Source organism: Petromyzon marinus, chromosome 21, assembly GCF_048934315.1.
Source record: "Petromyzon marinus isolate PM22_M1 ecotype Great Lakes invasive population chromosome 21, UKy_Petmar_22M1.pri1.0, whole genome shotgun sequence".
Taxonomy (NCBI): Eukaryota; Metazoa; Chordata; class Hyperoartia; order Petromyzontiformes; family Petromyzontidae; genus Petromyzon; species Petromyzon marinus.
Window position 1 is genome coordinate 4,743,767 of NC_133687.1, and position 121,896 is coordinate 4,865,662.

Genomic DNA, 121,896 nt, shown 5'->3' on the forward strand with positions numbered 1-121,896 from the left:
CGAAGTCTCAAAGGTGAGAATCAGCGGAGATCCAAGCCAAATCAAGGTGTTGTCGTCGTCATCACTGCACAACCTCAGTGAGTGTTGAGCACTTCATGTCCTATGCAGCCTTAGCTAGGCATATCTAGAGTGTAGCCAGGCCTGCTCAGTTGGGCCAGAGTACAGAAAAAGTTTTCAAGATTCTCGGGCAGGCAACGAGTGTAATATGACCATAATTGTTGTAAGAAAATATATATATATATTGAGTTACAGTTAATACGTGAGTCACAGTGAGTTTGATTTGTAAGATTTCTCATAATACTGAATTTTAAAAAGTGATGACAATGGGTGTTTGTGTATGTGTGCTTCTCAGCGGCTGGCCTTGGGTCGTGCATGCCAGGCCACTCAATGCCCTCTCTGAGTGGCTTCTACCTCAACGATGAGTGGGTGTCGCTGTCCTGCCGGGCGCGACCCTTCCGGGCCCCTCAAGACCTAGCCACATGTCTGCGCGGAAAGAGGATCTACATGTACGGGGACTCCACCATCCGCCAATGGTTTCTGCACCTCACCGCGCACGTGCCAGGTATGAGAACCTCACCACCAGCATGAACCCCTCATCATCCTATTGCTTTATTTGCTCAATTTGCCTCATGCGTAGGGAGCAATATTGGTCTCCAATACCCCCTTTTAACTGCCACAGCCAAGCATAGTCAGAGCGAGGGCCTCATGGTATAAGCCAGAACCAAACCGCGCTACGCTGACCCCCCAAGACGTCTGACTCTGGCTCGAGACCAAGCATGGAAAGGGGTGGGGCTCATTCAGTGGTGCGCCAGTGGCACGGCTCGGCTTCTGCAGTAGAAAAGCAACTTGGTCCTTATTGAGCCACGTCGGTATGACCCATCGTGGCTCGGTTGGAGAGTGGGAAATGCTTTAATGGAAGACACGGCAGGAACACTCTGCAGTCAGATGCCAAATTATAATTCATGGAATTGGTTAAATATCCTAATCTAGCAGGAATTTTCTAAGAATGTCTGGAGATATTATGCTGTTTTCCTGGGTCTCTCACTTCCTGTGCAGCCACTTTGCTAAGACCACTGGGTTCAGGAACATCTGACAGCAGTAGTCCTCTACTTTTGACGATTATCATTATCATCATCACATGTAATCTGTTGCTGATGCCTCTATGGCATTACTGTGTCTTCTGACCCAATGTCATCTTTTATTGTAATGTTAAAGTCTTAGTTTCATAGGTAACGGGCATTATTATAGTTACTATCATTGTAGGTCATCACAAAGCCCAGGCTTTGTGATGAAGCCTTATTGCAGGTGATTGGTATAAGAGTGTATAGGTAACTTTGCTTTGGAATGCATCGAACACAGACAGCTCTTCGAGTCATTATTTGACCAAATCTGTGGAAGTAGGAACCCTTCACAACATGAAACAGCCAAACCAATTGTCACGTGTATAAACATCTAACATGCCTATTATTGTTGTTTAAGCTCACTGGTAAGTTTAAGAACAATTCCCACAACCAAATTTAACAATTAGAAAATACGTTTTCCCTTGGGACTACTTTAGGAATCATAAAAACAAGATCTAGAAAGACAGGGCAACAATTCAGAAACTCAGAATTACTATCAATATACGACCTGTGCTGTCCCGCACAGCCCAGAACATACACTGATGTTGCATTAGTAATTAGGGGAATTATGTCACCGTAACATCAGCAAAGTACCACTATGACTCGCCTGCCTCTCTCAGACATGCAGTTCATCGACATCAATGCACCCACGGTGCTGGGCCCGCTCATGTCGGTGAGCGTGGCCGCCAAGACGTTCCTGCTCTTCCGCTCACAGGGCCTCCCCTTCCTCACACAGCACGGGCCCGTGGCTGCCCTGCACTACGTGGCCAACGAGATCGACGGCCTAACTGGTCAGAAGCCCCTTACCTATGCCTATCACCCTCGCTTCTCTACCCCAGGCTCCATACTCTCCTTCAATGTAGTGTTTTATTTCTTTTTTTCCATTTGCACATCCAAGCCAAGCGAATTTTTTCTATCCGTTTTCTTATTTGTTCATGTCTGTGATCCTGTGAGAATAAGGACTGGCACTTTCAGTAGTCAGTCGAAAAACTAAATTCATAAAAATTAAGTACAGGCAGTCTCCGGTGTACAACTAAATAAAATGGACAGGAACGGGGGAGATAAATGGATGTGAAGTGATCTGGTCAGGGAAGTTCAGACAAAAAGAGTGCAGAAAATAGACATGGAAGGCACTGGATGGAAAACATATGAATATTATGGATCTGGTAATGATCGATGTGAAATTGGACCACAGCTTGGTACTCTGCAACCTACGACTAAAACTAAAATGTATATCCAGAACGTAATATGAGAAGAAGAGAAACATAGAGGGACTCCAGAATGAGGAGATAAGGAGGACATATGAATAGTAAATATCGAGTAGAATCAGGGGTGCAAAATTTAACACCTTAGCATAGACAGCAAGGCATTAGCACTCAAGAAGATAGTGGAGCAAGCAGCAGAAGCAACAATAATCCTTGTAGCAAAACCCGAAAAAATGAATAACTGAGGAAACCTTCGAAATATCACAGGAAAAGACAAAAAGGCTAAAGATAGATTAATCGGATGAGATGGCGACTAAGTACAAAGAGCAATGCAATGAGGTAAGGGCAACGGCAAAAATGTATAAGCAGGAATGTCTGGAAAAGCAATGTAGCGACATTGAATACTACGCTGGAGAATACAAGATCAGGGAGGTGTACAAACTGGTCTAGAGCACAAATAGCAAGTGGCAGGCAAGGCAAAGAACAATGAAAGGCATGGACAGCAAGATCTTGATGGATGAAGCAGAGACAAAAAAAAGAGATGGACTGAGCACTGCAGCAAATTGTATAGAAATACAGAACAAAAGAATAAAGAGCTGCTGGATGAACTAGAAAAGATATCCCCACCACCAAGGTATGATGAAAATGATCAAATCTTGTACGAAGAAGTAGAAAAGGCAATAAAACATCTGGAGAAAAACTAAAAACCAGGAGTGGATGGCATAAGTGTAGAAATTATGAAAGCTGGAGCTATGCAAGCATGTATGGAGAGAAGGGAAAATACCAAAAGAGTTGACAAAATTAATATTTGTTACGATACCCAAGAAAGGAGATCTCACCGATTTTAAAAAATACAGAACCATTGCACTAGTGAGCCACATGGGGAAGGTAGCAATGATAGTACTATTACATCGATTAAAAGTGCAGACTGAGGACTATTTGGTGGATTAACAGGCAGAGTTTATGAAAGATAGGAACTCAGTACAGCAAATTTTAATGTTAAAGCTCATAGCAAAGAAAGTAAAAAAAATATAGAGTGGCATAGATTTCCAGAAAGCATTTTATTCAACGAAGCAAGATACAGTATAACGTATTAAGATCATACAGAGTTGGAAAAAGACTGGCACAGATTCTGCAGAATATAGGTGAAAGGTCAAAGTCAGAAATAAAGTTTGGACAGGAAATAGGAGAATGGTTCCCAACAACAATAGGTATGAGACAGGGAGATCCATTATCACCAAACAACGTCATCACATACTTGGAATGAGTGATGGATGCCATTCAGGACAATGGCACAGAAATGTCTGTGCATGGAGGAAGAATATCTAAGCTGAGATTCGCAGATGACATAGATCTCTGATGGAATAAATATGTGTAGTGCTGCAGGAAATTGTTCAAATGCCGCATGAGTCAGGAAAGGATGCAGCACTGAGGATTAAAGTGGAAAAGACAAAGACAATGATGTTCGGAAGGGGGGACATTGAGAAAGAATACCAGAAAGCGGAAAGATTGTGAATGTAGAGGATTCTGCATACTTGGGAAGTTTAATTACATGGGACAATGACTACACGAAAGACATGAGTGAGGATTGCAAAGGCAAAAGGAGCAATTGCAGGATTCAATAACATCTGGAGACGCAAGAAAATCAGCTACAAGAACAAACTGAACGTTTTAAGAACATGCCTGTTCAGTACGTCGATTCATTGCCTGCGAGACTTGGACATTGAAAAATACTGACAGAAATCAGATATTGGCATTCAATATGTGTTGCTATAGAAGCATACCGCACCTAAACCGGACCCAAAGTGTGCCCAACATAGGAGTAAGCGAAAGGTGCACATTGAAAAAGATGTAATCCAGGCAGTCATGAGAAGGAAATTGGCACTATTTGGACACACATGTAGGATGGACAACAACAGGACAATTAAAAGTGTCTGGTTCGAAAAAATGGAAGGAACCGGAAAGAGAAGAAGACCTAACAGAGAATGGCTGGATGACAACATAAGAGATTGGTCCTAGAAAGCTGTGCACTACTTGAGCATATTGGCAAAAGACAGAGGGAAGTGGAAACAAATTACGAAATGTGCAGTGGATATCTCCAGGCTATCTGCCCATGGATCGTGATGATGATGATAGGAAAATATGTTTTGATTTACAATTATCTGGTTTACGAAAGGGTTTTCCAGGAACACATTTTGTTGTAAAAGTGGGGAATACATGTATATTACCTCACTGCAGGTTTTTCTGAATTAAAGCTTGTCACACTAGATGTGCGTGTGCTTGTACCATTGCTTCAGGAACGTCTGAAAAACTAAACTGGAAAGCAGCTGTTGTTACTTAAACATGCTAGATGGGCAAAAACACCCGCAACCGACGCTAACATTGTGACGCTGTGATAAATATTCTGCAAACTCCTGGGATTTGGAAAACAAGGTTGTATCGGCTCATTAACAATGCAACAACAGCCACATCACCAACACCTGGGAAACGCCTTTCTGTCTGCATTGCTGTGTGTGTATATCCGTGTTCTCACGTCCTCATGTGTCCTACAACTCAGGTGGGAAGGACACGGTGGTGGGAATAAGCGTGTGGGCTCACCTCACGGGGTTCCCCGTGTCTTTCTACGTCACTCGCATGAGGGGCATTCGTGCCGCGGTCATTCGCCTGCTGAAGCGAGCCCCCGGGACACTGGTCGTCTTCAAGTCGGCCAACACCAGCTACCACTCGGTCTACCAGTCAGATTGGCTCTCTCTTCAACTGGACCTCGTCATGCGCCGTCTCATGGCGGGGTTGCCCGTGGTTATCTTGGACGCCTGGGAAATGACGGCGGCTCACCGTCTCCCGGACAACATGCACCCCGAGCCCATCATCATCCACAACGAGATCAAGCTCCTCCTGGCCTACGTCTGTCCTGAGTAGGGTTGCCACTTCCTGAGATAGAAAAAAACCGGCACACATCATGGGAAGAAGATCGACTCGCAAGACCAGAAGCAGGGAAAACTAAGTCTCAGTGCATTTATCTTGAGTGATATATTAGGAGGCGTCTGAATGAAAGTACAGGCGCGTCTTGCTTAATGAGACGTGCCTCTACTTTTTTACATGAGAAATACAAATTACTGTATTATTTAAAATAAAGGAATAAAATATGAAATGTTATACTTACAACGGGTCCCTGATATACATTGTTACATTTTTGAGGAACCCAACGTAAAATTCCCCTGCACATACGTTGTTACGTATTTTTTTACTCGAGTTCAACTTAGTATAGAAAACGTACAACTCGTATTTCACGCATGTGTAGTGTCATAAATGGAGTCACTGTGGCGTTTAGCGCCAGCTACTGTCATGAGTGGAGCTGTGTGTCTTGGGCCGCTCTCGGGCACCAGAGTGGGTATGCCATGGAAGCGGGCCCTAGGGGGCATAGTCCTGGTGATAGTGAGAGAGAGGTCGAGTGAGGACATGACAGTCTGGGTGACCCCGAGAGGACATGTGACCGGACGAGGTGGCAAGGGGGGCCCAAAAGGAGAGGAGAGGGACATGTGATGTAGGGGCCAAGTCTTCGGGAAGGATCTGACAGGGGGCGTGGCCATGGGCGGAGCCCGGCCACACCGCGGCCGATAAAGGCTGAGTCCCGAGCTCCGATCAGGGCTGTTCTCTGGAATCAACCCTCGGCGCTACGTCTCTTGGATCTTCGGTCTCCGCTCGGCATCGTGGGTCAGTCAGGATGTTACTGACTGACCCGGTTATGTAGTTACTTGTTGGGGTCTAGTTAACGTGTGTACGTTTATGTAGTTGGCCCTGTTGGGGCTGTGTAATAAACGTGTTGCCTCCAAGTAAAGTGTGTGCCTCCGTGAAGAACACTATACATGCGCAACCATCGTCGCATGTATCCCCAGTATCCTTTCTACTCCTTCTCAGTCCCATTGTGTTCTCTCACGTGCGTAGTGAGAGCTCAATGTAATTGGCATAATCATCTCCCAACACCTTGTCCAATTAAGGACAACTAATCCACTTCTCAATGTAAGATCATACAAATTATAGCTTAAGGTAAAATCTAAAAAATATGCTGTTGAAGATTCCATGCTTTTTTAAACTAAAATCTTTTCTTTTTGAGTCATTGCTTAAAAATGTCAGAAATGTTTTCTATGAAAAAACCAGAACGTTTTAACATGTGGAGTGTCGTCTGTGCGTGTGGGTAGCGTGCATTGCACACACAGTCAGCCGGAGGTGAGGTGGTCGCAGGAGGCACCAATCTGCCCTCTTTATTCGTTGCTGTTGTTGCCGAGCTCACACCACAACTCGGGCCACCTCTCTCTCTCACACACGACCCCGCTGCTGCACGCCCCATCCCAGACACGACCCTGTCCGCGTTGCACCGACGGCGTCGACTGGGACAGCCAACTACTGTCCGGCCGCGCCATAATCAGGTGAAGACGGCGGCGACGATGACGACGAGATGAGTCCACTCCCAGAACCGGCAGCCCAGGGCTCTCGCTCTCCGCTGCTTATATTCCCCTCGACGCAGCTTGGCTCTGCCCTAGCCGTGCCTCCCTTCTTGAACCCTCTAGAGCAGGGGTCCCAAACCCCCGGGCCACGGACCGGTACCGGGCCACACAGCAGGAGGTGAGCGGTGAGTCCGTGCGTGTCCCGCCCATTATTTTATTTACCACTTCCGTCCGCGCCTCTTTCCTGCACTGCGTACTTGTCTCAGTCACAGTTTTGGTAAGGCCACAAGCTAACCCCTAGTAGCCAAAATGAGTAAAAAAACAAACGTCCCTGGAGAGCTTCTTTGAAAAGGAGGAAAGACCCAAAGATGAACCCCCTCCCGGTCCGTAAAAAAATTGTCTTCCATGAAACTGGTCCCTGGTGCCAAAAAGGTTGGGGACCGCTGCTCTAGAGGGTTCCAGGGGCTTCCACACGAGGTCTATCATGACCGTTGCCCCAGTTCCTCTGCCCTGCCGGCATACCCGCGTATATGCTCAGCGGCTTGTGCACTAAGTGCCCACCTGCAGTTGATACTGCTGTCCAACAGTCAGCACTATGTCACTACACGTGTACAGGGCTTCTTACAAATGCTCAAACATTTTGTATTAAGTGTTTGATAAGTAAACATGCTATTTAAAGATCCTGGAACGCATCATTGGTTATAAATGTGTACATTGTGTTGTACAGTATAGTACTATGCATGTACAGTACATATATCGATTCTGAGGTATGAAACACATTTCCCTAAATTACAATCTCTATCCCGACCGTATTCTATTGTTTCTTATGGGGAAAATGGCCCCGATTTTCGTCACATAGACAAGGTTTCCTCTCATTACGGTCACTACTCCCGCCCCCATTTTCAATTATTCTTATGGGGGAAAATGCCCCGTCATACATCATTTGGTTATAGGTAGAAACTTTCCGGTCTGTCACCTCGACATATATCGGGGACCTCATGTACCACGCATGAAGAACCACAAGTGCAAGGTCCCCTGTATAGCTTATCATTTGAATCTAAAACAATCACTTCCTCTCTCACCACTCAAAGCCCTTTTTCACTCTCTCCAAGTCTCTCCAACATGCACCCCCCCCCCTCCCCAAGATCCCCCATGTAGCTTGAACAGACAGTTGGGCCAAGTGCTGTCAGCAGACACCTTTAAAGGCTGGTACGGCACACGAGGGGTGGGTGGCCAGCACCACGCCATCCTATGTCTCACTAGTGGTGATGTTTACACACTGCACAAGGCCGTAATTATAATATATAGGGGGGGGGGGACATCCCCCCAAATTTCAAATATGCTCAACATGTTCCCCCCAATATATTGATATAAAAAATATTTTTAAATAATAATTGCAATGCTACGACAGGCAACCACGCACCACCATCTGAAATATTCATTAGCAAATGTGTAGTGAGTCCAACTGAGTCGCAGACGTTCTTTAGAGGCAACACATGTATTTGTAACATCAACACGTAACACAAAGGGGTGACAGCCCCTTCACCAGATACAGCCTAGGGTGGTGGCCACCCAGCTAACTACCCTATACGGAGGAGTTACAGGTACGACGGGTCTGATCCTCACTCGGGTCCCGGCAACGTGTTGATGCCTGTAGAGCTTCCAGCTTGTAGGATGTAGAGCTTCCAGCTTGTAGAGTGCAGCGACCCTGGTCCCTCTCAGGGACCCAACTTATATCCCTCCCAGGTCGGGGCCGCTCCGCCCTTGGCCCCGCCCGCCTTCCCGAGCGTTCAAGCTCCCTCTTGATCCCTCTCGAGAGCTCTCCCCGGACACGTGATCACCCCCTAGCCCCCCCACCTGGGGGCCTCTCTGTGGACACACCGGATCACGTGTCTACAGGGTCAGCCAGAGTGCCATGGCTCGGGACAACCCTGCCCCTGGGCTGACACTCTCCCACTCCCCCTGGTTGGAGCTCACACTACATGCCATGCGTGGTGCCCGCGCTATCCCAGGGCTCACCAAGCCCCACTAGGGCTGGTACCACACCCACCCACGGGGTGTACGCGATGACGGTGCATCACACAACACGGCCCTCTCAGGCCGGCACCATACAGTGACATCTCGGATGTCACTACAAATGTAATCATAATCATAACGAAACTTAACAAATTGCCATTATTATTACTACTGGCTCTAGTATGATGGTGTACTGCAGTTCTGCGTGTGGTTTGTCCAAGTTGTGTTGCCGTATCCCAGCAGAAGCCGTTGCTCGACTGCTGTGGGTAGGTACAATGAATGTCAAACACTGTACTGTCGCTCCATTTCATTGCTTCCAAATTGATTAAAAAGTGGAAAACTAGAATGTATCAAACTTTTGGTGAAAACAGGCCGATTTGCGATTACTAATCAACCAGCCATCACTAACGTTAGCTATCATAGCTAAGTAAGTTACTTGGAAAGGTAATTAGCCACACATTCACCCAGCGACCAACAATGGCGCTCACGGGCGTGTTCAGCTAATGTTAATGTCTTTATTACGTTACTAGGGGTTGTTCGGGGGTGCCTGCGGCGCCCTTCACAACCATTTACGGCCTTCGGCCAGGAAAGTCACACACCAACGACGCATTCATGCAAGCACCCGGTGCTCCGTTTTGAAGTTTTAAAATGAACATCTTTGAATTGTATTGTTTTGAATTAGATAATTTTATTTCTTCATTAAAAGCTTATATCATATTACATCTGGAAGACTTAATTGAAAAGGACATTTCGTGTGAATTTTCCCTCGTCGCTAAGCAGAGGGCCTTGGTGGGGGTTTGGTTCGATGCGGACTTTCACCTGTTTGGGATTGCGGGATCGAGATAAGGCGACATAGAGCTTGCCGTGCGAGAAGACCGCCGTCTCCAGATCGATTCCAACGTAATAGAACGTCTGTCCCTGTGCCTCCGTCGTTCATGCAGGGGGCGCGTAGGTTTGCAGTGCCCCCTGCATGAAAACGATGGAAAGTGCAGCGTTCATTACAGATAAAGTTGTGCGCTTATATGAGTATATTTGTCAGAAAGCCCACGTGAAGTCTGAGTAAAGTGCCAATAATTTATGTTGCGCTGCATGTGTCATATTTGTAGACAGTAGTAGATTTCACGTGACCCTGGATTTTTGAATTCGGAGGAGACAAAGGGAGGGTGGGAGGGAAGAAACGTTAGTCGGTTCTCCTCCAGTCGGCCAGCGACGCAGTCGGACTCCCAGCCGCTCGGAGCGTCCGAGAGACGCTGGAGAGTGCAGCTACAACTCGACCCAGGCAGGGACCGTGAGACACCGTGAGTACATCTGCGAAGTGAGAAGTAGCGTAAGGGTCCACCTAGGGATTGAATAGGAATAGATTGGGCGTTGCTCGCTGAGAATTTTGCTCCGGGCCACGCAGGGTTTTCTTTCAGGTGCACCATTAATAAACTTTAGCACAAAGCAATGACGCCACGTGGTTTCTGTGTGTGTGGAAGGGTGTCAGCGAGGTGCATAATTCGAGCGTGTGCGTGGGAGGCACGCGGGCAGTAATTTATTAAGGGCCCCCACGTTTGGATCCGCATGCTTGCGCTCGCCGTGCGTGTTTGCACAGCGGATTAATGCGCAAATATTATCATCAATACGATCGTCGTTGTGCCCGGCACTTGCGCTCGCGTGCGTGCTTACACAGCGCGCTTTACGCAGTGTGTTTACGTATCGACGGTCGCATTAAGGGTGTCGGCGTGGTGCGTAATTCGAGCATGTGTGTGTGAAGCTGCGCTGCATAGTAACTCAGTACCTGCTCCCGCGTTCGTGCGGCAGCCACCTGCACAGGTACACGTGAGCACGCAGCCATCTACGCATTAGTGGTGGGTTACGTGGGGAGTGTGTGGGATAACCCGAGGCGGTGAGGAGCCAGCCGCTAGCCATGTCCCACAGAGAGGACGCTGGTGCTGGGAGGCCGATAACCTGATCGGCAGCAGCCCGTGAGAAGGGGCCGAGGAGGAGGGGGGAGAGAAGGAGGGGGGCATCAGCCCCCACACCAGTTCTGGCCACCTCTATAATACAGGGAGGAACTTAATCAAGAAGTGGATTGATACTGTTTGTATATCGAGACGCTGCACAGAAACAGTGTGTTTAATGTATAGACATGAAGTCATAGATCTCTGTGCGAATCCACGTGTTCCTAATGTTGGATAAGCGCCTTTTTCCAAAATTAATATAAACAAGAAATTTGCTGATACATATATTTTTTTAGAGAAATAATGAATGAAAACACACAAGCGCACAGCAAACTGCAAAAGTAATGAGAACTGAAGGAGGGCCAGGATGGCGGAATTATCGCAACCTTGCTCGAGGGAGAGATAAGGCCTAATGAATGACGCACACATCACCCGTGCAGGCAGAGACTGAAAGAGTCACCGAGAGTTCGCGGTGGCCATAGACATAGTTAGGTCAAAAAGCTCATTTATCCTGCATTACTTTTAAAGTAACGTTAAAGTTCGAAATTCAACAACAGGAGTAGGCTAAAATTATCGATCCTCGTGCTCGCTCCAATTGGAGACCAGGTTACGAGCTACATCAATGAACCATTGCCCATTTGCTAATCCAATACTGATGTTAATTCATCTTTAATAAATTTCTGTACAACCTGACCGAAGCGTATGACAAACACAGAATTTTTACTAAAGTCAAAACGAATTCTCTATCCTCAAGACAGGCGAAAAATAAGGCAGTGTTGACTCAAGGGCAATGGAAGAGAAGCAGAGGCGCCTTTGTCTAAATCGTAGCGTGAGAGAGAGGACAGACTCCTAGCAATTATTTCAGCACCTGCGTTCACAAGGCTGGGAAAACGTAGATAACGCTCCCCCACCGCAGCTAGGATAACACACCACACAGGCAAGCCGAGAGGAGGGGGCAGAGAGAGAGATGTCTTGAAATTCCTCGCTAACGAGTGCAGGATGTATCAGCAGGACCCCAGTCGAACAGGTTTTGAGTTAAAGTAATCACAATACATTCATACATAACATTAATGTGAACGCTATTCACCGTAAACTATATTCCGCTTACACAACCTTGTTAAACATAAACTACATTGTACTCAAGCGATGTTAAACCGGGGGCCAGGGAAAAAGAGAGTCTCCCTGCCGCCTTTGTCTTCCTGCAGCCCATGATAAGAATATGCTTACGCTTAAGGGAGCACCTTCCCTTGACATAAAGTCAAACACCACGATGGGAAACTAACACAACCGACCTCGAGCCACATACAGAATCATAACTGTAAGACTATGGTAGAATAAAATGTTAACTTTAAAAACCTTAACCATTTCTTTGTGCGTCGGTGAAGATCGCACCGGAGGGAATATCGCCCCTCCCTCCAGGTTGTGCAACACAGACAGAGATGCCTGTGAGACAATTTGTAACACCTGTTGTTATGGTTTGTGGAAAGAGGACACACATACGAACGGACGCACATACGGACACACACTCCAGACCACGACACACAGCTAAATCAAAAGAAGCTCCGCCTTGTGGGGAGGAGCCAAGAGGAGGGATTTTGGCATAAAAGAGGACACTGCAGCATTGAAACCTCAGTTCGGCCGGCTCATCGGAGCTCGGTTCAGCTCGGCTGAGCTCAGCTCAGCTCGGCTCATCAGCTTGCCGACAGCTTGTCAGCAAGCGGGCAAGACCCGCTTGCCAGCTCAACACAGCTCATGAGCTGAGTTCATCAGCTCATCGGGGCTCAGCATCAGCGGAGCGCAGGTCATCAACAGAGTTCACCAGCTCGGCTCAGCTCATCAGCAAGGAGCTCATTAGCTCAGCTGAGCTTGCCAGCTCGGCTCATCTCTGCGTGGGATCGGCCTCTGCCGACGCGGAGGAGGTCTCTGCCGCCCGCCGGAGTGGCGAGGGTCGCTGTTTAGCGACGAGGCTACGTGGTGCGAGTCGGCATCATCAAAAGTAGCATTGCAACGAACGTGTACCAACAGCCAGCAACACCACCGCACGCTACCAGCGAGCTGCGTGCGCCATCTACCGACGGGTCATCGCAACTACAACAGCATGTCGGCTTGCCGACCTACGTCCGCCGAACCGAATCAATCATCGGAGAGGAGAATCAACTGATACGTATGACGCGCTCTGCCACCCACCACACGACAAACCAGGCCTCTGTTTGACACAAAGAATCAACTCCGAACACTGACTATTCAACACAATTTATATCCCTCATCATACACGAGTCAGGAACCAAACGCCAATCCCAAAACGGGAACCATCTGTGGCCGTGGAAGCATCGGTACAGATCGGGTGATAGCAGTCCATCGTTTATAAGTATATTCATAATTTCCTCCTTAATATTTAGTTTTGGGCTGTACTTCTAATCGCATAAATTACCAACCGATCCATCAATATTAATTAATCCTTGACCCCTTCGCCACGGAGCTACGCTCACGTGGGGGAATAGCGTATCCAACTGGCTTCCTTATCAGGCAAACTGGTCCATAGTTATATTCTTAGTTTTTTCGGTAAAGTCACGTTGAAGAGAAACAACAAAACAACAAAATATATATAAAACAATAAAAATTCTCACGACGTTTCGACCATAACTCAAACGGTCATCATCAGGTGTGTCGGTTTGCATAAATTTATTTTGAAAACGGCGTATTTATTTATTTATATATATTTAAAAAATAACGTTTGCGTCACGCGCAACGATTGGCAGTTTGCCCAGGACTAGTCCATCTATTTTTTGAAAAGAGGAGGGGGGAGACGAAATTTGTTTTTATGTATGCTGTCTGAAAGCCACTGTAAGCGTGAACAATCAATCAAGAACTGAAATGATTTATCAAATCTTTCCAATGATTGCTAAGATAGAATCCATCTTCTCGGTTGAAATTGTCTCTGTGCTTGTATATGTGGATAGCCTCATGAACGAATCTCTCATGGAAGCCAGATGGCTTACAAAGAACCTCCGTCTTGGAAAAGTCAATGGCATGTGAGCCTACTGAATTAGAACAATGATCTGCTACGGCCGAGGTGTTGGTCCTACTGTGTTTAAGGTCTGCTTTATGTTCACGAATGCGGTCCGAGATATGGCGTTTGGTTTCTCCAATGTAACTACTACCACAGAGGCAACTTAGTTTGTAGACACCAGGGTATTGTATGTCCGGAATCACATCTTTTACAGACGGAACCAGATCACGGATTTTATGTAATGTGTTGAAACGGACCTGGATCTTGTGTTTATTCAAGATTTTGGAGATCTTTTTTGTGATCCCAGCAATGTAGGGTAAAGTGATGGTTTTGAAAGGCTCCTCAAGAGGGTTCTTCTTCATGGTTTGAGTGATAGCTTTGCGGATTGTATAGTCGGATTAACCATTAGCCCTAAGAGCTTGGTGTACGTGCTTGAGTTCACTGCTTATGTGTTCCTGGTCGGATATGCATTGGGCTCTATGATACAGAGTCTTGATGAGAGAATTCTTCTGTGATGGATGGTGGTGGGAATCCGGTTTCAGATAAGCATCCGTATGGGTAGCTTTCCTGTAGACAGAGTGGCTCATTGAACCATCAGGTCTCTTTTTAATTAGGACATCCAAAAAAGGTATCTTGCCATCTATTTCGACTTCCATGGTAAATCTGATGGCTGGGTGTATGGAATTGATGTGGTCGAAGAATTGGTCTAGAGCAGGCCGGCCATGTGGCCAGATGACAAAAGTGTCATCCACGTACCTCTTCCATAAGGTTGGGCGCAGAGTGGCAGTCTGGATGGCGTCAGTCTCAAATTTCTCCATGAAAATGTTAGCTATAACTGGAGAAAGGGGGGAGCCCATTGGGGTGCCCTCAGTTTGTTTGTAGAAAGTTCCATTCCAAGTGAAGTATGTATTGGTTAAACAGTGTCTCACCAGGGGGGGTACCTCAGTGTTTAGTCCTTGATGAACCAAGTCTTCAATGATTGCAATGGTGTCAGGTACAGGAACCTTGGTGAATAAGGAAACTACATCAAAACTGACAAGCAGGTCGTCTGGGGACAGGGAAATACCCTTGATTGTTGATACCAGGTGAGTAGAATTTTGTACCGCAGAGGTGGTCTTTCCAGTGAAAGGACGCAGGATTTCAGACAAAAAACGAGCTAGTTTGTAGGTGGGGGAGCTGATAGTAGAGACTATGGGACGAAGAGGTGTATCAACTTTATGTATTTTTGGTAAGCCGTATAATCTTGGTGGCCTGGCAGCAGAAGGTTTCAACGAAAACTGTTTAGATTGATCAATTAATGCGGTTGAATCAGAAATTATTTTGTTGGTTTGTGTGACGAGGCTGTTGGTGGGATCTCTTTTTATTTTTGTATAACTACCATCGTCGAGTAATTCTTTAATTTTGTTGTTGTATTCTATTTTATCCATGATGACAGTAGCATTGCGTTTGTCAGCTGAGAGAACTACAATATCATTCCTCTTTTTTTATTTATATAATTCAAAACGCTCATCTTTGCTGAGGTTGCTAGCTGGCATCTTAGCGTTTTTGAGGGTTGCAGCGATTTCAGATCTTGCTACGTCTGCAGCGATGTGACCCAGGCCCCTGAGAGCAACGTCTACTTGGGCAATTATATCATTAACTGGTATGTGTTTAGGTGTGACTGCAAAGTTTAGACCTTTAGCTAAAACGGATTTCAGACCATCGGAAATAGAACTGTTACTGCGATTAATTACGACTTTATTAACGTCTAACTTTTTGGTGTGTGGGTCTGGTCTTTTGTTGAAGAGGAGGTTAAATTTGGAAATCAGGTTTTCCTTACATTTGGTCGACATAGTAGTAGCTGAAGAGGCAGTCATATTGTCTACATGTTCCCAATCCGATGTGGTCGAAACGTCGTGAGAATTTTTATTGTTTTATATATATTTTGTTGTTTTGTTGTTTCTCTTCAACGTGACTTTACCGAAAAAACTAAGAATATGAATTACTGCAGTCACGAAAGCTTTAAATCAAAATTTGGTCCATAGTTATTTAAACGTTGACCCAAGATAAGGATATCAGGGGAGAGAGCGCTCTCCACCGCACACCCTCACTCTAAGCCATTTCGGTAATCATATAATCTGTCCGATGGATCTGTTGATATATGTGCCTTTGGGAATAATAACTGTTTTGATCGCCTTTTCGTATGAATATCGTCATATAATCTTTAAGTACCTTTCGTTACTGATCGCCGCACGTACTCGCGTACTCTACAGAATACTCTACCGTTCCGTGACCCAATGTGCTAACGTGCTAAGGGTTGCATATGATCAATAATGAGTGCGGTACTGCGTGAACAATTCAAGTATAATAATTTATTATTAAGTTAAGGTTTTTATTTGGATTAGCATATGCATGTTTTAACGACTCTCTCTCTCACCAACCGAGCTCGCGTTACGCGGCGGAATTAACCACAGGTACTGTTGTCAAAGTGAAACAACCCAGTCATTGATGAGACTGTATTGATACTGTGTTGTAATTCCAAGCCGAGAGTTGTATCTTTTAGAGTTAAGGTTTAATTAGAAATAAATTGATTAATGCAGAAGTGGTCGTGTGATTCTTTCCTGAAATCTATGCATAAGAACTGGTTCTGCGTTGAGATATGAACTTGGTGACCTAAAATATAAACACACCAATCCACTCAATAAACGTTAAAGTGAGAATAATTGTATTATACTGATCGATAATACGAAGTTAAACAGCGAAGGTGAGTTAACTCTGGCATACCGCATCACACTAGCATAACTGCATACGATTAATTGTATTATCCCGATTGATAACCGACCCCCGTCAACGAGGTGGGGTCTGATTGTCATAAAGGCTGTCCTTAACATAGCCACACCCACTCGCATAAATTAATACGATTATCCCTCAAATTAGCATAATTTATACACATCATTCCACAAATTAACATAATTTGGAATACATTATGCAAACTTCAAATTTCATTTAATTTCTATTGTTTTCATCAAATTTTCACAAACCCACATATACAACACTATCCAAGTCTTTGTGTTTGTTTGTGGGTCTCTATGTAAGTCAATGTATCTGTGTGTGGGTTTAGGAATCTCTGTTTTAATGTACAGGTATCTGTCAGTCTACGATGCTTTATGATTCGAAGGGTCTGAGCGTACGTATCCATGTGTGAATCTACGTGTCCCTGTGTGAGTCTATTTGTCCCTGTGTGAGTCTACGTGTCCTTGTGTAGTGGTCGACTTCACGCGGACAACTTTATCCTCTTCTCCGACACCACTTTCATTACAACTTTCCACATTACGCCTATAACTTCACAGTTCATCTGTTTGTCACAGCTCGCTCGCCGCGCTCCGCCTGTCTCGCTCGCTCCTCCCCTGTCTCCCACTGTCTCTCTCCATCGCTCACTGTCTCTGTCCCTCTCTCCGTCACTCGCTGTCTCTGTCTCTCTCCGTCGCTGGCTGTCCCTGTCCCTCTCTCCGTCACTCGCTGTCTCTATCTCCTTCGCCACTCGCTGTCTCTGTCTCTCTCCGTCGCTCGCTGTCTCTGTCTCTTCCCCTTTCTCTCTCCCTGTCTCTCTCTCTGTCTCTCTCCCTGCCTGACTCTCTGTCTCTCGCCCTGTCTCTCTCTCCCTGCCTGACTCTCTGTCCCTCTCCCTGTCTATCTCTGTCTCTCTCCCTGTCTCTCTCGCTGTCTCGCGCTCTGTCTCTCGCTCTGTCTCTCTCTCCCTGTCTCTCTCCCTGTCTCTCTCCCTGTCTCTCGCTCTGTCTCTCGCTCTGTCTCTCTCCCTGTCTCTCGCCCTGCCTCTCTCCCTGTCTCTCGCTGTCTCTCTCCCTATCTCTTGCTCTGTCTCTCCTCCACTGTTAGCTGTTCTGTCTCCTATGTCTTCTCCCCGTGTCTCGCGCACCTGCGTCATTCCAGTCCCAACCAGAACTCCCCTCTGTCTTCCCGTCTCCCGAATATATATCCGTTCTCATTACCCACCAATTAATTAGTCCGTGTGCCACCGATGCCCCGCGTCCCCCTGCACCTGTTACTTACTTCCAAGCCGCACTAAGCCTGTAGCTGTCAGAGCTACAGGCTTAGCGTATTATTAAATAATACATATTACAATTCCTTATAGGGGAAACACATACTAATTAACGGATTACTAACGTAGCATATAATCACAATAACACATTACAACTAATTACTAATCTACAACTCATTACTAATCATACCCATTGACTGATTACCAATCGATTATATAATTACAATACCCCCCCTCCGCCTCAAATCACTGCACCTGAAATGAGTTAAATGATGACGTCACCCTGCTGCTCTATTTAAGACCGGGAGCAAGCGAGGGCTTTACGATTCTGGCGAATTGCCCGATGATGCTGGATGTAATTACCAGCGAAACGTCGTACTCAAACTGTAAATGTTGTGGATTCACTCTTCAACACACCGGTGGGCTAAAGTAGTGAACTATTTGTCTTTTGTCAACGTGGCACTTTTTTGCTGATTGGCCGTGTCGGGTGCTGGAGGGTTACGACACATTTATAAATAACGCGATCTAATCCAAAAACCTTTATTATGAATAATATTAGTCGCGAAAGCCTACGTGTTAAATTTACCCTACCTGTTTACCTTACCCCTTGGCATGTCGACACCTTTACTCTTTACCTTTACCCTTTAACCCGGTAAAAAGGGTAAATTACCTTACCTTGCCGAGGCCTAATTATAGTCCCCCTCTGGGCATCCACCTGCTTTGTGCACGAAGAGCCAGCTACCGCATCTACGTGAAGTGATATCGAATTACAGTGGTACCCCGGAGATCGAACTTAATTTGTTCCAAAAGGCCATTCGAACACCGAATTAATTTTCCCCATAAGAATGAATGTAAATGACATTAATTGGTTCCAGACACAATAAATCTCTCATTATAAAGCTTTTTTACACGAAGTTTACAGTAATTACATGCATAAAATCATACAAAAAAAACAAGAAACACAATAAATAAATGGAATAATTGTGTATGTGTAGTGGAGTAGGAAGGTGCATAGTGCAAACAGTGTGATTGCATGGTAACAAAGACAGTACGGGTCATGTTGGGTCAGCCTGTAGCGAAGGCAAATATAGTACAGGTTATGTTCGGGCAATTAAGCTGGGGGAGCCAAGGACGGCTGTGATTGGTTGGTGTTGTTGTCAAGGCTGGAGTGGCGTCTTTAAGTCTGGCGAGGTAACAGGTGCAGAGGGCACGCGAAGCGCCGTTGGGACGCGGGTTGATTAATTGGGGTGTGATGAGAGCGTGGATAAATTGGGAAGTCGGGAATTAGAGTGGGGAGTTGGAGTTGGGAGCTGGACGAGGCAAGATGTGGAGTTTGGAGGAGAGTTTGGAGACAGAGTTGGGGACAGAGTTTGGAGACAGAGTTTGGAGACAGAGTTGGAGACGGAGTTTGGAAACAGAGTGTGGAGCAAAGCTGAAGAAGAGAAGCAGCTAGCAGTAGAGAGAGCGTAACGATAGCGAAGCAGAAGAAGAGAAGTCGCTCGCAGTGGAGAGAGCATAGTGACGGTGATAGCGGAGAACAGAGACGAAGCAGTTAGCAGTGGATAGAGCATAGCGTCAGTGATAGCGGAGAGCAGAGACGAAGTAGCTCGCAGTGGAGAGAGCATAGTAACGGTGATAGCGGAGAGCAGAGACAAAGTAGTTAGCAGTGGAGAGAGCATAGTGACGGTGATAGCGGAGAGCGGAGACGAAGTAGTTAGCGGTGGAGTAAGCGCAGTGATAGTGGGGAGTGGAGAGACAAATGTGGCGAGCGAGTCGAGTGACGCACGGCGAGCGAGCCGTGGCGACGTGGATACTGTGGAATATGGAGGACATGCGAAGAGTTGTAAATAAAGCGGCGTTCGAAGAAAGAAAAAAAAGTTGTCCGAGCGAAATCGAACACTACATATGGATAAACACCAAAAAAACACTAAAATTAAGGAAATTAACGAAAAAGTTAAGGAACGATGTTTTGCGGGTAACTGCACTGGGTGAGAGCTACGCGTTAACTGAGCCTCTCATACGGTAAAACGTTTGTCTGGGCAAGCGTCATGCACGCTGCTGGCCATAGGCGTCTCAGCCGTGTACAGGTTATTTCGAGTCGCGATTGCCCGTTCGACCTCCGAATTTCGTTCGGTTTCTGGGGGAAACATTTTTTCGGAAATATCGTTCGAACACCGATTTGTTCGAGTTCTGGTGCATTCGATCTCCGAGGTTCTCCCGTACTGCTATAATAGCCCAGAAATGTGTAACGCACGTGACGTCACTCCACATGCCGCACCCCCCGTCATTAATAATAAAGTAATCATGAGCGGGTGGATTTTTACACTCACGCGGAAGAAGGTCGAGTGGAAAGACATTTATTGTCGCAAATTCGCTTTAAATTTGACGTTTCTTTATTGAAGGTTAATCAAATAAATAACTCGACGCAGACGTTTCTTTACAGAGAGTGACGCTTAAAAATAGACGCAGCAGTGCTACATCCGTATGTGACGTCACTGCAAAACAGGCCCCCCCTCATTAATAATCATGAGCAGGTGGATTTTAACACACCCGCAGGTCGAGCGGAAATTTTAAAAAATTACGCAAATTCACTTTCAATTTGACGTTTCTTTATTGAAAGGAAATCAAATAAATAATTATACGCAGCAACAAAGTATATTTGGTGTCTTTATTTATTTCTTCAGCACTTGAAACAAAAGGTAAGTCTAATTTTTGCTTCTAAATTATTATAATATATAGATTTCTCCGTGATTTCCCAGACATTGTATCGAATTCACAATTGATTACGACCCCAGCGAGCGAAGGCAGAAGAAAATAAAGTATCAGAGCAGTGATTTAGAACGAATTGAAGGTGAGTTAAATGCAGTGCTAGAGTCACATGAAGTGAAGTGTTTTATGACATCGTTTTGTGCAAGATTCACTGCCATTAATACAGTGCTACAGTGAAATGCAGTGCAGTGTTTGATGACATTCTTTCGTGCAAGATTCACTGCCATTAAATTTACACAAGACATACAATTATACTCTGCTACTTTTTTTTCGTAAATATTACAGCTTCCGTCCTAGGACGGGCAAAAAGGCTAGTTTCGAATGAATATGGAACTTCAAACCGTTCATTTATTAATCAGCGAGGGGAGAAGCGGCAAGAGAAGGTGGGTGGGCGAGTGTGTTGTTGCGTTGTTAGAGTATGGTAGTTGAACACAGCAAGGCCGTAGCCATGGGGTCAACATTGGGGGGGACCAAATCTTCCAGGGGTCTGGGGTCCCCCCACCAGAAAAATAGCAAAATTTGAAAACGAATTTCATGCCTAAAATATTTTAAAAAATCACTAACACATAGGATGGACTTTTTTTTTTTTTTACAATGTCTAATAGTGTATTGTATTACATTGCTGTGTGTTTTTTTATCTTTTCTTGTTTCATTGTATATAATGGCAGAGATTACGGATTAATAAATGACAACCATAACCACAATCATATGAACAGAAATCTATTTTATAGCAATATATTGGAGGGGAGGGGACATTTTGAGCATATTTGAATATGGGGGGGGGTGCATATTATAATTACGGCCTTGGAACACAATACGAATGAGACGAACAAATCGGGGCGAGAAGAGAGTTGAGGATCAGCAGGAGGAGCAGCACGAGGAGTAGCAGGTGTAGGGCAAGAGGGAGGGGGGGCGAGGGACAGGGGGCGGAGTGCGAATGGGAGGAGGGACGAATGATTGAGGTTACAACGAAGCACAGGCAGTCACCGCGTCTCCCTCCTCGGGGCTGAATGATGAAGATGGACTCGAAGAGTCTTCCTCCATCTCGGATCTTCAGGTCGTGGCTTCTCATCTCGCTCCTCGTCCTCAGCGCCCTCGTCTTCTTCGTGATGAACGTGAGAACTCCACCTCCTACTCCTCTTCATCCACCTCACCTTTCTGCACACCTAACCCCTAGTCCTGTGTGGTTCACGATTTATTGCGATTACCGATTCTCATCTCACTTTATGATTCCGCTCGTTTACCCAGGAAAGTCTCCCTGAGTCTTAAGGCTCTCTTTTTAAGACGGTCCTGCCAAGATTTCTCAGTACGGGGCAATGTAAAACTATAAACTATTTTTTTTGTTTTACCAGGTAAGGGCCACTGAGCTATGTAAATATTTTTTCAGAAGCGACTTGTCCACAAATGATTGCCCAACGAAGTGGCTCATCACGTGGGAATTTATAGCAGCCAAAGACTCTAAACGCGTGATGTTGATTCTTAATATGGAAGGATAAACCGGAGGACCCGGAGAAAAATCCACGCGACCACGGGAAGAGTGAACCCCAAATATACAGCGGGTGTCAGGGTTGGGATCGAACCCACGACCTCCTGCAAACCAGGCGAGAGAGTTAACATCTCATAGCCACCGTGGCGCCACTCTGCCCGTTTGTAATCCCAGTTTAGTAATTTACAGGTGATACTTCAGTATACGTTTTGTTTTAAGTTATGGGAGGAAACCAGAGAACCCGGAGGAAACCCATGCAGACCAGGGGGAGAACTTACAAACTCCACACGGTGCCCGAGTCGCGAGTCGAACCCAGGTGCATCTCGCTGTGAAGCTGCGCGAGTGATCACCACTGTGGTACCACCCTGCCGCGATGCATCGCCATGGCGTGGTGATGGTGGTGATGGTGACCAGCTTGCCTGATTGTGCCAGTTCTGGCCACCTCCATAATACAGGGGGGAACTTCATCCAGCAGTGGATTGATACTGTTTGTATATTGAGACGCTGCACAGAAACAGTGTTTAATGTATAGACATGAAGTCATAGAACTCTGTGCGAATCCATGTGTTCCTATGCGAGTCTTTGTGTTAGTTTGTGGGTCTCTATGTAGGTCAATGTAGCTGTGTGTGGGTTTAGGAATCTCTTTATTAATGTACTGTACAGGTATCTGTCAGTCTACGAGGCCTCATGATTCGAAGGGTATGTGAGTCTAAGTGTCCCTGTGTGAGTCTACGTGTCATTGTGTGAGTCTACATGTCCTGTCTGAGTCTACAGTGAGGGAAAAAAGTATTTGATCCCCTGCTGATTTTGTACGTTTGCCCACTGACGAAGAAATGATCAGTCTATAATTTTAATGGTAGGTTTATTTGAACAGTTAGAGACAGAATAACAACAACAAAATCCAGAAAACGCATGTCAAAAATGTTATAAATTGATTTGCATTTTTATGAAGGAAATAAGTATTTGACCCCCTCTCAATCAGAACGATTTCTGGCTCCCAGGTGTCTTTTATACAGGTAACGAGCTGAGATTAGGAGCACAGTCTTAAAGGGAGTGCTCTTAATGTCATCTTGTTACCTGTATAAAAGACACCTGTCCACAGAAGCAATCAATCAATCAATCAGATTCCAAACTCTCCACCATGGCCAAGACCAAAGAGCTCTCCAAGGATTTCAGGGACAATATTGTAGACCTACACAAGGCTGGAATGGGCTACAAGACCATTACGAAGCAGCTTGGTGAGAAGGTGACAACAGTTGGTGCGATTATTCGTAAATGGAAGAAACACAAAAGAACTGTTAATCTCCCTCGGCCTGGGGGTCCATGCAAGATCTTACCTCGTGGAGTTGCATTGATCATAAGAACGGTGAGGAATCAGCCCAGAACTACACGGGAGGATCTTGTCAATGATCTCAAGGCAGCTGGGACCATAGTCACCAGGAAAACAATTGGTAACACACTACGTCGTGAAGGACTGAAATCCTGCAGCGCCCGCAAGGTCCCCCTGCTCAAGAAAGCACATATACATACCCGTCTGAAGTTTGCCAATGAACATCTGAATGATTCCGAGAACAACTGGGTGAAAGTGTTGTGGTCAGATGAGACCGAAATGGAGCTGTTTGGCATCAACTCAACTCGCCATGTTTGGAGGAGGAGGAATGCTGCCTATGACCCCAAGAACACCATCCCCACCGTCAAACATGGAGGTGGAAACATTATGCTTTGGGGGTGTTTTTCTGCTAAGGGGACAGGACAACTTCACCGCATCAAAGGGAAGATGGACGGGGCCATGTACTGTCAAATCTTGGGTGAGAACCTCCTTCCCTCAGCCAGGGCATTGAAAATGGGTCATGGATGGGTATTCCAGCATGACAATGACCCAAAATACACGGCCAAGGCAACAAAGGAGTGGCTCAAGAAGAAGCACATTAAGGTCCTGGAGTGGCCTAGCCAGTCTCCAGACCTTAATCCCATAGAAAATCTGTGGAGGGAGCTGAAGGTTCGAGTTGCTAAACGTCAGCCTCGAAACCTTAATGACTTGGAGAAGATCTGCAAAGAGCAGTGGGACACAATCCCTCCTGAGATGTGTGCAAACCTGGTGGCCAACTACAAGAAACGTCTGACCTCTGTGATTGCCAACAAGGGTTTTGCCACCAAGTACTAAGTCATGTTTTGCAGAGGGGTCAAATACTTATTTCCCTCATTAAAATGTAAAACAATTTATAACATTTTTGACATGCGTTTTTCTGGATTTTCTTGTTGTTATTCTGTCTCTCACTGTTCAAATAAACCTACCATTAAAATTATAGACTGATCATTTCTTTGTAAGTGTGCAAACGTACAAAATCAGCAGGGGATCAAATACTTTTTTCCCTCACTGTACGTGTCCCTGTGTGAGTCTCCGTGTCCCTGTGCGAGTCTCCGTGCCTCTGTGTGAGTCTACGTGTCCTGTGTGAGTCTACGTGTACGTGTGTCTACGTGTCCTTGTGTAAGTCTACGTGTATCCTGTGCGAGTCTACGTGTCCCTGTGCTAGTCTACGTGTCCTTGTGTGAGTCTATGTGTCCTGTGCGAGTCAACGTGTCCTGTGTGAGTCTACGTGTCCTGTGTGAGTCTACGTGTCCTTGTGTGAGTCTACGTGTCCTGTGTGAGTCTACGTGTCCTTGTGTGAGTCTACGTGTCCTGTGTGAGTCTACGTGTTCTGTGTGAGTCTAAATGTCCCTGTGTGAGTCTACGTGCCTCTGAGTTTACACAAAACAATTTGGATAATTCTAGCATCTGTCGTGGATAGCGCATTGCGCTCCGAACCCGGACACCTGAGTTCCCACCCACGGCTATCATCGGGGATATGGGAACCAGTCCTAGGCGTTCCCACACTCCATCACCCGACACCAGCCCGCACTGCCCAGTGTGGTGAAGTATGGTCAAACAACCCTGACGACCAACAAGACTGAGTCACTCACTGTCTCGCCACTCCTCCACTCATCCTCTTTCCCCTCTTGCTGCTCAGCTCCGCTCTCTCCCTGTCTACTCAAGTTACCTGCTGCTGCTGCGTTGGCAGTGGTGCAACAAGCACAATTAATCTTCACAATTTGTACACATTCCTCAAGAACAGCGCCTTGAAATCAAAAGTTTATAATCGGCGAGAAATCGGGCGATGGCTCTTGATGGATGGGCGTTGACGGAGAAGTTATTTTGGCCCAAATGTCGCCTCTCTACTGTGCGGTATTAACCTTTCTTTCTAAGGTTAAACAAAATTATTGCTGTTGTTTTCACACCTGATGATGATTGCTTGTGTTGCGGTCGGGGCGTCGTGGGAGTTTTATTGTTATGTTTTTGTTATTTCATTATTTCCCTTCTACGTGACTTTACCGAAAGAACCAAGAATATGAATGCCTGCAGTCACGAAAGCTTTAAATCGAAAAAAAGCCTGCTGTATATTTGGAGTTTTCATGTCTCTCTTTCACTCATCATTATCACGGTGGCTAGGAGATGTTAACTACCTCGCCTGGTCTACAGAAGGTGGTAGGTTCGATCCCGACCCTGACGCCTGCTGCTGTATAGTTGGAGTTTGCGTGTCTCTCTTTCTAAGGCACATCGAATCTAATTTGTTGTTTCCAGCTTGCTTTATCCGATCATAGCCTTCACCCAGCACAGCTCCCTTTATTCTTCTGCCTTTATTCTTAGTTTTTTTACATTCCTGCCCTTCGTCGTTCTTTTATTATAGTCCCCCTCTCGGCATCCACCTGCTTTGTGCACTTAGAGCCAACTACAGCACATCACTCAGGGGTGACCTTTCACCCAGAACGGTTTGAGAAGTCTACGTGAAGTTATTGAGAATATCGAATGAATATGGAACTTCAAACCAAGTCCACCGCGGTGCTGTTCGTGTTAATGCATTAATTAGCATCTTGCTTGTCAGTGTTAATGACCGTCTCCCGTGTGTTGTTTTGTACTCATTCGTGCTAATAATTGTGTTAGTTCTCGTGCCTTGAAATACAGAAATGCCCCGCTATACGTAATGGATGCATTCTTGGGGAAATGCTACTAAACTCGAAATTACTTAAAGCAAACTCAAAATTTCCATAGAAATTATGTTAAAATCATAGGTTTGCGTTCCGATGAGACATTACTGGAAAAAATACGCGATAAAATGTTATGAAGTATACAAAATACATGTGATTATATGTTGCACGTGATTATACGTTAACTAACAATAAAGACAAATTAGATTTTTTTTAAAACGTATCTAAGTTTAAGAGCGTGGTTGGTGATCGAGGCCTCTTGGGGTGAGCAGTGGTGGAGTTATGCAGGCGATGGGGCAGGGTCACCTGCCTCTTCACCTAACGATGAAGTTGGAGCCACAGGAATGTTCACCAGAGGAAGCTGGCTTGATTGCAAAACATTTAGAAAATTCTGTCCAAAGACAGCTGAACAACATTTTTCGTCTTCTGCTGCTGGTACAGCCCTTTGTAGCAGTGAATGCCAGTTAATATTCGTGGTGGTGGTATAATGTCATCAGCCTCTTCCTCAGCTCGTTATTGTTGCACGTTATTGTTCCAGCTGCTTCAGATCCTCATTTGACAGGTTCTCACCATGGGACACAAGCAACTCCACCACGTCCAACCCCTCCACATTCTCCAGTACAGCTTCACACCACCGCGGAGACGGAAATCCCCTCAACATGGTGGAGGGGATTTCTCTCCACGTGGCAGAAGTATTTTCTGCGGTATGTGACATGCGCGTCCAGTACGGTATGACATTGCCAATTAGTCTGGCTTAACCACGTGCATTCCTAGTTTAAAATTTGCGCATTTTTTTAAAGGACTGCTTGGGAAGCAGCCAGGCCACAGGCCATCGTCAAAAATACTCGACTCCCACCAGCAAGTACTTATTCCCATGAGAGATAGTGGGAAATGGACCAAGGATGTCCAGAGCAACCAGTTCATTTACGCAGGAAACCTGAATCGATTGCAACGGTGGACAACAGGGTTTTGCAAGCGGCTTTTGCCGCGCACACTGCACACACCCCTTCAACAAATTAGCGACATCCTAAGCCATGCCAGGCCAGAAGAAGTCCAACTTAAGTGTGGCCAGCGTCTTATGCACACCCTGGTGAAACAGGCGCTCGTGTACCGCCCAAATGACCTTACCCCGCAGGGCAGTGGGCACAACAATTTCATAACGGTGCAACCCACCGTCCCAATGCATGAGCAGTCTACCTCTGAGAATGACGTCGATCCTCGCTCCCATCAGTCTCTCTGGCACGGCGTCGTAATTTAAGCAGGGAAGCGTCCTCAATTTGGAGGCGCCCCCATTCTTTGTGGTCCAACCCAATGACGGCGCCACGTGCCACCAGACCCTCGGCCACCACAGATGTTACCTCGGCCGACGCCACAAGGGGAGAGGGCGAGGGCTCGTTGGGTGGCTTACAGCACCCGGAGCCTGAAAAGCACGCACAGCCGCCGCTCATTAGTAATTGTGACAAGGCATCAGCGTTTGTGTGACGGGAGCCTTTGCGATAGGTAACCTTAAAGGAGTAGTCCTGGAGGACCTCCAACCAGCGTGAAAGTTGGCCAGATTAGTTATCAATACGCAGCACGTACTGTAGCGCTGCATGGTCAGAGCACCCCTCAAAGTGTCTACCATACAAATAGGGGGGATACTTTTGCACAAAAACCACAATAGCTAACAGTTCCCGGCGTGTAACACAATACCGTTGCTTGGCCGGAGACAGCACTCTGCTTCCATATGAGACAGCACTCTCGACGCCATTGACAACTTAAACAGAACAGCTCCAATTCTGGTGTTACTAGCATCTGTATTAAGGATGAATGGCAAGGAAAATCGGGGTAGCGGAGGGGAGGGGCGTTCACCACGCCATCCCGGAGCGCAACAAATGCGGCCTCCTCCTCCTCCCCACAATGGAATTTCTGACCCTTTGCCATCAAGGCGTGGAGCGGTTTAGCGATGGTAGCAAACCCGGCGACAAAACGGCGGTAATAGGACGCAAATCCTATGAAGCTGCGCACCTCCCCCACCGACGTGGAGGTCGGCCAAGTTCGACCACACGTGGTTTTGTCTGGGTCACTCGCAATACCCGATTCACTTACTATGTGGCCAAGATACCGCACCGATTTTTGGAGGAAGTGACATTTCTGTGGTTTCAACTTCAGGTTGGCCGCATGCATTTTGAGAAAGACAGCGCACAGCCATTCCAGGTGTTCGTCAAACGTATGGCTGAAAACGATAACATCATCGAGATATATCAAACAGGAGTCCCACTGGAGACCAGCCAGAGCCAGTTCCATTAATCGCTGGAACATGGCCGGTGCGGAATGAAGACCCATCAAAAGCCGATTGAATTCGAACAAGCCTTGTGGTGTACGAAAAGCTGTTATGGGCTTAAATGCTTTGTCTAGCGGCAACTGCCAGAACCCGGATAGGAAATCAAGAGGGGAAAAGAACCGCGCTCCTGCTCGAGCATCCAGTGAGTCATCCATTCGAGGTAGAGGGTACGCATCAGCGACAGAGACCTTATTAAGCTTGCGGAAGTCAACACAAAAGCGCAAGTATACCATCGTGCTTTTTAACAAGTACAATTGGGGCTCCCCATGGGCTGGTGGATGGTGAAATAATGTCCGTGGCTAACATTTCGTCAACCGCCAGCCGAACGTGTTCTTTTTCCGTAGGGCACAGCCAGTAGGGATTCTGCCGGATGGGAGCGGCATCCCCCATATCAATATATGACTCAAATGCGTAGTGTGGCCGATGTCAAATTTCCTTTTGCTAAGCGCATCCGAAAATTCACGCAAAAGCGCCCGCAGCTTCCCCCTCTGGACCTCAGACAATTCCGCATTCTCCGAACAAAGCTTATCCATCTACCTCTCAGGATTCTGGTGTTGCCGCATATTCGACGCGGCACCCACATTGCCAACTATGCTTCCCTCATGAAGTGCTGGCGACGCATGAGCTAACACGGTACTTTCCTGGATCACCAATGTGTCTAACCCTGCGTTAAGAACCTGAATGAAGGGTTCTTGATCATTGGATACCAACGTCTGGGCCCCTACTAATGTTAATCCACGACTGGCTTTATTAGAAGGTCCAAAGAGGATTCCTCCCACCATTGCCCCCTCGTCTAGCGGCTTTGGCAATCGTAGGGGGACCAACATTTGCGCGCCGGGGGGAATCTTAACCATCCTACGTGCAAGTGCTTGCACGGTAGCGTTAGCTGTGCACAAGGCAAGAATGCCATTTGACGGCCAGATGGTAATTCCAGGCACCCTTGGTCAATCAAAATTTTCAGGGACATCCTTCCCAGAAAATCAGTCCCAAGCAATGAATGGCAAGGGACGTTGAAACAAGAACCTGTCCTGGCAATTTAACATCCGCAATGCACACCTCCGCTGTTATTCTCCCAATAATGCCCAATGAGCTGCCGTTTGTGGTGAAGCATGGAGCTTCGGCAGGGCATAAGGAACGATATTTAGGGGGCAAGATATTATAAATCAACTCTGAAATCATGGTCGTTGACACACCGGTGTCAACGAGGATCCTTTCTAGCCCTACTATCCAATAACTGTGAACGAACCTGCGGTCGCAGCCACCACTCGATGGGCCAGCTCCAAACACTGATCCAGTCGGAGTGGCCGGCCGGCCCGATCAAAATCTAAATCCTCCCGCACCGACGCGCAACCGGAACGAAACCCAAACACACTAGATGAGTGAGGTGGATTCAGGGGCCGAGTGTCAAATGTTTCGCTAAACACCTTAGGGTGCAGTGGAGCGAAGGACGGTGGGGCGGATGACGGCGGTGGTCCAGGGAGGCATCGCCGTGGTACGCGGCAGCCCGATGAGACGTGCTCCGGCAGGCAACAGCTGTAGCACACGACAGGGCTGCTCCCACGACGAGGAGATGTCTTCCGCCGTCGCTGGTCGTCCGCCCGTCGCACCATGCCATCCCCTCGCCCACCTCCGCTCTGGGCCGATGTGCAGGCTGGGACAGGCTCCATGTCTTCAGGCGTATCCGGCCCCTCACGGGGCGCGGTACATGCCGCCAACACAATGGTCTAAAGAAATACGTCCGTGGGATATAGTAGTGTGTCCATAATTGCTTGAATGACTTCACCTTCCCCTCCTTGGTCAGGAGTTCTCCCACCCTTTCCAGGCCTGTCACTTTCTAGCTAGGCCAGTTATCCCCCCTGCCTTCTATTTTCAATAAAGGGTGCCCCACAGAGGAGATTGCCTATGTATAAAGGTGGGGAAAGAGATTTTCCCGTCTTTGTATATCCCCAATGTGTGCTAGAAACTGTCCAAAATAGTTTAATGCCCCAGGTCTATCTTTAGGTTTATCCCAGCCAGTGACCATAGGCTCACCGAGCCTTTCTCCCACTGTTTCTCTGTCCTTTTCTATAATGGGTTAATTCAGTGCTTAAAGTTCTGGAGAGTGATTGTTTCGTGGAACTTAAGGAAGTCTGGAAGGGCCAGGCTCCATTCTCACCTAGGTAGGGTAAGGGAGTGGTAATTTATTCGCAACATCTTATGGTTCCACATTAAAGGGGTACTACGAGAATAGAGTTATCTTTTAAAAGGCCCTCGGGATGTGGGTGGGGGCCATTCGTAAATGGTATAGAGCATCGGCAAGACCGTCATTTTTTACATTCAAGAAGTATTATCAGTAGACAAGTGGTGTCTCTTGCCATGATGTTCAGGGATGGATTAATAACCATTTCTGATCTGAATGGCAATTATTATTTCGAGAAACATTGACTCATCTCCTGTACTACTGTATACTTCCATCATCTGACTGGTACTTATTTTCTCACTGCTCTCAACTTTCTTTTCTTCTTTTCTGAGGCTGCCCAAAAAACTTACGACTGTCACCGCCACCCTTCCTCTTGCTCATGATGACACTCACTGTGAATGAAAGTTGACTGGAATAAAACTGCATGCACTTTAATCAAAGAAACAATAATAATGCTATATTCTTGGTTCTTTCGGTAAAGTCACGTAGAAGGGAAACAATAAAATAATAAAAATATAAAACAATAAAATTCTCACGACGTTTCGACTGCAACACAAGCAGTCATCATCAGGTGTGAAAACCACAGCAAGAAAATTTGAAAAAAATGGCGGTTTTTTAACGTTAGCCCCACGGATAGCGATTTGACAGTTTGTTCAGATGGACGAGGCCATCTATGTTCGGAAAAGAGGAGGGGGGAGATGAAAAATAATGGATGCGGTCTGAAAGTCACCTTAAGCGTGATCAATCAAGACCCGAAATGGTTTATCAAATCCTTCCAATGATTGCTAAGCCAGAATCCATCTCCTTGGTTGAATTTGTCTCTATGTTTATATATGTGGATAGCCTCATGAACGAATCTCTCATGGTAGCCAGATGGCTTGCAAAGCACCTCTGTCTTGGAGAAGTCAATGTCATGTGAACCTACTGAATTATAACAGTGATCTGCCACGGCCGAGGTGTTGGTCCTTCCGTGTTTAAGGTCTGCTTTGTGTTCACGAATGCGGTCTGAGACATGTCGTTTGGTTTCTCCAATGTAACTACTACCACAGAGGCAACTTAGTTTGTAGACGTTAGGGTACTGTGTGTCCAGAATCACATCTTTTACAGACGGAACCAGATCACGGATTATATGTAATGTGTTGAATCTGACCTGGATCTTGTATTTATTCAAGATTTTGGAGATATTTGTTGTGATCCCCACAATGTAGGGTAAAGTGATGGTTTTGAAAGGCTCCTCAAGAGTGTCCTTCTTCATGGTTGGAGTGATAGCTTTGCGGATTGTGTAGTCGGAATAACCATTAGCCTTAAGAGCTTGGTGTACGTGCTTGAGTTCACTGGCTATGTGTTCCTGGGATGGATGGTGGTGGGAATCCGATTTCAGGTAAGCATCCGTATGGGTAGCTTTCCTGTAGACAGAGTAGCTCATTGAACCATCAGGTCTCTTTTTTATTAGGACATCCTAAAAAGGAAGCTTGCCATATTGTTCGACTTCCATGGTAAATCTGATGGCTGGGTGTATGCAATTGATGTGGTCGAAGAATTGGTCTAGAGCAGGCCGGCCATGTGGCCAAATGACAAAAGTGTCATCCACGTACCTCTTTCATAAGGTTGGGCGCAGGGTGGCAGTCTGGATGGCGTCAGTCTCAAATTTATCCATGAAAATGTTGGCTACAACCAGAGATAGGAGGGAGCCCATTGGGGTGCCATCAGTTTGTTTGTAGAAAGTTCCATTCCAAGTGAAGTATGTATTGGTTAAGCAGTGTCTTACCAGGGGGGTACCGAGGAATGGAACTTTCTATAAAACAGACTGATGGCACCCCAATGGGCTCCCCCCTATCTCTGGTTGTAGCCAACATTTTCATGGAGAAATTTGAGACGGACGCCATCCAGACTGCCACTCTGCGCCCAACCTTATGGAAGAGGTATGTGGATGACACTTTTGTCATCTTGCCACATGGCCGGCCTGCTCTAGACCAATTCTTCGACCACATCAATTCCATACACCCAGCCATCAGATTTACCAAGGAAGTCGAAAAAGATGGCAAGCTACCTTTTTTGGATGTCCTAATAAAAAAGAGACCTGATGGTTCAATGAGCCACTCTGTCTACAGGAAAGCTACCCATACGGATGCTTACCTGAAATCGGATTCCCACCACCATCCATCCCAGAAGAATTCCCTCATCAAGACTCTGCACCATAGAGCCCAATGCATATCCGACCAGGAACATATAGCCAGTGAACTCAAGCACGTACACCAAGCTCTTAAGGCTAATGGTTATTCCGACTACACAATCCGCAAAGCTATCACTCCAACCATGAAGAAGGACACTCTTGAGGAGCCTTTCAAAACCATCACTTTACCCTACATTGCAGGGATCACAAAAAATATCTCCAAAATCTTGAATAAACACAAGATCCAGGTCCGATTCAACACATTACATAAAATCCGTGATCTGGTTCCGTCTGTAAAATATGTGATTCCGGACATACAATACCCTGGCGTCTATAAACTAAGTTGCCTCTGTGGTAGTAGTTACATTGGAGAAACCAAACGACATGTCTTGGACCGCATTCGTGAACACAAAGCAGACCTGAAACACGGTAGGACCAACACCTCGGCCGTGGCAGATCACTGTTATAATTCAGTAGGTTCACATGACATTGACTTCTCCAAGACAGAGGTTCTTTGCAAGCCATCTGGCTACCATGAGAGATTCGTTCATGAGGCTATCCACATATACAAACATAGAGACAATTTCAACCGAGAAGATGGATTCTGGCTTATCAATCATTGGAAGGAATTGATAAACCATTTCTGGTCTTAATTGATTGATCACGCTTAAGGTGACTTTCAGACCGCATCCATTATTTTTCGTCTCCCCCCCTCCTCTTTTCCGAACAAAGATGGAGTAGTCCTTCTGAACAAACTGTCAAATCGCTATCCGTGGGGCTAATGTTAAAAAACCGCCACTTTTTTCAAATTTCCTTGCTGTGGCTTTCACACCTGATGATGACTGCTTGTGTTGCAGTCGAAACGTCGTGAGAATTTTATTGTTTTATGTTTTTATTATTTTATTGTTTCCCTTCTACGTGACTTTACCGAAAGAACCAAGAATATGAATCCCTGCAGTCACGACAGCTTTAAATCAAAATAATAATGCTATTTATCGTAAGCAAGTACATTATACTAAACGAATATGCAATAAATGAAATATACTACTGTCTACAAATATGACACATGCAGCGCAACATAAATGATTGGCACTTTACTCAGACTTCACGTGGGCTTTCTGACAAATATACTCATATAAGCACACAACTTTAACTGTAATGAACGCTGCACTTTCCATCGTTTTCATGCAGGGGGCACTGCAAACCTACGCGCCCCCTGCATGAACGACGGAGGCACAGGGACAGACGTTCTATTACGTTGGAATCGATCTGGAGACGGCGGTCTTCTCGCACGGCAAGCTCTATGTTGCCTTATCTCGATCCCGCAATCCCAAACAGGTGAAAGTCCGCATCGAACCAAACCCCCACCAAGGCCATCTACTTAACGACGAGAGAAAATGCACACGAAATGTCCTTTTCAATTGAGTCTTCCAGATGTAATATGATATAAGCGTTTAATGAAGAAATAAAATTATCTAATTCAAAACAATACAATTCAAAGATGTTTCATTTTAAAACTTCAAAACGGAGCACCGGGTGCTTGCATGAATGCGTCGTTGGTGTGTGACTTTCCTGGCCGAAGGCCGTAAATGGTTGCGAAGGGCACCGCAGGCACCCCCGAACAACCCCTAGTAACGTAATAAAGACATTACCATTAGCTGAACACGCCCGTGAGCGCCATTGTTGGTCGCTGGGTGAATGTGTGGCTAATTAACTGTCCAAGTAACTTACTTAGCTATGATAGCTAACGTTAGTGATGGCTGGTTGATTAGCAATCGCAAATCGGCCCGTTTTCACCGTAAGTTTATTTCCACTCGACAGTGATATAGCCTAAGTAACACTCAAATGACATTCTAGTTTTCCACTTTTTGTAAATTTGAAAGCAATGAAATGGAGAGACAGTACAGTGTTTGACATTGATTGTACCTACCCACAGCAGTCGAGCAACGGCTTCTGCTGGGATACGGCATCACAACTTGGACAAACCACACTCAAACTGCAGTACACCGTAATACTAGAACTAGTAGTAATAATAATGGCAATTTGTTAAGTTTAGTTATGATTATGATTACATTTGCTAAAGATTATTTCGGACGGCGGTGCATGGTTGCCTGTCGTAGCATAGCAATTATTATTATTTTAAAATATTTTTATATAAATATATTGGGGGGGACATTTTGAGCATATTTGAATATTCACGGGGATATGTCCCCCCCCCCCCCCCAATATCTATTATAATTACGGCCTTGTTTTCCACCCTCTCATGGATCCCGCTTAACTTTCATTGAGGACCTGGAGTAGAGTGGTGTTCTCTTCCGTTTGCAGTCCAATTTCACTGGTATATTGGGACAATTTCTAGATTTTGTCAAGTACGTTTTGTAGCACCCATCGTGCCCCTCTAGGAGGGGTTCTAGGTCTTTTCTTGATTTGGAAAGACATCAGAGAGGAGGCCTCAGACGTCTTGCCTGTGATTCGTTTCGCCATTAAACACGTGGAGTATGGGGTAGACAAGCCACAGGCGGAAGCTTCAGTTGGTTAGGATAGGCCTGAGCCCAAAAGTTCGAGTTGGCCATGTAGGAGTAAGAATGTCCACGAATTGGGAACCCCCCTTGGAAATTTGAGTCGAAAGAATAAAATCAATCCACAGACTAATATGAAAATCATCGAAACACAGTATGCTGAGTTGATATGAATGAAAGGGTCAGGGACATCCATTTGAGCGCTGCTTACTCAGGCATGACATCACCGTAAGTCCTGAAGGTGAATTGAGATGGTTATTTCACACCTGTCACATTTAATTGTTTTTAGGATGTGGTGTATTGCAGGTTTCCGTAAACGTGTCACCATCCCCAAAGCAAAAGTTGACACCGACATCCTGCCCCTCTGGGCTACGTGATCCTACGTCTAAACTTCCTCTTTGCACCTCCCCAGGTGTCCCTCATCCTCACTCCCTCACATAAACCACCCCGCCATGCGATACTTGAACCAAGCCTCCGAAGCTCCACCCCAGAGCCACACGACCTTGAGATGGACGACCTGCGACAACTCCTATGGTGGCCAAGCCTGCCTGCCACGTCCTCGATCGACTTTGAGTCGTCCACCAGCCCCGCGGCCACGAGCTACCGGCTGCTGGGTGGGACACGCAACTTCACGGTGGGTGACACGCTGCACCTCGGCGTGCAGGCCAGGGACCACCACGGCAGGGACAAGCGGCACGGCGGAGACTACTTTCGCATCAAAGTCTACTCAGAGAAGCTCCGGGCGGGAGCATTCGGCTCGGTGCTGGACCACAACAACGGCTCGTACACGGCGAGCGTCGTGCTGCCGTGGCCTGGCGAGGCCCTCGTGGATATCAAGCTGGTTCACTCGAGCGAGGCCGTGCACATCATGAGCCGCCTGCGCGACTCGGTGCCCAACAAGATCTTCTTTACCGGCTACTTCGAGAAGGAAGGAGCGAGTGGCGAGGCCACCGAGTGCAACGCGGTGCCACACTTAATGATAAAGTCCAGGATGTGCCAGTATAGGGACGCGGCTACGGGACACATGTGGTTCTGCAAGAAGCCCAGGACATTGCCCTGCGACACCCTGCGATTTCACTCGAACAGAGGACGCAGAAACATTCTCACAAAGCAGGAGGACCGGTTCTTCAGCAAGTAAGAGCCGACATCTGCCCCCTGCATGACAATTCTCACCTACATATTCATGTGATGGTTGTAGCATCAAAATGAGGATTACTGTTGGGTGACTTCAGAGCAATAGTAGAGAATATAATGACTTTGAATGGCTGATGAGCCCAAACTTGAGTGCATAGTGTGTTCTACTAGTTTGTGTTCTCCTGCTGTGATGGGTTTCATCATTTACAGACAAGACGAATCTTACCTTCACAGTAATTTATTTGATTACATGGTACCTGCTGATGTGGTTTCCCGTCTGTGGTCCATTCCTCACCCATTCTTCCGTGCGTTCGTCCTGGGTGATGCAGCGAAATATCCAAGGTAAGAATCAGCGGAGATCCAAGCCAGATCGAGGTGCAGCCGTCCCCATCACCACAAAACCTCGGTGAGTGCTGAGCGCTCACACTCACATCTCGCACAACCCGAGCTGCGCCGATCACGTGTGTGGACACGCCTGTTCGGGGGGGCCAGAGTAGAAACAATTATCTGAAGGGAATCTTGTAAATTCAGCAGACTATGAGTTCAACACGATCATAAATATTGAAAAATAAAACAGACTGAATGTTAAAGTCAATATTAGTATCAGGGTAAGATCGTAGCATATTCTTTGGTTCTTTCGGTAAAGTCACGTAGGTGGGAAAAATAAATAAATTATAAATATTTTTTTCACCTACGTGACTTTACCAAAAGAACCAAAGAATATGGATCCTTGCAGTCACGAAAACTTCAAATCTAGAATGAAGATCGTAGCAATATTCGTAAGTTTGTCATATGTTTGTCTACGATAGGATTTATATTGGTTTTGCGTGCGTGTCCGTCCTAGAAAATGCCCTTGGACCATGTGTGCCGGGCCACCCCGTGCCCTCCCCAAGCGGCTTCTACCTCAACGATGAGTGGGTGTCGCTGTCCTGCAAGACTCGGCCCTTCCCAACCCCTCAGGACCTGGCTAATTGCCTGAGCGGCAAGAGGTTCTACATGTACGGGGACTCCACCATTCGCCAGTGGTTCCTGCACCTCACCGCTCACGTGCCAGGTAGGTGGAACTCACCATCTATTGCTCCACCGGCTCAGAGTGCTTTTTATTATCTATATCAACGGTGGCCTTCAATACCCCGTTTCCACTGGCGCATCCAAGCCCAGCCAGTACAGCGCCCTCTCGGTACGAAACATTGATATTCTGGCCTCACAAGGCACGCAAATCTAGCTGGTGTGAGCTTACCTGTGTTGAATCACGATTCACTCTGCTGCGTGTTGCTGTTATTGCTTTGGAGAGCCTTGTGCACTTTTTTTATTATAAATTGAAGCAATGATGAACAGAGATAGAACCCCAAGCCTCACGTGCACAGCAGGCCACGCCTAGCAGTGTCTAGACTCTTCGGAGCACAGGGCACGCCCCGAATTTAGATTTGGGGTGGACTGTGCTGAGATGTTGTATGACGTGGAGAGTGATGAGGGAGTGTCTGGTCATTATTTCAGGCACCCAACGTTCCTCGGAAGAACACTTTATAATAAATATTGACCGTTTCACAAACCCCTGGTGCTCAGCTGTTGTACAGTGACTCGCTTCTCTGGAGGACAGAACACAACGCAGAGTATCTACTCATCGTCTCCGAGCTTTATTTTTGTTTTCTATTTAGCCCACCTGTCCTCCTCGTCACGATTCATGGGAGGAGAGGGACAGGGTGGGACGGCTACACAAAGCCAGTGGAAAAGATGAATGGGAGACAAGACAGGGATCCACTCTGAGGTCAAATGCCAAATGCTCATTCATTAAATTGTCAAAACAATTCAATCTAGCAGGAACCTCCTTATGAAGTATCGATACTCCATGACGTTTTCTTGTATCTCTCTTCCCATGCAGCCCCTTTGTGGAGGCTACTGGTGTCACAAACTTCTGGCAAGTGTAGCAGTCCTGCACTCTTTGCCGTGTTATCCCACAAGTTTGACACTTCCATAATAATTAAAATTAAACTTTTGCTGTCATGGTCAAACATGACTATCACAACACTGACGTTCCATTAAAGAGTATGGGAATGAAGTCACCGTGACATCAGTGGAGTACTGTAATGAAACACCTGAATTATTTTTCAAAATGATTATGGATAACATGAGTCATTAACTCCATTCATCTTCAAACTGCAGCCTTGCCAAATGCTACTTCTAAATCTATCCGGGTTTCAGGAACAAGTTGTACAGGCTACTCCATGGTGATACCCACAACATGTTCCTTAGATAATGTTCCTTTCATACTTCTACTTTGCTATTTGTTCATTCCAATTTGTGACTAATATTATTAATGCGCCTTTTGGGCTCTAGAATTTAATCAACTTTTAAAATTGCGACGGTCAAACTTTGGTTGGAAACACAGAATGTGGACCCTGGCCAGCCATGTAGTTATAGGCCTCTTTATAATATCCTTTTCCAGAAACAATGTGAGGATATTGTGGCCTTTCAGTGAAACAACCATCCAGAGATGAGTGCGATCATTTAACCTCCCCGATCAGGCATCAGATCACTGTACAGCACGATTTTTCATGAATTATTCATGGGTGCTGAATTTGGTTCATTATCTATTTTTCTTTTGATACTGTTAACCATGACATTCTTTGAGATGGCCTGACGAACCATGAATATATGTCAGGCACTGCTCTTAGCTGGTTTATATCTTTCTTCTCCAATAGAAAGTAGTTTGTATCGATGGGTGGTTTTATATCTGCCACCACGTGGTGTCCTCGAGTATCCCTCAGATTCTGTTTCTAACGTACAAGGCCCGGTTTGGTTTGCATCTATCGTACCCAAGAGATCTGCTTTCCCGTTATGCACTCGCATGGAATTTTCATTCATTACTCGTTTGGTGGCTTCTTGGTGGTCCCTTAAACAAAACTTCTCTGCATGGGTGACAGAGCATTGTTCCTCCACTCCACAACAGTGGAATTATTTATCTCAGGCTATCATAGACTCGCATATCCTTGGTATTTTTTTTCTCATCTCAAACTACTATTTATTCACTGGCCTTTGATTCTTTTATTGTCTTGTGAAAAGTGGTGATTATTGCGTGGTGTTATATTTTTGAATTGTACATGTTTTCTGTGAATGGCGCTGTGCAAAATAAATATTATGACACGCCTGCCCTTCTCAGGCATGCAGTTCATCGACATCAACGCGCCCACGCTGCTTGGCCCGCTCATGTCGGCGAGCGTGGCCGCCAAGACGTTCCTGCTCTACCGCACGCAGGGCCTCCCCTTCCTCACGCCGCACGGGCCCGTGGCCGCCATCCACTACGTGGCCAACGAGATCGACGGCCTCACCGGTCAGGAGGCCCCTCTCCTCACTCTATCACAACTAGACTTGGCATTTTATGCCCCTTTTCCACCGCACATCTGAGCCGTTCCAGCCGGTGGCTCTCATGCCTCCACCGTCGTCATTGTCGAGCTTCTGACCCGTGTATGTCCCCGTCCGTGTGCTTGTCCATGCGTGTCTGTCTTCCTGTGCCAATAAGTATTGGCTCTTACAACAGCCAATAGAAAAGCTGAACAGTTTATAATGAGCGAATATATTAGTACATTACCCCGCCGCAGCATGTTCTTTTTAATGTAAAAATGTAATGAGGTCACAACGTTTACATTTGCATTTGGTTGCGCTATAAACTCGAGCAGAGCTGAAAAACCGAACTGCAAAACGGCTGTCATTACTTAACCGTGCCAGATGGGCAAAACCACCGTGACCTATGCTAAATAGGCAGTGATATTTTAACGCAGTGTTCGACCAGCTGCAAATTCCAGAGATTTGGAAAACGAGGTTTTTTAGGCTCATCAGCCAACCTCACGCTTCAATTAAATGTGCAACAACAGCCACTCCACTAAGAACACAAGCACTTGGGAAAATCCCTTGCTGTGTGTATGTCCGCATTCTCACGTCCTCATGTCTGTGTCCTACAACCCAGGCGGGAAGGACACGGTGGTGGGGATCAGCTTGTGGGCTCACTTCACGGGGTTCCCCGTGTCTTTCTACGTCGCTCGTATGAGGGGCATTCGCGCCGCGGTCGTCCGCCTGCTGAAGCGAGCCCCCGGCACGCTGGTCGTCTTCAAGTCGGCCAACACCAGCTACCACTCGCCCGACCAGTCCGATTGGCTCAACCGTCAGCTCGACCAGATCATGCGTCGTCTCATGGCGGGGTTGCCCGTCGTTATTTTGGACGCCTGGGAAATGACGGCGGCCCACCGTCTCCCGGACAACTTGCACCCCGAGCCCGTCATCATCCACAACGAAATGAAGCTGGTCCTGGCCTACGTGTGTCCCCAGTAGAAGAAAACTGGCACATATCACGGGAAGATCGTATCGCAATATCAGACGAGGGGAAAACTAAGTCTCAATGAATGTGTTTTGAGGGTCGGTATACAGGTAATGCCTCTTCTTGTATTTCTTATTGCATATTCTCAAAGATTGTGAACCTTGCATTGGAAATTCACATGTCATTGCTGAATATCTGGCTATCTTTCCACACAGTCCCCATTACGGTTGGCAGTGCTCAGGCTTTTCTGGTTTTCACAGAGCATCTGATGTTCTTTCAAGTAAACTTTTATCTGCACACAGAGCAGAGGGCACATTTAAGATCTGTCGCTTGACAGTCAAACTGATATATAAGAGGTGGTAGTTAGCCAAAGTGCAGAAGGATATGTAATATATTATTTGTGTCTTTCGGTAAAGCCACATAGATAGAAAAAATAATCATAACAATATCACGACGTTTCAATCGCAACACAAGCAATCGTCTTCAGGTGAAGAAAGAGGGGGAAATCTGCCGAGGCAGGCTATATATAAAGGTTTAGAGATGGGCAGGGCAGCTAATGTTAATGTAGGAGAGGTCTCCGTAACATGCAGTTGGTCTACACCAATCAAAGAGCTGTTTATAAAGGTTTAGAGATGGGCGGGGCAGCTAATGTTAATATAGGAGAGGTCTCCGTAACCTGCAGTAGGTCTACACCAATCAATGAGCTGTTTAAAAAGGTTTAGAGATGGGCGGGGCAGCTAATGTTAATGTAGGAGAGGTACTACGGAGCTGTGGGGGGTGACCATTGTATTGTGAGATATTAGCATGTAAATGTAAGAAATTTGAAGCTCGACAAGAGCTCGGACAGTGCAGTGGCCACATGGAGGTGGAAATAAATGGCAAGCCGCCATTTACTAACACAGCTAACGGTGGCTGTTTACCCTGATGACGATTGCTTGTGTTGCAATCGAAACGTCGTGATGTTGATATATTTTTTTTATTTTTTCATTCACTTTATTTTTGTTATTTTATTGTTATTATTTTTTCTATCTATGTGACTTTACCGAAAGAACCATAGAATATACATCTAATGAAACTGCCATTGTGTTTAACCATTAGTCTTATTTGAACTTCTGCTCTGATGTAATTTAGTTTGGCTTTGGAGGTAGCTGTCTGCTTGTAAAGGTGATCCCTGTGAAGTTTTTGTTCTTTGAGGATTAGATGAATATATTTCTCATTGTCATTGAACCAGTGCTTTTGCTGTCCCAGGACGGTCAAAGAAGCATCGGGCACTGACGTTTTAAAATTATTCCATGTTGCCTTCAGTTGATTCGGTTTGTGTTTCTGTACCAAGGGCAACTATTGTAGCAATTTCCAGCGGGGTTTGCATTTCGACAGACGAGCTACTTAGGAAGAAAAGGAGCTTGTTTCCTTCTGGGAAAGGTTATATGCAAGTTGCAGACAGTTTTGACAAGTGGTCTGTTGAACACTCAGGACCACGCAAAGCTCAAGTGTTCAGGATGTCTTTCAAGTCCTTTGACGGGTTATGGTGTAGTAAAAATGTGGTAATGCTTGGATCTGGGGTACATCCATGTAAATATGTGCTTATCCGGTTGGTAGAAATGTCCGTGATTGACAGTTCGTGATGCGTGCAAAAGTTAAACAGTAGCTCACCATTTGCATTGCTGTTACATTTACCGACTGTGCCAAGAATGGTTTTGGAAGTTGCTGCCAATTCACGCATTAAAGTCGCCAAGTATAAGCAGCATGTCCAATTGTGGGATACAGAGTCCATGACACAATTTAGCATGGAGCAGAACTCTTCTTTGCTCTCATCTGAGTGTGTCATTGTTGACGCATCCACTTATCAGTGTTAAATTGCGCTCCTTAGAGGGAAACGGATAGTTACGAGTCTTTCAGTGATTTTTAGGTCGTGAGTTGAGTTTGTCCACTATAATCTTTGGTTCTATTGGTAAAGTCACGTAGGTAGAAAAAAAAATCCGCTGTCGCCGTTTATGGCAAAAGCCACACCAGCATCTCTCATTTCCCCACGTGTCTTCTCTCTAATTTGTCCCTGTCCCTCCAGTCTTGTCTCTTGGAGGGCTGTGATATGAATACGATGACGAGCTAGTTCATAGAAGTAACCCTGTTAAGTAGTGTCCGGACATTCCAAGTAGCACTCGTCATCTTTACTTTTCTGCATTTCTTATCACACGTTTGAAGGCTAGTTGGCTGCGGCTTGCCAACCAGATTTTGAAATGAGTGAGCTTTCTTTACCCAACATTTTATTGGGGCTCCCCTCTTGAGGGCAGGCAGTGCTCTCCCTGAATAGGCCTGCCCGGATTCCCAGACTGCTGCTTCAAACTATTGTCGTTCATTTAACGAGTCTGCGACCGTAACATCTGAGCTGCCTGTATGCAGCTTTTGTTAACAGTTCCCAGCTCCTCAAGCCTGCCGCCACCGGAATTTCTCTGCTCTCCACGCCTTTCACGGTGGTTTAGAGGAAGCTGCTGTTGTGCCACCAGCTACCCTCTCTCTGGTCTCATATATTCTGGTCTAGTGGTAGACACAGAGTATAACGACTGAGCGATCCATGAGTTGTCCCGCAGTAGGCACTAACTGTCCTTTGCGCTGCCATCCGTCGACTCCGTTGGTGGTGTTCTTCCGCATGCCAACCAGATGCAATGCCTTTGACCTATAAGGTTCATCTGCCAGAATCATCAACCAGTGCCCTGCTGCCGACGCCAACACCTTCGCCGTGACCGTGGCAGGGGGGCAAAGTGGGTGCTGGGACTTGCCCAAGGGCCGCCTGGGAGCTAACGGAAGGAATGGGTGCCCGAAAGTCCCATTCGTAAGTCGTGGCCCACGCCGATGCCCACACCGATGCCCACAGTAATGCAAACAAAGGTCCCCCCCGTGTAGCCTTAACAGACTGTAGGGACAAGTGCTGTTAGCGAGCACCTATAAAGGCCGGCACGGCATACCAGGGGGTTGGATGCCAACACCACGCCCGGCCGCCTGTCTCCCGAGTGGCGATGTTTTTCCGCACCGCAGCAGGTACTCATTTGAGGCCGAGTCGACCTAGGGGAGGCGCAGGTACCGGTTCAGATAATCGTCACTGGTGTTGGCCGTCAGCGGGAACCGAACCCGGGTCAAGCAGGTTCATAGCGCAGCGTAGCGCTAACCGCTACACTACCGTAATGCACACACAGCAGCAACACAGTCACAATAACGCAACATTGTTTGAGAATGTATAGGAGGGTGTGTTGTGTGTGATGGATGAACTTAGTGGGTGGGAGGTGAGCAGCGGTCCACTCCACCGGTTGCAGACAACCCAGCAGCACAAACACCTGCCATGGAAGGACCTCTCTCAAGCAGGAGCCACTCCACGGGATCTTCAGAGCGAACTCCGTCCCCTTTAACTGAAAAAGGGGATGGAATGCATTAATTTATAACAAATGTATAATACTGTATTAAAGAACTTCGCTTTGAGGCTGATCTTGACACTGCTGGCACCAGTCGGTAAATTCACACAGCTGTGTTTGTTGTTATTATACTCACCTGCACACTCACACACCTGTACACTCACCTGTACACTCACCCACCTGTACACTCACTCACCAGCACAATCAACTCACCTGTACACGCATTCACCAATATACTCACCTGTACACTAACCTGTACTTACCTTCCCTACACTAACCTGTACTTACCTTCCCTCCAACACACCTTTAAGAACCGTCTCACTCACGGCAGGGTCCCTTTAAGAACCCCCCGTACAAGACCGTTACGCCAGTGTAGCCGGTCTAACCAGGTAATATACAATAACTACGATAAGATTTAAATCCATGTGCAAACTAGGATCACGTAAATATACATTTCTGAACTTATCGGGCCACCACTTAATCCAGCAGTTTCTTAAATAACCAAATGTTAAAATATTTGCTCGTTACTTAAATCTTAAGACCGAAACACACCGATGTGGACGTTCCCTCCCATAGCACCGACATTTTAAAATAGAATAAACTCTACTTTACTTTTCATTCACTTTATTTACTACTTCCTTTCTTATGCTATCCGTTGCAATTTACTTTGCTCTCAGTCGGTGTTAGCGGCGGAGGGCGTGACGGGTTTCTTTTTTCATTCCTATTGCTGTTTGCAATTAAATATTGGCACATGAAATAAAGATTGATTGGTGGGGGGGGGGGGGCGCACCTCCAAGGCCACAGGTCTGGGAGGCCGGTAGTCAGCGATGCGGGACAATGCACGGGTCGTTCATGACGGTGTGGGGACAAGCCATGGCGGGAGGAAGAGCGTGGTAGCCTAGAAATTATTTCATAGTCACTCAGCCAGGCGGCCGCAACAGCGCATCTGAACGCACGCGAGGTGTGGAGGTCACAGACTCCAGGATTCAGTTTTCTACTCGTCTAAAGAGCCTTGGCACCGTATTCGACCAGAATATTTGGTTTGATCACCACGTGCAGAATATAGTCAGGTCCTGCAATTTTAATATCAGGGCTCTACGACGCATTCGGCCACTATTGGAGTCGTGACGTAGCCTACACTCGGTGGCTCACTACTCTACGGGACGTCTGGCAAAAACATTAGCAAACTACAGTGTGTACAAAATTAATTGGCACGTGTCATGACGGGTACTCGAAGATCCGACAATGTCCGTCTGGTGAGCTGCATTGGCTTTCGGTTGCTGAACAAAGAAATTAGGTCACACTCAAACAGTGTGTAATCGTGTACTTTCAGGTGCCCTTCTGCGGCCGTCTGGAACACTCTTCCTTCCGATATTAGGGAGCCATTGGAGCTATGTACTTTTAAATATAGATTGCACACTCGTTTCTTTAAAACTGCTTTTTTATATCTTTGTCCTTCCCCACACCTCCGATTAGCACGGTTGGCTACGTACGGTGCAAAATAAGTTCAACATACATACGGACAGGCCCTCGTATCGCACAACTAACAAAACCTGGGGCTGAGGAATATCGCCTGTTCTTGGAACTTGTAGGACCAGAGCCAATTTTCAACTGGCAGTGTGGGTGCTACACGAGCTTGAAGAGTCTACAAAGAGCTGGTGCCAATTCTGGAGCACCTGCAACGAGCGCAATACATGGGACGTCCATCAGACCCACAAGCCCGTGTGGTATTAGGATTGGGCACCGCTCAACGTACACCACGTAGTGCAAGTCTCAAATCAGTTTCATCAGACCGGTCTAAAAGATTTGATGTGGTCATAATGCCCTAAGATTAGTGATCTCCAATGACCCACGCTCAATTTCGCCTGCGCCGTTTGCGTCACGACTTTGTTGTCGGCCGTTGCTAGTTTACACATCAGCTCACTGGATTAAATATTACCTTTTTTAGAGGATTCACATACCGCATCGCTTCCACATTAATGCTTTATCCGATTAGCGAACGGACGCAAGGGTCAGCCACAGGTTCGCCTATGTTCGTTTACATCCTGGATCTGGGTGACTGTCCCAACTCGAGGAGCCACCGCAGACAGCGTTTATATTTGGCTCGGACACGGAGCCCGGCACCACAGTGACCTGCGTTCAAATCCAGGCAGGTGCCTGCGATTAAACCGCCTTCAAGTGTACAGTCCATAATCTCAGCCTGGTTCATTACAAGCAAACCTATCGGGACAGGTCACACCGTTCAGTTTCTCACAAGCAGAATCAGGCTTGTTTGAACAAATTCTGAACTGCCAGAACTGTATAGGCAAAGACCCAATTCCGTTACATTATATAAAAAGTAGCCGTTTACAGTGTTGATTGCGCAAATCGCAATCAACGGGTATTGGCGGCTATGCACGTCGCCTGTTATCCAGCACCGCAGAAACGGCGAGGGTTGGTGGATCGCACACATTCTGCTCCCTTTCCATGGGCATCAAAGAGCCATAACCCTGGCTCGCCAGAAAGCGCTACAGCAAGTTGAACAGTCTACATTTGTTCTACCTGCATGGGAATGAACGCTGCCCCCCCCCCCGCCCCGTCGTGCGCATGGGTTTACACCCACATATAAACATTAATTGGCCAGTAACGCCTTCATATAAAGTGGACCGCAGAGCTTGGGAAGAAATTTGGTGCCAGCTCACGACCCGACCACTGCCTTCCTGCTCGTCTGTGGTTCCTTCTCGGAGTCGGCCTCTCGTCGAGAACGAGCAGACACTGCGTGGCGGCCAGAAGTTTAGAAGCCGAGATTATGAATACAAACTGACAGACGCCAGCAGCAACGAGGAAGATGGCGTGAGAAGAGTCGACTCGTGAAGACTCAAGGGCTCGGAATGTCGCGCAGCAATTTTATTGAAGGTGAAGTTTATTGACAGTCCCAGGGCGAGTTAATCCAGCCCGCATTTCTAATTCAAGTCGCAGTCTTAAAGTAGTCAACAACATCCCGGGGAATCTGACGCGGTGTTAAGTCGATGGAATTCAGAGCCACCAAAAGCTATCATTAAATCTTGATGCGAGGGGGCACGCAAACCTTCCCCCCGCCGCCTTCCCGATATACACACACAACCCATCACCACGTTAAGTCTTCCTCAGTGCAGGTTCTAGTGACGTTACGAACGAATCGGAGGCAGTGCCTTTTAGGCGTGCCAATTTCGTCTCGTCAGGCAGGCAGTCGCGCCACGGTCTCCGGATAGCAGCAAGCGGAGCTGTCGTCGCGCTCAAGGATTTTCGTCTGCGTGGAATTGGACTAAAGTAAACACTTTCATGGGCAGAAATATTTTCATCGCTAACCTCTTGAACGAGATGTAAAATGGCACGAGGTGAAGTGACCATCATTGCCCCCCTACAAAAATCATCATTTATCGTGTGATAGACAGAAGAGTGAGGCTCATTCTTAGCCATGGCCTGGCTCTGGCTCGGGGTTAAGCAAGCCAGCTCAAAGCCATGTGCACTTAACTTGAGCCAGCTCCCAATGGTCCCAGCCAAGTTCAGGGTTTCCATGATGCCAATCAAAGCCACGGCTGAACCGCTTACTCCTGCGTCTTGGAAGCAGCCGGGAGGCTCGAGACGGAGCTGTGACTAAGAATAAAGCGCCAAGCGCTTGCGAGAGTTCGTTAGAGTGTGGAGAGCATGAGCAAGGCGAGGAGACAGATGGGGAGTGCATGGAGGGGGTATAAAGTCGTCGGTGCCGCCATCATTTGACCTCGCCGCAGTCGGTAATCTCCACGCGACCCTTGACATCTCCCTTGCTCGAGCCCAGCTTCTCCATCTTCTTCACGATGTCCATGCCGCTTGTCACGTGACCAAACACCACGTGCTTCCCGTCCAGCCTGGGCACAGGCACAACAGACAAAGGATCCCCTGTGTAGCCTTCATAGACTTGGAGAAAGTGCTGTTCGCGAGTAGCACATATGAAGGCCGTGACGGCACACGAGGGGCTGGGTGGCCAGCACCACGCCTGGCTGCATGTGTCCCCAATGCTCTTTTACACAAGCCGCAACCAGGTACTTTTTGAGGGCCGAGTCGCCCTAGGGGAGGCCCAAGATCGGTTCAGATAATCGTTACAGTTATTGGTCGCAAACGGGAATCAAACTTGGATAACTGGGCTCGGAGCACAGCGTGCTCACCACTCACACGCACGCACCCTGGGCTGTTAGACAAACGAGTTACACAACAGCCGCCATTCGCCACTCCATGGTGGTGACCACCACGGTGTTTGTGCCAGGCCATGTGAAGTGTCGAAGGCTCACTGACAGGTCAAGTGACAGACCCAGGTCCCATGGGTTGACAGACTGAGATGACCGGCAGATGCACCAGCCATGCCCCCCCGACTGTGCAAACTTTCATTTTATCCACCCAGCAATTCGCTCGTTGTTGTGAGCATCCCTCCTTTGCCCTCCGTTGTTGCTGGAGGGCGACTGCCTCCAACTGCACAACAAACTCTTTCACGAGCCTCCTCCAGAGGTTGATCTTGACACCACTGATACCAGTCTTCGGCAGGTCCATTCAGCTCCACATTATCCTGTCCCACATCAGTCCATCTCTCCTCCCGCCCGTGCAACGCCCCATTTGGCCCCCACTATCCAGCCGAACAAAAGCTGTTTAGGGCATGCGGTGGCCGGGCATGCGGGCTACATGACCCAGCCAACGCAGCCTTGTTTGCCGGAGGAGCTCACCGATGGAACTGTCCAGATCTTTCAAGAACGTGAGCTCCTCACACAATCCAACCTGGTTAAACCCAGGATGGATCGTAGGCAGACCAGCTTGAATGTTTCTAACTAGTGCAGATGTTATATTTGAGGGGTCCACATTTCTGTGGCTGAGAATACCCAAAGTTTCGTGTGGAGCGACAAACCAGGTAACTTCTAAACAGTGTTACACAGCCAATGAAAAGTCCTCTGCTGTCAAAAACCAGAACTGTTCTGACGACAGAGGTCTCACTCTGGTTTCACGAGTTACACACGCGATCACACACACACACACACATGCACTCTCACCAGTTTGTAAGTTCCGTGCAGATAAAGAACTGGGATCCATTTGTGTTTTTCCCAGCATTTGCCATCGACAGTATACCTGCACACGAACACACCCAGAGCGTTATAGACAAAGACACCCCATAGAGCAGGGGTTAGGAACCTTTGTTCTGCCAAGGGCCATTTGGGTATTTATAACATTCACGGGCCATACAAAATTAAATTATGTTGCTATGAAAAAAGCTCCTAGATTTATTGAATTTCGAGTCGTGCGGTTGCCTTGGCAGGGCTAGATGAAATTATTTCGCGGGCCTTACACGGCCCACAGGCCGGACGTTCCCGACCCCTGCGGAATTAGAGCCTCTAACAGGCTGCTGGAGCAAGTTAGTGAGCACCTATAGACGCTAGCACAGCACATCAGTGGGTGGGTCTCCAGCACCAAACCCAGCCGTTTTTTTTCTACCCCAATGCTGATGTTTTCACACTACATCAGGCACACATTGAAGCCTTAGTTGACCTAGAGGACACCTTAGAATGTTCAGATAATCACTGCCACTGATGTTGGCCATGAGCGGGAATGGAACTCGGAGTTTGTAGTAAAGTGCGCTAATCACTGCACTATCGCTCCCCACATACGCACAGATAGAATAAAATACACACACAGAATATTCTAGACGGACGCACGCACCCATGCCCACACACAATGTATATTAGTGTGTCAATGTGTTTAGTAGCGCGTGTGTATTGGTGCATACCAGGGTGTGTTACCGTGTTGAGCGCGTGTAAGTTGGTGTGTTAGCGCATGCTGCTCACCGGGCCCCGTGTGCTTGAGAATGAAGTTCTCGTCACGGAACGTCGTGCCATAAATGGATACTCCACCCGTACCATTATTCCGGGTGAAGTCTCCACCCTATGCGCACACACGCATACATATGTAATACACGCACAGCGCACACACACGTACACATGAACAACGGCTGCCAACCGTGCTTATCGGAGGTGTGGGGAATTGGAGGTCCATGTTTAGCCACCTAGCCATACAGAAGCTGCTTGGGCATACAGGCGACTTGACCCAGCCACCGCAGCCTTGCTTGCCGGAGGAGCTCACTGATGGGAATGGGTCCAAAGCTTTCAAGGAATTGAGCTTCACACAATCTAGCCTGGTTAAACCCAGGATGGGTCATAGGCAGGCCAGCCCGAATGCTCCTCACTGGTACAGATCTTCTTTAAGAGGGGTCCACGTTTTGCAAGCGTAGAGAAGCAAGGGCATGACTGTGGCCGAGAAGACCCAGAGCTTCGCATGGAGCGACAGACCAGGTGGCTTCCACACAGTGTGACGCAGCTAATGCGGGTGCATGTGCACATGTGGACGCGGCATGTGTCTTTGTGCACACTGGTGTACGTGTGCGAGTTCTTGTGTGTACGTGTGAATGTGTGTGAACGTGGTGTCACCGTGCCTGGCACATGAAATTGGGGATGATTCGGTGGAAGATGGAGCCCTTGTATCCAAAGCCATGCTCCCCCGTACACAGTGCACGGAAATTCTCTAACACGCACACAGAGACAAAAGACACATACATATACATGCACACAAAGCTCCCCCTATAGCCTGTAGACTTTTGTGCTGTTAGTGAGCAGCACCAATGATGGCCGGCACGGCACACAAGGAGGTGGTCAACACTACACCCGGCCGCCAATGTTTTCACACTGCACCAGGTACTCATTTATGGCCGAGTCAACCTAAGAGAGGCCCAGGACCGGTTCAGATCATTAATCATCACCGGCGTTGGTTGCTGCGAGGGGGAATCGAACTCGGCTTGTAGCCAGGTTCGGAGTGCAGCACTAACTACTACACTACCGCTCCACACAAACCACACACTCATGCACGCAATACACACACACACACAAGTTCTCACACACTCACAAAGATAGCAATCCCCTGATTAGCTTACACAGGTTGTTAGCAAACTCGTACTCGCGCACACGCTCGCTCACCTGCGGTCTTGGGCACCACGTCAGCTCTCAACTGAAACAGAGCCGAGAAAATTATGTTAATTAGTGTAACGGCGGTGAGAGCAGTACGAAGGGTGCATGCTGGCAATTACATCCTGACGCGAAAACACACGCAGGGTAGAGACATCATCACGTTGATCTACATCCAGCAGTGGGCAGACCGTGATGATTACACTGAGAGACAGAAAGAGGAATGTATGGATCAGAGAACGCACGCAGGTCCGAGACATCGTCACATTGACCACTAACAGTGGACAGACCACGACTCTTGGAGAGGATGGGGAGGCTTTCATCCTGCAGTGAGGCAGACTGATGATCCAGTACTATTCTATAGCTACCCTCGTTACTATTGCCATGAGCTTCAAGTTTAATAACCCCCCGCGCCCAGCCATACCTACCCACACCTCTCTGCTTCTTCCCTCACACTGCTCCACTTAGGAATTCCCTCCGATTGCCTATCTTCCCAAGTTGTCATACAAGCGTACAAGAAACGTGTTAATACTCATCTATCACACCTTCGGGAGTGATGCGTGTTGCTGGCCGCTTGGCATTTTGGACCTGTGGGCCTGTGCTCCGCAACTGATTCAGAAAAAAAATCGAACTCCATTCTCCCCCCACTACTCCCCACCCCGTCTACCCCCTTACCCACACCACCCCCCGCACCTCAAACGTGATTCTGCCGAGTGGGCCCGAGTCTGCCGACACGTCCATGAAGACCACGGGGTTCGCTGTGGGAGGCTGAGGGGCCCCGTGGGCCCAGCGGCCCGTGGTGGCCCCCACCGTGCTGGTACCCAGCATGGGCCGCACCATGGCGCCCAGCAAAGATGAGGCCGCTGGTCGGCAGAGCAACGGTCGGCATAGTGACGCCATGGAAACCTGGCGGGGAGGGTAAACGGTGAAGAATTGTGTTAAATCGAGGCATATTCAGACACGGGTAAAGACTCCCTCCCCCCCCCCCCAGACTCGTGCAGAGATCCCAGACTCTTCAAGGAGACACCCCCCAGGCTTGTGCAGAGACCCATACAGTTACGTAGAGTCCCATATGCATGAGACTTGGATATTGAAATAGACCTAGGCGAGACATTGGCATTCAAAATGTATTGCTATCTAAGGATACTGTATCTAAACTGGACCCAAAGAACGACCAACGTAGAAGTAAGAAGAAGATTGCACACAGAAGACAAACTAATGCAGTGATTGAGAAGGAAACTGGCACTATTTGGACACACATGTAGGATGAACAGGAAAATTAAAAGTGTGTCGTTCAGAAAAATGGAAGAAACTGGAAAGAGAGGAAGACCGAACAGAGAATGGCTTGATGACGACATGAGAGATTGGTGCCAAAAAGATGTGGGCACTACTTGGCACAAGACAGCAGAAAGTGGAAACGAATGACAAAATGTACAGTGGACGGGCCTTCATCCAGCAGTGGAATTTAAAATAACAATGATATTCCACAATCAGAATATTTATACTGGAGGAATCAGATAAGCTACAAAGCTTTGTTTTTTTTTTTACAGATGTCCAGAAGGGGCGGGTTCGGAAAAAACGATAGAAAAAATCACGATAGGCGTGAAAAGTATAGGAAAGGTACGGAAAAACACTTAAAATGTACAAATAAAACGGAAGTATTTTTATCTTACCGGGTAAAGCCCCCCAGAAGTATTAACTTATTTTTCAGAAAAGACCTGGCTAGGGGCGGAGCCACGGGGGGGGGGGGGGCTGGGAAAGTCGGTAATCGGGATAGCCGGATATCCGGCTGCTGCAAAATGCTGCAGGCTGCCACCTTGTGATGCCCTGCAGGCTGCCACCTTGTGCTGCCCTGCAGGCTGCTTTAGCGGCAGCATTTCGAACTTATAAGCCACATCAGCGGCTCCGACCTATTAATAAACTCCGCGTTCAAATCCAATAAAATGTGTTTTATACATTTGTGCCGCCCATTGGAAAACATAAACACTGGATATCTCAGAATATTGAAGTCAGCCCCCCCCAAAGTCAAAATCCTGGCTCCGCCCCTGGACCTGGCCACAAATGATAGCTCAACAGAGCGGGCTTATCACGTGGACATTTACAGCAGCAAAACAATTTTAATAATCCCAACGCAATGTTTCTAAATTAGAGAAAAACCGGAGGAAAAAATAAATCCACGCCACCACGTGGAGCGAGTGGTGACATGCTCCAGGCGACGGAGCGTTGGTTGCAGAGGTTAACGGTTCGAACCTGGCACGCCACCCTGGTAAATACTGCAGTCGTATTAACCGCAGTAATACTACACGCCGCCCGCTTCACTCGCAGTGGACGTTAAAGATCCCGTGACGTCGCTCCCAAGAGGAGACCACCGTGCCCCGGCGTCACGAATCCAAATTTGAAACAAACGACACCGCAAATCCACTCAATTGGGTTCACAAACAGCAGCAAGCATCGCTCCCCTACTGCGTAAAACTTGGCAGGACGCCTCAAGAGTCTCGGTGGAACTGTTCGGAGTAAACAAGCGGAATCGGCAGCATTATTAATGCCGCTCGGATGCTCCCACAGTGGCGCAGTGGTCTTGCAATGCAGAGGTTCGCAGAACCGATTCCATCTCCCGGCGCGGCAGTCCAAACGGTGGACTGACCTCACCGCCTCCTGCAGCAGCAGCAGCAGGAATGGGTTGCACAACCACCACCACCAGTTAGGTCGGTGATTGGCAGGTCGCAGATGGTGGGGTAAAGTGTTGGTTACTCCCAACTCTCTGGTGACAACGTAGTGGAAGAGTAGGCCACATGCACTCCGGAGCGCCCTCTGGTGTGGCGTGAGCGATCACTTGCAAGATCCCGGAGCCTTGAGCTGGATTAAAGGCCTCCCCCACACTATGCGAGTTGGTTGGCAAGGGTGGAGATTGATTATACTTCACCACGCTGGTCAATGGGGGATAGGACGGTGAAGGATTGTGGGTAGGCTGCACAGATGTGTACGATGCGATACAGAAGCGACCCCTAAACATTCACAGCAAATGAGCCCAATTAGTGCCCAAATACTCCCTCCCTCATCATTGTCACAGCCTAACGATCACGCCAAGATATCGTGATTTTATTTCACCAGGTAAGGCCCACCGAAGCGACTAGACCACAAATGATGGCCCAACGAAGCGGCTTGTGTCACAAGGAAACGTAGAGCAGCAAAAACAAACCAAACAAAAACTCTTAAACGTGACGTTTCTAAATGTAGAGGGAGCCAACTCGGAGGAGTCCGGAGAGAAATGTAAATGTTAGCGTGAACGCACAGACACACGCAGCAGGCGCATGGGTGGACATGGACCCCACGACCTCCTGCGTACCAGGCAAGGGAGACAACATCTCACCACTTCGTGGCGCAATTAGCATCGTGCCTCGAGGCATCACGGGCAGGCACCCCTCCCTCCAAGGGGGTCACAGACAAGAGGCCCCGCTCCACAAGACCCTCACCTCCCCCTCCACGCAGAGCGGGGGGCCACGGGGCTCGAACACCCACGTGGTTGCTGCGACCTTCACACGGCCCTGAATGAAGAGGGGAAGGGGGGAGAGGAATCGCTTCGCTTCGCTTCGCCTCCCCCCCGCCCCACGCTGAGGGAGCTCCCCTTCCCTTGCGTTCTCCACTGCTGGATGAGACTCACCCCACACACGCCCAGCACACAAGCCTCAATCGCCCGCCGCTCGCTCACCCTGAGTCGTCACGCGGGCCCGGAACGTGGATGCGCCAGGCGTGGCCCCCGGAACGAGAATTTATAGGCCCGGGGAGGTGCCCCGGAGCGTGAATTAAACGACGCCAGGCCCCGGAACGTGAATTAATCATATATATGTGTTGCCCATGACGGTCACAGTGAATGATTTAATATCGGTATCGTGATCAATTACAATGCAGAGCGATTGAGATTGGACAATGATATGCTTATCAACATCATCAGCACCACCATCAGCCATGATCAATCAACTGCTGAGTGAAGGCCTCGGGAAAGCCGTAGATTTCAGATTTCATCGATCCATCTCCTCCTCGGTGCACGTTCCCTCCCTTGGCTGCCACGGGTCCCTTACGTTGTGGCGAGCTTCGGGGCCACTTCCTGGAGTCGTGGAGTTCTTCCTTTGCTAGTACCGGTACATTTCATTAAATCTTTCTGACCCGCTCCGACTATACATCTGTGACAAAAAAAGAGCTTCATAGCTAAATCGGATTTATCCAGGATAAATAAAGATTCTGATTCATGTGCCTCGTCGGCAGAGACGCTCCTGCAACATGAATTGTTAGGCAACACCGTGGGCCCCGGAATATGATTTCCTCACCACAAAGGAGGGAGGGGGACCCCGGAACGTCTATTATTGGGCAACTAGCCTTTATCCCGTCCAAGGACGGGTGTAGTTCAGTAAATCTGAAACTTGCAAGCGACAAGCAGACTGCGACGTGTTATATTCATTGCATCAATTCGTGTGCAATTTGTAAGGGCGCGGTGGCACAGACTTATTTAATATAAAGGTTCTAATCTAATCCCTTGTTCATCACGACGTCCTTTTTACTTCGATGTGTCAACAGCGTGACGGAGATCACGTGATGACGTGAGGGTTCTGCCTTTGTAGTGAGGGTGAGATCACGTGATGACGTGAGGGTTCTGCCTTTGTAGTGAGGGCTGTGAGTTGACGCCGAGGAGGGGAGAGGAGGCGCCTCGCCCCCCCCTCCCCCCCATGTGGAGTGACGTCACCCGCTAATTAATATTAATGTTGGTGTGTCAATTTGGAAGACGTCACCTCTTCATGATTATTAATGTGGGGGGCTGTTCGATGTGGAGTGACGTCACCTGCTCATGATTATTAATGAGAGGTGGGGGGGTTGATACTTGTGGAGTGACGTCACCTGTTCATGATTATTAATGTGGGGGGCTGTTCGATGTGGAGTGACGTCACCTGCTCATGATTATTAATGAGAGGTGGGGGGGTTGATACTTGTGGAGTGACGTCACCTGTTCAGGATTATTAATGTGGGGGGCTGTTCGATGTGGAGTGACGTCACCTGCTCATGATTATTAATGAGAGGTGGGGGGGTTGATACTTGTGGAGTGACGTCACCCGCTCATGATTATTAATAAGGGGGGGGGGGTCCATGTAGAAGACGTCACCTGTTCATGAGTATTCATGAGGGGGGCTGGCCGACGTGGAGTGACGTCACGCGCGGGACACAGACATTCTTATACCTACGTGACTTTACCGAAAGAACCAAAGAGTTTGGATTATTGGCTCATTATAGGAGTAAATGTTGCACGGGAGTCCCGGCACCTGGATTCCACCCCCCTCTAACGAGGGGCCCCGGCACCTGAATTCCCCGCCCCCCTAATGGGGGGCCCCGGCACGTGGATCCCCAAACGAGGGCCCCGGCACCTGGATTCCCCTTGCGGGGGGCCCCGGAACGTGGATGCCCTAGCGGGGACCCCGGCACATGGATCTCCCTAGCGGGGGGTCCCGGCACCTGGATTCTCCCAGCGGGGGCCCCGGCACCTGGATTCTTCCGAACGGGGCCCCGGCACGTGGATTCCCTTAGCGGGGGCCCCGACACGTGGATGCCCTAGCGGGGACCCCGACACCTGGATTCTCTCTAGCGGGGGCCCCGGCACGTAGATTCTTCCGAGCGGGGCCCCGGCACGTGGATTCTCCCTAGCGGGGGCCCCGGCACGTGGATTCTCCCTAGCGGGGGCCCCGGCACGTGGATTCTCTCTAGCGGAGGGCCCCAGCACATGGATTCCCTAACGGGGGCCCTAGCACATGAATTCCCTCTAGCGGGGGCCCCGGCACATGGATTTTCCCTAGCGGGGGCCCCGGCACGTGGATTCGCCCTAGCGACGCGGGGGCCCCGGCACGTGAATCGTTGCCGGCTTGCTGCTCCGTGAGGACATGGCGCTCTGCTCGTCTCTCTGTCGCCGCGCCCTCAGGAGGATCCTCGCCCGCGGCGGAGGACGAGGAGGACAAAGAGGCGGCGACCGCGGCGGGGTTGACGGCGCGACCTTTCACGCGAGCGCCAAGCGGTGAGCAGCGGATAGAACCTGGCCCGTGACTGGTGGCCCCCATAGAGATGAATGGGATTGTATTTCGTAGAGCGGATGCGCGCGCCGGGCTATGGTGGGCGCGCTCCGATTGGCTGTTGGATGCCGCGCCGACTTTCGTTTTTCCCCCACCCCGTTAGGCGCGTTCCGATTGGTCGTGTTGGTTGCACGTGGTGCGTCGCGGCCAATCGGGTTGTGCAACCCCCTCCCCCCCCACCAAGAGCGACCGCTTGTGTGCAGTGGGGATTGTGAGAGGAGCGCGGCTGACGAAAGAGCAGTGAGGGTAGCGTCAGCCCGACCGACGGTGACCGCCACGGGCCTCGCGCAACCTCCACAAACATCACGCGAAGTTAACATCACGGTCTCACCCACACGGCCCCATTCATTCATTCATCGACACCGTCAACATGGCCACCCGCTTCACTCCTCCATCCCCCGACAGTCTCACGCAATCGCACTCCCCACCCCATCATCGCCATCACTCATCCACGTGCTCCGTTATTGAACCGTGTCACGGCTCACCCATCCCCCGCTCTTGCCCACCATCACCTTGCCTAAAGCCTTCCGGAAACCCACGTGGCCCATTCATTCGGTCACTCACAGGTCACTCACAGGTCACTCACAGGTCATTCACAAGTCACAGGTCACTCACAGGTCACTCACTCACAGGTCACTCACAGGTCACTCACAGTTCACTCACAGGTCACTCACAGGTCACTCAGGTCACAGTTCACTCACAGTTTACTCACAGGTCACTCACAGGTCACTCACTCACAGGTCACTCACAGGTCACTCAGGTCACTCACAGGTAACTCACAGGTCACTCACAGGTCACTCACAGGTCACTCAATCACAGGTCACTCACAGGTCACTCACTCACAGGTCACTCACAGGTCACTCACTCACAGGTCACTCAGGTCACTCACTCAGGTCACTCAGTTCACTCACAGGTCACTCATAGTTCACACACTCAGGTTACTCACAGGTCACTCACCCACAGTTCACTCACAGGTCACTCACAGGTCACCCACAGGTTACTCACAGGTCACTCACAGGTCACTCATTCACAGTTCACTCACAGGTCACTCACAGGTCACTCACTCACAGGTCACTCACAGGTCACTCACTCAGGTCACTCACAGATCACTCACAGGTCACTCACAGGTCACTCACTCATAGTTCACTCACAGTTCACTCACTCACAGGTCACTCACAGGTCACTCATTCACAGTTCACTCACAGGTCACTCACAGGTCACTCACTCACAGGTCACTCACAGGTCACTCACTCAGGTCACTCACAGATCACTCACAGGTCACTCACAGGTCACTCACTCATAGTTCACTCACAGTTCACTCACTCACAGGTCACTCACAGTTCACTCACTCAGGTTACTCACAGGTCACTCACAGGTCACTCATTCACAGTTCACTCACAGGTCACTCACTCGCAGGTCACTCAGTTCACTCACAGGTCACTCACAGGTCACTCACTCACACGTCACTCACAGGTCACTCACAGGTCACTCACTCACAGTTCACTCACAGGTCACTCACTCAGGTCACTCACAGGTCACTCACAGGTCACTCACCCACAGGTCACTCACAGGTCACTCACTCAGGTCACTCACAGGTCACTCACTCAGGTCACCCACAGGTCACTCACAGGTCACTCACCCACAGGTCACTCACAGGTCACTCACTCACAGGTCACTCACAGTTCACTCACAGGTCACTCACAGGTCACTCACAGGTCACTCACTCACAGGTCACTCACAGGTCACTCACTCACAGGTCACTCACTCACAAGTCACTCACAGGTCACTCACTCACAAGTCACTCACAGGTCACTCACAGGTCACTCACAGTTCACTCACAGGTCACTCACTCACAGGTCACTCACAGGTCACTCACTCACAGGTCACTCACAGGTCACTCACAGGTCACTCACAAACTCGCCCCGTCGCTTTACGCGCCCGCGGTGATCGCGGCGACAACTGCAGAGGCGACAGGGTGGCGCCACACAGCAATGCGCAGCCACTGGGTTCGATTCCCGACGCGGGCGCCTTTCTGCATGGATTTTTTTTTGTTCAACCCCCTGTCCGGCAGAGTGCGTGTGAGTTTATTAGCGAGCGGGTTGAATGGAGGTTGTGTGTACAGTATTCTCCCCTTGTTCTGCAGAGCGAGTGTTGTGCGAGTGTGTGAATGGAGTGTTTTTCATTTATTAGGAGGTATAACCCTGTGAGCCATGCGGCTCTTGACTCGGGTGCAACCGCAACAAAGCAAAAACATGAACAAGAAACATCTTAAAGTGACTAAACGCACTAGAAAAATCCTGGAAAATCCTTCCAGAAAAAACACCGTATTTCAAAGCTGTGTGCAAAAATCCCAGTGGAATGCAAGTCAAACAATAATGACCATAAGACAATGTGGATTCAAGTTATCAGGCTAACTCTGTACTACAACAAACAAACATGGCTAAATCAAAACGTTTTCAAAATCACCAAAATAAAGCTATAAAAACAATGTAACAACAGTGATCATAGGAACTGTGATTCAAATTTTACAATAAACGATATACATAACATGTACGACCAAACTTTGCAGCCATAGTTGGCCGCATGAGTCACTCCATAACAGCAGGAGTATCAGTAGCAGAATCAAAAATTTTCAATACACCTTTACAGATCAGCACACCACAATCAAACTCAAGATCATACTTTGCAACTGTCATCCGGAATGATACATTTGATTTCAGGCCATTCTGAATAGCAGTGGCAGCTAGGTGTGTACAACTCCTATAGAGCAGTTTTTAGTGAAGATCTCACAGGTAGTGATCCAAGTTGCAGTTTATTGGCGATAGCATTCCAGACCCTGGGGCCATCAATAGAAAAGGCCCTCCCTCCAGTATTTGTACGGCAATAAGGAATGTGAAGCTGGTAAATGAGGTCACATTTGTTCTTCGAAACAGTGTGTATATTCTCCCAGTGTGTGTGAGTGTGAATTCGAGTGTGCATGTTATCCCAGTGTATGAATGTAGTGTGTACTGTATGTTATTCCAGTGTGTACGAGTGTGTGAAGGGAGGTTGTGTATTCTCCCCCTGTTCTGCATGGGTTTCCTCTGGATTTCGCGGTGTCCGCCTCCCATAGCTGAACAAACACAAACACGGTGGAACTGCTATCGGCCAAAAGCTCATCCTCAGTGCCGAAAAAGAATGATCTGCAAATCAGTCAATTGGGATCACAGTTTCAGCAGCAGCAATCATCGCCCCCTCCACTGCCGCTGCTGCAAATTAAAAAAAAAAACTTGGCAGGACCCTCCTGAAAATAGTCTTGAGACTCGATGAGGCTTTCCTGCGTACCTACACAAGCGGAACCACAATGGCACAGAAACAATACATGTGGAGTTGTCTCTCTGCCTTTCAACCGATGGATGTTCGATGACGCTTATGATGGTGACTGCGTTGTGTTGGTAGGGCGCCACGTGGTGGCTGAGAGCGGTGACTTCTCCCAGCCGCGGTGCGTTGGGCAGTGACGGCTTGCCGCCCGGCCACGTGCCGCGGCGCGTTACATAACAGACGCCGGGTGACCACAGCGGCCGAGGCCAACTTACAAGATGACACGCTACGTTCTAAATAAGCTTACAATGCGTCTCTTCAACGTAATCTATACCCTCCACATGCAACAAAAATATACACAAGTAATTTTTTTTCGTACACAACCCATCAGTTCCACGGCCTTTGCTGGGAGTGTTTAATTTTAGAAGCCAGATCTCTATAAAATGTGTGTTCTCCACAGCGGCCAGAATGATTATATTATTCTGTATTATGCATTATAGACTTTTGCGTGGAACTAGAACCCATATCTAAACCGGGAGAGGGTCTTTGTCTATAAACATCTGGCAGGTCACCAGTATTGGTTCAAGTGAGCCTGGCTCTTAACCAAATTTTTTAGCGCCTTTACTATGGCGCTTTACAACGAATTAACAACGGTATATATGGATGTAATGGAGGAGATGAGGTGAATGAAAATAGATGAGAGGAAACAATGAGCATATCTGTGATGCGTGAATTCAGTGAAAGCAATATTGATGACAGTAAATGATGATGAATGGATTGAATGGATGGGATTAACGAGTGATAGCCGTATAATGAGAATATGAAGACGGTACAGTAACAGTGGTGGTTATGAGGGGGATATTGAGGGACATAAGTGAGTTTTGAGTGAAGAGCAGAAACTAGTGAGTGAAGGTGATTGTTTAATGTGGAGGGGAAGTCTGTTCCATCTTGGGGCTCTATGGACGTCTAAGGGTCTCTGTAGTCTATGGGTCTATGTGTGAGTCTATGAGCCTCTGTGTGAGTCTGTGGGTCTCTATGTAAGTCTATGGGTCTCTACATCTGTGGGTCTCTGTGTGAGTCTATGAGTCTCTGTGCGTGAGTCTGGTGGGTCTCCACAAGTCTACGTATCTCCATGCGAGGAGTCTTAAGTTGTTTTTGTGTAGCGAGGTGAGAACGCAAGAGACCAGGATAGGAGCTCAATTTGCAAAGGTGATGACTTGGGTCACCGAAATGGCAAAAACAAAATAAAGTTATGCCACGAAGCAAATAGAAATCGCATGACAATTGGACAATATTTCACAAACACAAATGGAGGTTAATGAATAAATCGCCCGTAGCGTGAGTCGGCTTGTGCAGATGGTGTCTTGGACTGAGGAGGAGGCGTCTCACTCTCGTGGGAGACACCTCCTCGCTTGGCACGCAATGCCGCTCTCGCATCCACGCGACACAGTGGTAATGAGAATCGCGATATATCCGATCCCTGTGCGCGTGCGTGTGCGCCGTGTGTATATTTAGAGCAGTGGGGAGTGGTGGCGCAGTGGTCAGGGCAATTCGCTACCAACCCAGCAGCCCGAGCTTGATTTCGGCTCACAGCCAACAATCAGTGATGACTTTGAACTGGTTGTGGGCCTCCCCTAGGTTCACTCGGCCTTAAATGTGTACCTGATACAGTGCATGACCATCAGCACTTGGGAGACAAAGGTAGTCATGGTTCTGGCCACTCCCTTAATAGGTGCTCGCTAACAGCATTTCCCCAACAGCCTGTGTAGGCTACACAGAGGATCTGTGTCTCTGTTATATTTAAAACGACTATAGTGTAGTGGATTAAACTGAGTCGCAGACGCACTTCTTGGAGGCAACACATTTATTGACACCAACACGTAACACAAAGGGGTTACTGCCCCTTTACCAGATAACCTGTGGTGGTGGGAGTAGCTACTACGGACAGGACCCTGGCTTGGGTCCTCGTCCACGCGTTGGTGACTTCTTCTTGGACGTAGATCGTAGATCTTCAGATGACGAGAGCAACGCTGAGCCCCGGTCCCTGTGGGGACCCTGGTTTGTATGGTCCCGGGTCGTGGCTGGCCCCGCCCTTGGCCACGACCACCTTTGAGAAACCTCCTGGGGTTTCTCGACCCCTCCCGTAGGATCTCACCCTGACACGTGACCACCCCCTAGCCCACGCCTGGGGCTCCTGTGTAGATCTTACTTGTCACGTGCCTTCCAGGGTCAACCAGAGTGCCATGGCCTAGGGTAACCTCATCCCATGGCTGACACTCTCACACTCCCTCCTGCAGGAGTCAGCACTGGGTGTGTGTGCGATTAGCATGGTGCGGTTTGTGTTATTTGTTGTGCGTGTCTGTGAGTAAAATGGTGCAGCAGTGTGTGGTTCGGTGGGTGTGTGCGTGAGTGATGTGGTGCGACACAGTGTGTGGTGTGGCGATTGCGTATTGTGCTCGCCGCATGGGTGACGTGGCGCCTTGCCCGTGCGCATGAGCAAACGCGGCAGTGGCGTGGTTCGCAGGTGCGAGGCCGTGGTGATCTCGGGCGTGGAGCTGGCGCGGGCGGTGCGCGCCGAGGTGAGCGACGGCGTGCGGGCATGGGTGTCCGCGGGCCACCGTGCGCCGCACCTCGCCGTGGTGCTGGTGGGCGACGACGCGCCCAGCCGCACCTACGTGCGCAACAAGACGCGCGCCGCCGAGCTGGTGGGCATCACGAGCACGGCGGAGACGCGCCCCGCCTCCGTCTCCCAGGAGGAGCTGCTGGCGCTCATTCACCGGCTCAACGCCGACCCTGGCACCGACGGCCTGCTGGTGCAGCTGCCCGTGCCCGGTGAGTCGCCCGCTCGCTCATTCGCGTGTGCACATGGGGTACACGCAGAGAGCCCCCATGTAGCCTTAACAGACTTGGGGGGCAACTGCTGTTAACGAGCAACCTTTGAAATCCAGCACGGCACCACTAGGGGGTGGGGTGGCCTGTGCCACGTCCAGCCGCCTTTGTCTCCCGAGTGCTGTTGTTTAACATTCACAGCACCGGGTGCTCAGTGAAGGCTGGATTATCCTGGGGCAGACCTAGAACCGGTTTAGATCATTGTCACTGATGTTGGTCGTGAGCAGGAATCGAAATTGGGTCGCCGGGTTCAGAGTGCAGTGCGCTAACCGCAGCACCATCACTCCCTTCATGGGTACACACACACACATACTTACAGATACATACACATAGAATCACCCAGTGAAGTTTCCAAATACAGGCAGATCCATGCGGATACATACACACATTCACGCGGCCACAGGGGCGTGTTGGTGCGACGCGGCGTGTGTTGGTGCGACGCGGGGCGTGTTGGTGTGACGTGGGGGCGTATTGGTGTGACGTGGGGGCGTGTTGGTGTGACGCGGGGCGTGTTGGTGCGACGCGGGGCGTGTTGGTGCGACGCCGGGCGTGTTGGTGCGACGCCGGGCGTGTTGGTGTGACGTGGGGGCGTGTTGGTGTGATGCGGGGCGTGTTGGTGCGACGCGGGGCGTGTTGGTGCGACGCGGGGCGTGTTGGTGCGACGCGGGGCGTGTTGGTGCGACGCCGGGCGTGTTGGTGTGACGCGGCGCGTGTTGGTGTGCCCAGACCACGTGGACGAGCGGGCCGTGTGCGACGCCGTGTGCCCGGAGAAGGACGTGGATGGGTTCCATGTGCTCAACGTGGGGCGGCTGTGCCTGGACCAACGTGCCATGCTTCCAGCCACGCCGGCCGGGGTGTGGGAGATACTGCAGAGAGCCGGTAACACCCACCACATGTAGATTTGAAGCTTTCGTGACTGCAAGATCCATACTCTTTGGTTCTATTCGGTAAAGTCACGTAGGTAAAAAAATAAAACAACAAAAATCACGACGTTTTGGCCACAACACAAGCGGCCTTCATCAGGTGAAGGGACGTGGCCTGAGCTTGGCTGTGTTTCACTCCAGCGCTGTCCTCGAGACAGCCTGATCCCTTCACCTGATGAAGGCAGCTTGTGTTGTGGCCGAAACGTCGTGATTTTTGTTGTTTTATGTTTTTTTACCTACGTGACTTTACCGAATAAAACCAAAGAGTATACCCACCACATGACCACCGCCAAGGCACAACCACAGCCACTACATTTTCACTGCGTCGTGGCTGGGTGTGTGGCTGGGTGTGTGGTTGGGTGTGTGGCTGGGTGTGTGGTTGGGTGTGTGGCTGGGTGTGTGACTGGGTGTGTGACTGGGTGTGTGGCTGGGTGTATGACTGGGTGTGTGACTGGGTGTGTGACTGGGTGTGTGACTGGGTGTGTGGCTGGGTGTGTGGCTGGGTGTGTGGCTGGGTGTGTGACTGGGTGTGTGGCTGGGTGTGTGACTGGGTGTATGACTGGGTGTGTGGCTGGGTGTGTGGCTGGGTGTGTGACTGGGTGTGTGGTTGAGTGTGTGGCTGGGCAGGTAGCTGGGTGGGTGGCTGGGTCGGTGTGTGGCTGGGTCGGTGTGTGGCTGGGCGAGTGGCTGGCTACGCGTTGCGGTGCTGAGTTCTCTGTGCCCACGTGCAGGGATCTCCACGTTTGGGAAGCGCGTGGTCGTGGCTGGGAGGAGCAAGAACGTGGGGATGCCCATCGCCATGCTGCTGCACACGGACGGCTCGCACGAGCGCGCCGGAGGTGCGTGCACACACGTGTACGCACGCATACGCACGTGGACACACGTGTACGCACACATGCGCACGTGGACACACGTGTACGCACGCATACGCACGTGCACACACGTGTACGCACACATACGCACGTGTACACACGTGCATACAAACACAAAGATACCCCTTATAGCTTTTAACAGACTGTTCTGTAAAATACTGTTAGCGAGCACCTATGAAGGCGGGAGCGGCACGCGAGGGGGTGAGTGAACAACACCACGCTCGGCCGGCTTTGTCTCGCCAGTGGTGATGTTTACACACCACACAAGGTACTCATTTGAGGCTGAGTCGACCTAGCGGAGGCGCATAAGCGGTCCAAATCATTGTCACTGTTGTTGGCCGTGGGCTGGAATCGAACTCTGTTCGCCGGGTTCGTAGCGCAGCGTAGCGCTAACCGCTGCACTCCCACGCGTGTTTATACAGAAACAAGAACAGCCGCCATTCGCCACTAATTTCTGGTGACATCACCACAGCGCTCACTGCTCGCCCTTGGCCCCCTCCTCACCCTCACTCCCCTGCTCACCCTCCCTCTCCCCCACCGATCACACACCTTCTCACCGTCACCCACATCTTCATCCTCTCTTTACCCTCTCCTCACCCCCTTCTCACCCCCCCCTCCTTTGTCCCTCTCATTCTCTCCCAGGTGATGCAACAGTGACCATCACTCACCGCTACACGCCCAAGGAGCAGCTCAAAGACTTCACGTTAATGGCCGACATCGTCATCATGGCTGCTGGTGATACGCGCGCACACAAAGATAAAGATCCCCCATATAGCCTTAACAGACTGTAGGGGCAAGTGCTGTTAGTGAGCACCTATGAAGGCCGGAACGGCACACGAGGGGGTGGGTGGCCAGCACCACGCCCGACCGCCTTTGTCTCCCTAGTGACAATGTTTACACACCGCACCGGGTACTCATTTGAGGCCGAGTCGACCTAGGGGAGGCCCAGGACCGGCTCAGATAATCGTCACTGATGTTGGCCGTGAGCGGGAATCGAACCCGAGTCGCCAGGTTCATAGCGCAGCGTAGCGCTAACCGCTACACTACCGGACGCACGCACGTATGTGTGTTGCGCTGCGTGCAAGGTGTACATACCCCGGCAATTTCCGGGAATGCGTCTAACATGTGCCGTATGTGTATCGCGTGCGTGTGTTAGTATACTGTTTGTGCCGCCTGTGCACCACGTTTACCATGTGTGCCGTGTGTGTGTACCACGTGCGTGTGTGCTGTCTGTGTGTGTTATGAGTAACGTGTGTGTGTGTGTGTGCCATGTGTGTTATGAGTAACGTGTGTGTGTTAAGAGTAACGTGTGTGCGTTATGAGTAACATGTGTGTGAGTGGCACGTGTGTTGTGAGCAACGTGTGCATGCGTGTGCCACGTGTCTGTGTTATGAGTAACGTGTGTGTGTGTGTGCGTGTGCCGTGTGTGTGCCTTGTGTGCGTTCCGCGTATCTGTGTTACGAGTGAAGTGTGTGTGTGCGCGCGTGCCACGTGCATGCATGTTATGAGTGACGTGTGTGTGTGTGTGTGTGCGTCATGCGTGTGTGCCGCACGCTCCTGTATTATGATGAGTGTGTGTGTGCCACGTGCGTGTGTTGTGAGTGACGTGTGTGTGTGTGTGCGCGTGCCGCACCCCCAGGCGTGCCGGGGCTGCTCACGGCGGACATGGTGCGCCCCGGTGCCTGCGTCATCGACGTCGGCATCAACCGCGTGGTGGACCCGCGCACGGGCCGGGCGCGGCTCGTGGGTGACGTCGACTTTGAGGGTGAGCCCGCCGACATGCAGGCAAAGCTCCCCCGTGTAGGCCCGCACGGGCAAGTACCGTTAGCGAGTAGCAGTGCCTACGAATGCCGGCACGGCGCCCACTGTCTCTTGCGGCGCGGATGGTCAATGCACACCGCGTCGCGAATTTCTTTAAGACCAAGTCGACCCAGATGAAAAGGTAACCAGGTAACCCCCCCCCCACCGTGCATGCTGGCACGGCACACGAGATAGGGGGGCGGGTGGCCAGCACCACGCCCGACCGCCTTTGTCAACCCAGTGGCGATGTTTACACACTGCACCAGGTACTCATTTGAGGCCAAGTCGATCTAGGGGAGGCCTCTGGACCGGTTCAGATAAATCTTCACTGGTGTTGCCCATGAGCAGGAATCGATTTCGGGTTGCCGGGTTCGTAGCACAGTGCGCCAATTGCTGCACTACCGCTCCCTACACGCACGCGTGTACACATGCGTGTACACACGCATGTGTACACACGCATGTGTACACATGCGCACACAGAACCACAGGACTTGACCCTGCCTCTCCGTGCTCCCCCCGCCCCCAGGTGTGCGCCGTGTGGCAGGCCACATCACCCCCGTCCCGGGCGGCGTGGGGCCGATGACGGTGGCCATGCTGATGAGGAACACGCTGCTCGCAGCCCAGAAGGCTCTTGTTTATTGACGTCGCCTCACTTGCCACTCATCATCATCATAACCGTCATTCTCCACCACCGTCACCGCTATTACCACAACACCGCTACCACTACCACCACCACTATCAACACCGCTACCACCACCACTATCACCACCACCACTATCACCCACTACCGCTTCTACCGGAACCAGCACTGCTACTACTGCTGCCTTCAACACTATCACCACCACCGCCGCCGCTACTGCTGCTGCTACTGCTGCTGCTACTGCTGCTGCTGCTACTGCTGCCGCTACTGCTGCTGCTACTGCTGCTGCTACTGCTGCTACTGCTGCCGCTACTGCTGCTGCTACTGCTGCCGCTACTGCTGCTGCTGCTGCTACTGCTGCTGCTGCTACTGCTGCTGCTACTGCTGCTGCTACTGCTGCTGCTGCTACTGCTGCTGCTACTGCTGCTGCTGCTACTGCTGCTGCTGCTACTGCTGCTACTACTGCTGCTGCTACTGCTGCTGCTGCTACTGCTGCTGCTACTGCTGCTGCTGCCGCTACTGCTGCTGCTGCTGCTGCTGCTACTGCTGCTGCTACTACTGCTGCTACTGCTGCTGCTGCTACTGCTGCTACTGCTGCTGCTGCTACTGCTGCTGCTACTGCTGCTGCTCCTGCTGCTGCTACTGCTGCTGCTATTGCTGCTACTACTGCTGCTACTGCTGCTACTGCTGCTGCTGCCATCACCACCGGACTGCGGTGGCCGAGACTGCCCACCCTGGTTCCACCCCCGGTGTCCCCCGTTCCATCGTCGTGTTGACTCCTGGATCTGTGGGCCCCTCTGGACCCCTCTGAAACTCTCTGGACCTCTGTGGGCCTCTGTGGTGATGACCTCAGGGTGACACTGGCCCAGGGTAATTCTGGGAAAGCAGAGACTCGAGCCAAGACGTCCGAGCTGGTCTGGAGCATCGCTGCTGTTTCCATGGCGACCGCATCATCACCGTGGTGATTGTCATTATCATGGCGAGCATGTCGTCATCAAGGCGTCGCTGCTGTTGCTATCGTCAAATTATTGTCGCCATGGTGACCGTGTCGTCACCATGGTGGCTGTGTTTATATCAAGGGGATTGCTGCTGTTGCCGTGATAACCGTATTGTTACCGTGATAACCGTATCGTTACCATGGTTATCTTGTCATCATGAAGGCGTCGCTGCTCTAATAATCGTCACCTTGACGAGCATGTCATCACCATGGTGACCATATCGTCACCATAGTGACCAAGGCGTCCCTGCTGTTGCTGTCAATTTGGTTACATTGTTGTTTCTATGGTCGTCTTATTATTATCATCATCATCACGATGGTAATATTGTCATCGCCATGGTTATGTCGTCGTTTTTGTGGTCGTATCAACATCTGTGGTCCCATAATCATCATCATCGCTATGGTAACATCTCTTCCCTGGTTACATCATTGTCTTTATCGTCCTAGCATCATTGCCATGGTTACATTATTGTCCCCGTGATCACATCATCGCCATTCCGACATCATCGTCACCTCGTTTACATCGTCTCTCTGGTCACATAATCGTCATTGCCATGGTGACATCGTCACCATGGTCACATTGTCAACATAGTCACATCATGTTGATGTCCTCATCTCTGTGTTGTGTTTTTGAATGCGGTGCCAAACAATTGTACTCTGCGTACTCTCAGAGAGTCCGTGTGCTCTCTCAGTCTGTGTACTCTCTCAGAGAGTCCGTGTACTCTCTCAGAGAGTCCGTGTACTCTCTCAGAGAGTCCGTGTACTCTCTCAGTCCGTGTACTCTCTCAGAGTCCGCGTACTCTCTCAGAGTCCGTGTACTCTCTCAGAGTCCGTGTACTCTCTCAGAGTCCGTGTACTCTCTCAGTCCGTGTACTCTCTCAGAGTCCGTGTACTCAGAGTCCGTGTACTCTCTCAGAGTCCGCGTACTCTCTCAGAGTCCGTGTACTCTCTCAGAGTCCGTGTACTCTCTCAGAGTCCGTGTACTCTCTCAGTCCGTGTACTCTCTCAGAGTCCGTGTACTCAGAGTCCGTGTACTCTCTCAGAGTCCGCGTGCTCTCTCAGAGTCCGTGTACTCTCTCAGAGTCCGTGTACTCTCTCAGAGTCCGTGTACTCTCTCAGAGAGTCCGTGTACTCTCTCAGAGTCCGCGTACTCTCTCAGTCCGTGTACTCTCTCAGATTCCACGTACTCTCTCACAGTCCGCATACTCTCTCAGAGTCCGCGTACTCTCTCAGAGTCCGCGTACTCTCTCAGTCCGTGTACTCTCTCAGTCCGTGTACTCTCTCAGAGTCCGCGTACTCTCTCAGAGTCCGTGTACACTCTCAGAGAGTCCGTGTACTCTCTCAGAGTCCGCGTACTCTCTCAGTCCGTGTACTCTCTCAGATTCCACGTACTCTCTCACAGTCCGCGTACTCTCTCAGAGTCCGCGTACTCTCTCAGAGTCTGCGTACTCTCTCAGTCCGTGTACTCTCTCAGAGTCAGTGTACTCTCTCAGAGTCCGCGTACTCTCTCAGAGTCCGTGTACTCTCTCAGTCGTGTACTCTCTCAGTCGTGTACTCTCTCAGAGTCCGTGTACTCTCTCCAAGTCCGCGTACTCTCTCAGTCGTGTACTCTCTCAGAGTCCGCGTACTCTCTCAGAGTCTGCGTACTCAGTCGTGTACTCTCTCAGAGTCCGTGTACTCAGTCCGCGTACTCTCTCAGAGTCCGTGTACTCTCTCAGAGTCCGTGTACTCTCTGAGTCCGCGTACTCTCTCCGAGTCCGCGTACTCTCTCAGAGTCCGTGTACTCTCTGAGTACGCGTACTCTCTCAGAGTCCACGTACTCTCTCAGTCGTGTACTCTCTCAGAGTCCGTGTACTCAGTCCGCGTACTCTCTCCGAGTCCGCGTACTCGCGTACTCCGTCACGGCACTCCATGTTACCGTGCCAGCGCACGTGTTTTATATATATGCAATGTATTTATTGAGACTGGCACGTGTGTGCACGTGGTGCATGTGTGTATCGCGTGTGTGTGTCTTGTTTTACATGGGAGGGGGAGGATCTGTGTGTCCCCCATCCCCCCTCCGTTTGCTTTACCGGCGTCACGCTCACAGCGTCGCATATCCGACCGTAGCTTATCCTCCCTGACCGACTGACTGACCCACAGGCCAATCGGCCCAGTGCAGTATCCGCGCGCGGCGCTACAAAGAAATGTTCCAAAGATGTTCGGTCATTCGACCGTCGCGTAACAGCCCCGACCAATTAACCGCCCTGACCAATTAACCGCCCTGACCAATTAACCGCCCTGCACCTCGGTGCAGTATTATTGCACGTGCTGGCGTGTAACGGTGGACGTTCACAAATCCGCCCGTACCGCAGTGCCCGGCGAGTCGGATATGCGACGATGTATTCGTGCCGCGTGCAACATAAGATGCAAGAACCACGACAATCGTGTCGTCCGGATTTTGCGAAACCATCGAGGCTTATTGTTTTAGTTTATTTAATATGTGTTAAATAACGAAGACCGTACGTGAAAGTTCCAAATAAAAAGCCAGTTATACGTTCGACATGCTTGTTCCCCGCGTCATCATCAGAGGCAGGCTGGACTGTTGTCGTTAGTTTGATTCATCATTCATTGGTGGCTGAGGCCACGTGATGACCTGGTCATCATGTATGTTATACGCGTTTCAGATCATGATTATGAAATTCATGGCAGGCTTGCGACACTCACCTCCTTATCACTCGTGTCGCTACTACCGTTTTGAGGACACTGACTCTTTCGTCTCATCCACCACGCTGTTCAACCACCACACTGCAGGTCACAACAACACACGCACACACCCATCCACTCGCCCACACCCACCCACTCGCCACACTGCAGGTCACAACACACACACACCCACCCTTCCACTTGTCCACTCACCCACTCACCACACTGCCGGTCACAACAACACACCCATCCACTCGCCCACTCACCCACCCACTTACCACACTGCAGACCACAACAACACGCACACACTCACCCACCCACCCACTCGCCACACTGCAGGTCACAACAACTCATGCACTCACCCATCTATCCACTCGCCTACTCACCCACCCACTCGCCACACTGCCGGTCACAGAAACACACCCACCCATCCACTCGTCCACTCACCCACCCACTCGCCACACTGCAGGTCACAACTCATGCTCTCACCCACCCATCCACTCGTCCACTCACCCACCCTCTCACTCACCCACCCACTCGCCACGCTGCCGGTCACAGCAACACGCACACACTCACCCACCCACTCACCCACCCACTCACTCACCCACCCACTCGCCACACTGTCGGTCACAACAACTCATGCACTCACCCATCCATCCACTCGCCCACTCACCCACCCACTCACCACACTGCAGGTCACAGCAACATGCTCTCACCCACCCATCCACTCGCCCTCACCTCGCTTTCTACGCCTCTAGTACTGCTCCACTTCAGAATTCCCTCCCTCCCACCACCGTCTCTGTAACCCAAGTTAATAACCTCGCTTAATTACAGAAACATTGCTACACTTGTTATCTATTATACAACTCTGATAGTGCTGTTTGTTGCTGGCCCTTGGCGTATGAGGCCTATAGGGTCCGTGCTCGGCAACTGTGTTTAAAAAAGAATATTCAGTGAACTGCAGCTGAAGGACCATTTCCCGAAACGTTACCTATTAGGGGCCGTCCATAAATGACGTCACGCGATTTTGGACGATTTTTGACCCCCCCCCCCCAACTTCGTCACACGGCGTCACAAAAAGTCAGACCCCCCCTCAAATATGACGTCACAAAGCTCTGCCCCCCCCCCAAAATATATAAAACATGCTTCACATCGCTTTAAACTATTGTCATTGTAGTGCGTATTTAGTGTGGCGCTGCACTCTGATGTTGTAGGAGAAAACATCTATTTTAAAAGTTTTAAAAGTTAAGTAGAACTTGTCTATATTTAAAGTTGCGCATTTTGATGTGACGTCACATTTCTCAAACCCCCCCTCATCACACATCGTCACAAATGTCTGACCCCCCCCCCCAGGTGCATGACGTCATTTATGGACGGCCCCTTACACGTCATATTCCTTTTAATGCCACGGTACTATTGGTCTATGTGTTAAGTCCCTTCAAGAGTTCACGTTCAGAATCAGAATCCTTATTTACACTCCAGGAGGAATCCGATGAGCTATGAAGCTGTTTCTTCACAGATGTCCAGTCGGGGTGGGTCAAAATGTGAGAACGACAAACGACACAAAACCACGATAGGAGTGGAAAGTATCGGGAAGGTAAACAAATACAATTTTATAATAATATAAAAATACAATTTTACTATTTTATTTAATCAGGTAAAGCCCACTGAGTATTTGAGCTTTTTCAGAAGTGACCTGGCCACAAATGATAGCTCAACGACATGGCGTATGTACACATTTATAGCAGTCAAATAATCTAAATATTGTAATCTAAAAGCACGTTTATAAATCTAAGGGGCGGGGGGGGGGAATCGGAGGACCCGGATACAAACTATCCACGGAACCACAGGGAGAACATGCAAACTCCAGTGTTGGGATCGAACCGACGACCTCCTGCGTACCAGCCGGTGAAGATAACATCACACCACCATGGCGCCCCTTAAATAAAAGAAATAGGTTAAATTTGCATGCATACATTAATTTCCACGCTTGAAACAGCCAGTAAAACAACAGTGTCCCAGACCACACCAAAACAACACACAGTCCCTCAATAAAATCCCACGTTAAAATTGAACTATCGAGTTGATTCTGTGTGACCTGCAGTTGAGAGCTCGAAGAGACCAGGGTAGAGAAGTCTCTTTCGCAAAAGTGACGCTGGGTCACGAAAGTGAAGGGGAAAAAAAACAACAAAACATTAAACACAGTACGTAGCCAACCGTGCTAATCGGAGGTGCGGGAATTAATTAAATATAAATCAGAACAAAAAAACAATTGTGTGATGAGAAATCAATAATTCTGCATTAACGTAAATGAATGTTATATCATAAATTCACCGTTCGAAATGTAAGCACTGACACAGTGCAAGACCATGCTCCAGAGCTGGTTAGGGTGTCGATGAACCTGACCCTGTCACGATAATGTGGAATCTTCCCACCGTAAGCAAACAAAATATAGTAAAACCTTGGATTGCGAGCATAATTCGTTCCGGAAACGTGCTTGTAATCCAAAGCACTCGTATATCAAAGCACTCGTGTATCAGTTGTGATCACGTGATGCTCGGCAGACAAAAGCGTATATACGTACACTACTCGTATCGCAAGACCCTCGCTCGTTTATCAAATTAATATTTATTTTAAAATGTTGCTCGTCTTGCAAAACACTCGCAGACCAAGTCACTCGCAATCCAAGGTTTTACTGTACTTGTGTAATATTCTTTCTTACTCGTAAGCCTCGGCGACCAATTACACCTAGCACCATCAAGCTGTCTGTCCCCTGATGATGCTAGTTGTAATTACTGGCGAAACGTCGTACTCGAATTGTAAATGTTGTGGGTTTACTCTCCAACACACCGGTGTGCTGAACGAGTAACGAATTGGCATGTTTTGTAAAAGTGACAGACCTTACTAGTTGTCTGTGTCGGGTGGTGGCGGTTTTAACGACACATTTATATATTTCCGTGATCTAACACCCACCCCCCCACCCTCTAATATGGATATTTGTTTTCCTGTTGGGCGTCGAGTTTGGGGGAGACCACGTGGCGCACGTGGTGGCGTCACGTGATCAGACTCGAGAACAACAGGGGGGTGGGGGCGTGGTTCCAGGGGAGTGGGAGGGGGTTTCAGCCTGGGCGGGGGGTAGGGCGTGACCGGAAGCTGTGGCCACGCCCACTGCGGAGGGAGAGAGACAGCTGAGGCCACACACACAGAGAGAGAGCGAATATTAAGAATCACACTGCACTCTAATATAACAGTAGAGATTTATACATACCGTACCATCATCATCGTCATCATAAAAAATTAATCATCACAATAATATTTTCGTATAGCAGAAGAGTGCGAGTGAGTGCGCATCGCCAACAATTAGATTGTTGTTGTTGTTGTAAAATTGGGCGACTGAGGAGGGGCCGTGGGTTGTGTTGGGAGCGGAGACTGCCGGAATACGAGCGAGAGTAAGCAACATCAGCAGCATCATCAGCAACATCATCATCAGCATCAGCAACATCAGCATCAGCAACATCATCATCAGCACCATCAGCAACATCATCAGCACCATCATCATCAGCAGCATCATCAGCACCATCATCAGCAGCATCAGCATCATCATCATCAGCAGCATCAGCAACATCCTCCTCAGCAACATCATCCTCAGCACCATCATCAGCAACATCCTCCTCAGCAACATCATCCTCAGCACCATCATCAGCAACATCCTCCTCAACATCATCAGCAACATTATCATCAGCAACATCCTCCTCAGCAACATCATAATCAGCACCATCATAAGCAACATCCTCCTCAACATCATCATCAGCAACATTATCATCAGCAACATCCTCCTCAGCAACATCATCCTCAGCACCATCATCAGCAACAATTCTCCTCAACATCATCAGCACCATCATCAGCATCTTCCTCAGCACCATCATCAGCAACATCCTCCTCAACATCATCATCAGCAACATTATCATCAGCAACATCCTCAGCAACATCATAATTAGCAACCTCATCCTCAACATCATCATCAGCAACATCATCATTAGCAACATCCTCCTCAGCAACATTATCATCAGCAACATCATCAGCATCATCATCACCAACATCATAATCAGCAACATCCTCCTCAGCAACATCATCATTAGCAACATCATCCTCCGCAACATCCCCAGAAACATCATCCTCATCAACATCATCCTCATCAACATCATCCTCAGCAACATCCTCAGTCGCAATATCATTAATAGTAACATCATCATCAGTCGCAACATCATAACGTTGCATTACAATAACAGCATTATTAATAGCGTCGGAAATCACCACCATCACCACCAGCAGCAGCATCATCATACGCATCGCAGTAATTAAACAAAAGGATTCTAAACATCAGCAGCATCGAATAACAATATCATCAGCAGCATCATCAGCACCATCATCAGCACCATCATCATCAGCACCATCATCATCGGTAATGGCAGCAGTAGCAGCAGCAATAACAAAGGCATGCTATAGCATCAGCGGTATAATTAACTATAACATCAGCAACAATAACATCATCATCAGCAACAATAACATCATCATCAGCAGCAGCAATATAATTGCCAGCAGCTGGTAGCATCATCAGCAATATGATCAGCAACACCATTACCTCCAACAGCGTCATCAGCAATAGCAGCGTCATCAGCAGAATAATTAACAGCAGAAGCATCAATAAATAACGGAGATACAACATCATCACCATCAGCAGGGATAACGGCAGCATCAACAGAACATCATCAGCCATACAACATCGTCAACATCATCATCAGCGGTGGCGTCATCAGCATCATCAGCGGTGGCGTCATCAACATCATAAATACTATCATCACGTCAAGAATGTTATCAGCACCGCCGACGTGTATATCATTGATGCTGATGATGATGTGATGATGTTTATTGATCATGACGATGTGTATGTTGCTGATGGGGGGGGGGGGGGGGGGTATTGTTGCTGATGTTAATATTGCTGATTCATGAGCAGCACCTTTTGATCACAATCACCAATATCATCATCGTGATGTAAAATCATCATCGTATATGCAGTACCATGTATGATCAGCAGCAGCAGCATTGTTATCATCTAGAATTGCATCAGCAGCAGCAACTGCGTCAACACCAGCACGATCATCCGCATCACTAATACATATTTACTGTATCATCAAATAATTGATCATCACAGCATCAGCATAATCGGCGCCATCGCTTGCTTCTTCACATCGTTTTGTTTGCATCCGGGTTAGATCCGACCTCATCACCACGATCATCATCAACACCACGATCATCAACAACACGAGCATCATCACCATCACGATCAACATCAACACCACGATCATCATCAACGCCAAGTTCATCATCAACACCGAGTTCATAATCAACACCACGATCATCATATCACCACTACGGTCATCATCACCACCACGATCATCATCACCACCACGATCATAATCAACACAGCAATCGTCATCAACACCACGATCATCATCACCACGATCATCATCAACACCACGATAATCAACAACACGAGCATCATCACCATGATCATCATCACCACCACGATCATCATCAACACCACGATCATCATCAACACCACGATCATCATCACCACCACGATCATCAACACCACGATCATCACCACCACGATCATCATCAACACCACGATCGTCATCAACACCACGATCATCATCACCACGATCATCATCAACGAAACGAGCATCCTCACGACCATCACCACCACGATCATCATCAACACCACGATCATCATATCACCACTACGATCATCATCAACAACACGAGCATCATCACCACCATGATCATAATCAACACCGCAATCGTCATCAACACCACGATCATCATCACCACGATCATCATCAACACCACGATAATCATCAACAACACGAGCATCATCACCATGATCATCATCACCACCACGATCATCATCAACACCACGATCATCATCAACACGATCATCACCACCACGGTCATCGCCACCACGGTCATCATCACCACGGTCATCATCACCACGATCATCAACACCATGATCATCAACACCATGATCATCATCACCACCACGATCATCATCAACACCACGATCATCATCAACACCACGATCATCATCAACACCACGATCATCACCACCACGATCATCATCATCATCACCACAATCATCACCAGCACGATCATCACCACCAGCACGATCATCACCACCATGATCATCACCACCACGATCGTCATCATCACCACGATCATCATCACCACGATCATCATCAAAACCACGATCGTCATCAACACCACGATCATCATCACCACGATCATCACCACCACGATCATCATCAACACCACGATCGTCATCAACACCACTATCATCATCAACACCACGATCATCATCACCACGATCATCACCACCACGATTATCATCAACACCACGATCATCATCAACACCACGATCATCATCAAGGCCAGACTGGGATCCGCAGCCGAATTCCCTCCCTCACCTCCATCACTCCCTCCCCTTACTCACTCCCTCCCTCCCCTCCCTCCCCTCACTCCCTCCCCTCACTCCCTCCCCTCCCTCCCCTCACTCCCCCCCCTCCCCTCACTCCTTCCCCCCCTCCCTCCCCTCCCTCCCCCCCTCCCTCCCCTCCCTCCCCCTCCCTCCCCTCCCCCCTCCCCTCCCTCCCCCCTCCCCTCCCTCCCCTCCCTCACTCCCCCCCTCCCCTCACTCCCTCCCCCCCTCCCTCCCCTCCCTCCCTCCCCTCACTCCCTCCCTCCCTCCCCTCACTCACTCCCTCTCCTCACTCCCCCCTCCCCTCACTCCCTCCCTCCCCTCACTCCCCATGACCTCCCCTCACTCCCATGACCTCCCTCTCTTCCACAATCACCTCCCTCCCTGCATCACTTGCTTCACTTCTCCCCTGCCTCCTTCTCTCCCTACCTCCATCACCTCTTCACTCCCAGCCATCGCTTCCTTCACTCCCTCCATCACCTTTATTCTCTAACTTCCTCTTCACTCCGTCCCATCATCTCGTTCACTCCATCCATCATTGCGTGGTGATGGGGAGGTGTAATGCAGCGGTTAGCGCGCTGCCTTACGAACCCGGCGACCCGAGTTCGATTCCTGCTCACCACTGACACCAGTGACGATTATCTGAACCGGTCCTGGGCCTCCCCTAGGTCGACTCAGCTTCAAATGAGTTTCTGGTGCGGTGTTTAAGCATCGCCACTGGGGAGACAAAAGCGGCCGGGCGTGGTGCTGGCCTTCCACCCCCTCGTGTGCCGCGCCGGCTAACAGCACTTCCCCCAACAGTCTGTTACGGCTATACGGGGGATCTTCGTCTTTGGTGCTTATTATGTTGATGGTGGTGGTGACGGTGGTGACGATAATGTTGCTGGTGATGAATGTAATGGTGTTGATGGCGGTGAAGTAGCAGGCGTGATGGCGAGTGGCGCGTCACGTCCACCCCAAGCCCTGAGCTGGTGTTGATGGTGAAGATGGTTTTGATGGTGAAGATGGTGTTGATGGTGAAGATGGTGTTGATGGTGAAGATTGTGAAGCTGGTGTTGATGGTGAAGATGGTTTTGATGGTGTTGATGGTGAAGATGGTAGAGATGGTGTTGATGGTGTTGATGGTGAAGCTGGTGTTGATGGTGAAGATGGTGTTGATGGTGAAGCTGGTGATGATGGTGAACATGATGTTGACAGTGAGGATGGGTGTTGATGGTGCAGCCGGTTTTGATGGTGATGATGGTGAAGATGGTGTTAATGGTGAAGCCGGTGTTGATGGTGAAGATGGTGTTGATGTGGAAGCCGGTGTTGATGTGGAAGCCGGTGTTGATGGTGTTGATGGTGGAGATGGTGTTGATGGTAAAGATGGTGTTGATGGTGGAGATGGTGTTGATGTGGAAGCCGGTATTGATGGTGAACATGGTGTTGATGGTGAAGCTGGTGGTGATGGTGTTGATGGTAAAGATGGTGTTGATGGTGGAGATGGTGGAGATGGTGTTGATGTGGAAGCCGGTATTGATGGTGAACATGGTGTTGATGGTGAAGCTGGTGGTGATGGTGTTGATGGTAAAGATGGTGTTGATGGTGGAGATGGTGGAGATGGTGTTGATGTGGAAGCCGGTATTGATGGTGAACATGGTGTTGATGGTGAAGCTGGTGGTGATGGTGTTGATGGTGAAGCCGGTGTTGATGGTGAAGATGGTGAAGATGGTGTTGATGGTGAAGATGGTGTTGATGGTGAAGCTGATGGTGATGATAAAGCTGGTATTGATGGTGTTGATGGTGAAGCTGTTGGTGATGGCGAAGATGGTGTTGATGATGAAACTGGTGGTGATGGTAAAGCTGGTATTGATGGTGTTGATGGAAAAGCTAGTGGTGATGGCGATGGTGAAGCTGATGTTTATGGTGAAGTTGATGTTGATGATGTTGACGATGACGGTGATGGTGAAGCTGGTGCTGACGATGACGATGACGATAGTGATGATGTTGACGATGATTTGGATTATATCAATGGCGTCGATGGTGACGATGTCAATGGCGTTGAAGATGCGGCTGAGCGTGATGGCGACGCTCGTGTCGATGATGGCGACGATGTTGACGGCGGCGATGGTGCGGCAGGCGTGATGGCGAGCGGCGCGTCCCCCCCGCCCCCCGGCTCCGAGCTGCCCACGCCGCTGCAGGACAAGATGGCCGCGTCAGCGCGCGAGACCATCTACCTGTGCAACTTCCGCGTGTCGGTGGACGGAGAGTGGCTCTGCCTGCGCGAGCTCAACGACATCTCGCTGGCGCCCGACGGCGCCAGGACCCCCTCCGCCGCGGGGGCCGGGGCCGCCGGCGCTGGGGGGGCCCTCGCCGGGGCACCGGGGGGGGCTTCCGGCGGCCCAGGTGGGTGGGCGAGGGAAGTGGAGCGACCTCGGCCGCTGCCCCCCTCGCCATCGCTCCGGGGGGCCGGCACCTGCCCAGCTGGCTGCCAACGCCCCCCCCCCGCCCCCCCCCCCGCCCCCCACTGTAGCCCCCCTGTCGAGCGCATTGCTCAAGGCGCTATGTATAAATTACGTTGAACTTCTTCCGCGCCGCACGTAGCCGACCGTGCTAATCCGCGGTGCGGGGGACGGGCGGAAAACTAAACGCAACAAAGCAGTTCTAAAGACATTCGCAGACGATGATTTCAAAGTGCACAGCTCCAGTGGCTTCCTAATATCTGAAGGAAAGAGTGTTCCAGAATGCCGCAGAAGCCAAAAGCCGCTTGTTTGCGAGGATGACCGGAGTGTGTGTGTGATGGTTCATGCTCCTTGGCACGGTGAGCGAGGTGTTGTGGTTCCTCTGTGGCGAGTACTTTGCGTGTAATGAGTGCGACCTTCATCAGGTAAGGGCCCGGCAAGCTACGTAGCTCTTTTTTTTTAAAGTGACCCGTCCACAAATGATAGCTAAACGAAGTGGCTTATCATCGCGTTGAAAATTATTGCAGGCTAACACTCTAAACGCGCCATGTTGATTCTAAATGTCGAGGGGGAAAACGGCGGGACCCACAGAAAAATCTACGTGACCACCACGGTGAAAGAGACACCCCAAACTCTAAAAATACAGCACGCGTCAGGGTCGGGATCGAACCCACGACCTCCTGCATACCAGGCGAGGGAGATAACATCTCGCCACTGCAGCGCCCCTCTCTCTCCTCCTCCTCCTGCTCTGCCACGTGTGTGTGTGTGTGGGGAGCGGTGGCGCAGTGGTTACCACTGCGTTACGAACGAGAGACCCGAGTTTGATTCCTGCTCACGACCACCACTACCACCAGTGGCAGCGATTATTTTAACCGGTCCTGGGCCTCCGCTAGGTCGACTGGCAGTTCTACCAGCATTGGCTCACTGAACGAGACCCATAAACTCCTCACACAGAGACCCGTAGACTCATACAGAGACCCAGGCTCCCGCAGAGACCCATAGACTCACACAGAGACCACAGACTCCCATAGAGACCCACAGACTCACACAGAGACCCACAGACTCACACAGAGACCCACAGACTCACACAGAGACCCACAGACTCACACAGAGACCCACAGGTTCACACAGAGACCCACAGACTCACACAGAGACCCAAAGACTCACACACAGACCCACAGGCTCACAGAGAGACCCACAGGCTCACACAGAGACCCACAGGCTCACACAGAGACCCACAGGCTCACACAGAGACCCATAGACCCACGGACTCACACAGAGACCGACAGGCTCACACAGAGACCCACAGACTCACACACAGACCCACAGGCTCACACAGAGACCCACAGGCTCACACAGAAACCCACAGGCTCACACAGAGACCCATAGACTCACACAGAGACCCACAGACTCACACAGAGACCCACAGACTCACACAGAGACCCACAGGCTCACACAGAGACCCACAGACTCACACACAGACCCACAGACTCACACAGATACCCACAGACTCACACAGAGACTCACAGGCTCACACAGAGACCCACAGGCTCACACAGAGACCCAAAGACTCACACACAGACCCACAGGCTCACACACAGACCCACAGACTCACACAGAGACCACAGACTCGCACAGAGACGCACAGACTCGCACAGAGACCCACAGACTCGCACAGAGACCCAGAGAGACCCACAGACTCGCACAGAGATCCACAGACTCACACACAGACCCACAGGCTCACACAGAGACCCTCAGACTCGCACAGAGACCCACATACTCGCACAGAGACCCACAGACTCGCACAGAGACCCACAGACTCACACATAGACCCACAGAGACCCACAGACTGAACTAGAGGGACAACGCAGTGAGGTGGTGGTCACTGGCGGCTGGGTAGGCGGCGTGATGCTGGCCTTACTCCCCCCATCGCAGCTGCTGGGCCGGCCTTCATAGGTGCTGCTCAGCAACAGCACTTCCCCTAACGGTCTGTGTGGACTACACGGGGGACTTTTGTGTGTGTGTGTGTGCCCTCAGACCCAGAGGAGCCAAATGCTTCGGGATCGCGATACCGCTACTGTGACGGTGAGGCCCCGCCTCCACTCACCCTCACTCATCCTCGCTCACCCTCGCTCACCCCCCCACTCACCATAGCTCACCCTCACTCACCCCCACCCCACTCACCCTAGCTCACACTCGCTCACCGCCCCCCCCCCCACTCACTCTAGCTCACCCATCCCCACTCACCCTCACTCGTCCACCCTTGCTCACCCACGCGCACTTTCACGCTCGCTCACCTGCAGGGGCGGCTATCGCTACGCAGGGCGACTACTCGGGGTGACTTTCGTTACACAGCGCGACAATCGTTACTTAGGGGCGACTAGCGCACCCGTGTGCGTGTGAACGGCCGAGCGGGCGGGTGGGCGAGCGGGCGGGCGAGCGGGCGGGCGAGCACCGGGGGTTGACGCGGGTGGTGGTGGTGGCGGCTCCGCCGCCGCCGCTTCCGCTGCTGCGCTTGTCCCAGAGCCGCGCGACGCCGTGAGCCAGGAGCGCGTGAGCCTCATGGACATGGCCAAGCTGAGCATCAAGGGGCTTATCGAGTCGGCGCTCAACCTGGGCCGCAGCCTCGACTCGGACTACGCGCCCCTGCAGCAGTTCTTCGTCATCATGGAGCACTGCCTCAAGCACGGCCTCAAGGGTGAGGGGCGGGGGAGGTGGAGGGGGGGGGGAGAGGCTTGAAATAAGTCACTCACCTAAGTGTCACGTGCGTGCGTCTCGTGCGTGTGTATCACGTGTGTGCCACGCGTGTATCACGTGTGTGCCACATTTGTGCCACGTGTGTGTGCCACGTGTGTGTGTACCGAACGTGTGTGCCATGGGTGTGTGTGTGTGTGCACCGCGCGTCTGTGTGTGTGCCACGTGTATGTGCCACGTGTATGTATCACGTTTGTGCCCCGTGTGTGTGTGCGTGTGCCGCAGTGCGCAAGTCGTTCCTGGGGCAGGCCAAGTCGTTCTGGGCTCCGCTGGAGCTGGTGGAGCGCCTGTGCCCCGAGTCCAGCGAGATCACAGCCAGCGTGCGGGACCTCCCGGGACTCAAGTACAGCCACCAATACCACAACCACCACCACCATAACCATCACCATGATCACCAACACTACCACCACCACAACCACTACCGCCACTATAACCGCAACCACCGCCTCTACAACCACCACAATCACCACCACCATAACCAACCACTACAATCACCACCACCATAAACAACACCACCATAGCCACCATCATTACCACCACAACCGCCACCGCCACTACAACCGCAACCACCACCACCGCCACTACAACCACCACCACAATCACCATCACCACCGCGGTGTGTTGTGACACGGTGCGGTGTGACGTGCGGCGTAACTCAGGACACCCCAAGGACGTGCCCGGGCCTGGCTGCGCCTCGCTCTGATGCAGAAGAAGCTCTCCGACTACATGAAGGCCCTGATCGCCAGGAAAGACCTGCTGAGGTAATATCAGCACCAACATTACCGCTCTGACCGCCATCACCACCATTAACCACATCATCAACATCACCATCAACATTACCTCCACCGTCAACATCACCATCAACATCACCTCCATCATCAACATCACCTCCATCAGCAACATAATCAGGCACATCATCATCGACAATGCCAACACCATCAACACCATCCCCATAATCAACATCACTACCCTCACCACTGGTAGTGTAACGGTTAGCGCTGCACTACGAACCCAGCGACCCGAGTTCCATTCCCCCTCACAGGCACCAACACGAATGAGGATTATCTGAACCGGTCCTGGGCCTCCCCTAGGTCGCCACTAGGGAGACAAAGGCGGCCGGGCGTGGTGCTGGCCAACCACCCCCTCGTGTGCCGTGCCGGCCTTCATAGGGGCTCGCTAACAGCACTTGCCCCAACAGTCTGTTAAGGCTACACGGGGGGGGGGGGGGGGGTCTTTGTCTTCGTTTGAGATGATCAGATAAAGAGGTGTGGGTGGTGATGGAGAGAAAGAGATCATGACGTGTGGTGATGGCAATGTGTGGGTGTTGGAAAATATGAAGATGTGTGGGTATAGGTGGTGATGATGACGAGGTGTGGTGGTGGTGGTGGTGGTGCAGTGAGTTTTACGAGGTGGGGGCGCTCATGCTGGAGGAGGAGGGCCTTCTCATCGCCGGGCTCCTCGTCGGTCTCAACGTCATCGACGCCAACCTCTGCATCAAGGGGGAGGACCTTGACTCCCAGGTGAGTCACGCCAGCCTCAACATCGTCAGCATCATCACTACCACCACCGCCATCATCGTCAACATCATCACCACCATCGACATCACCACCACCACCGTCGTCGTCGTGATCATCATCGTCAACATCACCATCATCATCATCACCACCACCACCACCACCACCATCATCGTCAAGATTATCACAACCAGTGTCATCATCAACACCAGCATTGCCATCGGCACCAAACAGAACATCATTATCATCATCGTTAACATCATCAACATCGTCGTCATCGTTAACCCCCCCCCCCCCCGACTGCCCTCCCCCACCCCCTCAGGTCGGGGTGATCGACTTCTCGCTCTACCTGAAGGAGGGGCAGTCGAGCAAACCGGAGGACAGGTGAGCTCACTCACCCACTCACCACTCACCACCACCGACTCACCACCCACCGACTCACCACTCACCCACCCACTCACCCACCCACTCACCACCAACCACTCACCCACTGACTCACCACCCACTCACCACCCACTCATCCACCCACCCACTCACCCACCGACTAACCACCAACCACTCACCCACCCACCCACTCACCAACCTTCTCCCTCACCTACTCACTCACATGCACACGTACGCTGCTGCTGCTGATGTTGCTGATGTTGTGGACGACTCCTTCACAGTGGAGCAAACCTCACGGCGATCCTGGACCAGAAGAACTACGTGGAGGAGCTCAACAGGAACCTCACGTAAGGCCCCAGGGACCCCACAGGGACCCCCTAGAGACCGCTTCGGTCCCCACAGAGACTCCCAGGACCCCTAGAGACCCCTGGACCCTTCATGAAGCCCACAGAGACCCTTAAGAGCCCCTTGGACCTTGAGATACCCCTGGGACCCCCCGGGACCCCTTGAGACCTCTGGGAACCCTTGGACCCAGGGTGATCCAATTGGATCCATTCTACATTGTAGTGCACGTGCGTGCTTAGGGAGCGGTGGCGCAGTGGTTAGCGCACTGCATTAGGAAATCCGGCGTTCTGAGTTCGATTCCCGCTCACGGCCGCCAACATCAATGATGATTATCTAAACCGGCCCTGCGCCTCCCCTAGGTCGACTCAGCCTCGAGTGAGCACCTGGTGCGGTGTGTATAAAACATCGCCACCAGAGGGAGACAAAGGCGGCCGGGCGTGGTGCTGGCCACCCACCCCCTCGTGTGCTGTGCCGGCCTTCATAGGTGCTTCTCGCTAACAACACTTGCCCCTACAGTCTGTTAAGGCTACACGGGGGATCTTTATATGTGTGTGTGTGCGTGGTGGTGGTGCAGGCTCACGGTGAACAATCTGCAGTTGAAGGTGGACGCATTGGAAAAACAGAACGCACGGATTTCTGAGGAGGTGAGTGACGCTGCTCACCACAAACACTCCCCACACACATTGACCACACACACACTCACCACACACTCGCCACACACACAGTCAACACACACACACATTCACCACACACTCACAACACACACCACACACACACACACCACACACACTCGCCACACACTCACCACACACACACTCACCACACACACACATTCACCACGCACTCACCACACACACCACACACTCACAACACACACCACACACACACACCACACACACTCACCCACACACTCACCACACACTCACCACACGTGCCCATACTCATGTATGGACACGTGTGGTGTACGTGTGTACCTGTGTGTGTGTCTGTGTACATAGTATATACACAGACACACACACGTGTGTCTGAACATGTGTGTGTGCATGTGTGTGTGATAAAGGCGGCCGGGCGTGGTGTTGCTCACCCACCCCCTCGTGTGCCATGCTGGCCTTCATAGGTGCTGCTCGCTAACAGCACTTGCCCCAAATGTCTGTTAAGGCTATAGGGGAGATCTTTGTCTTTGTGTGTTTGTGGGGAGTGGTAGTGAATCGGTGAGTGTGCTCCGCTACAAAACCAGCGACACGAGTTCGATTCCAGCTCACAGTCAACACCAGTGGCGATTATCTGAATCAGTCTTGGGCCTCCCCTAGGTCGACTCAGCCTCAAATGAGTACCTGTGGTGTTGTCCAAACAAAAGACAAAGGTGGCTAGGCGTGGTATTGGCCACCACCCCCTGGAGGTGCTGTGCCAGCCTTCTTCGGTGCTATTGTCTCATCGCACTTGCCCCACCAGCAAGTAAAGGCTACACGGGGGGTATTTTTCTTTGTGTGCGTGCAGCTCTGCTCAGAGAAGATTCGCTCGATTGCTATGGAAGAAGAGAATGAAGCCATGCGGGCGGAGATCACACAGCACACACAGGCACGCACACACACAGCACACACACACAGCACACACACAGCACCATCACACAGCACACACACACAGCACACAGCACACTCACACACACACAGCACACACGGGCACACACACACAGCACACACACACAGCACACACACACACAGCACACACACACACACAGCACACACAGCACACACAGGCACGCACACACACAGCACACACACACAGCACACAGCACACTCACATACACACAGCACACACACACAACAACAACAACCGCCATTCGCCACTAAGTGGCGGTGACGTCATCACGACGCTTGTGCCAGGCCATGTGCACCTTGAGGCCACGTGAAGTGTCGAATGCCCGCTGGCAGGAGGTCACGGGGCAGACCCAGGTGCCACGGGTCGACTGACTGAGATGACTGGCTGGTGCACCACCTGTGCCCCCTACTGTGCCAACCTGCTGTGCTTTAGCCACCCGGCGCTCCGCTCGTTGTTGTGAACGTCGCTCCTCCGCCCTCCGTTGTTGTTGGAGGGCGACTGCCTCCAACTGCCCAATAGCGTCCTTCACGAGCCTCCTCCACAGAGGCCGATCTTGACAGCGCTGGTACCAGTCATCGGCAAGTCCACTTAGCTCCACGTCCTCCTGTACCACATCACTCCATCTCTTCTCTAGCCCGTGCCGCGCCCATTTAGCCCCCTCGATCCGGCCGAACAAAAGCTGTTTCAGCATGCGGTGGCTGGGCATGCGGGCTACATGACCCAGCCAACGCAGCCTTGCCTGCCGGAGGAGCTCACCGATAGGACCCTGCCCAAATCTTTCAAGGATTTGTGAGCTCCTCACACAGTCCAGCCTGGTTAAACCCAGGATGGATCGTAGGCAGGCCAGCCTAAATGTTTCCAACCGGCGAAGATGCTCCATTAAGGGGGTCCACGTTTCGCAAGTGTAGAGAAGGGAGGGAATGACCGTGGCTGAGAAGACTTGAAGCTTAGTGCGGAGCGACAGACCAGGTCGCTTCCACAGAGTGTTACGCAACCGATGAAAAGATATTGCTGCTCGACTGATTCGGAGTGAGACCTCTGCTGTTAAACTGGATCCGGTCATAAGCACACTGCCCAGGTATGGAAAACTCTTCACTCTCTCCACAACTGCCCCATCACCGATTGGGAGTTGTGGGGGTGGATTGTCCGATGGTACAAAATACCCAGGCAGGTGCTTAGTTTTGGTGGGGCTGATGGTAAGGCCCCATCTCTTATTGGCACACTCCAGCCTCAGCAGCAGCGTCTCCAACTCCTCCTCTGAATGAGCAGCTATTACCAAATCATCAGCATACATAACGTGGTTGAGAAATAGGGAGCCATCCCTTGACCACACCCGGGCATCGATCAGCCTCCCATTATATCTGTACCAAATGGAGATTCCCCCGGTACAGCTATTGAAGGCTTCACGAACTACGTGGTCAAAATAGATGTTAAATAATGTGGGAGCCAGAGGACATCCCTGTCGCACCCCAAGGTGTACAGGGAATGGCTCTGACTCCCGGCCACGTAGTTTTACCCGGGCCCGCTCACCATCATGAAGGTCCTTAATGATCGTGAGCAGAGGGTTAGGGACTCCAAAAGCTCGAAGAACAACCCAGAGCCCAGGCCTACTGATGGTACCATAGGGCCTTGACCAGGTCAATACAGCAGAGATGTAGGTCTTGTTGGAATTCCCTACACCTCTACTGTAGCAGACGGACAGAAAATATGGCATCTGTGCAGGACCGCCCTTTCCTGAAACCGCATTGGGGCTCCGCAAGCCTCTCCTCAGCGTGCCTGGCGAGGCGATGTTGAATAATCCTTGCCAGGACCTTTCCCTGCACACTGAGGAGTGAGATGCCCCTGTAGTTGTAACAGTCTGTGCAGTCCCCCTTCTTAAAGAGTGGGACCACCAGGGCATCCTTCCAATCCTGCGGAACCTGTCCAGTGGTCCAGACTGTTGTTATGATGTCATATAGGGCAGTCTGTGCACAAACGCCACCCTCAGCATTTCGCTTGGGAGATCATCTCTGCCCGCTGCCTTTCCTGGTCTCAGACTCCAGATCGCCTTCAGTACTTCCTCAACAGATGGTACTTCAGCCAGCCACTCACAGGGGGTGACTTCTTCCAATATTTGAGGCACCGCAGCCTCAGCAGGGTCATCCTCACTTTGTGCCACGATGTTTTCCTGGCTGAGGGATTTTCCCTCCCCCAGGACCTCACAGAAATGCTCAGCAAATCTGCAAACCTCTTCCTGGGGGTCAGAGATTGGATCACCGTTTTTTTCCCCTAATGATGGTAATAGGTGTGGCGCTGCAGGTTACTTTTTTGATGGAGTTCAATAGAGATTTGTTATCGTGGGCCACTGAGGCAGACTCCATCTCCTCAGCAACCTGCAACCACCACCCATCTTTGCAGCGCCTCACGGCTCTCCGAACCTCCGAGCGAAGGCTGCGGTAAGCCTCCTCATTCTCTGACGTGGGATTCTGTAGCCAATGACAGTGGACCTATCGCTTTTTCTCAACCATCCTGAACACCTCCTCTGTCAGCCAGGGTCTCTGGGGAGGTCTGGACCAAGTACCCAAAGCAGCCATTGCAGCTGCATGAGTCACAGTCCTAAACCTCACCCATTTACCCTCGACATCAGGAGGAGTGGGGGACAATGCCAATCCCAGCCGCAAGCAATGATTAAATTCTCGCCTGCAACTTTCATCAGATAACTGAGACCAGGCCACTTTAGGTTGGAATGGGGTCCTGGGTGTACACCCAGCACCGGAGTGGAAAAATGGCAGGCGCATCTTCCAGATGACTAGTCGATGGTCAGAGGGTAGATCAGCTCCACGGTAGGTCCTGGTGTCAAGGACATGGGCTCGCATCCGCTGGTCCGTCACTATGTAGTCCAGCAGATGTTCTTGCTTGGACCCAGCATGCATCCATGATGTTGTGTGGATGCGCCGATGCCGGAACAGCGTTTTGGCAATTACAAGCCCATGGGCTGCACAAAAATCTAGCAGCCTCCTACTGTTGTTATTGAGCTGATCTGGCCCATACCCTCCAATCACTCCAGACCAGGTGCCAGCATCATGACCAACTCGGGCATTGAAGTCACCCAACATGATGACTCTATCCTGAGGTGCCACTTTAGCCAGCACCTGTGACAGGAGGTCATAGAAGGCATCTGACTCATCGGCTTTGCCTGCATCCCTCCACGGATGTTCGTCTTCGGTGGGGGCATAAGTAACCATGACCACCACTTCTCGCCTCCGGTTGATGGGAAGGCGAGCCCAAAGTAGCCTGGGGCTTACAGCTTCCCACACCTCACCGCCACGCTCCCACGCCCCCTTCATTCTATTGTTCAAAAGAAGAGCCACACCCTGTTGTTTGGCAGTCTGCTGCCCCGAGTAGAGGACTGTCCACCCCTCATGGTGGCAGGAGCCAGAACCGGTCCACCGGACCTCCTGAATGCCACAGAGATCCAGGCGGTACCGGTCCAGCTCCCGACAGAGGAGTGGCAGTCTGTCCTCCGCAGTGAGCGTTCGAACATTCCACGTGGCCATCCGTAGTGGCTTTTCGTTGTTTGTGGAGGAGCCCCGAGGGTAGAGATTCAATCTCCTGGCTCCGCCAATTGGGGTTTGGCCAGGAGACGTCATAGACGCCTGTCCCCCCGGGGCCTCCAACACAAGCTTTTAGTTACATATTTCAGTTTAACTCGTGGTTTAGTGGTAATTAATTGAAGGTGGAGGGGTTACCAGCCCCTCGCACCCGTCCAGAGCCCCCGTTTAGCCACTGTGGTGGTCACAGACGCCATGAGGGGAGAAGCCAATCGGAAATGGCCCTCCCCCCACAGCACTGTCCACGACAGAGTTGCCCGTTCGGCACCGCGAGGAGGTAGGGGGTTGTTACATACACAGCACACACAGGCACGCAGACACAGCACACACAGGCACGCACACAGCACGCACACAGGCACACACACAGCACACACACAGCACACACAGGCACGCACACACAGGCACGCACACACACAGCACACACAGGCACGCACACAGGCACGCACACACACAGCACACACAGGTACGCACACACACACATCACACACAGGCACGCACACACACAGGCACGCACACACACAGGCACACACACAGCACACACACACACAAACACGCACACATACTTGATGTATGGTGGTCTTAATGGTGATGGTGATAGTAATGGTGGTGATGACAGTGTTGACGATGTGATGTTGATGATGGTTATGATAATGTTGGTAATGATTGGTAATGAGCTTGGTGATGGTGGTAATGATGATATTGATGATGGTGGTAATAATGTTGCTGATGGTGGTAATTATGATGTTGGTATTGATGTCGGTGATGGTGGTAATGATCATGTCGGTGATGGTGTTGATTCTAGACTGGGAAGTCTGATTCTGATGGAGAACATCAGAAGCACGGGGTGAGGACACGCACACACACCTACAGATACACACACACCTACCTACACACACGCACGCACACCCACCTACCTATACACACAAACGCGCGCATATACACAGACGCACACCTACAGATACACACACACCCACCTACACACACACACCTACACACACACACCTACACACACACACCCACGTACACCTACAGATACACACCCCCACGCACACACACACGCACATACACACGCACATACACACGCACATACACATGCACATACACACGCACATACACACGCACATACACAAAGATCCCATATAGCCTTAACAGACTGTAGAGGCAAGTGCTGTTAGCGAGCACCTATGAAGGCCGGAACGGTACACGAGGGGGTGGGTGGCCAGCACCACGCCCGACCGCCTTTGTCTCCCTAGTGGCAATGTTTACTACACACCGCACCAGGTACTCATTTGAGGCTGAGTCGACCTAGGGGAGGCCCGGGACCGGTTCAGATAATCGTCACTGGTGTTGGCCGTGAGCGGGAATCGAACCCGTGTCGCCGGGTTCATAGCGCAGCGTAGCGCTAACCGCTACACTACCGCTCCCCACACTGGCACACACACACAGACACACACACACAGGCACACACACACAGGCACGCACACAGGCACACACACACACAGGCACACACACACAGGCACACACACAGGCACACACAGGCACACACACACACAGGCACACACAGACACACACACACAGGCACACACACAGGCAGACACACACACACAGGCACACACACAGACACACACACACAGGCACACACACACACAGGCACACACACACACACAGGCACACACACACACACAGGCACACACACACAGGCACACACACACACACACAGGCACACACACACACAGGCACACACACACACACAGGCACACACACGCACAGGCACACACACACAGGCACACACACACACAGGCACACACACACACACTGGTACACACACACACACAGGCACACACACACACACAGGCACACACACACACAGGCACACACACACACAGGCACACACACACACAGGCACACACACACAGGCACACACACAGGCACACACACAGGCACACGCACACAGGCACACACGCACACACAGGCACACACACACACAGGCACACACACACACACTGGTACACACACAGGCACACACACAGGCACACACACACAGGCACACACACACAGGCACACACACACACAGGCACACACACACACAGGCACACACACACACAGGCACACACACAGGCACACACACACACAGGCACACGCACACACGCACACACAGGCACACACACACACAGGCACACACACACACAGGCACACACACAGGCACACGCACACACACAGGCACACACACACACAGGCACACACACACACACACAGACTGGCACGCATCTAAACACACACCCCTACTCTTTGGTTCTTTCGGTAAAGTCACGTAGGTAGAAAAATAAAATAAAATAATAAATATAATATCGCGACGTTTCGATGGCAACACAAAGCGGCCCAGCCTGAGGACGACCGCTTGTGTTGCGCCACAAAACCTCGTGATATTTTTTTAAATATTTTTTTTTATACCAACGCGACTTTACCGAAAGAACCACAGAGTATGGATTCCTGCAGTGACGAAAGCTTCCAATCATACAAAGAACCCTCTTATTGCCTGAACACCAAGGTGATGTGATGATGCTCGTGATTATAATGATGGTGACGGTGACGACGATAACGATGGTGACCATGGTGATGGTGACGGTGACGACGGTGACAGTAATGATGGTGACGGTGACCATGGTGATGGTGACCATGGTGATGGTGACCATGGTGATGGTGACCATGGTGATAGTGACGGTGACGACGGTGACAGTAATGATGGTGACGGTGACGATGGTGATGGTGACCATGGTGATGGTGACCATAGTGATGCTGACAGTAATGATGGTGACGGTGACGATGGTGATGGTGACCATGGTGATGGTGACCATGGTGATGGTGACGGTGACGACGGTGACAGTAATGATGGTGACGGTGACCATGGTGATGGTGACCATGGTAATGGTGACCATGGTGATGGTGACGACGGTGACAGTAATGATGGTGACGGTGACGATGGTGATGGTGACCATGGTGATGGTGACCATGGTGATGGTGACCATGGTGATGGTGACGGTGACGACGGTGACAGTAACGATGGTGACGGTGACCATGGTGACAGTAACGACAGTGACGGTAACGACGGTGACGACGGTAACGACGGTGACAATGACGGTGACGACGATGATAAACGATGGTGACGGCGATGCTCGTGCCGAAGGTGACAATGACGACGACGATGGTGATGACGGTGACGATGGTGATGACGGCGACGATGGTGATGATGGCGACGATGATGATGACGACGATGGTGATGACGGCGACGATGGTGATGACGACGACGATGGTGATGACGGCGACGATGGTGATGACGACGACGATGGTGATGACGACGACGATGGTGATGACGGCGACGATGGTGATGACGGCGACGATGGTGATGACGACGACGATGGTGATGACGACGACGATGGTGATGACGACGACGATGGTGATGACGACGACGATGGTGATGACGACGACGATGGTGATGACGGCGACGATGGTGATGACGACGACGATGGTGATGACGACGACGATGTTGATGACGGCGACGATGGTGATGCCGGCGACGATGGTGATGACGACGATGGTGATGACGACGACGATGGTGATGACGGCGACGATGGGATGACAGCGACGATGGTGATGACGACGATGGTGATGACGGCGACGATGGTGATGACGACGATGGTGATGACGACGACGATGGTGATGACGACGACGATGGTGATGTGCGCCTTGCAGGAGCGCGCCGAGCCGCGTTCGCAAGACGGCGCGGACGCCATCGCCTCCCTGAGGGCGCACGTGGGTGACATGTGCAGCGCACTGGGGGTGAGTGACGGGGTGAGGGCGAGCCGGTGAGCGAGGGTGAGCGAGGGTGAGCGAGGGTGAGCGAGGGTGAGCGAGGGTGAGCGAGGGTGTCGAGAGCGGGCGGGCGAGCGAGCGAGCGTGGCGCGTGCGGAGCGGTTGGCGAACACGGCGACCAGAGCCACACCGCCCATTCGTAAGTGCTGCTCGCTTCCAGCACTTGCCCCAGCAACGTGCGTGGGCTACATGGGAGACCTTTGTCTGTGTGCGTGTGTGCGTGTGTGTGCGTGTAGGAGGTGGGAGGCAGGAAGTCCGAATTGTTGATGAAGTTGGAGGAGACGACCAATCGGATGTCAGCGACTCTGAAACAGCTGGAAACCAGGTGACTCTCCCCTCCCTGTGTGTGTGTGTGTACCTTACAGGTCCACTCAGCCTCAAATTAGTACCTGGTGTGGTCTGTAAAGATCTCCACTGGGGAGACAAAGGCGGTTTGGTGTGGTGCTGACCAGACGACACGTTCTACTTAATTAAACGGACTTTTTGATAAATGTTTTCTCCTACAACATCAGAGTGCAGCACCACATTAAATACGCAACTACAATCACAATAGTTTAAAGCGATTTGAAGCATGTTTTTTTTTTGGGGGGGGGGGTGGGGACAGAGCTTTGTGACGTCATATTTGAGGGGGGTCTGACTTTTTATGACGCCGTGTGACGAGGGGGTAAAAAAAAATCGTCCAAAATCGCGTGACGTCATTTATGGACGGCCCCTTACTTCATAGCAGCGGGGAGCGTCGGTCCACGCGGTTTTCCGCACTCGAATCCGACGACCCGAGTTCCATTCCCACTCACAACCACCAACATCGGTGACAAACATCTGAACCAGTCCCGGGCCCTCCCCTATCTATGTTGACCCTTGGTGCAGTGTGTAAACGTCACCGTTGTGGAGGCGAACGCGGCCCTAAGGGCGCGGTGTTGACCACACTGCTCCCACGTTAGGTGCTGCTCGCCAACAGCACTTGCCCCGACAGCCATGGTGGGCTACCTGCGGGACATTTATCTTTGTTGTCATCGTCGTCGTCATCGTCGTTGTTGTTGTTGTCTCTTGCAGTGAGGAGGCCTCGGGCAGAGGCTCCAAGAGCCAGGCTCGCAAGTCTGCACACAGACGCTCCTAGCGCGCGCACGTGTACACGCGCGTGTACGTGTGTGCGTGAGTGTGGCACGCGTACACACACACACAGTTATGTACGTATGTACGTGTGTGTGTGTGTGCTTGCGTATGTACGAGGCACGTACACGCGTATGCTTGTACGTGTGTACACGTGTACACACGTACACGCGTATACCTGTGTATGTGTGTGTGTACACGTGCACACACGTACACGCGTATGCTTGTATGTGTGTGTGTACACGTGCACACACGTACACGCGTATGCTTGTATGTGTGTGTGTACACGTGCACACTCGTACACGCATATACCTGTGTGTGTGTGTGTACACGTGCACACACGTACACGCGTATACCTGCATGTGTGTACACGTGCACACACGTACACGCGTATACCTGCGTGTGTGTACACGTGCACACACGTACACGCGTATACCCGTAAGAGCGTGCTTGTGTGCGAGTGTACACACGTGCACGCGTATACCTGTGTGTGTGTACACGTGCACACACGCACACGCGTATACCTACACGCGTATACCCGTAAGAGCGTGCGTGTGTGCGTGCTTGTGTGCGAGTGTACACACGCACGCAGAGAAGCACAGGACGAACTCCCCCGGGGGGGGGGGGTGGAACACACGCAGCCCGCCCCCCCCTGCCCCCTCCGCTGATCCCCGTGCCTTCTCCTCTGCCCCCCCCAGCCCTCCCACCTCCTGTGCCCCCCTCCCTCCCCCATCTTCCACTGGGCAGGAGCCTCCTCCCCCCCCCTCCTGAGCCTCATTGTGCACGTCGGTGTGTGTGGCCATCTGGGTGGCGGTGTGGTGCTCAGGCTGTAGGTGAGGCTGTGATGACTGTAGGGCAGGCTGTGATAGCTGTAGGCGAGGCTGTGATAGCTGTACGGCAGGCTGTGATAGCTGTAGGTGAGGCTGTAGGGCAGGCTGTGATAGCTGTAGGCGAGGCTGTGATAGCTGTAGGGCAGGCTGTGATAGCTGTAGGTGAGGCTGTAGGGCAGGCTGTGATATCTGTAGGCGAGGCTGTGATAGCTGTAGGTGAGGCTGTGATAGCTGTAGGCGTGGCTGTGATAGCTGTAGGCAAGGCTATGATAGCTGTAGGGCAGGCTGTGATAGCTGTAGGCGTGGCTGTGATAGCTGTAGGGCAGGCTGTGATAGCTGTAGGGCAGGCTGTGATAGCTGTAGGGCAGGCTGTGATAGCTATAGGCGAGGCTGTGATAGCCTGTAGGGCAGGCTGTGATAGCTGTAGGTGAGGCTGTAGGGCAGGCTGTGATAGCTGTAGGCGAGGCTGTGATAGCTGTAGGGCAGGCTGTGATAGCTGTAGGGCAGGCTGTGATAGCTGTAGGCGAGGCTGTGATAGCTGTAGGTGAGGCTGTGATAGCTGTAGGCGAGGCTGTGATAGCTGTAGGCGAGGCTGTGATAGCTGTAGGTGAGGCTGTGATAGCTGTAGGGCAGGCTGTGATAGCTGTAGGGCAGGCTGTGATAGCTGTAGGTGAGGCTATGATAGCTGTAGGGCGGGCTGTGATAGCTGTAGGTGAGGCTGTGATAGCTGTAGGCGAGGCTGTGATAGCTGTAGGCGTGGCTGTGATAGCTGTAGGCGAGGCTGTGATAGCTGTAGGCGAGGCTATGATAGCTGTAGGCGAGGCTGTGATAGCTGTAAGTGAGGCTGTGATAGCTGTAGGTGAAGCTGTGATAGCTGTAGGTGAGGCTGTGATAGCTGTAGGCGTGGCTGTGATAGCTGTAGGCGAGGCTGTGATAGCTGTAGGTGAGGCTGTGATGACTGTAGGTGAGGCTGTGATAGCTGTAGGGCAGGCTGTGATAGCTGTAGGTGAGGCTGTGATAGCTGTAGGCGAGGCTGTGATAGCTGTAGGGCAGGCTGTGATAGCTGTAGGTGAGGCTATGATAGCTGTAGGCGAGGCTGTGATAGCTGTAGGTGAGGCTGTGATAGCTGTAGGCGAGGCTGTGATAGCTGTAGGTGAGGCTGTGATAGCTGTAGGTGAGGCTGTGATAGCTGTAGGTGAGGCTGTGATAGCTGTAGGCGTGGCTGTGATAGCTGTAGGCGTGGCTGTGATAGCTGTAGGTGAGGCTGTGCTAGCTGTAGGGCAGGCTGTGATAGCTGTAGGGCAGGCTGTGATAGCTGTAGGTGAGGCTATGATAGCTGTAGGGCGGGCTGTGATAGCTGTAGGTGAGGCTGTGATAGCTGTAGGCGTGGCTGTGATAACTGTAGGCGAGGCTGTGATAGCTGTAGGCGAGGCTATGATAGCTGTAGGCGAGGCTGTGATAGCTGTAGGTGAGGCTGTGATAGCTGTAGGTGAAGCTGTGATAGCTGTAGGTGAGGCTGTGATAGCTGTAGGCCCGGCTGTGATAACTTTAGGCGAGGCTGTGATAGCTGTAGGTGAGGCTGTGATGACTGTAGGTGAGGCTGTGATAGCTGTAGGGCAGGCTGTGATAGCTGTAGGTGAGGCTGTGATAGCTGTAGGCGAGGCTGTGATAGCTGTAGGGCAGGCTGTGATAGCTGTAGGTGAGGCTGTGATGACTGTAGGCGAGGCTGTGATAGCTGTAGGTGAGGCTGTGATAGCTGTAGGTGAGGCTGTGATAGCTGTAGGCGAGGCTGTGATAGCTGTAGGTGAGGCTGTGATAGCTGTAGGCGAGGCTATGATAGCTGTAGGCGAGGCTGTGATAGCTGTAGGTGAGACTGTGATAGCTGTAGGTGAGGCTGTAGGGCAGGCTGTGATATCTGTATGGCAGGCTGTGATAGCTGTAGGTGAGGCTGTGATGACTGTAGGCGTGGCTGTGATAGCTGTAGGTGAGGCTGTAGGCGTGGCTGTGATCGCTGTAGGCGAGGCTGTGATGGCTGTAGGCGAGGCTGTGATAGCTGTAGGTGAGGCTGTGATAGCTGTAGGCGAGGCTGTGATAGCTGTAGGGCAGGCTGTGATAGCTGTAGGTGAGGCTGTGATAGCTGTAGGCGAGGCTGTGATAGCTGTAGGCGAGGCTGTGATAGCTGTAGGGCAGGCTGTGATGGCTGTAGGCGAGGCTGTGATAGCTGTAGGTGAGGCTGTGATAGGTGTAGGTGAGGCTGTGATAGCTGTAGGCGAGGCTGTGATGGCTGTAGGCGAGGCTGTGATAGCTGTAGATGAGGCTGTGATAGCTGTAGGTGAGGCTGTGATAGCTGTAGGCGAGGCTGTGATGGCTGTAAGCGAGGCTGTGATAGCTGTAGGTGAGGCTGTGATAGCTGTAGGCGAGGCTGTGATAGCTGTAGGTGAGGCTGTGATGACTGTAGGGCAGGCTGTGATAGCTGTAGGTGAGGCTGTGATGATTGTAGGTGAGGCTGTGATAGCTGTAGGCGAGGCTGTGATAGCTGTAGGCGAGGCTGTGATAGCTGTAGGTGAGGCTGTGATAACTGTAGGGCAAGCTGTGATAGCTGTAGGTGAGGCTGTGATGACTGTAGGTGAGGCTGTGATAGCTGTAGGTGAGGCTGTGATAGCTGTAGGTGAGGCTATGATGACTGTAGGTGGGGCTGTGATAGCTGTAGGTGAGGCTGTGATGACTGTAGGTGAGGCTGTGATAGCTGTAGGTGAGGCTGTGATGGCTGTAGGGCAGGCTGTGATGGCTGTAGGTGAGGCTGTGATAGCTGTAGGCGAGGCTGTGATAGCTGTAGGTGAGGCTGTGATAGCTGTAGGCGAGGCTGTGATATCTGTAGGCGAGGCTGTGATAGCTGTAGGCGAGGCTGTGATAGCTGTAGGCGAGGCTGTGATGGCTGTAGGCGAGGTTGTGATGGCTGTAGGTGAGGCTGTGATAGCTGCAGGATGGATAGGCTGTGAGGCTGTAAAGCAGGCTGAGACTCCCGGTCAAGCTGTAATGATGTGTAGCGCAGGCTGTAGTTCAGAATGCGATACTCTAGTTCAGACTGTGCAATTGCTGGTCAGGATGTGAGGCAGTAGGTCAGACTAAGGCTGCAGGTCAGACTATATGTAGTTCAGACGATGGTTAATCCCGACTGTAGTTCAGACTGCAAGACTGTAGGTCAGGCTGGGACTGTAGGTCGGACCGACTGTAAGGGGCCGTCCATAAATGACGTCACGCACCTAGGAGGGGGGGGGGGCGGTCAGACATTTGTGACGATGTGTGACGAGGGGGGGGGGTCAAAAATCGTCCCAAATTGTGTGACGTCATTTATGGACGGCCCCTAAGGTCATATTACGAGGCTTTAGGTGATGCGCTGTGCCCCGTCGTTGACCCCATGAAGCCGTGGTTCAGAGACTGCGAAGGCATCATTGAGACGCTGTAAGGGCGCGCTGGCGGGTGAGGCTGCAGTTGAGAGTCAGGGTCAGCCTGTCCGCCTGAGAGGTCACTCGGACGATGATTTTAAAATTCACGCCGACCGGCGAACTTGGACGCAATTCTCCGCAGGCTCCCCCATGCCCGCGGTGTCATCGAGTAGCCTCCATCATCATCATCATTGTCGTCATCATTGTCGTCATCATCATCATTGTCGTCATCATCATTGTCGTCATCATCATTATCATCATCATTGTCGTCATCATCGTTGTCGTCATCATTGTCGTTATCATCATCATTGTCGTCATCATCATCATTGTCATCATCATCATTGTCATCATCATTGTCATCATCATTGTCGTCATCATCATCATTGTCGTCATCATCATCCTTGTCGTCATCATTGTCATCATCATTGTCATCATCATCATTGTCGTCATCATCATTGTTATCATCATCATTGTCGTCATTATCATTGTCATCATCATCATCATTGTCGTCATCATCGTCATCATTGTCATCATCGTCGTCATCGTCGTCATCGTCATCATCGTCGTCGTCATCATTGTCATCATCATTATCATTGTCGTCATCATCGTAATCATTGTCATCATTGTCGTCATCATCATCATTGTCGTCATCGTCGTCATCGTCGTCATCATTGTCATCATCGTTGTCATCATCATTGTCATCATCATTGTCATCATCATTATCATCATCATCATCTCCAAAGTTCCTGGTTTTGATCTTCCACGAAGCTCATTGTCCACCCTCGACCGCATCCGTACAAACCAAACCATAGCAGATGCGGATGCCTGATGCACATTTGGACAATTAAAAACGCTCCAGTTGTGTGCGACTTTGTTCATCCAGAACAGACCGTGTACAACGTACAACGACGCAATGCCCAATCCGCAAATATAAAGGAGACATCACAGCGACACGCCCCGGTGCTGCCGACGCGGCTATCTGGCTTGACCACCTGGATATGAGATTGTAGTTGTTCGCTCTGCGACTACATCAGCAGCCGTACGTCACCATCACCCGCTCTCACTAACGGCCTCTCTCTCACTCTGTGTGTGCGATGAAGGGAAGGGCCATCGTCCAAAACGTCGCCTGCTATTTAAGTTGCGTTTTAAGGCCATGCACGCGCACACGGCGGCGGCGGCGTTGTTATTGTTGTAGACACAAGTTGTTGTCTGTGCTTGTACACCGCTGATAGCGTCGGCTGATGGAGGAGCTGTGTGGGTGGCCAACGTGCAGCGACACCCGTGACGATTCGTCGTCCACCGGGTTTTCTGGGTTGGGCCACGTGGCAACGCACAATCCTGGCCAGAATCGAGTTGCGACACCCTCCCGGCCGCCCGACACGGCCAAAGCGAATTCAGTCACCGCGCGGTGTGACCATGCGTGGCCGTTCGTCCACGTCCCGGGCTCCTGGCCTGCAGACGCAGCGTCCGTTGAAGTGGTGTGGACCTGATCGCTGTTGAACCTGGCCGTGAGGATTAGTCCTCTGGCTCACCGGGCGAGTTGAGTGGGTGGGTGGATGAGAGGGTGAGCGCATGTGTGAGTGGGTGGGCGAGTGTGTAGCAGTGTGGATGGGTGGGCGAGTGAGTAGGAGTAGGTGGGTGGGTGTGTGGGTAGCAGTGTGGGTAGCAGTGTGGGTGGGTGTGTGGGTAGCAGTGTGGGTGGGTGAGTGTATGGGTGCGTGGGTAGCAGTGTGGGTGGGTGTGTGGTTAGCAGTGTGGGTGGGTGAGTGTATGGGTGCGTGGGTAGCAGTGTGGGTGGGTGTGTGGTTAGCAGTGTGGGTGGGTGAGTGGGCAGGAGTGTGGGTGGGTGAGTGTATGGGTCCGTGGGTAGCAGTGTGGGTGGGTGAGTGGGTAGCAGTGTGGGGTGGGTGAGTGGGCAGGAGTGTGGGTGAGTGGAAGTGTTGGTGGGAGAGCTGGCCCCATCATAATCGGCGCGTTGTCACCACGGCTTTGTGCGCCAAGTGACGATTACATTCGTTTGGCCGTGTCAAGTGGTGGAGTTTCCCGACAGAAAATCCGGCCAGGACCGTTACCGCTGTACCAGAGCACGTGGCGTGACCCTGGAACTGGACGAGGATTCGTGACGGTGGCTGCGAGCGCGAGATTTCTGCGGCCCTCGCGAGCGACCGTGATGCGACATTTACCGCGTGTGCGGCATTCCCTCGTTCTTCGCGAACTCGCTGTCCGCGGTTTTGGCTATCCGCGAATCGCATCTGGAACTCTCCGCGACTGCTGCATCGAGAGAGAGACATAAAGTGATTCGATTTCTGTATTTATTTAAGGTAATTCGTAAAAAAAGATTTTCGTAGGCCGATTTTGATTATCCGCGAAATTTGCTGTTCGCGTGCATCTACCGGAACACATCACTCGCCGCGAATTAACGAGGGACCGCCGCACTCCGCTCTTCACCGTGCACAGCGTTCACTGGTTGTGTAGCCGCCTCTTGTTATTGTTTACAGGCAGCAGCGGGAGACGGTCGCCCTCTTACAGTGGGGGGGGAGGGGGGCGCTACAATCGTGAAACCAGAAGGGGGCCCCGGTGGGAGGGTGGTGAGGCAGCCCTGCATTTATCTGTGTGATGGAAGTTGTGGGAGGGCCCTCTATTGCTTTGGGTGGGGGCTGTAGTATTGCAGCCTGTGCATAATTTATCACCAAACAGTTTGCAGGCGAGCGCTCGACCGAGTTGCGGGGGGGGGAGGTTCGTGGTGAGCGGAACGTAGCCACAGGTCGAGGCGAGATATACTGGATGTGGTGTGCCGGGTCGGCAAATGTATCCTGGGTCGCAGGCTTAAGACTGGAGTAGGCTGGCAAAGTGGCTTAGTGGGCACAGGCCCGTAGCAGGGGTAGATTCGTCCTGGATGTGGTGTGCCAGAGGTGGGCGGGGGGAAACGGACGTAGCCACAATGAACACCATGGGGGGGGGGGGGGGGTTGTGACGATTGCCTCTTTGGGAGCGTCACACTCCGCAAGGCCCTGCCGCCATTTCACAGACACAGCCCGCGGTAGTTTCAGAGTAGTGGTATAGGTGAGGGGGTGGTGCGGGTGGTGGGCGATGCTGCTGCTTTGCAGGCTCGGGCACAAAGTGGGCCGAGCTTGCAAATCACATTACAGGATGTTTAACGTTCATTGCGAGTGCGGTGGACGACGCGGAGTGGTAGTATTTTAATGGATAATACCCAGCACCACCGCAGTATTAACCAGGGCGGCCTGCCAGGTTCGAACCTCGAGTCCCCGCAACTTGCAGTGAAGGCGCTACTACTGCTGGGCCAGCGACCCTGAATATCAACAACGCTTGCACGTACACGCACGCGCACGTACCCAATCGCGGTGTTTATGAGCAGGAATATTCAGACTGTTGGGGCCTCGTGTACTGAACCTGTGTGTGTGTGCCACTCAAGAGGCCTCTAGGGCAAATAAACCAGTGATGCCGTCACGGGCCCGTGTCGCTCTTCTCTCCTCTTCAATGACACTGATGCAGCTCTGCACAGAGAGCGAGTGAGTGAGAGCGAGTGAGCGGTGATGCGCCTCGCAGCGAGAAGTCCCCTGGGTTCGATTCTCAACCTGGGCACCTCTCTCTGTGTGGAGTTTGTTCTCCCCCTGTTCTGCAGTGAGAATGGGGAGCGGTGGTGAAGTTGTTCGTGCGCTACGCGAAAAACCAGGCAGCCAGTTAAATTCCTGCTCACGGCTGATATCAGTGCCGAATAGTTGAACCAGACCTGAACCTCCCCTGAGTCGACTAAGCTTCCAATGGGTGTCTGGTGCGGTGTGTAAACATGACCATTGCGGGGTCAAAAGGTGACCGGGCATGGTGCTGGCCACCCACCCCCTCGTGTGCCGTGGCAGACTTCATAGCTGCTGCTACCCGCTTACAGCACTTGTCCCATGTCTGCACAAAGCTCTAAAAGTGACGACTTCAGATTTTCGATCTTCTCCCCCTGTTCTGAGTCGGCTTCCTCCGGGTTCTCCTGCTTCCTCCCGTAGCTAAACCCACACACAGCGGAATTGGCATCGGCCAAACCACATCCCCAAAGTTGACATTCCCTGCAAAACTCTTCAACTGGGATCACACAGCAGCAGCATCGCCCCCGATTGCTGCGACAAACCTGGCAGGACCCTCCTAAACATGAGACTTGAGATTCGATGAGGCTCTCCTGGGTACTGTGTTTTTATAGGAACTGGAGAATCCAGATGTAGTGGACTAACTCGGAGACACTAAGAGTTGGAGGCACTTCTATTTAACCGAGCACCCTTCGCACAATACACACCCCCTACGCTGGTCAACACTCTTCTTGTCGCTCGCTTTATCCACAACGCTACGTGGGTCGCTAGCCTATACACAACGCTAGCCGTCGAACACCGACGGCGCTGAACCGAGACAGCCAACTACCGTCTAGCAGCGCAATGTCGAGTGAAGACAGCGACGATCTTCAACAGCACGACGGGGATCCCACTCCAAACGACAGCCCCGAGCTCTCGCTCAGGGACCCCCTTTTATGCTCCCGGCGTGGCCTCGCTCCGCCCTGGCCACGCCCCCTCTCTAGAACCTACCAGCGGATTCCCGGGGCTTCCCCGTGTGCTCCTTCTGTAACCTTTCCCCCAGACATCCCCTCTAGTGTATCACGTGGCCCGCTGACGTCAGGGCTGCTGTAAGCCGCAGATCCCCTTCCCCGCCAGCAGCCAGCGCTATGCTGCTACACCACTTATTCTGTCACTACACAGATAAAACCCATGCAGAACAGGGGGAGAAACAACTTTTCCCGCACCTACCGATTAGCAAGCATGATTGGCTACGTATGGTGCGAAAGAAGTTCAACATACATACGTACAAACTGGCCAGAGAGGGGTAGCGGACCCAGTCGGGGATCGAACCCAGGCCCCCTTCTACCCAGGAGACCCGAGCGCTCACTCATGCGGCCACGTTCCCAGCCCTCCGCCGCGTCGGCGGTCGTTTCGAATGTACGGTCACGCGTCCCCACTCTGGAGCTGGTGGTCTAGACAAGGCTGAAGAGCCCCCGAGGGGGCGTCGGAGACATTGGCAGACGTGGGTCACCATCGGGTCATTTGAGTTTATTTGTTTATATTTTTTCAAGCAATCGCGAACGTGCAGAGGGGAGAGGAGGGGGTTGAGGGAGCTCTGTAACAGTCTTAAGTATGCACTGGGACTGGCAGATCGCCACGGCTCTTGCCACAAGCATCACAGAGAGCGAAGGGCGCTGGGTCAGAGTGCACGGCACCGCTGGGTCAGAGTGCAGGGCGCTGGGTCACAGTGCAGGGCACTGCTGGGTCAGAGTGCAGGGCGCTGGGTCAGAGTGCAGGGCACTGGGTCAGAGTGCAGGGCACTGGGTCAGAGTACAGGGCCGTGGGTCAAGTGTTCAGGGGTCATAGTTGAGGGGGGGGGCGATGGGCTAGGGGGGAAGTGCGTAAGCGAGGTCACGTGACGCTGCCTGAGTGACCCCTGCTCCGGGTCAGAGGTCGCAAGGAGGGGGGCGTCACCCTCTTCCGTGTCGTCGGTGGCGACGACGGCAGTGGCCTCCTCCGTGGTCCCCACGGCAACTGGAGGAGGTGGGGGTAGGGATGGGGTTAGCGGGTGGGGGGTCGGGAGGGATCGGCTAACGGGACGTCGCAAATCACCCTCATGGCCACCACCGCCGCCGCTGGCGTGATCTCGAGCGAGCGGAAGAGACTAGTGAACTCCCAGCGTCTCCAGCACGGCCCCACCACCACCGCCGCCGCCACCACCAGCATCACTATCGCTGCCGCCGCCACCACCATCACGACCACTGCAACCACCACCGCCATCACCACCACTATCACCACCACTGCCACCATCACCACCACCACCGCAACCATCACCACCACCGCCATCAGCACCACTGCCACCATCACCGCCATCACCACCACTGCCGCCATCACCGCTGCCACTATCACCACCATCTCCATCACCACCACCTCCATCACCACCGCCACCACCACCACCAGTGTTACCTCGAACGAGCGGCAGAGACGAGTGAACTCCCAGCGTCTCCAGCACGGCCCCACCACCACCACCGCCATCACCACCGCCACCACTATCACCGCCATCACCGCCACTATCACCACTACCATCACCATGACCACCACGGCCTGTGAAAACATCACGATTCTCATTCATAACTGATTATTCGGAGAGAATTGCTCTCCAACTCACCAGGCGAGTTGTTAACTCACCGGGTGATAACATCTCTCTAACTCACACTATTATCACACCAGGTGATTTGAGAATCACTCTCAAACTCGCCTGGTGTGTGAGAATCACTCCCTTACTCACCATCGGGTGAGTTGAACTGACACGATCACAAGCCGCGCGCCGTTGCACGCCTGTGCACCACGTGACGATTTTATTTGTTTGGCCGCGTCGGGTGGTGGAGGGCCTTATGAGACAATCACGGCCAGATCGGTACATTTCCTAACCCAATAATTAATCATGAACAATGTCGTTGGCTGCCAATAACCCTAAAGGTAAAAAAATGGCCATCACCAGCAAGAGGAGGAGAGGGGAGGAGGAGGGGGGGGGAGGAGGAAGAGGGGGAGGAGGAGGGGGACCCCAAGTGACTCTGTGTGTGTCACCTGTTCCTGCCGGTGTCAGCAGCGTTTGTCCAGCAGTCAGTTCTACGCACACACAGGTACAGACGCAGTTACAAAGACACAATCAGATACACACATACGCAGGTACACGACAATAACAACCGCCATTCGCCAACACAGCCTTGCCTGCCAGAGGAGCTCACCGATGTGACTGTGTCCAGATCTTTCAAGGATTTGTGAGCTCCTCACACATGCAGCCTGGTTGAACCCAGGATAGATCGTAGGCAGGCCAGCCTAAATGTTTCTAACCAGCACCGAGCCATCCCTCGACCGCACCCGGTCATCGATCAGCCTCCCATTGCATCTAGACCGGACGGAAATTCCTCCGGTACAGCCATGAAAGGCTTCCCGAACTATGTGGTCAACATTTTTTTTAATGATTTAGGAGTCAGAGAACATCCCTGTCACACCCCAAGGTGAACAGGGAATGGCTCTGAAGCCCGGCCACGTTGCTTTACCCGGGCCTGGCCACCATCACGAAGGTCCTTAATGATTGTGAGCAGAGGGTCCGGGACTCCAAAAGCACGAAGAACAACTGAAAGCCCTGGCCTGTTGATGGTATAAATAGGCCTTGACCAGGTCAATAATGCAGAGATGGAGGTCTTGTTGGAATCACCTACACCTCTGCTGTAGCAGACGTACAGAAAATATGGCATCTGTGCAGGACCGCCCTGGTCTGAAACCACATTGGGGCTCTGCAAGCCTCCCCTCAGCGGCCCTGGCAAGGTGATGTTGAATAATCCTTGCCAGGACCTTTCCTGGCATACTGAGGAGGGAGATACCCATGTAGGTATTACAGTCTGTGCGGTCGGTCCCCCTTCTTGAAGGGTGGACCACCAGGGCATCATTCCAATCCTGCGGAACCTGTCCAGTGGTCCGGACTGTTGTAATGATGTCAACAAACATGCCACCCTCCATCAGCAGTTTGCTTGGGAGATCATCTCTGCCTGGCGCTTTTCCTGTTCTCAGACTCTGGATCGCGTTCCACACTCCCCCAACTGATGGCACTTCAGCCAGCCACTCACAGGGAGTGACTACTTCTTCCATTATTTAAGGCACAGCAGCTTCAGCAGGGTCATCCCCACCTTGCCCATGATGTTTTCTGGGCTGAGGGATTTCCCCTTACCCAAGATCTCACAGAAATGCTCAGCAAACCTGCAAACCTGTTCCTGGGGATCAGAGATCAGATCACCGGTCTTTCCCCCGAAGGATGGTGATAGGTGTGGTGCTAATGGAATTAAAGAGCGATTTGTGATCATGGGCTACCGAGACAGATCTCATCTCCTCAACAACCCACAACCACCACTTCTCATTCTCTGACGTGGTATGCTGTAGATGGTAGGAGTGGGCCTGCTACTTTTTCTAAGCTAGCTGGAACACCTCCTCCGTCAGGATCTCTAGGGGAGGTTTGGACCGCGTACCCAAAGCAGCCATTGCAGCTGCATGAGCCACAGTACTAAACCTTGCCCATTTCCCCTCAGCATCAAGAGGAGGGGGGGGGGAGGATGCCAACCGCAACTCCAAGCGATGATGACATACTCACTTGCAACTTTCATCAGCTGAGACCAGGCCACTGTTGGTAGATCCTGATGTCAAGAACATGGGCCCGCATCTGTTGTTCCATCACCATGTAGTCCAGCAGATGTTCTTACTTGGACCTGGCGTGCATCCATAATTTGTGGATGCGCCGATGCTGGAACAGCGTGTTGGTAATTTCAAGCCCATGGGCTGCACAGAAGTCTAGCAGCCTCCTACCATGGTTATTTCGCTGATCTGGACCATGCCAATTACTCCAGCCCAGGTGCCTGCATCATGACCAACTCAGGCATTAAAGGCACCCAACAGGATGACTATATCCCGAGGGGCCATTTTAGCTAGCACCCGTGACAGGAGGTCATAGAAGGCATCTGACTCATCGGCCTTGCCTGCATCCCTCCACTGATGTTCATCTTCGGTGGGGGCATAAATAACCACGACCACCACTCCTCGCCTCTGGTTGATGGGAAGGCGAGCCCACAGTACCCTGGGACTCACAGCCTCTCACACCTCACTGCCACGCTCCCTTCATTATTTTGTTCAGAGGAAGAGCCACTCCCTGTTGTTTGCTAGTTTTCTGCCTCGAGTAGAGGACTGTCAAAACCTCATAGTGACCAGAGATAGAATCAGTCCACCAGACCTCCTGAATACCACAGAGATTCAGGCGGTACTGGTCCAGCTCGCGACAGAGGAGTGGCAGCATCTCCTCCACACTGAGTCTTTGCGCATTCCATGTGACCACTCACAGTGGCTTTTTGCCAAATCTGGAGGAACCCCAAGGTTCAGTCTCCTGGCTCCGCCAAAATGGGGTTTGGCCAGGGGACGCCATAGATGCCCATCTCCCAGGACCTCCGGCACAAACTTAATTTGCGATTTATATCCTGGTCTAGTGGTAATTTAGTTGAAGGTGGATTGGTCACCTGCCCGTCGCACCGTCCAGAGGCCCCATTTGTCGCTGTGTTGGCTATGAGCACCATGATGGGAAAAAGCCGATTGGAATAGGCCTTCCACCCAGAAAGACAAAGATACACACACAGGTACACACAACAATCGTCACCATTCGCCACGAAGTGGTAGTGATGTCACCTCGGTGGTACACACACACACATGCAACTACACACACATGCAGGTATACACTTATGAACACACAGGTACACAAATATGCACAGAGGTTAACAGACATGCACAAATGCATACTTGCTCACCATCTCACCATCACTATTTCCCCGCTCTCTTTAACGTCTCCATCTCTCACTCTCACCATCTCGCTCACATTATCTCTCTCTCTCTCACCGTCTCTCCGCTGTCTCAGCGCGTCTCGCCGTTGTCTCAGAGTCGTCCCTGGGGTTGAGGTAGTTATGGGGGTCACCCCCTCCCGGAAGTCCACCTGCGGTGAGGGATGCCATCACCACCATCAATACGATCACCACCATCAATCATTCCCATGAATCATTTCACTCCCATCACTCTGCCCCCTCCCTGTGTCCCCCACCCCCGGTGCCCCCCAAGCCCCCGTACCACCCCCCCCCCACCATGCCCCCCATGCCCCCTTACCTGCACGCGGATGTTGTCGGGAGGCCTGCCCCCCCCCCACTGAAGGTAGGAGAGCAGCGCGGCCACAAGCAGGAACGAGAAGTTACTCACAACTCCGACGAGTGCGCACGTCACGGGGAAGTAATACATCAGGTACCTACGGCAAAACACGCGGCGACCACAATCACACGGGAACCACACACGGGAACCACACACAAGCACGACTCAACAACCAGACGAGTTGAACCAGAGGCACAGGACCATCATCACCATGAGTGCACAACTTGGCGCAGTCACCGCTCATCATGGTGGTGGCGATGGTGGTGATGGTGATGATGGTGGTGGCAATGGTGGTGATGGTGATGATGGTGGTGGCAATGGTGGTGATGGTGGCGTCACCTGAGCCCTGTGGATGATGGTGATGATGGTGTTCATGGTGGTGGTGTTGATGGTGGTGATGGTGTTGATTGTCGTGATGGTGGTGGTGTTGATGGTCGTGATGGTGGTGGTGTTGATGGTCGCGATGGTGGTGGTGTTGATGGTGGTGATGGTGGTGATGGTGGCGTGGTGGTAGTGGTGGTGTTGATAGTGGTGCTGATAGTGGTGCTGATCGTGGTGATGGTGTTGTTGGTGGTAGTGGTGGTGGTGTTGATAGTGGTGCTGATAGTGGTGCTGATAGTGGTGCTGATCGTGGTGATGGTGTTGTTGGTGGTAGTGGTGGTGGTGTTGATAGTGGTGTTGATAGTGGTGCTGATTGTGATGGTTGATGGTAGTAGTGGTGGTGGTGTTGATAGTGGTGTTGATAGTGGTGCTGATCGTGGTGATGGTGTTGATGGTAGTAGTGGTGGTGGTGTTGATCGTGGTGCTGATAGTGGTGCTGATCGTGGTGATGGTGGCGTCACCTAAGCCCCGTGAAGCGTGCATGGATGCGCACGATTGCCGAGTAGATCTCCACTCTGCGCGCGCGAATCTCAACCAGAGCCCCCCACGTGGGGCGGTACTACACACACACACACAACGACAAAGATCCCCCATGTAGCACACACAGGCAGTTGCGGCAAGTGCTATTAGCGAGTAGCACCTATGAAGGCTGGCACGGCACACCTATGAAAGGGTGGTTGTGGTTGTGTGTGGGTGTATTGTGGCTGTGGGTGGCTGTGCGTGGTGGTTGTGTGTGATTGTGTGTGGGTGTATCGTGGGTGTGGTGGTTGTGGTTGTGTGCAGTGGTTGTGTTCGATTGTGTGTGGGTGTATTGTGGCTGTGTGGTGGTGGTGGTTGTGTGTAGTGGTTGTGTTTGATTGTGTGTGGGTGTATTGTGGCTGTGTGTGGCTGTGCATGGTGGTTGTGGTTGTGTGTGATTGTATGCGATTCTGTGTATTGTGGCTGCGTGTGGTGGTTGTGTGCAGTGGTTGTGTTCGATTGTGTGTAGGTGTATTGTGGCTGCGTGTGGCTGTGCATGGTGGTTGTGGTTGTGTGCGAATGTATGCAATTGTGTGTATTGTGGCTGCGTGTGGTTGGTTGTGGTTGTATGCGATTGTGCGTATTGTGGCTGTGCGTGGTGGTGGTGGTTGTGGTTGCTCACCGCGTTTTCCCGGTAGTCCGAGTAGAAGTTGACGTCAAGCGTTTGCTTCTGCTCGGTCCAACCGCCGAGCAGCAGCGGTGCGTTCACCACTGTCTCCATCAACCGCAACAACCACGAGCGGTACCGCAACATCACCTGCACCACCGCAACAACCACGGGCGGTACCGCTACATCACCTGCACCACCGCAATAACCACGGGCGGTACCGCTACATCACCTGCACCAGTACCACGAGTGGCACTGCTGCATCACGTGCACAACCACCACCATGGCCACAACATCGCTAATGTGTGTGTATGCCAATACTGTGGGGAGAGGTAGCGCAGCGGTTAGCGCTTTGCACTACAAACGCAGTGACTCGAATTCGATTCTCGCTCACGGCCAATACCGGTGACGATTATCTTAATCGGTGATAGGCCTCCCCTAGGTCGACTTCGCCTCAAATGAGTACCTGGTCCTGTGTGTACATGTCGCCACAAGGTAGACAAAGGCGGCCGGGGGTGGTGCTGGCCACACATGCCCTTATGTGCCGTACCGGCTTTCATAGGTGCACTTGCCCCAACAGTCTGTTAAGGCTACACGGGGGATTTTTGGCTTTGTTTTGCATGCCTCTGCTGACAGTAAATACTGTGTCGTGTAGTGAAGTGTGCGGTAAGTCCTCGCTTAACAAGTGGCGTTCACGCTACAACGCGGTTCTTCCATTAGAGAACACTTTTCGCACAATGCGTAACGCACGCCATCATGAGGCAGAACGCGCACCGTTATAACGTGGAACGAGCCCCGTTATAATGCGGGACACGCCCGTCATTACGCGGTTTCTCGGACCAGTCGATGAAGAACTACTTTCTTCAGCTGCGCGGCCGAGCGGAGCGGTGATACAGAACACGGAATGATACGGTAATGCGGCGGCGTACCCCCAGTCGTTTGTCCCACCATCTCGCTGTGCATGCGTAGTTGATCGCATCTGGTCAAACTTGATTGTTACATTATTCATGGGGAAATTGTTTTTGCTGAAACGCACTTTTCAGGAACGCATCTACCGTGTTAAAGGAGGACTTACTGTATTGTAGCAGGTACTGTCAATGCGTGAGTACCGCGCGCTCTGCTGTTTGCAGACTCTCGCCTCCACGCCCGTACGTCTCCATGACGACCATGAACATCCCCAGCCGCTGATTGGTCGGAGACTCGGGGAGGACCAACTCCAGGGAGATGTGGTACGGGGTCCCAAACATCATCGCCTACATCATCAACACCACCATCAACATCATCACCGTCTACAGCATCACCGTCAACATCATTACCATCTACGTCATCATCAACATCACCACCAACTCCAGAGATGCGTGATACAGGGTCCCGAACATCATAATCAACTGGACCCGGTCCTCCCCTACGTCTACTCATCCTCAAACGAATACCTAATGCAGAATATAAACATCATAATTGGGGAGGCAAAGGCGGCTGGGCGTGTTTCTCACCACACCACCGCCTCGTAGGTGTCGTGTCGGCCTTCACTAGTGCTCGCTAACAGCACTTGCCCCAACAGTCTGTGCAGGCTACACGGGGTATCTTTGTCTCGTGTGTGCGAGTGACCTGGTCACGCCCGTGGTTGGTGGTGAGCGAGACGTTCGCCACGGGAAATGAGCACAGCTCCTCCCCGAGACGGGGGCAGTCGGACCTGGGGACAACACAGAGGGTGACACAACAGCTCGTGCCAGGCTAGGTGCACTTTGAGGTTGCCGTCGTGTCTGGGAGCCTGGCTGCTGGCAGGTCGCGGGACAGGTCAACACACACAATGCACCTGCACCCCCCACCCACCACCACCACCACTGGTATGGTCTCCTCGGTCCCGTGTCCCCCGTGCGTCCAAGGGTCACCCCCCCAGTCCCGTGCCTCCCTTGTTATCCCTGTGTGTGCTCCACCCCCCCACTGCTCCCTCGTTTCTCCTGCGTCTTGGCTGTGGTGTCCCCCGGTGTCTCCCGTAACTCCTCGCCACGTCTCCACCCTCGTGTCCCTCTTGCGTCTCCCCCGCTCACGTCCCGCGCAATGCCGCGTTGTCTCCACGTCCCCCTCGCCTCTCTTTCCCGCGTACAGCACATTCCGCCTGCGTCTCGGCGCGTCTGCTCTAGTCCCGTCTCGGTCCCAGAGGCGTCCTCGTGTCTCCCCCCCCTCAGTCCCCTTCCACCCCTGCGTCTCCACGTCTCCCCCTCCTCGCATGCGTCTCCCTCCTTCGCGAAGCCAGGCGGCTCGGGTGAGGGCCAGGGCCCCGCTACCTGAAGTGGTAGTGCGCGGGCGCCTCGAAGCTCACGGCCGGCATGTACGAGTAGTAGAAAGAGCCGTAGAGGAAGAGCGACACCCAGAGCAGTAGCAGCAGCACGGAGCCCGCGAGCGCGGCGCGCAGCAGCGAGCGCCGCGCCCGAACCAACCCCAGCACCAGCGCCTCGTGGCCCCACGCCGCCAGCAGCAGCAGCGGTCGCGCCGACAGCGACGGCGCGGCCAGGGGCCCACCGCCCGCGCCTCCTCCGCCACCTCCCCGGCCCCGCGGCGGCGGCGGCGGCGCGGTGGGAACCCGGGGACCCCGCATCACCGCGCCGCCCGGAGGTCTCGGCCGCGTTCTCGCGCGCCGGCGGCCAACCCTGGCAAGCGCCGGCAAGGCTCGAGGCAGCGCTAGGCCGCAGCTGCCGCGAATGCTGTCGATGGTGAAGACGGGGCTGGGGGGGGGGGGTAAGAGAGGGAGGGGGGGGAGTTGTGGGTCACGTAGGGGTCAGGTCAGGGTGGCCGTAGAGGTCAGAGTCGCGCGTGAGGTCACCCGCCGCTGCCGCAGCGCCGCCGCACACGTGCGCGCTAATTTGAATCAGCTGTTTACAGGGATGCACTTCCGGCAGGCGTCACCGCTGGACACGCCCCCCCCCCACCAACCCACCGCGCGGAATGACGTCACTTCCTAGCCGGCCTCCGAGGTGTCAAGGGGGACCCGGGGTCGAGATTGAACCCAGCGACGCGGGGGACCGGGGACACCGGGAGCAAGGGGGACCGAGACACCGGGAGCAAGGGGGACCGGGGACACCGGGAGCAAGGGGGACCGAGGCACCGGGAGCAAGGGGGCCCGGGGACACCGGGAGCAAGGGGGACCGGGGACACCGGGAGCAAGGGGGACCGAGGCACCGGGAGCAAGGGGGACCGAGACACCGGGAGCAAAGGGGACCGAGGCACCGGGAGCAAGGGGGACCGGGGACACCGGGGTCGGACCGAGGCATTCGAAGTTTGCCGGTGGGACTCAAACCCTTGGACTGGGGAAGTGGCGATCGAACCTCGGGACCCGTGAATTCGGGGGTCCCGGTTTGGGGTCTGTGACTCAACCCCCTTAGGACTCTGGAGTTGACCCAAGGCATCATTTGACTCAGGAACCAGGAACCCCAAGGCAACGGGAGTCCAACCTGGGACTCGGGGTGGTGGGGGGGTGGGAGCCGGACGATTTTCAGCGGTCAAACTCAAGGCCTTGAGACGAAGGGGACCCGGTCGTCTGCGGGTGGCGCTCGGGGCGATCAGAGGACCCGGGCAAACCGGGGGCAGAACTCGGCGGGCGAGACCGGGGCCGGGCCGCCCTTGAACCTCGGCTCAAATTCGACCTCCTCGGGACTCTGGGATATACCGGGCAGTGCACGCCATGTTCTCATGCCGGGGCCGAGTTACTCCGGGTCCGTGGCACCCGGGGCTGCGGCGTCTCTGCTCGGGTTCGAGTTCCGCTGTTTCCCGTGGCCCAGCTGTTCCGGGGGGCCCAGCTGTTCCGGGTGGCCCAGCTGTTCCCGGGGGCCCAGCTGTTTCCCGTGGCTCAGCTGTTCCGGGTGGCCCAGCTGTTCCGGGTGGCCCAGCTGTTCCGGGGGGCCCAGCTGTTCCGGGTGGCCCAGCTGTTCCGGGGGGCCCAGCTGTTCCGGGGGGCCCAGCTGTTCCGGGGGGCCCAGCTCTTGTTCCCGACCTGGTGGCCACTGTAAGCGCGGGGCTCCGCGTGGCCACGCAGCGCGCGGCCCGTGCCGGCCGCCAGTGGTGGAGCCGCTACGAGGAGGTGGTGGGCCTCACGGAGCTACGAGACGCGCAGAGCAAAGTGACGCAGGTACCCTTGGGACCGCCGGGTACTGGAGTACCAGAGTACTGTGGGACCACGCGTGCTGGAGTACTAGAGGGCATGGTACCACAGGGTACTGGAGTACCAGAGTACTGTGGGACCACGTGTGATGGAGTACTAGAGGGCATGGTACCACAGGGTACTGGAGTACCAGAGTACTGTGGGACCACGTGTGATGGAGTACTAGAGGGCATGGTACCATGTATAATGAAGTACACTACTTGAGTGCCGTGGACGGCGTGGGTGCTGAAGCGCTATAGTGGTATTGTATCGCGGATCATTGCTGCTGCACAGGAGGTGGTGGTATTTTGGTGGTTGTAGCAGTGATGGTGATAGAAATTCTGGTGATAGTAGTAGCAATTCTGGTGATAGTGGTGGTGGTGATGGTGCTGGCAGCAGTTCTGGTGGTGGTAGCAGTTCTAGTGGTGGTGGTAAGCAGTTCTGGTGGTAGTGGTGGTAGCAGTTGTGGTGGTGGTCGTGGTGGTGGGAGCAGTGGTGGTGGTGGTAGCAGTTCTAGTGATAGTGGTAGCAGTTCTAGTGGTGGTGGTGGTAAGCAGTTCTAGTGGTGGTGGTAGCAGTTGTGGTGGTGGTCGTGGTGGTGGGAGCAGTGGTGGTGGTAGCAGTTCTAGTGATGGTGGTAGCAGTTGTGGTGCTGGTGGTGGGAGCAGTGGTGGTGGTAGCAGTACTAGTGGTGGTGGTAGCAGTTCTAGTGATGGTGGTAGCAGTTCTAGTGGTGGTGGTGGTAAGCAGTTCTGGTGGTAGTGGTGGTAGCAGTTGTGGTGGTGGTCGTGGTGGTGGGAGCAGTGGTGGTGGTGGTAGCAGTTCTAGTGGTGGTGGTAGCAGTTCTGGTTGTGGTGGTGGTAAGCAGTTCTGGTGGTAGTGGTGGTAGCAGTTGTGGTGGTGGTGGTGGTGGGAGCAGTGGTGGTGGTGGTAGCAGTTCTGGTTGTGGTGGTTGGTGGTGATGTGAGCAGTTCTGATGATGGTAGCAGTTCTGGAGGTGGTGGTGGTTTCCCAACCGAGGCATGGGAAACGAGACAGGTGCTTGGGAAGGTGCTCGGAACCGGCGCCAACAATTTGCCCAAGCTCTGTGGTCCTATGTTGGGATGTCGTGGTTGTGGCCATCCCCCAGGCGGAGGGGGTGTTCCTAGCGGCACGCGGGGCCGTGCGCGCGGCCCAGGCCCAGGTCGACGCGCTCCAGGTTCAGCTGCGCCAGGCGAGGGACCGGCTGGAGCGAGTGGAGAGAGACGACGCGAGGTACCTGGAGCTCGCTACTGAGGAGCACCGCCTCCTGCAGGTGAGACACGGGGACACGGGACAGGGGGAGACAGGGGCCAGGGGGTCAAGGGACAGGAGGAGACGGAGACACAGAACAGTCGGACACGGGGCAGGGGGAGATGGGGGAGACGGAGACACGGGGATATGGGATGGGGGGTGGAGATGGAGATACGGGGGAATGGAGACGTGGAAGCACGAGGACACGGGGACAGGAGACAGAGACACGGAGACACATGTGGGACACGTGCGGTGTCTGCTTAGTCATCAGCTTGTGTCCCGTATGTCTCTTAAACCTTGGTCCCGTGCGGCCCGCGTGTGTTTGTCGTGTATGACTGCGTGCCATTTGCTGCGTCTCATATCTTCCTTGTGTCTGCACAGGAGGAGTGCGCGATGCGAGTGGGCTTCATGCACTGCATGTCTCCCACATGTCTCCCTGTGTCTCACCGTGTCTCCCCGTGTCTCACCGTGTCTCCCCGTCTCTCACCGTGTCTCCCTGTGTCTCACCGTGTCTCCCTGTGTCTCCCACATGTCTCCCTGTGTCTCACCGTGTCTCCCTGTGTCTCCCTGTGTCTCCCACATGTCTCCCTGTGTCTCACCGTGTCTCCCTGTGTCTCCCACATGTCCCCCTGTGTCTCACCGTGTCTCCCTGTGTCTCACCGTGTCTCCCTGTGTCTCACCGTGTCTCCCTGTGTCTCACCGTGTCTCCCTGTGTCTCACCGTGTCTCCCTGTGTCTCCCACATGTCTCCCTGTGTCTCACCGTGTCTCCCTGTGTCTCACCGTGTCTCCCTGTGTCTCACCGTGTCTCCCACATGTCTCCCTGTGTCTCACCGTGTCTCCCCATGTCTCACCGTGTCTCCCTGTGTCTCCCTGTGTCTCACCGTGTCTCCCTGTGTCTCACCGTGTCTCCCTGTGTCTCACCGTGTCTCCCTGTGTTTCACTGTGTCTCCCACATGTCTCCCTGTGTCTCACCGTGTCTCCCCGTGTCTCACCGTGTCTCCCTGTGTCTCCCTGTGTCTCCCACATGTCTCCCTGTGTCTCACCGTGTCTCCCTGTGTCTCACCGTGTCTCCCTGTGTTTCACTGTGTCTCCCACATGTCTCCCTGTGTCTCACCGTGTCTCCCTGTGTCTCACCGTGTCTCCCTGTGTTTCACTGTGTCTCCCACATGTCTCCCTGTGTCTCACCGTGTCTCCCCGTGTCTCACCGTGTCTCCCTGTGTCTCCCTGTGTCTCCCACATGTCTCCCTGTGTCTCACCGTGTCTCCCTGTGTCTCACCGTGTCTCCCTGTGTTTCACTGTGTCTCCCACATGTCTCCCTGTGTCTCACCATGTCTCCCTGTATCTCACCGTGTCTCCCCGTGTCTCACCGTGTCTCCCTGTATTTCCCCAAGCCCCCCCTACCCCCCGCCAACGTGTCGCCCCATGTCTCCCCATCCCCACCGCCCATGTCTCCCTATGCCCCTACCGTGTCACACTGTGTCTCCACGTCTTTCCCCATGCCTCCCCTCTGTATTCCCCGTGTCTGTGCAGGAGGAGCGCGTGGTGTAAGCGGGCTACATGCGCTGTGTGGCTTGTCTCCGTTTGTCTTCCCGTGTCTCCCTATGCCCCCCACCATGTCTCACCATGTCCCCGTGTCTCCCTATGCCCCCCACCATGTCTCACCATGTCCCCGTGTCTCCCTATGCCCCCCACCATGTCTCACCATGTCCCCGTGTCTCCCTATGCCCCCCACCATGTCTCACCATGTCCCCGTGTCTCTCTATGCCCCCCACCATGTCTCACCATGTCCCCGTGTCTCACCATGTCCCCCCGCCATGTCTCACCATGTCCCCGTGTCTCCCTATGCCCCCCACCATGTCTCACCATGTCCCCGTGTCTCCCTATGCCCCCCACCATGTCTCACCATGTCCCCGTGTCTCCCTATGCCCCCCACCATGTCTCACCATGTCCCCGTGTCTCCCTATGCCCCCCACCATGTCTCACCATGTCCCCGTGTCTCACAATGTCCCCCCGCCCACCGTGTCTGCCCCGTGTCTCCGCACGAGCACATGGTGCGCGTAGGCCACATGCACTGCGTGTTTCCGCTTGTCTCCCCGTGTCTCCCCGTGTCTCCCAGTGTCTCACCATGCTCCCCCCCCCACTCCCTCCTCGTCTCCCCCGTGTCTCCGCAGGAGGAGCGTGCGGTGCGCGCCAACCACGTGCGCTGCGCCCACGCGGAGCGCGACGCGTTCTCCGCATTCTCGGCGGGCGTGCGCGAGAGCCACGAGAAGGAGCGCGCACGCACCGAGCGCACCAAAAACTGGTCGCTCATCGGCTCCATCGTGGGGGCCCTGGTCGGCGTCGCGGGCTCCACATACATCAACCGGGCAAGCGGCGGGGGGGGCGGGCACGGGGGACATGAAGGGGGTTTGCTTTGCTGTGTGAACTTGCGTCCCGTGTGTTCTCAATCCCACGGGTCCCATCATGGTCATCATCATCGTCGTCGTCGTCCCCATGTCCCACATGAATCCTACGTGTCCTGTGTGAATCCCGTACATGCACGTGTACTGTAAGAGTCTCACTTGTCCCGTACGACCTCCGTCATTGCCGTCGTCATGGTCGTCATGGTCGTCGTGGTGATCCCCTTCGTATGTCCTGTGTGCGAGTCCCATGCACCCCACATGTGGCTCCGTCATCTTCGTCGCCGCCGCCATGGTAACGGTGCTCTCGCCCGCTCTCCGCGCCTCCCCGCCCACACCAAAGACAAAGATCCCCCATGTAGCCTGAACAGACGAGGCAGTGGGTGGCCTACACTACGCCCAGCCGCCTTTGTTTCCCTCATGGCGACGTTGACACATCACACCGGGTGCTCGTTAGAGGCTCAGTCAACCGAGGGGAGGTCCATGTCCAGTTCGGATAATCAGGACTGGTGTTGGCGGTGAGCAGGAGTCGAACTCGGGTCGCCGGATTCGTAGCGCAGCGCTCTAACCGCCCCCCCCCCCCCCCCCGTAGGTCCGCCTGGCCGAACTGCGCCAGCTAGTGGGGGAGGCGCGGGGCGGCCCCGAGTCGCTGCAGGACGCGCTGCGGGAGCAGGCGGCGGCGCACGCACAGCAGCAGGCGCAGCTCGCAGGCACCGTCACGCAGCTCCGCACGCTGCTACTCGGTGCGCCACACACACACGCTGCCGCTCTCTCCCGTGGGAGTGTCGCTCTCTCCTGTGTGAGCGTCGCTCTCTCCCGTGGGAGTGTCGCTCTCTCCTGTGTGAGCGTCGCTCTCTCCCATGTGAGCGTCGCTCTCTCCTGTGGGAGTGTCGCTGTCTCCCGTGTGAGCGTCGCTGTCTCCCGTGTGAGTGTCGCTCTCTCCCATGTGAGCGTCGCTCTCTCCCGTGGGAGTGTCGCTGTCTCCCGTGTGAGTGTCGCTGTCTCCCGTGTGAGCGTCGCTCTCTCCCGTGAGAGCGACGCTCTCTCCCGTGAGAGCGTCGCTCTCTCCCGTGGGAGTGTCGCTGTCTCCCGTGTGAGTGTCGCTGTCTCCCGTGTGAGCGTCGCTCTCTCCCGTGAGAGCGACGCTCTCTCCCGTGAGAGCGACGCTCTCTCCCGTGAGAGCGTCGCTCTCTCCCGTGTGAGTGTCGCTCTCTCCCGTGGGAGTGTCGCTCTCTCCCGTGTGAGTGTCGCTCTCTCCCGTGAGAGCGACGCTCTCTCCCGTGAGAGCGTCGCTCTCTCCCGTGTGAGTGTCGCTCTCTCCCACGTCGCTCTCTCCCACGTTGCTCTCTCCCACGTCGCTCTCTCCCGTGTGAGTGTCGCTCTCTCCCATGTGCGTGTCGCTCTCTCCCGTGTGCGTGTCAGTGAAATCGTCTTGGTCCTTCCCCTGGTGCGGTGTATAAAGAGTAGTGGGGAAACAGGCAAATGGGGGTGGTTCTGGGCACACCACCTCCTCTTGTCACCTCAGCCTTCGGTGCTACTAACAGCGCTTGCCCCAACAGTCTGGTAAGGCTGTGCAGGGGATCTTTGTCTTTCTCCCTGTCTCGTGTCTCTCACGCGTCTCACACTAGCGCGAGCCCCCCTTTCTCCCTGCACCGGCGCCGCCACGTCTAACGTCTCCCATCTTTTCCCAGCCGCCGGCACCGCCAGCACCCAGCAGCCACTGGCACCGACCCCCGGATCCGCGGAGCCGGCGTCGAGCGTCGGCGGCGGCGGCGACGACGGCGGCGGGATGCCCGCGTGGCTGGCGCCGCTGCGGGAGGCGGCGGAGCGCTCGGACCGGCGGCTCGCCGAGCTGACGGGGGGCGTGCGCGAGCTGCGCCGGCTCGCCAGCGGCTCCGCCAACGGCCACGCGGGGCCCGCAGCGCGAGTCGAGGGGAGCGGCGAGATTGACGAAACGGCGGCGGAACCAGTGGGGACGAAGTCCGGCCCAGAACCGGCGGGCGGCTGCGCTTGGCCGGAGGGGACCCTCGACGAGGAGATTGAGCGCGACGCGGCGGTGCTGGGCGCCCTGTGGGACACGGAGGAGCGGCTGGCGCGGCGCGTAGACCGGCTGGCATGGGCCGGGGTAGCGCTCGCGTTGGGGGCGGCTGCTGTCGCCGCGGCGGTAGCGCGGGGGGGGTGATGGCGCCGGTCGGGGGGCAGGGGAGTACGTCCAACACACAGTTGTGCACACGACAGCCACTGTTCAACATTAATTGGCGGTGAATTTGCCATGGCGCTTGTGCCAGGCTAGGTGTACCTTGAGGCCGTCACGTGAAGTGTGAAAGGCTCGCTGCTGGTAAGTCATAGGACAGACCCAAGTGCCATGGGTTGTGCGGAGATGACTGGTAGGTGCATCAACTGTGCTCCCTACTGTGCCACCTTGCATACACAGACACGCATGACACACATGTAACACGCATACATACACATGCTCGCAAGGTTGGAACATGCATCGCTGAGTGCGAGAAGCAACTTTAATGGATGAACCATCGCTCGTGCCAGTCACTCGCTCCCTACCGGTTGTGCCTCCGTCCGCTTGTGACGCCATGCTGCTGCGATTGGTTGCGTTGTGATTGAGCGATATGATATGCGATTATTAAAATGAAGAGGCAGCTGCTGCAGTTGTGAGTTATCGAGGAGACCCACGTGGGAAACCCTGGAAACTACTGACAAACCTTCCTGGTGCTGGAGCTGTCAATAAATAAACCACGTCACATGGTGGTGATGTTGGTGATGCGATGGTGTTTCTCATAATTGGTGGTGGTAGCAGGTTAGGTGGTGGTGGTGGTAGCATTGGTGTGAAGGCGGCGGTGGTGTAGTGGTGGTGGTGGTGACCTAATCGGTAACCAGGCTCAAGCCTGCTTGGCTTCTCTGTTCTGTTGCGATTGGACACGTTGCGGGAGATTTGGTCATGGGCAAAATGATCGTGGTGGTGATGGGGGCCGGTGTGGGTGTATGCAGGAGTAAGGAGATCTGGGCAGGTGGGCGAGGGATCTTGAGTGCGCGACACTGAGAGACACTT

General features: G+C 51.8%; 9 protein-coding genes and 1 long non-coding RNA gene across 12 annotated transcripts in view; 7 read left to right on the plus strand and 3 right to left on the minus strand.

Moving 5' to 3' along the window:
* Positions 1-6,437, plus strand: part of LOC116944492 (NXPE family member 3-like) — a 9,660-nt gene extending 3,223 nt beyond the window's left edge. Inside the window, exons 3-6 of the mRNA XM_032958148.2 lie at positions 1-77; positions 353-562; positions 1,742-1,912; positions 4,884-6,437. Coding sequence (XP_032814039.1) covers positions 1-77; positions 353-562; positions 1,742-1,912; positions 4,884-5,245 — 820 coding nt within the window. The 3' untranslated portion in view covers positions 5,246-6,437. The remainder of the gene's footprint in view (positions 78-352; positions 563-1,741; positions 1,913-4,883) is intronic.
* A 14,891-nt stretch (positions 6,438-21,328) lies between these two features.
* On the plus strand, positions 21,329-36,817 carry LOC116944344 (NXPE family member 3-like). The gene is made up of 3 exons (XM_032957905.2): positions 21,329-21,663; positions 35,664-36,385; positions 36,715-36,817. The coding sequence occupies exons 1-3, from the start codon at positions 21,559-21,561 to the stop codon at positions 36,800-36,802; spliced, it is 915 nt and encodes a 304-aa protein (XP_032813796.2). The 5' UTR covers positions 21,329-21,558; the 3' UTR covers positions 36,803-36,817.
* Positions 22,883-36,840, minus strand: LOC142925547 (uncharacterized). Its single transcript, XR_012942491.1, has 2 exons — positions 36,643-36,840; positions 22,883-30,104 (listed from the first exon to the last, which is right to left on the minus strand). It is a non-coding gene; the product is annotated as an uncharacterized LOC142925547 (long non-coding RNA).
* Positions 36,841-36,969: 129 nt separating this feature from the next.
* LOC142925546 (NXPE family member 3-like) lies at positions 36,970-40,069 on the plus strand. Its single transcript, XM_076068437.1, has 2 exons — positions 36,970-37,439; positions 39,546-40,069. Exons 1-2 carry the CDS (start codon positions 37,178-37,180, stop codon positions 39,788-39,790), a joined length of 507 nt encoding a protein of 168 aa, XP_075924552.1. The 5' UTR covers positions 36,970-37,177; the 3' UTR covers positions 39,791-40,069.
* Positions 40,070-46,972: 6,903 nt separating this feature from the next.
* LOC116944510 (peptidyl-prolyl cis-trans isomerase A-like) lies at positions 46,973-54,907 on the minus strand. Of its 3 annotated transcripts, none has more exons than XM_032958169.2 (7): positions 54,803-54,907; positions 51,787-51,999; positions 51,106-51,136; positions 50,568-50,656; positions 49,924-50,020; positions 49,135-49,210; positions 46,973-47,967 (listed from the first exon to the last, which is right to left on the minus strand). In XM_032958169.2, the coding sequence occupies exons 2-7, from the start codon at positions 51,991-51,993 to the stop codon at positions 47,832-47,834; spliced, it is 636 nt and encodes a 211-aa protein (XP_032814060.1). In that variant the 5' UTR covers positions 51,994-51,999; positions 54,803-54,907; the 3' UTR covers positions 46,973-47,831. The 3 variants fall into 3 exon arrangements, with proteins under 3 accessions (XP_032814060.1, XP_032814061.1, XP_032814062.1); XM_032958170.2 differs by having other exon boundaries at positions 54,755-54,842; XM_032958171.2 differs by lacking the exon at positions 54,803-54,907 and adding an exon at positions 54,567-54,591.
* Positions 54,908-56,704: 1,797 nt separating this feature from the next.
* On the plus strand, positions 56,705-71,163 carry LOC116944502 (bifunctional methylenetetrahydrofolate dehydrogenase/cyclohydrolase, mitochondrial-like). Its single transcript, XM_032958162.2, has 7 exons — positions 56,705-57,145; positions 63,025-63,332; positions 64,116-64,268; positions 65,044-65,151; positions 65,827-65,919; positions 66,824-66,949; positions 67,511-71,163. The coding sequence occupies exons 1-7, from the start codon at positions 57,015-57,017 to the stop codon at positions 67,624-67,626; spliced, it is 1,035 nt and encodes a 344-aa protein (XP_032814053.1). The 5' UTR covers positions 56,705-57,014; the 3' UTR covers positions 67,627-71,163.
* On the plus strand, positions 57,193-63,018 carry LOC142925584 (uncharacterized). The gene is made up of 3 exons (XM_076068628.1): positions 57,193-57,204; positions 58,343-58,529; positions 58,565-63,018. Exons 1-3 carry the CDS (start codon positions 57,193-57,195, stop codon positions 59,365-59,367), a joined length of 1,002 nt encoding a protein of 333 aa, XP_075924743.1. The 3' UTR covers positions 59,368-63,018.
* Positions 71,164-74,446: 3,283 nt separating the features above from the next.
* LOC116944495 (protein RUFY3-like) lies at positions 74,447-103,195 on the plus strand. The gene is made up of 15 exons (XM_032958151.2): positions 74,447-74,755; positions 79,960-80,226; positions 82,320-82,367; positions 82,807-82,980; positions 83,262-83,379; positions 83,696-83,797; positions 84,433-84,556; positions 84,873-84,934; positions 85,216-85,281; positions 85,854-85,923; positions 86,777-86,857; positions 91,271-91,312; positions 94,219-94,305; positions 94,575-94,663; positions 95,392-103,195. The coding sequence occupies exons 2-15, from the start codon at positions 79,965-79,967 to the stop codon at positions 95,453-95,455; spliced, it is 1,389 nt and encodes a 462-aa protein (XP_032814042.1). The 5' UTR covers positions 74,447-74,755; positions 79,960-79,964; the 3' UTR covers positions 95,456-103,195.
* A 1,613-nt stretch (positions 103,196-104,808) lies between these two features.
* On the minus strand, positions 104,809-113,892 carry BSCL2 (BSCL2 lipid droplet biogenesis associated, seipin). Its single transcript, XM_032958152.2, has 10 exons — positions 113,311-113,892; positions 112,631-112,715; positions 112,132-112,275; positions 111,038-111,172; positions 110,358-110,455; positions 109,477-109,612; positions 109,216-109,309; positions 106,369-106,410; positions 105,748-105,885; positions 104,809-105,315 (listed from the first exon to the last, which is right to left on the minus strand). The coding sequence occupies exons 1-10, from the start codon at positions 113,619-113,621 to the stop codon at positions 105,107-105,109; spliced, it is 1,392 nt and encodes a 463-aa protein (XP_032814043.2). The 5' UTR covers positions 113,622-113,892; the 3' UTR covers positions 104,809-105,106.
* A 51-nt stretch (positions 113,893-113,943) lies between these two features.
* Positions 113,944-121,613, plus strand: LOC116944493 (mitochondrial potassium channel-like). Its single transcript, XM_032958149.2, has 5 exons — positions 113,944-115,148; positions 116,290-116,454; positions 118,605-118,799; positions 119,425-119,575; positions 120,524-121,613. The coding sequence occupies exons 1-5, from the start codon at positions 114,705-114,707 to the stop codon at positions 121,012-121,014; spliced, it is 1,446 nt and encodes a 481-aa protein (XP_032814040.1). The 5' UTR covers positions 113,944-114,704; the 3' UTR covers positions 121,015-121,613.
* The last annotated feature ends 283 nt before the right edge of the window (positions 121,614-121,896 follow it).

Bases quoted from the DNA above. Each gene is read 5' to 3' on its own strand.
- BSCL2 (XM_032958152.2), bottom strand. From the start codon at position 113,621: ATGCGGGGTCCCCGGGTTCCCACCGCGCCGCCGCCGCCGCCGCGGGGC. The intron at 112,276-112,630 runs GTCACTCGCACA...TTGATGATGTAG, and splicing joins CCAACCACGGGCGTGACCAG to GCGATGATGTTTGGGACCCC. The intron at 109,310-109,476 runs GTAAGGGGGCAT...CCCTCACCGCAG, and splicing joins CCGACAACATCCGCGTGCAG to GTGGACTTCCGGGAGGGGGT.
- LOC116944502 (XM_032958162.2), top strand. From the start codon at position 57,015: ATGGCGCTCTGCTCGTCTCTCTGTCGCCGCGCCCTCAGGAGGATCCTC. The intron at 64,269-65,043 runs GTAACACCCACC...GCCCACGTGCAG, and splicing joins GGAGATACTGCAGAGAGCCG to GGATCTCCACGTTTGGGAAG. The intron at 66,950-67,510 runs GTGAGCCCGCCG...CCCCGCCCCCAG, and splicing joins GGGTGACGTCGACTTTGAGG to GTGTGCGCCGTGTGGCAGGC.
- LOC116944493 (XM_032958149.2), top strand. From the start codon at position 114,705: ATGTTCTCATGCCGGGGCCGAGTTACTCCGGGTCCGTGGCACCCGGGG. The intron at 115,149-116,289 runs GTACCCTTGGGA...GCCATCCCCCAG, and splicing joins CGCAGAGCAAAGTGACGCAG to GCGGAGGGGGTGTTCCTAGC. The intron at 118,800-119,424 runs GCAAGCGGCGGG...CCCCCCCCGTAG, and splicing joins GCTCCACATACATCAACCGG to GTCCGCCTGGCCGAACTGCG.
- LOC142925584 (XM_076068628.1), top strand. The intron at 58,530-58,564 runs GTCACTCACAGT...GGTTACTCACAG, and splicing joins CACAGTTCACTCACTCACAG to GTCACTCACAGGTCACTCAT.
- LOC116944344 (XM_032957905.2), top strand. From the start codon at position 21,559: ATGATGAAGATGGACTCGAAGAGTCTTCCTCCATCTCGGATCTTCAGG. The intron at 21,664-35,663 runs GTGAGAACTCCA...GCACCTCCCCAG, and splicing joins TCGTCTTCTTCGTGATGAAC to GTGTCCCTCATCCTCACTCC. The intron at 36,386-36,714 runs GTAAGAGCCGAC...TGGGTGATGCAG, and splicing joins GAGGACCGGTTCTTCAGCAA to CGAAATATCCAAGGTAAGAA.
- LOC142925546 (XM_076068437.1), top strand. From the start codon at position 37,178: ATGTTTGTCTACGATAGGATTTATATTGGTTTTGCGTGCGTGTCCGTC. The intron at 37,440-39,545 runs GTAGGTGGAACT...TGCCCTTCTCAG, and splicing joins CCTCACCGCTCACGTGCCAG to GCATGCAGTTCATCGACATC.
- LOC116944495 (XM_032958151.2), top strand. From the start codon at position 79,965: ATGGCGAGCGGCGCGTCCCCCCCGCCCCCCGGCTCCGAGCTGCCCACG. The intron at 84,557-84,872 runs GTGAGTCACGCC...CCACCCCCTCAG, and splicing joins GGGAGGACCTTGACTCCCAG to GTCGGGGTGATCGACTTCTC. The intron at 84,935-85,215 runs GTGAGCTCACTC...ACTCCTTCACAG, and splicing joins TCGAGCAAACCGGAGGACAG to TGGAGCAAACCTCACGGCGA.
- LOC116944510 (XM_032958169.2), bottom strand. From the start codon at position 51,993: ATGGCGTCACTATGCCGACCGTTGCTCTGCCGACCAGCGGCCTCATCT. The intron at 50,021-50,567 runs GCACGGTGACAC...GTGTGCGCATAG, and splicing joins TCCCCAATTTCATGTGCCAG to GGTGGAGACTTCACCCGGAA. The intron at 49,211-49,923 runs GTGAGCAGCATG...GTTCGTGTGCAG, and splicing joins TCTCAAGCACACGGGGCCCG to GTATACTGTCGATGGCAAAT.